General features: G+C 36.0%; 8 protein-coding genes and 1 long non-coding RNA gene across 14 annotated transcripts; 5 read left to right on the forward strand and 4 right to left on the reverse strand.

Moving 5' to 3' along the window:
* Positions 1–1,103: 1,103 nt before the first annotated feature.
* On the forward strand, positions 1,104–8,327 carry LOC147474134 (protein transport protein SEC23 E-like). The gene is made up of 12 exons (XM_086586602.1): positions 1,104–2,096; positions 2,185–2,358; positions 2,784–2,945; positions 3,655–3,797; positions 4,423–4,498; positions 4,628–4,797; positions 4,896–4,977; positions 5,085–5,162; positions 6,223–6,384; positions 6,480–6,743; positions 6,965–7,069; positions 7,725–8,327. Exons 1-12 carry the CDS (start codon positions 1,326–1,328, stop codon positions 7,869–7,871), a joined length of 2,334 nt encoding a protein of 777 aa, XP_086442728.1. The 5' UTR covers positions 1,104–1,325; the 3' UTR covers positions 7,872–8,327.
* Positions 8,328–9,572: 1,245 nt separating this feature from the next.
* PRD1 (putative recombination initiation defect 1) lies at positions 9,573–14,955 on the forward strand. The gene is given in 11 exon segments (XM_086586615.1): positions 9,573–10,064; positions 10,131–10,246; positions 10,719–10,888; positions 11,070–11,384; positions 11,464–11,885; positions 11,887–11,994; positions 11,996–12,438; positions 12,556–13,276; positions 13,362–13,642; positions 13,722–14,373; positions 14,561–14,955. Coding segments are annotated over 11 exon segments (3,933 nt in total). The 5' UTR covers positions 9,573–9,602; the 3' UTR covers positions 14,804–14,955.
* A 739-nt stretch (positions 14,956–15,694) lies between these two features.
* Positions 15,695–19,310, forward strand: LOC147474136 (putative WD repeat-containing protein C2A9.03). 2 transcript variants are annotated; one of them, XM_086586619.1, is made up of 9 exons: positions 15,695–15,851; positions 16,217–16,385; positions 16,461–16,546; positions 17,176–17,310; positions 17,595–17,705; positions 17,801–17,892; positions 18,005–18,110; positions 18,263–18,349; positions 18,523–19,310. In XM_086586619.1, the coding sequence occupies exons 1-9, from the start codon at positions 15,837–15,839 to the stop codon at positions 18,934–18,936; spliced, it is 1,215 nt and encodes a 404-aa protein (XP_086442745.1). In that variant the 5' UTR covers positions 15,695–15,836; the 3' UTR covers positions 18,937–19,310. The 2 variants fall into 2 exon arrangements, with proteins under 2 accessions (XP_086442745.1, XP_086442744.1); XM_086586618.1 differs by having other exon boundaries at positions 15,707–16,124; positions 16,217–16,383; positions 16,459–16,546.
* A 442-nt stretch (positions 19,311–19,752) lies between these two features.
* Positions 19,753–23,443, reverse strand: LOC147474137 (Leucine-rich receptor-like protein kinase family protein). Its single transcript, XM_086586617.1, has 2 exons — positions 21,582–23,443; positions 19,753–21,474 (listed from the first exon to the last, which is right to left on the reverse strand). Exons 1-2 carry the CDS (start codon positions 23,141–23,143, stop codon positions 19,998–20,000), a joined length of 3,039 nt encoding a protein of 1,012 aa, XP_086442743.1. The 5' UTR covers positions 23,144–23,443; the 3' UTR covers positions 19,753–19,997.
* A 3,763-nt stretch (positions 23,444–27,206) lies between these two features.
* Positions 27,207–30,210, reverse strand: LOC147474138 (inositol diphosphatase DSP3-like). Its single transcript, XM_086586620.1, has 5 exons — positions 29,427–30,210; positions 29,251–29,344; positions 28,596–28,653; positions 28,453–28,496; positions 27,207–27,720 (listed from the first exon to the last, which is right to left on the reverse strand). Exons 1-5 carry the CDS (start codon positions 29,591–29,593, stop codon positions 27,463–27,465), a joined length of 621 nt encoding a protein of 206 aa, XP_086442746.1. The 5' UTR covers positions 29,594–30,210; the 3' UTR covers positions 27,207–27,462.
* A 5,043-nt stretch (positions 30,211–35,253) lies between these two features.
* On the forward strand, positions 35,254–36,954 carry PSAL (photosystem I subunit l). Its single transcript, XM_086586674.1, has 2 exons — positions 35,254–35,651; positions 36,350–36,954. Exons 1-2 carry the CDS (start codon positions 35,490–35,492, stop codon positions 36,839–36,841), a joined length of 654 nt encoding a protein of 217 aa, XP_086442800.1. The 5' UTR covers positions 35,254–35,489; the 3' UTR covers positions 36,842–36,954.
* Positions 36,955–37,375: 421 nt separating this feature from the next.
* Positions 37,376–41,913, reverse strand: TIF3H1 (translation initiation factor 3 subunit H1). Its single transcript, XM_086586673.1, has 11 exons — positions 41,684–41,913; positions 41,480–41,596; positions 41,290–41,393; positions 40,101–40,167; positions 39,792–39,925; positions 39,658–39,706; positions 38,553–38,624; positions 38,367–38,468; positions 38,195–38,262; positions 37,954–38,106; positions 37,376–37,730 (listed from the first exon to the last, which is right to left on the reverse strand). Exons 1-11 carry the CDS (start codon positions 41,774–41,776, stop codon positions 37,673–37,675), a joined length of 1,017 nt encoding a protein of 338 aa, XP_086442799.1. The 5' UTR covers positions 41,777–41,913; the 3' UTR covers positions 37,376–37,672.
* Positions 41,914–43,449: 1,536 nt separating this feature from the next.
* On the forward strand, positions 43,450–51,115 carry LOC147474141 (uncharacterized). Of its 5 annotated transcripts, none has more exons than XM_086586614.1 (7): positions 43,450–43,582; positions 43,767–43,950; positions 45,421–45,490; positions 46,443–48,868; positions 48,969–49,046; positions 49,389–50,400; positions 50,478–51,115. In XM_086586614.1, the coding sequence occupies exons 4-7, from the start codon at positions 48,839–48,841 to the stop codon at positions 50,507–50,509; spliced, it is 1,152 nt and encodes a 383-aa protein (XP_086442740.1). In that variant the 5' UTR covers positions 43,450–43,582; positions 43,767–43,950; positions 45,421–45,490; positions 46,443–48,838; the 3' UTR covers positions 50,510–51,115. The 5 variants fall into 5 exon arrangements, with proteins under 5 accessions (XP_086442740.1, XP_086442736.1, XP_086442738.1 ...); XM_086586610.1 differs by having other exon boundaries at positions 43,452–43,582; positions 46,443–48,725; positions 48,798–48,868; positions 49,389–51,115; XM_086586612.1 differs by lacking the exon at positions 45,421–45,490 and having other exon boundaries at positions 43,452–43,582; positions 49,389–51,115.
* Positions 51,116–51,403: 288 nt separating this feature from the next.
* LOC147474142 (uncharacterized) lies at positions 51,404–52,162 on the reverse strand. The gene is made up of 2 exons (XR_015210105.1): positions 51,868–52,162; positions 51,404–51,716 (listed from the first exon to the last, which is right to left on the reverse strand). It is a non-coding gene; the product is annotated as an uncharacterized LOC147474142 (long non-coding RNA).
* Between the last annotated feature and the right edge of the window lie 51,234 nt (positions 52,163–103,396).

Genomic DNA, 103,396 nt, shown 5'->3' on the forward strand with positions numbered 1-103,396 from the left:
CTCTATGTAAATCAATGACTAGGACTTTTGACACAACAGTAGATTCAAATAGTAGGTCAAATAAGTGAGTAAGTGTATCATTACTGGATTGCAACAAAGATGATAATATATACAACATTGTGTTTTGACTAAAAACAGAGAGGAGAATATATACAAAAAGGGATATCTCTTCATGCAAAAACGCCCAATATTTGTAGGAGAGTGGTGCATTTTCACATTTTCGAAACAGCAATGCAACTTTTTGAACAATCACACATTTTCAAAATAATGTATTTTTTCAGCATAATGCAACATTTCGAACCATTGCATCTTTCGAAATATCGCACATTTTCAGCATATAGTGCAACGTTTCGAACCATCACATCATTTCGAAAAGATATATCTTTACTGTTTTAAGAGAAATTGTTAAGCCTTATGGGCCAAAACGGATTAGGCTTTGCTAAGAAATTGGTTGTCAAAAAAGAATATACACTACACATCGCCCAAAGCTAGCTGGCTGGTTGGACGGTGACAGTGGCATGCGTGTGTGTTTATTGTTGAATATAACTACGTTCTGTCTCCACGAAAAATTAGTGGTACACCTTGGGGCCCAACCCAAGTAGTCATAATTAGGCTTTATAAACTCAACAACTCTTTTGTGTTTTTTCCATACGAGAAGAGTGCGTTTGTTTACTAGGAATTAGACTTGAGGAGTGGAATTAACAATAATTCTTGGTGGACTACTAAGTTTTGCCCGGAGGCATCTATTGGATTCTAAACGGTCTCCAATTCATTTTATTAAGTCTTTGACAAACCCCTAATAATCCAAAATAATCCTATACACAAATTGATTTCTTATTTCTAATCCGAAAATAGGGAAAAAAATAAAAATAAAACGAAATAAACTAAAAGTTATAGTCTGTAACAGGATTCTATACAGCAACCAAACACATTAATTTAAATTGGAATTGAACTCCGATGATTTATGAACGTTTGCCAAACACACATTTTGTAAGTTTGAATCAAATTCTATTGGTTTACAACTCCATTCTATTCTCAAGTGAGATAACTTGGGAGACAAATGACTCGGTTCATTTATCAATGGATTGATATTGATTTTAAGTAGGTATTGTTGTTGGTGTAATAAGCATGTCCAAGAGAGGGGTAACCAGTCCTAGAGATATAGGGAGGGATGGATGGATATCTGACCCAGCCTGCATACCCATGACTCTAAAAAACATAAAATAAAAACCGAGTCTTTATTGATTTTCCACCATAAAAATACCAAAAACAGACGAAGTCAATTCTGAATTGAGTAATTGAAAACCCCAAGAGAAGAGAAGAAAATGGCAGAAGGAATGATAGATGGAGGAGGAATAACAGGAATAGAAGGAGTAGATGGAATACGTATGACATGGAACTCATGGCCAAGATCTAAAGTTGAATCATCTAAATGTGTTATTCCAATCGCTGTTTCCTACAATCTAATCAGATCTCCAATCGAATCACCTATTCCAATCCTTCCTTACAATCCACTCCGTTGTAAAACTTGTTCATCAATATTAAACCCGTTTTGTCAAGTCGATTATGGTTCCAAAATTTGGATCTGTCCATTTGATCACCAACGCAATCATTTCCCACCTCATTATGCTGGAATTTCAGAGATTAATTTACCTGGTGAATTGTTTGAACAGTATACTACTGTGGAGTATGGGGTTGTTTCGAATATACCAGTGGGGGCATCGGTTTCGCCACCGGTTTTTTTGTTTGTTCTTGATACGTGTGTGATTGATGAGGAATTGGGGTATGTAAAATCTAGTTTGAAAAGGGCAATTGGGTTATTACCTGAGAATGCACTGGTTGGGTTTATTAGTTTTGGGACTCAAGTTCAAGTTCATGAATTGGGGTATTCAGATCTGTCTAAAGTTTATGTTTTTAGAGGGACTAAGGAGATTACTAAGGAACAGGTTTTGGATCAGTTGGGGCTTAGTACTTCTGTGCAAAGAGGCGTTGGTGGGTATACTCCCAAAACCGTTGCCAATGGATTTAGTGCTGGCTCTCCTGGTATTCATCGGTTTTTGTTACCTGCTTCGGATTGCGAGTACACTCTCGATTTGGTAATTGGGATTTTTTGTTTTTTGTTTCTTAAATGATTTTGGTGTTGGAAGTTTTAAGGACTTGGATTGGATTTTTTTTTTTTTAAAGGTTTTGGATGAATTGCAAATTGATCAATGGCCAATTCAACCTGGCAATCGGGCTAAACGGTGTACTGGTGTTGCATTGAGTGTGGCAACGGGTTTGTTAGGAGCTTGTCCGCCTGGCACTGGAGCACGCATTGTAGCTCTAGTTGGCGGACCGTGCACTGAAGGCCCTGGGAAGGTAAGCCTGATATTTTCAATAGCATTAAGAAGCTGGTACTTCTTTTGAAACTTTGCAGGGTAGTCGTGTTTGTTTCATGTTTATCTGATGCATGCTCATATCTAAGTGTTTTTTTGTTATTGTAGATTGATTTCATTACATGTGTTTTATGGTCTAGTATCTCCTTCGTGAAATGCACCCTTTAGGCTTTGAAAAACCATCATATTGAGAGCCCCCTCATACACTCAAATATACCTTACACACAATGCGCTAATATCGTGCTCCATATGTAATTTCTATAATAGATATTGGCAAAACGATTTTTTAAATGATCACATCCTGTTTTGAGTTATGTTTCTTTACTTCTTTGAGAATTTATTGTTTAGATTAAATGTTAGTAAGTGGTGCCGTGGAGATAGAAATTGACAGTAGGAGTTTATCTACAGATTGTTTCGGACGATTTGTCAGAACCAGTACGTTCTCATAAAGATCTTGATAAGGATGCAGCACCACATTTTAATAAAGCTGTCAAATTTTATGATAGTCTAGCCAAGCAGCTTTGTTGCCAGGGACATATCTTGGATCTTTTCGCTTCCGCGCTTGACCAGGTTTGTGTTACTGCTTGAACGTACAACTACTTTTTGGAACCCATTTGTTTATTGGTAAACTCAAAATTTCATTTATATATGGCAAAGTAAGTCGAGAAAACCTACAAGTACGAAAGCAAATTAAAAGAAAAAACATGTCTTTTATTTTTTAATTTTAAAGGATGTTTTGTTTTCAACATATATGCTTTGATGGATGTTGTAACTTTTTGGTGCGTAAATTGGGCAAAATGTCAATAGTGGGCCACAAAAGCAATAGGATTTGGAACTTTTAGTTAATGGAATACTTTGCATTTACCAGTTACGCGTTACACAGATAGCAACTAATTCTTGGATATTCTTGATGTAACAATTTACATATGAATCAACTTAATTTTGGTTCATCCAATCTACATATATCTCATATAATCCTCTCACTAAATCTCTTTCAGTTGTAAACCTTTAGCATGTGCTTTGGATCGTTTAAAGATACAATAAGCTTTATACAGCAGTCTGTTGTTAACTCTATGTTGATCTTGGCTACAAAGTACAAACATTTTTTTTTCTGTAAGTAAATAAGGGATGGTTATTTGATAATAGTGAAGGTGATTGAAAAAAAAAACTCATTTCTTACATGATTATGATAGTGAACAATCTTTTTTGTTAGTAACTTTCTTAGTCTTCATGGACGATTGTAGTAATGCATCCTTTCTCTCTTAAAATGATTTATCAGGTTGGGGTAGCTGAGATGAAAGGTATTGTTGAAAGGACAGGTGGCCTCGTTGTATTGGCTGAAAGTTTTGGTCATCCAGTCTTCAAAGATTCTTTCAGACGTATTTATGAGGACGGTGAACAGTCTCTTGGCCTTTCATTCAAGTGAGTTGATATAATAGTTTCGTTCTTCTTCTTGGCTGCTTGAGTGTTAGTTTATTCTTTCAGCATGTTATTTTGTGAAACCATTCCTTTTGATAGCTTAGTTTTGATCATTATAAAAATCAATATATGGTGTTTGCAGTGCAGTTGACAATTTCTGTATGTAATAAACTTATACCATCTGCAGTGTTTTTCTGTGCATGTCTGCATGTGTCTCTGTTTATTATTTTTTTTTTTTGCTCAGTGTCTCTGTTTATTATTTACGCTCTTTCGGTAGCCATTTTGAGAATATATTATACTGATTGGGGGATTCCATTTACGTTATACTCAAAAAACATACTATAAACCCTTTGATATTTACTGATTGAACATCTAGGAATGCACATATTACTTTTGCCTCACCCTTGGTTTGGTGGTTTATTTGAAGCCAAGTATTTTGTGTGTTTTTTTGTGTTATTTGACAATTCAAGGATTTATCAGTTATTCTTGTAGATATTCTAAGATTGGGTGTCCATCTTTCTAGCTTCAGACATTACGAAACTTCCCTACTTATTTGTAGTTGTTGTTTAATTGTATTATTACTGTTTTTTTTTCCATGGGAATTTACTTTTTGTTGTTCTTATTACAGTGGTACCCTTGAAATTAATTGTTCAAAGGATATAAAGATTCAGGGGATCATTGGACCATGCATATCATTGGAGAAGGTTGTTCAGTTCAATAATTTGTACTCAAAACGCATTGGGGATATATGATTTAGCCAATTCTTTCCCGATTGCTGTCCCAGTTGGGAATAAATTTTCTGTATTTGTTAACTGTTATGTTCAACATTGCAGAAAGGGCCCTCCTGTGCAGATACAGTCATTGGGCAGGGGAATACAACTGCATGGAAGATGTGTGGCCTTGATAAGACGACTTGCTTGACAGTGTTCTTTGATGTTTCACCTAGCGACAAGTCGAATTCTCCAGGATCTTCCCCACATCTGTTTTTACAGTTTCTGACGAAGTATGCTCTTGGGATTCACTTTTGACTGACCACCTATATACTTCAAGCTAATAATGGATAATTTAACTTGCTTTTTGTTGTTGTATACTTGACTGCAGTTACCAGAACCCTGAGGGACAAAATAGACTTCGAGTGACTACTGTTTGTAGAAGATGGGTTGATAGTGCTGCTAACTCAGAGGTTAAACACATTTTGTTTCATAATATGGCTTTGCAAAAATTCTCTTAACTACACATATCTTACTTAAATGGGAAATTTTATACTGATATGAAGATTTCACGTGGCAGGAACTGGTACAAGGATTTGATCAGGAGACTGCTGCAGTTGTAATGGCAAGATTAACTTCACTGAAAATGGAGATGGAGGTAGGTCCCAATTTAAGCATGCTCCTTTATGTTGTTGTTGTTATAATGATAATGACCCGTGTGTAAAACTTGAACATGTGATGTTTTTATTCTTAAAATGCATAAGAAGTGAACGTAGTATATGATATTCAAGAAAATATTAGGTCAAGTTAAATGAACAAAAATGCAATCATGTCAAAAGCGAAACAAAGGTGTCTCCATTTGATGTCAAAGGAAGCATGGAATTTATTTCCAATATTTTGTGTTATTTTTTCCCTTAAATCTACATGTCCTTAGCCTCCTCCTCACTAATAAGATGGCGTTTAATTATCTTCTTCATGTATGCATGCACGTACTTAGGCCACTCATCAGCTTCCCTATTTGATAAAATCGTGTGCTCATGCTAATTGCTAAGTGGGACCTCAAGCTCGTGAAAGTTGTCTGGGTATCTAACATTACCTGCATGAAGAGTGAAGAGGCTGGGCGTTTTCCTTTACCATTATAGTAATGTATGTGTCTTATTGTTCTGATGGGAGTGTTCTGTTTGCTTGGTTTGTGCTCCGATGGGAGTCTTTGATGGGCAGTAGTTAGTGTCTTCCACTGGGTTGAACCTTTTCACTTTTTTGTTTTCTTGTACTTGTAGAGTTGGAGTGTAGGCTATCCCATCCTACACACTTTCATGTCCTTTCTTTCTCCTATTTCTTGATTGTACAGTCATTCATAATGTGTCTCTAATTTTACCAATAAGATATGCTATATATGAATTATGATAATATGTGAAATTGTAGCTTCCCTGACACATTCCACCTTGTAGAAAAGAAGCAGAAGATGTATTTCGTTAGTCGAGTCAACCTATGTGCTTACCACATAAGTTAGTGATTGTGTCATGTCCGATGCACCTACACTCTCCACTCGTTGTCTTGTACATTTTACGCACCTTGATTGCCCTACTATCACCTAATGAAACTAATCTTGTTTGTAATTTAATCTTATTCAATTAATATCTTTTATTAGATTGCATTCTATTGGTTTATGTAAATCGGAATTGCTGTGATGGCACCACTATCTTATTTGTTTTCAGGAAGAATTCGATGCAACTCGATGGTTAGATCGATCTCTCATCCGTCTATGTTCTAGATTTGGTGATTATCGCAAGGATGATTCATCTTCCTTTACTTTAAACCCTTGTTTTTCGATATTTCCGCAATTTATGTTTAACCTGCGGCGCTCGCAATTTGTACAGGTAACCTTTTGTATGACCTCCATATCCAGTGCTTATTCTTTTCCCTTGAATGGTTATTTAATGTTTTTTTGCTTCTAATTCTCTGAGAATTTCAGGTTTTTAACAATAGTCCAGACGAGACTGCGTACTTCCGTATGCTGCTAAATCGAGAAAATATCACCAGCTCCGTTCTCATGATACAGCCATCACTGCTTTCTTATTCTTTGAACTCACCACCTGGACCCACATTGTTGGATGTATCTTCCATTGCAGCTGACCGTATCCTTTTATTGGATGCTTATTTCAGTGTAGTTATTTTTCACGGAATGACAATAGCTCAGTGGCGTAACGCGGGTTACCAGAACCAGCCAGATTTTGCGGTAAGTGTGATGACTGCCAGTGTTCTGAATTTGTTAAAAGTAGGTAGTTACTAGTTACCGAGTGATGTAACCAAAAGAGAGGTAGTGGTCACCTCTTACTGATAGCTGTGCTCAACATACTTGTGTAGGCCTCTTAGGTCTCATGTAGCACCTAAATGCTATGGTCAGTAGATAATATAATAAGCTCATCATTTTAGATGCTCTACTTTGTTTTTTGGCAGAACTTTGCGCAGCTACTACAAGCTCCTAAGGAAGATGCTAAAATGATTATACATGAGCGATTTCCTGTTCCAAGACTGGTAGTGTGTGATCAGCATGGCTCCCAGGTGAGTGCTTTCATCTAGTTAAGCAGAAGTCTTATTTTCTTCGTGGATTATTTTTTTAATGGAAGTAGTAGGTACCGAATGTTGACAGGAAACCCCATTATGTTTAAGGACACTTTCTTGTCCCTTGTAAAGAGTTTTAGGGATAACTGGAGCATCTATATTCTGATTGAAAATATACAAGTGTTTTTATTAGTTGAGGCTAAAAGTGCTTTCGACATACCCCCCTCCCCCCTCTCCCACTGACCCACACCAAAAAAGATTAAAAAAAAAAATCATTGAGAAAAAAGAACACAGACACACCTGTTGGGTCGTTATTTTTCAAAAGATATTACATCTACGGGATGTAGTACTCTTAACATGATGTTTATTAGAATATGTAGTCTTACGTCAAAGCAATTTATAAACCTCCTGTCTTGAATAGCTTGCTAAAGCTTGTCTCGTGTATTGTTGTTGCATATTGCAATATATCGAACGCAGAAGGGGTGAAGTTTTAGGTTCCAGGATGGCGGGATGTTCTGTCCTTGTTATTTGTTGAACTTTCTAGACTAAGCTACCAAATCTCTGGTCAATTACACGACATTTTTGCAATATGCTTTTTGTAGCTCTTCCGCAGCATCAGTTATATCCTTTTGCTTTTATATGGTGCTACCTGCAGGCAAGATTTCTTTTGGCTAGGTTGAACCCGTCAGCAACATACAACTCTGCTCAGGATGTACCTTCTGGTTCAGATGTAATATTTACCGATGATGTCAGCTTGCAAGTATTCTTTGAGCATCTACAGAGACTGGCAGTGCAGTCATGAGGATATGGGAATTTGGGGGTGGGGGTCTTTCTTTGTCTTGTCAATGTGCTGGATTTCTTGACATTCGAGGACATCAAATGTACTCCACCCCTTCACTTGTTCGCTCTTTGTTTCACCTGTTCAAACCAGAGGTGAAGGTAAAGAAACAAATATATCATTCTTTTCGGGTTTTGAGAGAAACTGGCTTTCATGTGGGAATAAAGCTAAAGCAAGCGGACAGAGTTATTCAGGAAGAAATAGAATTTAGTTCAAGAAGTAGTTAGTTACTCAATCAGGACAGGATGTTATCTCGTTGAGTGTGCTCTTTTCTTTAATTTTATTTTATTTTTCCTTTTTGTTTTTTCCCTTTTACCTTTTTTGTATGTCAGCCAAGGGAAGAAATTATTTATGTTTGTGTACCTGAGTATAAAAATATAATTATGGAATTTATAATCATAGGGGAAAACATTTTCTACACTTCTCCATTGGCTCATTTCTCTCTCCTTGCCTCCCCTTTATACATTTATTTTTCGGTTTTATACTTGCCCATCTCCACTTGGCTTGTTCCCCTTTACATTGCCGATTGCCCCATAGTCCCTGTCAAATAACACAACGTTGGAAAAATCCAAAATCTCGCCATGTGGCATGAAATGTATTGAAAACTCTGATTTCACGAAATGTATTGCTCAAATCTCGCCACTATAAAATGAGTTTTCAATAACACAACATTTCACGATTTTTTTTGAATTTGAACAAATGAGTGTTCTTCTTTCTTTTCAAGTGAGCAAAGGCAGAAGGTGAGTGTTATACAGACAAAAACTAAGTTGGTTGGTTTCTGTCTCTCCTCACCTCATCCACAAACCCATCTCTCTCTTCTCCACCCTCCTCTCACCCCCCACTACTCAGTAGTTATCTAGTGGCCCAGAGCGAACATTTTTAAGTCCGTCCCCTAAATAATCCTTATTTTTGGTTTTGGTATCCTCCCTCTTTTCTCTCATTTTCTTCTTCTCCAACCTCTCCCAATCTCTCCTCCAAACTTTTTCACAATCCAAGAGTTCGTCTCTCTCTTTCTCCCCCTCTTCTCTCTTCCTCTCTCCTCTCCTCCTTTCTTCTCAACTCAAACCACTCTCTCTCTCCCCAACTCAACTCTCCTCCCTCTCTCTTCTCCACCCTCCTCTCACCCCTTCTCCCCACTACTCGGTGGTTATCTAGTCGTGGCGTGAAGCGAAACTCTTGAGGTCACTATTCAACACTTTTACAAAAACCATTTCATACGTGTCACTCTCCCATGTTTGTCCATCCATACCCCTAATAACCCTTATTTTGTGTGACCGCCGTACTCTCTCTTTTCTCATTTTCCGTTTTCCCTCTAACCTCTTCCAAACTTCCCACCTCTTTACCAATTTCTCCCTCCAAACCTCTCTCTCACAATCTCCCTCATTCCTTCTCAACCAAACCAAACCAAACTCTCTCTCTCCCCACCACAAACTCATCTCTCCCTCTCTCTTCTCCACCTTTGCTCACGCCCCCACTGCCTTGTAGTTATCTAATATAACATGAGATTTTTATGGCGAGATTGTGGAATTTGGAATTTTGGATTGAAAAATCTAAAATTCCACAATCTCACCACGTGGCATGAAAAAAAATCTGATGCTATAAAAGAAAGAACAACACTCATTTCCTCAGATTCAAATTTTTTTTAGGATACCACTCTTTTCTCCCTCTCTCGCTCTCGCTCTCGCTCTCTTGAAAATGTTTTCAACACAGAGAAGAGACGAAGAAAATTACTACACAAACGAAGAAGATCAATCATCATCATCATCATCATCATCATGTTCACAAGGTCACAGAACATCACTACAACTAATCACAAACGAAGGCGGGAAAATTTGTTTACTATGTTTCACCAATTTACTCTCAAACCCTAATTCACCAACCGTACATTTATCTTACGCACTTTCACAACTCTCAATTGCAATTTCTCACATCCCTTTTCTTCAAAATCTACGAACCTTTCATTCTCACCTTCTTATTTCTCCGTTAACGAATCTTCTTTGTAATTGTAATGATGAACTTATTGCTCGTCAAGCGATTTCTATTGTTTTGAGTTTGTGTGATTCAGATGATAGGGAAGTGGAACTTGATTTTGTTGCTAGGTTTGCTGATCGTCTTTCTAATTTTTCTTTGGTTTGGAGCCGCCGTCAGATCTACTCGGTCAGTAATTTTTTTTATCATTATCCTGTTTTTTGATCTCTCATCACTTCAAAATTTCAAATGCAGCTTCATTGCTTAGGACTTATCTTAAATCGTCAAGTAGACAATTCTGATCCCTCAGCACATGTCAAAGACAAGAAAGCCCTCATTTCAAACCTTATTACTGGTCTTCACCTCCCTAGGTAACTAACTAACTAACTAACTTACAGGAGATGCATTAGTCTATTTGACCATAGTACAAAATATCAGGATATGAGTATTTTTCGATATTCAATTTCTGGATATGTATCGTGGATATATTCCCTTTTTGGGGATATTTGACATTGTTTCACATGCAAATATCATGGATATATCTAAAATATCGACAAATATCGTAGATATTGTAGATATTTCTTGATATATCATGATACACTATTTATATTTATTTGAAATATAATGGTAAATATTAAATAAAATTGTTATATACACAAAATATCGTAAAATATCACAAATATCGTCAAATATCACCAATATTTGCAGTCGTATATATCTCTGAACATATCGTGATATTTATATATCTTTCTCTGAAATCTGGATAGATATTATATCGGGATATTTTGTACTATGTATTTGACAACAAGCATGAATAACACTGTTTTCTTCCTTTGGCGGCAGTGAAGAGATACGAGGGGAGATACTTTTTGTGCTGTATAAACTATCCATCCTTGAAGGTGACATTTATAATAATGTTGATAATTTTCATGACTCCTGCCCCAAGCTTTTGCATTTGTCATTGGACACACTCATGAAGACCCAGAGTGATGAGGTTCGTTTGAACTGCATAGGTTCGGTATGACTTTATCTACTTATTACTATTCTCACAAGTTAGAACCCACACCTCCCCAAATGCATGGTGATTGTCCTACTGAAGAATTTTATATACTTTTAGTTTGTGACTTTGTGGTTGTTTCACTTTCCTTACTGAGTGAATTTTATTATATATAATTTTTTTTTTTTTTTTTTCAGCGTTGTTGACAGTATTAGCTCAAAAAGAGTACTTGAAGAACTCATTATTCACTGATGACAAGTATATCAGGAATTCTGCTGAAGCAGATAACTTTATGCAAGTAGAGGGACCTTCAATAGATGGTAGTCCTCTGATTTTGTTGTTTGCTGAGGCAATCCAAGGACCTCTGCTTTCATCTGATACACAAGTCCAGATTGGCACATTAGATTTGGTCTATCATTGCTTGCACTTTGAAGGCAATGCGACTAACAACATTGTAGTCCTTATTGAACAAGGGATTGTGGATTATGTCTTTGAAATATTAAGGTCGTCAGGTAAGGTTATTCAACATCGAGGTATGGATAGGCTTTGGGCGTCAATGTTTGGGTAATGAAACTTTCGTGCCAACTGTAGGTAACAAGGATGCTGTGATCAATTCTTGCATACGAGTTCTGGATCTCTTTTTAGCTGCCGACGCAGATTTCAGCCAAAGACTTGCCATCGGTTTCCAAACTCTGGTTCCCGTTCTGCGTTATGTAGCTGAAGTGCCTTTCCATCCGGTTCAATCTCATACTTTAAAGCTTATTTGGATCTGTCTTTCCAACTGTCCTGGAATAATATCGAGATCTATGGTAGAAGAACTAGTTCTGATCTTGACGGGAATGTTCAGAAGACATACGAGTGGTGAGTTGGGAATGCTTCCAGAGACCTTCAGTACATGCTGCTCAATCTTTGTTGTGGTCCTGAAATCTCCATTTTCTCATGGGATCTCAACACTAATACAATCAGTCCAAGAAGCATCTACAAATGCAGTTTTAGCATGCGTTTCTGACTCTACAAAGAACACCCAACCAAATCATTTTGTCTTCCCTGTACTTTCTGAAAGAAGCACATGCATATGGTTGTGAAGAGAACTCCAACACAGAATCAGACAAATTCAGTATTGAAAAATTTTAGTGCGGAAATATGCGAAACTCATCTAGTACCTTGGCTTAAAAGATCAATCGACGAAGCAGAAGAGGAGGACAATATATTAGGAGTACTTGAAACCTTTCATTCAATACTGCTTCAGGGATCTGATGTCCAAACCAGAAAGTTTGCTGAAGTTCTCGCTTCCTCCTCTTGGTTCAGCTTGTCCTTTGCATGCTTAGGATTGTTTCCGACAGAGAAGATGAAATGGAGAGTGTATTTGATGCTTAGTTCAGTAGTCGATCGAGTTTTCGAACATGACCATGGGCAGCCTATAAGAGATGCAGCTCTGTATCTCCCATCTGACCCTCTTGATTTGCTATTTTTGCTTGGACAGAAGAGCTATCATGATATGGAATTGATGTCCTGTCAATCTGCAATTATGCTGATACTGTATAGCAGCTGTTTATATGACGACAGGTATAAATGGAACTCTTTGTACGTGTTTGTTAACTTTCTCTTCCATGATTAGTGAGTTATTTATTCCTACAAACATCTGATACCCTTTCTGTCTCTCTCTCCTCCCCCACCCCAAAGACTAGCAGATGAGAAGCAAATGTTGGGATCTTTGGAGCAATATATTCTTGTCAACAATGACAATTTCTTAAGCGGACTTGCTGACTCTTCCTCTTTGGTTCAGTTGGTGCATCTATATGGCCTGCTGAGGGGTACTGCAGACATGAGCTACCAGTCCATACCCTGCAGTACAGAAGCCGAGAAGCTACTGTTTGATCTGGTAGTGAAAAAAGATTTGGATTTTCTTTCATACAGAATTCACCCAGTATCACTAAAGTGGCTTTTTCGACAAGAGAAGATAAGTGATGCGTTGTCTAAGCAGATCTTGAACATCTGTAGAATGAACAGCATAAACAGAGTCAACATCGTTGTACATAAAAACAAAAATCACTTCACAGATGTACAAGAAATAGGAGAGCTAGTTTCGGTGGGAGATAACTTGGTTGCAGAAATTCTTGTGTCTTTGCTGAAGCAGCTCCAAGTAGAAGATGGCCAAGAGGAGGACATAACATCCCTGCTGAATCTCATGGCTATGGTCCTCAACAGATTTCCTGTAGCTTCAAACCAATTATGGCTGTACGGCATTGGAAAAGAAATCCATCATCTCTTTTATTATTCCAGTTACTCTTCTTCTCACCAAATCTTCAATTTATGCTCAATTCTGATTTTCAACATTCTATGCTCAATAGAAGCTGAAACTCTCTTAAACCATGAAGAAGTTTGGGTTCCACTAACCATAAGGGTAATTAAAGCATATCTACTTCTGCTCTAATTTTTCAATTAAATAGCATAAGAACACTAATTGGTACTTTGATATTCTTTTGCAGTTTCTGGAAGTCTTATGTCCTACAATGGTTGGAGATGCATGCAACTCAGAGATGCTCCTACTGATTGGCATTTTTTCTTTAATTTTGCACCACTCTACCAACCATGCACTCGCAGAAGCTTCAAAAGTCATAGTTCTGAACACTTCTTTGGTCTCCATGATTAAAGCTGAAATCCAGACTGCCTGTTCGAAGGGGCCAGCTCTAGCTGATCATGATGAGGAAACTAGCACTGGAGAAACTATTCTTTTTGTGCTTCTATTTTACTTTTTCTGTTTGAGAAGGTTGGTGGATTTCCTTCTGTTTTTACATGATTATGTTGTAATTTGTTATACTTATAACTAACATAGTTTTCCACCACAGTCTACGTACTCTTCTACCGGGAACTCTAGACTGGCAAAGTTGTCTTGAGCTGTCCAGTGTAGGAAGGCAGACACTTAGCATTAGCTGCATTCGATGTCATGATTTATGCAGGCTCTTGCATTTTGGTTCTCCTCCGGTTAAACTAGTTGCTTCCCATTGCTTGTTGGAGTTGCTGACAGTAATCTCAGATCAGAGAAGTGAACTAGAATGCTCTGTTAGGTATCTGAAGTCTATGGTTGCTGTTCTGGAAGGTTTAGTATTTGAGAGTGACATCAGAGTCGGAATAAACTGTGGTCTCTGCTTATCCAGAATCTTGGGGTGGGAGATTCAAGAAACACGAGTGACCATAGATGATCAGTGGTCAAGGTTGGTTATAGAAGAGCTGGTGTTGTCTTTCACAGCACCCGGATTGGCTTCTAATTCATTCACAAATCAACACAAGGCTGCAACCACTGTAGCGGTTGCATTGCTAAGACTGAAGCAGGTGCCTGGGTGGATGAGATCTGTGTTTGATAAATCCTGCATTACTGGGATAGTTAAAAACCTATCTGCGAGTAATGTGAGTGAAGAAATGGTACAGTTATTCCGAATGCTAATGGTCTCTGACTATCTAAGCAAAGATGATATTGCTGGTCTGAATCATGTTTTCCAGGTATTGACATTTTGGTTTTTTTATTTTCAGCTCCTTCGTATAATGCAATTCCAAAAAAAAAAAAATCATAACTTAGCAATACATGAAGAATAGCTTTCTATGTTTCTATAATGTGGTGATAACATGTGATGAGAAGAAGATCATGGATATTCAAAATTTCAAACTCATTCTATCTAAAATATTACAGGTATGCAGAAAACACGTTTACACTGACAGTATTCAAGAGGATAACACAGAGGAGCATTTTGAAAAGGTACTTGCAGTGCCTGATGATTTGTACAAGATATTCAAGTTGCTAATTCACTTGATGTCTCACTCGTGTTCAAGTGTGGCTTCCAAAGGGACCCAGGCTGGGAACAGAAAGTTGTTGGAAGAAATAGATATGTTTTTACAGGAGTCCTCCAAGAGGATAACAACAATGGAGAACTGATTGTCACAACTTTTGTGCATTAATGGTATAATACTATAATACCTTATTAGTGCATTTTTTCACACTGACCACAGAATGCTATCAATCTGCTATACTTTATGATAATTGCTGGGTTTTCAAAAAAATAAAAAATGATACCTACAATTATTTTTTATTTTATTTTTTTGGATAATCTTCAATGAGAGACTTCAAGTATCCAGTTGCAAACAGGTTTGAATAGTACGACATAGCATTTTGTACTACGGTTGCCCATAGAAATATATAATTATATTCGTTGTGTCTGCGGATTTCAGGGTCAACATTTGATTATTGTGGGTCTCTTATTTTTATTTTTATTTTTTTTCAATAATTATTGTGGGTCTGCTGCAGATTACATATTTTGACAATGGAAAAGTTAAATGACCAGATTAAATACAACAACAGTCGAATTATGGAGTGGCGATATCTACTGAGATTTCAAAGCTTAAAGGTTTGTGTAAATTCCTGATTCGGCTATGATAAGTTCATTTTGTTCCTAATCCGGCCATTGTCAACCACTCAGCCCAAAAAATTGCTGACAAAATGCGCTGAGTTGCAATTTGGATATTATCGTGGCCGAATCAGAAATTTATCCTAAAGGTTTTTTAGGTCACTGTCAAAGCTTAAAGTTTGATCAGATGAATTGGCACTTTACCCCCCTTGTCACAAACTCACAACTAAAAGGAAGAGATAAGACTACTAATCTAGCAAGATCTCAATAAATTAGAAAAGTTGTTAAGAGTTAGGACAGGACAGAAAGATAAGACTGATCCCTTGAGGACAACAAACAATGATGAGAATAACAAAACAAGAGGATATAGATAATAGACTGAAGAAAAAAGTTAGAAACAAAAAAAAGTGGGTGTAATTATAACTGTCCCCCCACACACACATTAACCATTGGACCCCTCCATTGAAACTCGTGGGCGCTCTTATTTCCAACTCTTCTTCATCATCACCTCCTTTTTTTTTTCCCAATCAATTACTCAAAACACACCAAAAAATAAAAAAAAGCATGGTTCTTGAAAATGTAATTATTCAATCTCTCTCTTTTTTTCTTTGTTAAATTTATTCCTTGTTTAATACTGCTTTGATGTAAACATTGAGATAACAGGAAAAAAAAAAAAAAAAAGATTCTTTTTTTATTTGTTTTTGGATCGGTTAGTTAGGATTTAGATTTAAGTCTGGGATGGCGGAAGAAGGTGAGATGATGAATGTTGATGATGAAATGGACGAGGATGATTATGTTAGACAAGGAGAAAACAACAGCAGTAACAACAACAGAGAGGGAGACGAGGATAGTGTTAGTTTTTATCCTGGGGTTTTTTTTTAAATTTTTGCACAAATTTTGTTATATATTTGTTTTGACTGAATATGTTTATGGGTATTGAGCAGTTACTGAATGTGACGGATACGTCTGCTGCACAAGCAAGGAGAGGAAAGGACATACAGGGTATTCCGTGGGAGAGATTGAATATAACGAGGGAGAAATATAGACAAACTAGGATTGAACAGTATAAGAATTACGAGAATGTTCCTTCGTCTGGGGAAGTCGTTGATAAGGTTTGTTATTGTATCATCTTTTAGTGTTTGGTTGTTATGTATAATATTGATTCTTATGGAAGTTTCATTTTCAGGAAATGTAAGCAAATGGAGAAGGGTGGTAATTTTTATGAGTTTTGGCACAACACACGATTGGTGAAGCCCACTATTCTTCACTTTCAGGTTAGTAGTTAGTTGGTTTTTTTCACTTGCATCTTTTTCCTGTAGTAATTTTCACTAATAGAACCAGATTTGAGCCTTTCTTTGAAGCATGTTCCTTGTTTAGCATTGCCCTAGTTGGTTATATGGAAATAAGGGGAAGAAAAAATGACTTCAAGTGTATGCACCAAGAAAACTACAGTTATCTAGAAGGAGAAATTGCTGAAAATTGTACAGGGCTCTTGAGATTTGTTTAAACTAGAAAATGAAAATCCAAGGAATTACATGGATATGTCTGTTCTATGATCCGAGGGGTGCACTTCCATTCATAACTTTTATAACAACTCTCATTAGAATTGACTGTCAGTATATTGCATAACTGTGATTTCTGGGCCCTGGCTCAAGTAGTCTTGTCCAATCAGAAATCTAAGCGTTTCTATGCTATATTTTAATCTATAGTGTTGACAACTTTGAACATAGTTTGAGGCTGTAGTCTTTAATGTTGACAATTTTGAACATGTTGCGAGGCTGTAGTCTACTGTTATGCTGATTACACTTATTTTATTTTGTCACCATTTTCTCTTTGGCTGCATGCCATGAGCTCATATTTGTCTATTGATACTTGAATAACGACTTCGGTTAAATGTTTGCAGCTCAGGAATTTGGTTTGGGCTACTTCAAAGCATGATGTGTATCTCATGTCCAACTATTCACTTATTCACTGGTCTTCATTGTCGTGCAAGTTGTCAGAGGTTCTCAACTTTTCAGGACATGTCGCACCTAATGAGGTTTGGTCTCAAACCTTTCTGGAGAATGTTGACGTACCATTTATTTTCAGGAAAATGCCTAATGTAAATTCTTCTTATAGTTGCCATTTTTTCTTAATATCTTTGTTTATATTTTAATTTCTAGTAACAAATCTATGTATAAGAAAGCAAGATGCTAGGATAGTATTCTGCTATTATTCCTTTCTTCGTTATATTTCACTTTGAAATAATATAGTTGATATACATCCTGTAACCTTTTTAATAATGCTTTTGCATGTTTATTGTCAAACTTTTTGTTTATGTAGAAACACCCAGGAAGTCTGTTAGAAGGTTTTACACAAACTCAGATCAGCACACTAGCAGTCAAAAACAATTTACTGGTTGCTGGAGGTTTTCAAGGAGAAGTTACATGTAAGGTGAGTCTGATGATCTGCTTTCCATTGGGCGTCTTTTCCAATATTCTTCTCTATTGATTTGGGGTAGAAATATAATTCGCTTAAAAATGCTGTAGAATTTGGATAGGAAAGGCGTTAGCTTCTGTACCAGGACAACCTACAATGAGAATTCAATCACAAATGCCATTGACATATTTAATGGCTTGAGGTATGTTTTTTTTTATAATAGCTGCATTGATACATCAATATTATTATTTTTTATTGTTTTTGTTTTTGTTTTTTTTTATTGGGATATGAACTGTTTTGGAAATTTCTTCCAGCGGTGGGGTCCATTTCATGGCAGCGAACAATGATTGTGTTGTAAGAGAGTTTGATGCAGAAAGATTTCAGCTAGTGAATCACTTTCACTTCCCGTGGCCTGTTAATGTTAGTCCTGAATTCGAGCTCTGCCAAATTGATTAATCCATAGTTTTGATCCTTAAACTATTGTACCTACGGCTTGTGATATTCTTTTTGTGGTTGTATGCTTGTATGGTATCGTGTAATTACTTCATTCTGACTGATTAACTACGTGGCAGCATACATCCATGAGTCCGGATGGTAGACTTGCTGCAGTTGTAGGAGATCACCTTGACGGAGCGCTTGTGGATTCACAAAGTGGAAAGGTACATTAATATTTCATTTTTTTTAATCAAGGCCCACAACATTGATGTTGTCCTATTGATTGGATCCTGACTTTCCAATATATTTTTGATTATATCGGGAAATTGGTGAATTGTTATATCTTACCTTGTATTATAACCTTTGATCTTTTTGTTTCTTTCCCTCTGATGCCCAGGTCGTCGCTTCATTAGTAGGTCATTTGGATTATTCATTTGCTACTGCATGGCATCCAAATGGTCACATTCTTGCCACAGGTAATCAAGACAAGACGTGCCGAGTATGGGATACTAGATATCTTGCATCACCTGTTGCAGTTCTTAAGGGTAATTTGGGTGCAATTAGATCAATTCGCTTCTCCTCTGATGGGAAGTTCATGGCAGTGGCAGAACCAGCAGATTTTGTCCATATTTACAACACCACCTTGGATTACAAGAAGCGGCAAGAAATTGATTTCTTTGGGGAGATTTCTGGGATATCATTGAGTCCAGATGACGAGTCTCTCTTTGTAGGAGTTTGGGACCGAACATATGCAAGCTTACTTCACTACGGCAAAAGACATGAATACAGTTATCTTGAATCCAGCTTGTAAATTATATTGGAAGATGGAAGTTTGTATTGAAGCCTCAGCCAACCGATTTGAAGTCTATCTGCAAAATGCAGGAAGAGCTGGTCAAGGAGAAGTGTGGTCAAGAGGGTCAAAACAAGGTGAATTAAGTTCTCAACTCATTGGAGCTGGAAAGCCAACTTGGCCTTGTTTTGTGATAGAATAGGTGAGTAGTTCATTAGATGCTTCTGATCTGTCTAGTTTCTCTTGTAAAGTTGTGTATACACATATTTAAAAGCAGGAAAGAAGAGAAGTGTGATAGAGTTCTGGATATTCTATTTATCAAGTTTGACTGTTGTTTGTTAAGTTAAATAAATTGCTGGTAAGAATACCACTTACCTGAGGATCGTTTGGGAAGAGATATGGCTGCTACTTGTGACGTTCTTGTGTTGAACTGATGAAACTTTTTTGGTCTATGACTGCTTGTTAGTGCCTTGGCTCCAAACGTTTTGGTCCAAGGCTTCAGGATTTCCGTGGAGCATGGTTGTATTGGTGACTTGGGTGGAGAATAGTTTTACTGGTGAATTGGGTCACCAATGCAGTGTTCAAATGATTGGCAATGCAATATCATTTGTCTAACTACCAAGACCAATACGCATACCAGTGCTGTTATACTGATGGTGTTCATGGTTGATTATGAAATTTGAAAGATTACAGTGATATGGGATTATTATTCAATCCCCTGATCATCTCGTCTTCATGGAAATTCACCTTTCTCTATAGAAAAAACTAGTTTTGTGAATCATAAATAATCCAAACTTCCAACTCTATCAGCTTTTCTCCTGTAATCTGAAACCTAAATACGAAAAACGATTAAGATCATTCAAGTTCATTCATCATTACTTGGAAAACTTTGAAAGCGAAAGCTAAAGAAAGCCTTTATAGGCATCCATACAAAAGCTGACATGTTAAAGATTCGATGTTGTGGAAGATTTATTGTCAACAATCTAAAAAAAACATGTAACAGAGAATATGCCTTCAAAATGCCTCCATGCTGTGTGAAATAGGAGTCTTGATAGCCTGTAGTATTTGCACCACTTTTGACTTCAAAATGCCTCCATGCTGTGTGAAATAGGAGTCTTGATAACCTGTAGTATTTGCACCACTTCTGACATTGAAGGCCTGTTAGAAGGTATCTGAGATGTACATACTAGTGCTAGCTTGAGAATAGGCAAAACCTCCTCCTCAGGGTATTCGCTCATACTTGGATCAACGCAATCCAACACATTCCCTTGTTCAAGAAGCAGCCGTACATGATCACTCAGAATTATTACGTCTTCATCTCCATACACAACCGGCAGTTTTCCAGTGACGAGCTCTAGAACCATTATGCCATATCCATATATATCACACTTCTCGTTAATTCTTAAGCTCTGGCATGCTAATTCTGGTGCCACATAGCCTAGTGCACTCTGAAACCTACTACTTATCACGTGCTTGTCGAGCTTGGTTAGTAGCCTTGCGAGTCCGAAGTCTGAGATCTTCGGATTGAAATTCTCATCAAGTAAAACGTTGCTTGGCTTTAAGTTGTAGTGTATGATCGGTGGACGGACAGAATGGTGCAGGTGGGCAAGTCCTTTTGCAGTTCCTAGTGCGATCTTAAACCGGTTAGTCCATGAAAGAGGAGAGGTGGACGGCGATCTTTCATGGAGTATGGAATGTAAGTTCCCGTGCAGTGCATAGTCGGAAATCAAAAGTTGCAACTCTGAAGTCCAGTAGTATCCTTTTGGTGTCAATAGATTGGGATGCTTTGCTTTTCCTAAGGCTCGAACTTCTCTGTCAAAATCTTCGGAGTACTGAATTATATTGGATGTAACTAGCTTCTTAATGGCTACAAACCTTCCCTCTCCTCCCAAGGAAGCTTTGTACACTGCACCGAACACTCCTCTACCAATCTCAGAAGCCTTGTTCAGTACAGTTTCGGCATTGTGAACCCAATCTTCTGATGATCTAGAATCAAACAAGACGAGCTTTCCTGTGGCAGGAGCGCTTGATTGTTGAGAGCTTGAGCACATACTGTCCTTCACATTATCAACAAAAGCCATCCTTCTTCGGGCAGAAACATTTAGTAAGCTCACGATTACAACCCCAATAACAATCAGTAAACCAGCTAAGATTGCAATGATTGTGGAAACCGTGAGGAACCTTCTATGCTTAGACTTAACAGAATCAGATGATTTGGGTGTAAAGTCGTTACCACTTATTTGATTGTTATAAGCGTCTGGAATAATGAATAGTGGCTTTGAGACATTCATCTTACAAGGTCCTTTCAACAAAGGTGAACATATGCCCAAGTTCCCCTGCAATGCGCTTTCGTCTAAATTCTGAAATATGCCTCCCATAGGAAGCCTGCCTATGAGCTTGTTGTGCGAAATATTTACGGCAAGAAGATTGTTTAATGTACCAAGTTCTCGCGGTATCTCTCCACTTAACTGGTTGAATTCCAAGTTGAGAATCTCAAGCTTTTTCAATCTTGACAAACCCTTTGGAATTGCACCAATGAATCTGTTATATGACAAGCTCCTACAAGAGGCAAAAAAAAAAAAAATCATAATCAATAACTTGTATTTTGACGTTGAGCTTAAAGAACTGCATTTTGCAACAAATTAAATGATTAAGGTAATGCTTACAGCAAGTAAAGCGATGAGCAGTTTCCCATCTCTTCCGGTATAAATCCTTCCAAGGAGTTGTCATCTAGTTGCAGAATGGCCAGACTATTTGAATCACACAAGTCCTCCGGGATAGAGCCATTTAGTGCATTGCTGCGAAGGTCTAATACCGATAAGTTCTGGAAATAACCAAGCTCTGGTGGAAGCCGGGACTGAAGGTTATTCCATGACAAATTCAAGTATCTTAGACTGGAAAACAGACCCATCTCAGCAGGAATATCCCCTGTGAGCTTGTTATGTGAAAGGTCCAACAAGCGAAGGGACTCGAAAAGTCGGCTTGAGCCTGGTGGGATTGAACCACTGAATTCATTTGACGACAAGTCGAGCTCATCTAAATGCATATCAAATAGACCCTCTGGAATGCTCCCAACGAAATTGTTCCCCCTCAGTCGAATTCCAGATAATTTAGTACAGTAAGCCAGTGAAAATGGCACTACTCCTGTTAGTCTATTATTAGACAAACTCAAATACTTCAGCGACTTAAGATCACCCAAATACACTGGGAGCGTTCCCATGAAAGCATTATTTTCAAAGTCTAAGTATTCTAGACTGCTCATGTTACCAATCCACAGTGGGAAGTTGCCGGTTAACATGTTATTCGAAAGACTGAAAAATGATAAGGAAGTAAGCCTCCCTAAAGACAACGGAAGAACTCCAGTGAACAAATTATCACTAAGATCTAATCTTCTCAAATGTGGACATAGTCCAATATCAGCTGGTAAAGTTCCTGAGAACTGATTTCCTTGCAAATGCAGTTCCTTCAAGTTGTGAACAGCTGATACACCTAATGGAACCATACCAGATAAGGCATTGTTGGAAAGATCTAAATTTCTCAGATTTCTTAATAACCAAATTCCATTAGAAAACTCTGGGTTCCCAGAGAGATGGTTGTTTGACAAGTTGAGAGTGCCTAAAGAGGTGCATTTGAAGAGTGTACTTGGAATTGGACCTTCAAGAGAATTACCAGAAAATGAAAGGAATCTAAGAGAAAAGCAGTTCATGAACATAGTATCTGGAATCGGACCAGATAGAGAATTCTGTGAGAAGTCTAGAAAGCGGATTGAGTTCATGTTGAAAGGATCAGAGGGTATTCTTCCAGAGAAACTGTTGTGGCTAAGATTGAGTGTTCTGAGACTAGAGATGAGAAACAACTGGGGAGTAATGGAACCAGTGAAGTTGTTATGAGCAAGAGATAGAACTCGCAAGCCTTGCAACTTCTCAAGTCCTCTACCTATCTTTCCCGATAAGCCTAAGCCATCAAGCAAGACTTCTGAGACTCTACTGGTAATGGGATTGCACTGAATATACTTCCATGAACATGGGGAGTCTTCGTCTTCATTCCATGAAGTGAGGGAAGAAAATGGATCTTGAACACCTGATTTGAAGACAATAAGGCCCAATATGTCGTCGTTGAGCTGCAACGGGACATTGTTGCTGCTGCCCATGCAATGCAGTTGCAAAGAAGCCATAAATGCCCAAGATAACATCAACATTTGAACTAGTACGTCCAACTTCATCTTCATCTTCAAACTCTCTTCTCTTTTACTCTTATCTCAAAGTTGAAGTTGCCATTAGATGAGGCAGCTATCTCGCAACAAGTAGTGGCAGGACTCGCAGCAAAATCCAAAAAAGTAGAGTATAGACAAATCTGTGTCTGTGATCCTTTTATTTGACTATCTTTTACAGAATTAATGAAAACTAAATAGAAGGAGATATCTTTTAGAGACATTCTAATTAGAATGAAAGCAAAAATACCATTGTACAATTAGTGTGCTGGTTTTGGTTGCATTCTAATTTCTATCCCTGTGCACCCATTTGAGATAGAGTTAGCATTAACGACCCTGTAGACTGTAGTATGAATCTCCATATACAGTCCAAAGTCGGAAACCATGATAATGAATGTACTTAGAGTTTTTTAGCGCAAGACTGAGATACTTCCCAATAATTATGTAATGAAATTACTTCACATAATATTTATTTTTTATAATGTGAACGTTAACCTATAACAATTTTATGGCCTTAAGGTAACGATTCTCTATGAAAATGTAAGACATACATCAAAATAACCCATTTGAGTACTTATTTCAATGCAGTCTAAGGCAAGGCCCAAAATATCACCGATATATCCGATATATCTCAATAAATTGGTACACCGATATCGATATTTCCGATATATATCCACCGAATATTGAATTTCTTTTTTTCCGATATATATTGGAATTTCTGATATGAAACTTTATATTGCCGATATAATCGATATTTATGATATAATCGATATATATCAGTTGACTTTTTGACAATTTTTTTTATATAAATCCGATATTTCCAATATATTTCCGATATATCCGATATTTTAAATAGTTTGAACTGGTTACCAAAAAAATGGATATATCCGATATATCTGATATATATCGGTTTTTAGGTACACCGATATATGAACCGATATCGAAATTTTGGGCCTTGGTCTAAGGTGCAAACTGCAAACCCAGTAATTAACATTATAAACCACTATTAGGATCGACAAACATGAACAGGATTTGTGTGTCTATTCTGATCAAATTTCGAGAGTAAGGGGTACGTATTAGTAAAGATAAAAACCGGATTAAAAAAAGTTATTAATCATTAATCTATGTGAAATCCAATGTATTCTAATCAAATTCCACAACTAGTTTTGTTAGTGTCTCATTTTGAGCTTGTCCTGTTCGAGAGTTTCTTCTGCTCCCACCGCATTTCTTGTCCATTTGAAGGAAAAATCAATTTACCGTCAGAATTCTTCACGGAAAAACAAAAATGATCTCCCCCCCCCCCCCACACACACATGCATGCACATACACGTATGTGACAGAACTACCATATGTGATAGTTCATTGTCCCTCGCACAGGTGGCGGATGAGTGGATCACACCAATAGTTTAGCTTTGCATGTGAGTCTATGACCTTAACTGCGTGTCTATGTCTCAATGTGCATCATTCATATAGTCTCCACCACATATATTGGTACATAAGTACGTTACTCCCAATCATCAGATAGTCCAGAGAGTTTTATACTGTCAGGCGAAGATTGAATCACTGAAAGGTATAGTAAGTGCTAGTTATCTCAACAGTCATCACTATATTTTGGACCTGCTTGCAATATAGTAATATACAACAGGAGTTATTTGAACCTGCTATACAGAACAGACTGGTCCCGATTCGCATGCAATAATAGATGCATGGGTTGAGATATTATGACTTTTCTGAAAAGTAATTTGGATATAACATTCTCTTGGCATTAATAATCACTATCAGGTAGTTATTATAGGGAATATAAATGTAAATACAACACGCGGAAACCAGAAAATTGGAAATTACTTGGTAATTCAAGAATTTAGGACATGATAGATAACTTGAAGGTGTACATCGATGACCATGCTTACTACAAATTTCTTCGTTCACACTTCACCCTCTAAGTCTCTAACCCTCTAAAAAGTGTTGGAAACTATGGTTCAATCACAGGTATTCACAAGTTGAAGTCCACATCAGTACATCAATTTCATGATAAGTCACGAGCAGCGTTTGACAATTAGCAGGAGGCAATTGAGTAACTTAGGTCATAGGGCACTTGACCTGATCATTTCATTATTGTTCCATGGCTATGACATCAAAATACTAACTCTGTATTTATGCAATTTAAGAATCCGGGAATTTCGTGTCTTGCACTGTAATGGGCTAATGGCTACTCGCAGGACCTCAAGCTAGGCTCTCCCCACACACTTCGTGGTCTGGGGAGGCATAGATGTCTGCAATTCGAACATGGCGACGCAAGGTTACCGTTATACCAATATCTACCCTCCACTTACAAATCTGAAACTATCTTAAGGTATAATCACATATTTAAATATCAGTTAAAATTTGAGAATGGTAGTAAGAAGACTACAGGTTAAATAAATTCCATTTTCTTCAGCCTTTTGCCATCATAATATCTCTATCCTTGGATTGACGAATCGGTTGATCATGGTGCATTCTCATTATCAAACTCGATTTGTTACCTGCAAACAAGCACCATCATCTACTTGTCACAAATTATTAGAACAGCTGAACAGGACATGAAGAAAATTATTTTCAGGAAATAAGAAGAGTGCGTGTTTAATATGAACAAAATGACATAAACTCAAGTTGGTCTAGAGGTGGGAGTGTGGACTGTCTGGAAATAATGAGTCTACGCATATTTAGCATAAAACAACAATGACCTTGGTGTCAAGGAAACCATAGACTCACATGATACAAAACCTTGCTCACGGGCTCCTTGGCTCCTAGTGATACCCCCCGCCCATCTAAAACGAAGCTGCGAAGTTCTCAAATGCAATCACAATCAAAGCCAAAACAATGAACATGCAATATGGTCTTTCTTTTTGTGTCTTTCACTGCCTTTGCTGGAACCTACCAGCAAGTGTCATCACATCTTTGGTTTGCAAGTCCACATGCCTTTCCTTATCGTCCAACTCATCTAATATCAGGTCCGAAATTATCATGATATGTTGAAAAATATTGGCCATATACGTCAGAATTTGAATTTTGAAGTTACATGTACCGATAAATCCACCCATTTTAGCCCTTTTCCCCAAAATGTGCTCTGATCTCGACGTATCGGTCATATTAGATATATAGACAATACATATCGAAAATCTGGGATCCAAATTGTCGGAAGATATGGACTTGAGGAATAGTAACAACCAGTTGTGCACTTGTGCTAGTGCAATCTCTTGTTCAATGTCACATGGTAAGTTTAGATAATCAATTGGAAGTTACCAACTGTAATAGATACTTAGAATCTGTAAAATGAGAGAGCCTGAACGGGTAGACCAATTGGCCTGGCCGGCCCTGGGTTTGCTCCCTAGAGGTCCTAGGTTCAATTCTTCTCCCGGGTTTACCCGGTGCACGTGGTTTGCAGGCTATTACGTGCATCACCCCCACCACCACTTTTTCCTTCGCCAATGTTAACATATTAACACATGGCTAAAATTTACTAATTTTTGGAATAGTTTCATAGGAGCCAAAAAGAACATCGCCTGAAGTCATGAAGATATCGTTGCATTTTGTAGAAAACATGAATATTCTGAAAGAAATTAAATTAAAATGAAGTTAGTATCCAGTAGGTTTCTACCAAAGAGATTTGCAGAAGTAAAACCAAGTAAATCGAGGTAAGACTGATACATCAGGAATGCATTACAAAGTTACTAACGGACAATCCTAGATTGGCCTTTGAGATCCTTACTGCTTAATAGGTCAGACGTGCACAAAGAATAGCGAAATATGTGGTTATGGAATGCACTGAACAGCACCATTCCAAATTCGGTGTCTCATCTGAGACATATATCAATTCATGTACAGCTAATTCTCAGTCACAGACATTCATTTGCGTATATATATACGTGTGTAAAGAGATTCAAGATTATAAATCCATCATTCAAGCCAGTAAACGGATGATATATTATGGAAAAATACTAAATAATCAACTTCATAGTAACCATGACACAATACTTTGAAAAAAAAAAGGATCTTTGTGCCTTGTGCAAAGTGCAAACAACGAATGTACAATTCAAGAGCATAAACAAAAGACAACTGCCGATGATTCTAATCAACTTGTTCTTTTCTATTCACATATTGAGTTGGTAAGCTGAACAAAAATAACAGCCACTATAACAGATCTTTCAAACAGCAAGGGTAAAAGGAAAATAATAAGCCCCACAATCTGAGACTCTCAAAATCCAAACCAATGGACCTAAAACCGAACAATCGTTTATGGAGATCGACCCTAATGACAAATCAGCAAATGGTGAACTGGGAAATGAACCCAGCATCTCTTAGTTACTCGTTATCCGCTTCTGATGCAAGGTCTCATCTTTATAAGCCAAGCGCCTGTTGTGAGATACATATCCTTGGTATCGGTAAATAATACTGTAAAGGCACTGTTTAAGGCAAGACGCGTCAAACGACTCAAGGAACATCATATCTGTGACACGAGCCTTGGCTCCGGCAAAACACTGGTACTCGTCAAATACAGACGACAAACACCAACTCTGCAATTTCCTCAAACAACCAACAAGGCAACCGGTCCGATGCTGTTATTGCACATGTTAAACAAACAATGAATTTCTTGAACCACGCAATTTGTGGGCATCATAAAACTTGTTAGAGAAAGCAAACTCATACTTTTCCCAAGTCACTTGAGCTTTGTTGGAAAAAACATTTGAATGAGACTATTTTCAAAAGGACTTTTCAAATGCGAAAAACCCATACAAGATGGGAGAACAGTTTCAAAGAAGAAGAAAAGTAAGGACAATTCCCTTTGACAGTACAACAAGACAAAGACTTCAAAAAGCTTACACCACAGAGTAAGCCAATATTACCAAGTGTGTAGTCAAGTCAATACAGGTTATGCACAAGAAGCTAATGTCTAGTCAAGTGAATATGATTTGGATTTCTGGGAAGTTCAAAAAATGAAGGGTTGGCAAAAACTTGCAAAATCTCCAAATATCACCATGGTAGAAAGATATTTCAAAAGAAAAGGTCCACTATAACTAGTTTAGTCTACAAAACCAATGTTGTAATATAAAAACCACTTTCCTCCACATAATACCAAAGTTCTCCAAACACTTCTATTAGACATTTCACTGTTCCAAATTACAAGAGGAAATTACCAAAAACCACTCCTACAGCAATTAACACTTGTGCTCATCCTAGGAAAGTAAAAGACATAGTCGGTTATGAACTTCTTTCTATATTCAGACAAAAAGGAAACCATATTCTTCTTAAAAATAAGAATAACTACCAACAATGATAATAGGACATACCTTGCCGCGTTTGCAATGGATCAAAACAGGGTGATTTCTGACATCTGAAGATACCAAAAGACAGTAAGGGAGTTAGATAAATGGAAATAATGAAAAACCGAGATAAAATTTGCTCGCTGGCGACTGTTTTAACAAGTCAGTACCAAGTAAGACTTTCAGAGCCTCCAAGATAGTGTCCTTGGGGACAGTAACAAAAGGCTCCTGCACATGGAAATAGTTGCAACAAATTGGTATCATTACTTAAGACCAGATCCTATCGCAATTCTTATCAGCACTCAATAAAGCATACAATACGGACACTGTAATATAGAGAAAACATTATCCAAGTTCGTTTGTATTCCCTCCCATGAATAATCTATTTACCTACATTTTTAACTTAAAAAATCAAGCAAGTTCCAAAACAAAAAGTGAAAAAACGAGTTCATCAAACTCATTCCAAAAGTGCAAACACATGAGCAACACCCTCAATTATATGGAAGTTGTATTGTATAAACCACCAAGTAAGATCTCTATATTTACATTTCTAATTTGGAAGTATCATTACCCGTTCATTTTTCCACTGGAAATATATTACTTGCAAACCAAGTTACACTAAACTGACCTGTCTCATTATTATATATAAATTCCAGTCTCATAATAAAATATCATCATCATCCAAACATGTTGACTACAATACCATATAAACTTCAAAAATCGAACCACGAGTTTCTACCTAAGACAAAATTAACATGATTTTTCTTAAAAACAATACACAACCTTCATATCATCAAAACACAAATGCAAACAAAATTGTTATACCTTCTTGCCATCAATCCCAAATTGAAAAAGCCGAATATCATGAGACTTAACAAACTCATAATTCTCTTCTGGATACTCTTCTGGACACAAGTATCTGCCCCCAACAAATTTCACAAATATTTTAATACACAAAACACAAAAACATAATAAAATGACAATAAAAATATATTCTTTACATAATAGAACGAAGTTTAAGTGATTCAAGAAATGCAAAATTGTCAGAAACAGGTAAACCTGATCTATATATCCCTTTTTCCACCATTGCATAATTCGTTGGCGGGGCAAGTAACAATCCATCTCCCTCCTCATTATTCTCTCCTTGTTCAATCACCATTATTCCCATCACCAAAGTTTCTTTCTTTTTTTCCCCAAACGAAAAAAAAACACTATCAAATAAAGATATCAAATTTATTACTGGGATTTGGATTTGGGTTTGGGTTTCTTAGAAACTTCATTATTATTACAAATTCCATCGTCTCTTTTTTTAACTTGGTCTTTGAATTGAATTTTGAGGCTTTGCAAAAAAATAATAATAATAATAAAATAATTATTATTAGTAGGTTTGACGAGAGATTCTAGAATCAGTTGAATTCGTTGTAATACTAGATGTGTGGTGGTTTTGGGACCGTTGATGTTTGGGGGTTGGGAGTTTGGGATTTTGACACGTGGAATTGGTAGTTATGATTTTGGTTGGCGATATGGAAGAGTTGAAGGTGATGTATCAGGATTCAATTACGGATTTTACAACTTGGAGAGACAGAGTAGAGAAGATTTCGTCCACTAATTTTAAGGGACAACTTCTCTTTCTTCTATTTTTGACTCAATTTTTATGGATAGGTTGTGATTTAGAGCATCGTGAACACATTTCTAAATTTGATTTGAAAGAGTATCATCAAGTCAAGTCGTTGTTATTTTTCATTTTTAATGTGACAGTTGACAATTTTTATAGTAATTTTCGTCCCGTTGTTAAATGGTCGTTTTGATTTTAAGAATTGTCAAAACTGGAGCTAAACTGGTGAAGATAATAGAAATGGTGTGCACGGGACAATTTGACCCGTCCAAGAGAGTGGGACGGGACTACTTTAGCTGTCCAACATTTTTTTTTTTTTTAATAAAAAATTCAAACGGTTCGATTTTGTACCGTTGGGTTTTAGTACAATTGGGCTTTTGTACTGTTGGGCCTGAACGATTTTAGAAGATTTGCAAAAATTATCTTGTTGGGCTTTTTGTACGATTTGAAACGATTTGAGAGGATTTGCAAAATTGTATCGTTGGGTTTTTGTACCATTGGGCTGAACGTGTCTTGAGTGGTATTAGATTATGTTTTAAATAAGTCTTAATTTATTTAAATTTTATTTTGTAATCTGTTTTTATTGTTTTACGTATATGTTTTTCTTTAAATAAAATTGTATTTTGTTTTAATGAAAGTATATTTTATTGAAAAAATTTGTTTGTTTATAAGTTGAAATTAAAAGCAAATCAACTCAACTAGAAATGAAAAATATCTTGACTTAATTTGAAATAAAACACAAAACATCTTATAAAATTTTATGGAATTTTATGGAACAATTAAAGACAATATCTTAGGGAATTAAACAAAATACAAATATTACATATCATACACTTAAATTATAAGAGGTTACGACTTGTTTTCCACCACACATTAAAGGATTGCATTGATCGCGACAAGCCACACCTAGGACCAAATCTATTGTTTCCTTGCAAAATGACATACAGGTATGTCAACCTTTTTTGAATGATAGATGTTGATATTTGAGGGACAATCATCAACATCACACTTTAGAATTTTGTCTACCAATGTTCCATCATCATTGCTAACTATGACCACGTACTATCATCATACCATTGCATTCAGATTTTGGGCATTTGATGTTAATGTATGGACATGAAGTAGCGTAATGACCAACTTCCTTACACTATTGACAAATCTCAGGTGTAGAAATGTGGACAATATTTGATCCGTCCATATTGGTAGTTGAAGTTGAGATAGAAATTGAAGTTGAAAAAGATTAGAAAATGAAAATGAGAAGCTGAAGTGAGGAATGAAAATGACTTTGAATATATATGCAAAGGCCCAACGGATAGAAATATATCCGTTATAAATAAATTTCAACGGATAGAAATATATCCGTTGGGAATAAATGCCAACAAATATAAATTGATCCCCCTTGGGAATAATGCCAACGGATATAAATTGATCGGAGGAATAATAAATTGATCCCCCCTTGGAAATAATGCCAACGTATAACGTATAAATTGATCCCTTTGTTTTAGTGTATTTTTCCTTTATTATGCAATGCAGTTTTGGCTTGGAGGCCCATGGGTTTATTAGTCACGTTCACATGGGCTTAATTGTTCACATGAGAATTTTTTTGTCTACCTAATAAAAGGCATGTATAGATTCTAAGTAATAATTAACGTAATATTTTGAATTTAAATTAATGTAATGTAATAATTAATTTAATGCATAAAAAAAATTGGACATAGCCTCATTTGTTTAATCAACATAATTCATATACCTAAACCTGTTAAGATTCTCAAAAACCTGTTCAAACCTTAAAAAACAACAACAACAATGACATCATTAAATTATTACAAAATAGTGCAATATAACACTATGGAGCACTACCCTGACTACTCTGGCTACTCCTCTTCCGTTTTTCCCCTCTCTTATTAGGAGCACTGTTTTGCTGTATGATATCAGTAGCAATTCTTTGAAACATCAACACAATGCAATTAAAATCTAAAATTTGATATATAAAAAAAAAATGAAAATATAAAACATATAATAAAATTACCAAGGCTTCTAATTAGCTTGTCATCTCAAATTATCCCTACGCCGGCGTTTGCTCTTTTTTGTTAGTTCTTCGTCTAAATAGCCATAATACTGTTGAGTGTGCTCAATTGAACTAGCTCGAAGCCCCTGGTTGATTTGTTTTTCATCTGATAATCGAGCATGCACTGTTTCTTGTATTGTGTCAATATTGTATCTAAGTTAAATATACATAGTGTGTTTAAATTAACATAATGAAATATAAATATACCTCATTAAACTGTTGTAGCTCAAGTACAAGCACCGAACGCTCCAAGTGAAATGTGGTCTCCATTCCCTGAGAACAAAATAAAAGCTTATATCTTAAAAGTTAAATCCTATTTAATTACCTGTAGTATCCAAGTAATTCCGTTGCATTGCTTTCCCATTTGATTTGTTTGTACAAACAAATCAAGCCCTGTATATAAATGTGCCATGAAAGCACCTCCCTAGTCAAAATCTTCCAAGCTATCAAGGTCTACCAAAGACGCTAACCAACCAACCCGAACCCCAAATTTTCCTGTTGTAAAACCAACTTGGTCAAAAAAATATAACAAAAAAATCCTGATAAACTCATCCTCCTCTGCAGAGTTTGGGTCCAAATATAGGGCGTCAACTTCATGTTCTAAACAATATTCAATATCCAATCGGTGCATGATTTTTTTTTTTCTGATGTGCAGGTTCAAAATGTATCTGCCATCTATATTCCCTGGAACAAGTCTACCTTCAAAATCAAACAACGAAGGCAATAGAGTCTTCAACCTTTCAAAATCATCTTCGATACTTGAATCAAACAAAACTAGTTTTTTCTCGCCCACACTTAAACCCGTTAGCATTGTAAAGTCAAGTGGTGTGATACCAATCTCACCACATTGAAGGTGAAAAGTGTGCGTGGTGTGCCACCATCGTTCTGACAATGCAAATATCAGTGGACGATCAGTCCGAATGCTCGTACACGATATCAATGGACCAAAAGGTGTTTCCAAAATTCGAGCTCTTACGTGCTCCATTTCCTCCCCTCTTTCCACTAGATGACTCCAGAAATCTTTAATACTCGGCATTGCGCATCTCCATCTCGTCGAACTCATTTTCTACACGTTGAGGCATTTAATCAAACAGTTAGTATACGTTAAATTATAAACACGGTTTTAAATCAAAATCAATTGAACAACGTTCATAAACTCATACTTACTCCGTCAGTGTTATATAAACACGAAACATGCTTGTCTGGATCGGGAGCCAACGTCGGATGATCAACAATACTCAATCTCCGTGGAAAATTGAAATTATTTTCCAGTACGAGTTCACTCTCATTTTTCCGAGGATTTGAACTCCCCGAGCCACGCATAATAGTCTTCTTCGTCGGCCGACGGCGGCGTTGATCCATTGCAAAAAACATAAACAAATTTGGTTGAAAATCGAATTTTTATTGGGTGATTAAAGGTTTGAATTTTGAGTTATCTTGTTGAGTTCTTGCGGGGCAAATGTTATTGGAACCTTGTCCACGCGTTTTAAATAAAATTCAATAGGGGGGACGGGACAACTATTCCCGTTTTAAAAAAATTAGATTCGCACGGGACAACTTGTCCCGTCCAAATTTTTTTACTCAAATTTACCCAAACCGCGCTTGTTCTTCCATTCCTTTTAGAATTTTGAACTTCCTAAACCGATGATGTGTCACAACGCAAAATGGAAATGCGTTGATGATGCTCTAATGTGACTAAATTTGATTTCTAATGTGATAGTTGACAATTTATTTGACAATTTTCATCCCCAACGCGCTGTTATAACAACATTTTGATAATAACAATTGTCAAATCCGGAACCAAATTACCTAGAAATATAGAAATGACTCGCACGGGACAACTTGTCCCGTCCAAGAGTGAGACGGGACTACTTTTGCCGTCCAGAATTTTTTTCATTTTTTTTTAATCAAAAATTTCAAATGGCTCGATTTTGTACCGTTGGGCTTTTGGACTGTTGGGCTTTTGTAATTTGGCACGGGACACCTATTCCCGTCCAAAATTAAAAAGCAAATTTTGCTCAAAATGCGCCGGTTCTTTCCTTCGTTTTAGAAATTTTGAAGTACCAAAACTGCTGAGGTGTCACAATGAAAAATGGAAATGCGTTGATGATGCTCTTAGTATATTGAAGATTTTACATTTAGTAGGATTCGATAGAAGATCAATAATTCTACACTGTCCACAGCGAATTTGACACAATGACGTGGCACTGCAACATCAATGTTGCACTATGAAAAACCACCATTGCAACATCAATGTTACATCAAGAAGTATTACTGTAACATCAATGTTGTACTATGAAAACTACTACACGTGAATGTTGTACTGAGAAATATCACTTTAATATCAATGTTGTATTATGAAAAAACTACTACAATGTGAATGCTGTACCAAGAAATATCACTTTAATATTAATGTTGTACCATGAAAACAACTGCAACATCAATGTTGTTGTACCATGAAAAATCAATGGAGTGGATAGTTTGTTATGAAGAAAAGATGAGAATGACAAAATAAGAATAGAAATATGATAATGGAAAGAGAAGGATAGTTTTTGTTTTATTTTCACCAAAATAATATTGATGTTGCAACATCAAGAAAAAATATCGAATATATCGAAAAACCGAGATGATATATCGGATATGGAAAATATCGGATATCTCACCGATATATCTGTTTTGATATCTCAAATATCTCGGATATTTCGATTTTTGGTTTTATTAAAAATTTTCAACCGATATATAATATTGATGTTGATATAAACTTTCAACAAATTCGATATATCATAAAAAGGGTTTAATATTCGTGGATATATCTCGGAAATTAACTGTGTCATTTTTCCTATGTCAGTGTAGTATCAGTATCTTGAGTCTTGACTCATTGAAGATTGTACATGGACTCTAACATCTAAAGCCTAAATTGAAAGCCCAAATACCCAAATGAACCTTAGGGATTTTGGAGTGTCTTGAGTCTTGACTCATTGAAGATTGTACAGGGACTCTAACATCTAAAGCCTAAATTGAAAGCCCAAATACCCAAATGAACTTTAGGGATTTTGGATCTTGATTCTTGACAATTAAAGAGACCCAAGAGTCATACCGTCTAACTCTGACTTAGGCTGTAGACTATAGTACTGTCTTGAATCTTGATTATTGAGTAAAAATAATGGACTGGGTCTGTATGGCGCCAATGTACCATCTTGCTAAGGTTAGATAAGGGATAAGGCTAGATGACCACCTGGCCAATGAGGAGTGTGCATTTTAACACTTCACTCACCAACAGCCACATGTGAACTTGAGGATGGATACTCCCTCCCATTTGAATCTTTAACTCTTTTATTATTATTCCTTGGCTACCAATCAGAGAAGGTGTATTGTGTTACAATGGCTGCTGCTTCTCCAATTGCCAGTCAGCTTAAGAGCAACTTTGCTTCATCCATCACAAGGGGACTTGTCTCTCCCAAGGGTATCTCTGGTGCACCATTTAAGGTTTTACCCTCACGGAGAAGGTCTTGCTTCATTGTCAAAGCTATCCAAGCTGATAAGGTAAGAGACCATTTCGATTATTTCAATTTACGTTAACTTGGTCATAAGTATATACTATATAGTGAGTCATCGTAACACCACACTGTTTTTAGTTAAATGAAGTTAACGAAAATGCTTGAAGTATTGACTGGGTTTATGCATACTTTAAATTTTAAGAGAAACACTTGACTAGAGAGCTATAGAAAGTAGAGCAATTAATCAAGAGTGCTCATTAATCAATAGTGATAACACGTGAAGTATTTGGCTAATCTAACTATTGATTGTCAGGACTTGCGAGGCAGAGCATTTGGTCTAGCACGAATTCTTAGACAAACTTCATTCAACACTAAGCAGTTTTATCGCAGTTAATATAGATAATCATAGAAATAAAGGAGATAATACCAGTTTAATGAACTCACGTACGGATTACGGAGTAAAGTAGAAGTCATTAAATAATTGGAGAGGCAAGATCCCTGACCAAATTATGCATGTTTCAATCCCCTGGGGAACGCCTCCTCTTGGTATGGCGGCTTCCCTTGCTTAAAAAATTAATTAAGTATATATATAAATAATAGCTGACAAATTGTATCTAGATAGTCCAAGCAATGATATCTATGAAACTAGTGTCGCTAAATATCAGTTGATGCCTACATAGAGTAGAATCAATCACATTCTAGTCGAGCAAAACGTAACATTTGAGTGTTTTCCTGGTTGTGCAGCCAACTTACCAAGTGGTTCAGCCTATTAATGGCGACCCATTCATTGGAAGCCTCGAAACACCAGTGACATCAAGCCCACTGATTGCATGGTATCTATCCAACCTGCCAGGATACAGGACTGCAGTCAACCCACTATTGAGGGGTGTTGAAGTGGGTCTTGCCCATGGATTCCTCCTTGTTGGCCCCTTTGTTAAGACTGGACCTCTAAGGAACACAGAATATGCAGGAGTAGCAGGGTCGCTCGGAGCAGCTGGCCTCGTGGTTATTTTGAGTATTTGCTTGACTATATATGGGATTGCCTCGTTCAATGAAGGCGAGCCATCAACCGCCCCAGCATTGACCTTAACTGGGAGGAAGAAAGAGCCTGATCAGTTGCAAACCGCAGATGGATGGGCCAAGTTCACCGGAGGATTCTTCTTCGGTGGAATTTCAGGTGTTACCTGGGCATTCTTTCTCCTCTATGTCCTAAACCTTCCATACTATGTTAAGTAAATTACGTGAATCGTTTCCAGGTTTTTATTTCAAGTAATCAAGGACTGTATATGGAATGGAAAGACCAATTATTTCTCTTTAAACATGATCAATGTAAAAGCTGCTTTTCTCTATACCCTTGTCGGCTTGTCCCATTCGTTTAATTGGCCAAACGCCCATACATGCATTGCGATTTTGTAATGTTAAGTTCTTAACAAACCAGTGATCACATCCAGTCCCCCAGTCACAAACTTTGAGATGTTCCAGTCTCTGCCAAAATAATCCAGAACTTGAACGAGCTGGATACAAATCTAGCATTAAACATCGATGTCTCGCATCCAACATCAGAATATCAGATTCTAATTCAACATGGAATACTATTATGTGGATTGAAATCCTCAGAATACTATATCCACTCCAATTTGTCCCAGATCCCCAATTCATGCCTTCAGTAATCCCGCTGTCATACAAAACTACTAAAGTTTGCAATTAAACATACCTAAAATGATATCATGATTCGATAATTGATTGTTGAAGGGAAAGAAAAAGTGAGGCTTATATCTTAAATCAATTCGAACAATACTTTTTTGGAAAACCATCCAAAGGTTTGCAAGTACAAAATTAATGATTATCTCGGTACTATAAGTCATCTGTATTAAGATTCTTATCATCTTCAAAATTGCTTACATATTAAAAACACTCCTTAACTGACCATAAATCAAAGTATTCCCGAAGATTCATCATGTCTTAACTTTCTTTGGCAACTGATATTACAGGGCCTCTTCAGTCTTCACCAAACAAACATTTCAACAAACAAAATGCCATATTGAACACATGCATTTACCGCTCAAGTCAGTTATCGTGCAAAGCCTTTGTTAGATATAATCTACTGAAGCTTTGACCCGCAACCCTGAAAGTTCAATTTGTAATAATATCGTAAAGTTGTTCCACCAGTATCAGGGGGAAAAAACCAAGCAAATTACTTCTTTTACAGAAAGGCAGGATAGAAATTAAAATTATGTAAAAGTTGGTATCATTAAAACTACTAATAGGAAATGTTTATACAATAGCTAGTATTCGCTCGAAAGAGAAAGTCTAAGGCATAATCACAGGACTAAAGACAGATAGCATACCCGTTAATCTGGTTGCAGTAATTGGATATTTGATTTGTTATGAGATAGCTATCCAACCGTGATGGCTCAGGAACTGGCTTAAAGATGGGATTGGTAGGGTCCTCTTCAGGCAATGGTTCTTGTCCTGCAGCTTTACGTGTCATGTTCTCGGCCCTGTACAGAAGAAAGGGAAATGAAGGTATTTATAAGTGCAGAAAACAACGCTAGTTATAACAGTTTTCAGAGTGTGTCCATGAATTACCTCCTCTTTTGAAGCCATGATTGCTGCTGGGCTTGCTGACGTGAAAGGTTTCGGTAATAGAATTGAAACTGAAAAACAACCAAATAAATCATTTTCTCGCCATAGTTTTTCAGATAAGGAAAACTATACGCCAGTATAAAAAAAATAAGAAAGAGAAAGAGAAAGCACTAACCTTTTGTTGTTCCATTGACAGATCATCCATGCATTCAATCAAAAACTCTACATTCCTCTCCATAAATGGATTGGTTGATAGCTGTAGACGATCATAATCACACTGCAAAAAGAACCTCAAGAGTTCAATGATTGACCAAAACTGAAGGAGTCAGGGTAAGAAGTTTCAAAATAATTAAAGAACAACCTGTGTGACAGGTGTATCAGCTTCCAGGTCTGTCATAAAGGCACTGATAAGTGCAGAATTTGAAACTTTGATCTGATAGAAGCCAAAAAAAAAAACATAAACAGAAGTGAAATACAATCAACTATACACCAAACTCACATAAAAATGATAAAATTCGCTTTATTTTCAGCCTTTTAGATGTTGAACATTTGGGTATAGACAGCGGCAATCAAAAACCAGGGTCGAGTCAACCAAGTTAGGACCCAGTATATCGATGGCTTGTCTAGTGTGATTACCAAATTACACTTGGAGCATGATACTGGATCAAGAACATTACACTAAATCTTGCTTTTTTTTTTGCTAAGTGAGCTGTGAATTTTATTAAGTATAGGAAAAGGGGGGAGGAGTTACAGAAAAGTATAAAAGAAACATAAAGGAAATGAAAAATCTAGGCTTAGTACAATGACGAAGTGTGCTTGCAACCCTACTAGGTAGGCCTCCAGTATATCACTTCATCAGTACTTCTCCCCTTAGTCAAATCTGAAGTATCTACTAGTTGAAGCCTCCCATTTAGATAACCATGGGGGCTTACCTTGATACTAAATCTTGCTGAGAGATTCATAAAACCAACATAAAAAAATCACACTACTTCTAACAAAAATAATCCAATGTGATAGAGGAAAAGGCTAAAAGAGATTGAGCTTTTAAGTGTGCTTTCAAGTGCTGGAAGATTCTCCGCAAGGAGATCCTCGTTGGAACTAAATTAAGGAATCACAATTCATGTCACAAGAGCCTAAATGAACAGGGCAATACAATGATAACCTTAAACTTTAAATCCAGAGTATCAACTGAATAGTAACAGAAGAGATGCCATGTATCAGAAATATTAATGAACAAGACAGCACACACTGCACAGTGGAATTTTTTTATTTTATTTTATTTTTTTATTGGTAACTGTAGAATAGTAATTCAATACTAGCAATTTGACAGCTTTGTGAAATTAGCAGTTGATAACTTAAAAGTCGCATCAAGTTGGAGAATAAAGATAACCTAGATCACACAAGCCTAAGAACATAAAACACAGCCTAGGTAACAGACAGATATGTAGAAAACACAAGGGACATACAGGTATCTCCTCGAAGATATCTACCCATGACAAATTCTTTTCCCTCAACCTATAGGTACAAAAGACAATTAGAATTAGCTTCGGTTATATAAACCACTTTTAATAGATTACTTTTCAAAAGGAAAAAAGAGTACTTCTCTCCAGTGAAATTGTTGTTGCGGTAAAGTTCCATGAAAGCATCTGAAAGCTTCAACGCCTTGAGAGCTAGAACACCTTGATTAGACCTCGACGGATCATATATAATGCACACACAGCGTCTGATATTCTCCTGCAACAAAATTAATGAAAAAATTAAGTTATATCTATCCACCAAATAAGTATTTCTACAGAGTAAGGAAAACTTTAAAAACCTGAAAAGTATTCAGATGGTAAATCAAAAGCCCTTTTCTACTTCAAATATCAAGAAAAAGTACTTGAAAAGTTCAACTGAAAAATATAATTACCTGATAATTCATAAAGGTCTCTATCAATTCGACTGTCTGAAAAGATCCCAACAAGGTCGACTGATACCTAATTAGACTCAAAAAATATAGTGTTAACAAGTGAAACTATGTGCTATTAACTAACTTGGCAAAGTGTATATCACCATTATCAAATACTTTACACTAAGTCAGTAGATGTATGTAGCTAATAATAGGCCTAGAAAACATAAAGTACTTATAAATTCCATGAACACTTTCAACCCATTTGCATTCTACTAAAAACTGCATGAACTGTGAATATGGACACACTAGGCTTATCGAAGTGTCCAAGTATCATGGATACATTTAAAAGTAGCCTCATTTTACCCAAAGAAACAGAAAAGTAAATGTCATAGATATCAAAAGTTGGGTATTTTTTCTCCATTTAAATCCACATTTAAGTCTCCACAAACGTTAAAAGATATAACCACCTATGAAATTGATATGCACCACATTTCTGCTAACAACCGATCAACTATAGATAGAAAACACCCAAAGCCAGTAGGATTATAATCCATGTGAGTAAAGAAACAAGTGAACATAGTTATCAAATCACATGTTGTATTTTGTATCGTTTTTCATTTTCACTAGATCGAGTATTATGTATTGTGTGATACACTTATAATATATTTTTATAGATTCTTATGTGTTTGTGTATGTGAATATAAGTTTCATCTATAAAAATATGTATCATGTATAATGCTACAGGTGTATGGTAAAAAAATATCACCATTTTCAAACAAACATTGGACCAAAATTAGTATTATACATGAGTAAGTAAAGGATGCTTTAGATTAGGGTTGTTTATCATAGCAAAAACCTAAGAGGGCTTTATGATGCTTTGAAAAGAGAAGGAATACTTTCGCATAAAAACTTTCATTATGTTATGCACTTCTGCGTTTGATGTGTATCACTCCTCTTATCGTGTGACAAATAACATATTGGATACAATAGTCAAGTGAGCGGAGCGAACGTTTTTGGGAGGGGTTGGGGTACGTCGGACAAAAGGTAGTTTGGTAGGTTTCTGTCTGTTTGTCCTCACCTATCCCTCTCTCTCTCCCTCTCTCCTCTCCACCCTCCGCTCACGCCCCCACTGCTTAGCAGTTATCTAGTATTATACGTATCGTTTTTCTTTCAATATTAATAACAATGCACGTTGGTGTTGACATACCATCCAACAGTATTGTTGTCGACATTGACCTCTCTCAAACATCTCATCATTTCAAGCTGATAGTTAGCCCCATCTGCTTCAATCTCCTCGTCTTCATCTCTTACCTATAAATTGACACAAAACAATATAAAATAATGAAAAAAACAAACTTTCAGCTAGGGATATATATATATATATGAAAACAACATACCGGGAAAGGAAAACAGTTGGTAACTTCAAGAACACTACCAACATCTAACCCAAGAAGTTGGCCTGTTACTAGAGCTGGTGAAAACTCCTTGCAATGTTTAATTATCTTCAATATCGCCTATTTATAACAAAATTCAAATATACAAATAAGAACCTCTTAAAGAGCACGGTCATCATATATATACATTAAATTTGAAATTTTTACCAGTCCTTCAATTTGAACGACACGTAGTGGGGAAGCGACTTCTTCTGTAGAAGCGGCTTGAAGGAATGAACGAGCCATTGTAGGTGCTGCCATGTTGATGATTGCGGAGAGAGAGAAACGAAGATTTTGTAGTAACGTGGTCTCTTTTCTTCAAGAGGGATTAGAATTTGGAGAGCCCTAGATTTTCTTCACGGGTACTAAGAAGCCCAGGGCCCATTAATATTTTGGGTAGCCCGTATGCACAAAATAACATATCTTTTACAGATTTTTTAAGGCTTTTGTGTGGTCTCAAAAGAAATGTTGAATATGTTGAAAATTTTGTAAACCTGCATCATCTTGTATGTTGTATCAATCCATTTTTGTAGTCAATATATGCTTTTGCTTAATATCTTAACGACAGCATCTTGACTGTTGTGGAATCGTGGATTTAAGATCTTGAATTATGGAACAGCATCAATCAGGAAAAATTATAGTACTTATAACCAGTGTTTAGAAAAGCGGATTGGACCTTCGGTTTGGGTTGGTAAAAACTAGAGTTTTTAGTTAAACCCTCGATCTAAGCTAAACCGTGGTTGAATTGGAGAACCGGTTTAGTTTTAAACTAATAAAAACCGGACCATTTTTGTTATAATTTTTTGAAAAATTGATAATGTGGGGAGTTAAACCTAACACAAGATAGTCTAAGGCCATGATGTGTTTCTTGCATAGTTCGTGATTTCGACAGAATTTTCGAGATTCCATCCAATATTTCAATTTTTTGAGAAATTTATAAATCCGATTTCAAAATATATTCTAAATATAACGGAATAAGAGTTAGAATATCGGTTTTTAGATTTGTCGGAATTTTAGAGATTCCAAAATCTTAAACTATAACTTTTTGTACAAACAATTCATTTTGATTTATAATACCAATTAATCCGTGAACGTGAGCGAACTATTGAGGTCACTATTTAACACTCTTACAAAAAACCATTTTATACGTGTCACTCTCCCATGTGTCTGGCCGTATTCCTAAATAACCCTTACTTTGTGTCTGACCGTACCCCATCTCTTCTCTCATTTTTCCTTTGCATTCAACCTCTCCCAATCTCTCATCCAAATTGTTCTCACAATCTAAAAGTGATTTACACAGCCTCAATCTCCCTCTCTCTCTCCCTACCACAAACTCATCTATCCCTTTCTCTTCTCTACCTCCGCTCACGCCCCCACAGCCTTACAGTTATCTAGTATTTAATTAAAACATATATATATATTTATTTATTTTATTATTATAATTATTAAAATTTTGCTAAGTAAATATTCGGTCCGATTGAGTTAAATCATGATTGAACCATTTCAACAAAAATCGGTTCGATTACCGGTTCGGTTCTCAAAACATTGCTTATAACACATAGATACAGGAGCCAGTACTTTACTTAAGTGCGACTAAGTACCAACTTCTTTGGGTGGGGGATGTCGGATGTTGAAGAAATCGGAAGTAATCAAGTCTGTCCTTCTACACAAAAGGACATCAAGGGTGCCCTTAACTACACGGAAGTCATTCCACAGTCACACGTGGACCCTACACACTAGTGGATACAGTACACCAGTGAGTCCTCGACACGTTTCCCGACACAAGGACACGAGTAAAAGGCAAAATTATGTGATGGAAATAGATCCAATAGAGGTAATTAAAAGGTCGAGTATTTGACCAACTTAAGGTAAATACCATAAAATCAACGTGTCAGATCGTCAATGGGACGCTAAATGAGAAATAGTACTAATCATAATCATCAGCATTAGTCCTTTGTAATTCATTACCTTATCTCCAATCTTATCTTTGTCCTTGAACAATTAATATAAAACTTTAAAAGAAAAAAAGTACCTCGTCAAGGCTCCATTCGGAAAAGAAAATAAGAGGTGTGCTACTGTTACACACTCTTGACCATTGGTTACATCCTTGATTTAGTGTAATTAGGTTAATATTAGGGTTTCTAGTGAGATGTATAAATTCTTGTTTGATTTGGTGATCAGGTTATGGATCTAGTTTTGAGTTTTTTTTTGATGTAGTAGATCTTATAACGTAGCTACTTTGGTCATGCAGAAATGAAAGAAATGGAGCGGCGGCTAATTAGTCGTCTTTTGGTTCTTGCTAGCTAAGATTGGTTTAATCTGGTTGACAACGAGAGAGAGCACGCGAGTCGGCGTTCATGCAAATATGGATTCATGAGTGTTTACATGCGTGCTCTCCCTCGTTGTCATACGATTTATGCTCTCCACAACCCAAAGTAAGGTCATCTTATGCATACTATTTGACATTCTTTTGCTAATAGCAATACAATTACCCTTTCTAGCAAAACAAAAATGCATACTGTTTTTATATTTATATATATATAATCCGGTTTGAGACTTTTTATTTTTATATATTGTTTGTTTGTTTGTTTCTATCAAGAAAGCAGAACCACTGTTACAACATACATCAATTTGTGCTATGTATTAGGCTATTAGTTTAGGTTATCATACGATTTCTATACATGAACAACATCAAACCCCCTCTATATTTGTCCAATTTTTATTTTTTCTCTATTTTAGTGAAACCTTAGATCATGATCTTAGGAGTTAGGTGGAATTTAAAGTTATTCGAGTATCTGATGATAGTTTAATTAGTTAGCTATTATTATCAGTTCAATGAGTTAGCTAACACAAAGCCCTTCAGTGGAATATATAGCTCATTTGTTAATATTTTTCTCATATACTTATAATGATTTTAGAGATCTGTCCTAAAGGTAAATGTATTGTCTGTCTGCAATAGTAACTTTTTTAGAATAAACACAAGTGCACAGGACTGTACGAATTGCGGCTCATACCTGCACCCTCATCCCTGAATATATTGTAAGTGGACGATGATAAGAGAACCATAAGTGTGCCAAGGTTGAAGTGTTTTGAAAATTTGAAAGGATAAGTTTAGGAAAAGAAAATAAAAATAAAAAGTGAGAATAGCATTAGGAAATAACTAAAATACCTGGCACTTACAATGCTTTGAAGGCGTTATTCTGTGAACTCTATGAAGAAGCATGTTGTTAATTAAAATTTATAAACGGGGAATCTTTTTCGAATTAGCCTCACCCTATTGAAACATTTATATTCCTTGGATAATATGTTGTCAGAAAATTAGAAAGTATAAGTCTGGAAGAATTTATATAAAGATCGAAAAAACAGTTTATCAAAAAAGGTTTCTCTGAGGTTTTAGCCACAACAAGCCTAGAGGCGTAAGTAGCAAGGGGTGCACCTAACTAGTGTGATGGGGAAGCCTTGAGGCTTAAGTAGCACGGGTTACACCTCATTTGTGTGCGGTGAGGGGTAATCCTTTTATGTAAGTAGCAAGGCGTGCACCTCATTAGTGTGAGGGATAATCCTCTTCAACTAGTATAGCTCTCACACATTTTTCCACGAGCTTTTGAGGCAAACCTCAAGGCAAGTCTTGGTGTGCTTTATTTATTTTTTATTTATTTTTACATTTAAACCACATTGCAATAACATGATTTGAATGAGGATATAGTCCATTTCCAGCTAATTAAACATGTGCTAATGATGAAATCTCCTATTTTTCTTTGTCTGGGGAAGAAGGAACTTTTGTAGACCTTACAAGTTAAATGGTAATTTCAATTGAAAAAATAGGCCTCACCTTGGTTATTTATTTATTTATTATTATTAGTTCATTGGAAAATAGCAACCTTTCTTGTCTCTTTTTTGTGAAGGGCGGAAAACATTTGGTACAGAAGTGGAAAACCCGTAGTAAAAGCTACCTATATTTGCCCTTACCAATTGGTATGTTTCCATCTTCCAAGCGTAATCAAACTTAGCAGATGATATCAAGATACCTTTTACCATGTCTTTCCTAGTTAGTTTAACCATAAGGTCATTTTACATACATTCAATCTTCTAATTTTGTGTCTAATATGTCTAAAGAGTCGTCCATATATTATAACTAGTACTAAGGACAAACTCATTACTCTAAATTTCCAGACCTAGAAGTTTGAATGCAAGGCATATAGGCTATAGCTGACAGATCACCTCAGTAAGCTCATTAGAGCAAGTCCAATGGAGAGTTACTAAATTGGGCTGCTAAAAGGTGTCACATAGGCTTTTTAGCTTGCCCAGCCAAATTTGGCATCCCGAAATAAAAAACCTATCCAATCGCATTTTTTAAAGTGTTAAATGATACGGACGACATAGTTTTACGCCGTCCGTCCATTATTTTTTGGAACTTAAGTTGAATTTTTTTTCTACCGTCTGTCGAATCTAACACACGGATCGAAAACTATGCCTTCCGTCTCCCAAACTCATTATGGCAGCTGCTAGCGAAGGTCTTAACTTTGGCTTGGTTTTCTACTCCTCCCAAATTTAAGACCCTTTTAGAGAATGACATTTTTGTGGTTGGGGTGCTATATTTGCCTTTAGCAGCCCATATAGCCCCCCATTGAACTTGCTCTTATGACGATCCGATGAGTACAAATTTAATACTCATATGTGTTTACTATCTAAATTTAATTACTGACCTTTACCGCACAAAAAAGGCCGGTTCTTTTAGGTTTCACTGTAGCAAGTTTATTACTGGTGTAGTTTTCTTTGCATAGTTGTATTTGAGCCTCCCATAAGAATGTTCTGTTGTAGTTTTTGGACTTATTACTGATTGCATTGAAAAGTTCAGTACTTGAGAGATGCATGGAACATCAATATTTATTTTTTCATTTTTATTTTTATTTTTTGTTCATATCAGATGTTGTTGCTACTTCCTTCAATTTTTGAGACTCCATGATATCAGATGTGCTTGTGAACTTTTCATCTTATGGTTTTTCTAAGGATTTGACTACCAGCTACGATATGAGAATTTGGTCCAGGAACTTTTCAGTGTGCTTGTGAACTTTTCAGTGTTTAGTGTTGATGTTTTCCTTTATACATCGTCTCCTGTGGAGGTTTGTTTCGTCTCTACCTTCCTTAACAAAGTCTCTACCTTCCTTAACAAAGAACCAGGAACTGAAGTTCCTACTTTAGATATCTTAAATCCTAAACTGGCAATGAAACCCTATACTAGCTGGTAAATGTGGTGGAGTCGTGAAATAAGTTTGATTCTTATGTGAAGTTTCTGAATTATTTCTATCCTGTACTAATCTTGGCTTATAGCTCTACTCAGTGTTGCACCATTTAGTAGGTGATTACACAAATGGTGTGTCATGGTCCGAAAAATCTTTTTACATCAACTAAGTTTATTCAGATGGATTTTCTGTAACAAAAGGCAGGCCAAAGAGATAGGAAAGTTAAACTTTAGTTTAAGAATGAACTTTGGTTGGATCTATTAGCCTCGCTCGTAGGTAATGGAGCATTTGCATATTAAAATCACATTTATGTTCGCACTGAATATTGTTATGGCATTATGGTCATGGAATTTGTTAGGTAAAAAAGTAAGCTCTACATGTCAGAAAATTATGAATGAGCTTTGGTGTTCAGAAATGGACAACTACTTCTTCATGTATTCTTTTGATATCCTCCTTGAAGGTTAATTGTTTTACTAAACAAAACAGAAGGTCACAATGCGACCCTGTTGGGACATGTGTTAAATAGAGAGAGAATGGAAGGGAAGATTTGAAGATGGGGCGTGAATTTAGGTTTTAGATCACCCTTTCATTTTGGTGGGTACTCTATCAATAACTTCTCTGCATAAATGTTAGCCAGATGTACACGCCTGCTTTCTTATTATTCCATAATGTGTGTGCTCCAGGAGAATCAGGTCCGTTTATAGCAATCTTAGTTCCTGCAGATATATTAGTTAAAGATGATCACACATAGTATTAATTTTGGTTAAACCTGCCCCCCTTTAGATGCTGGAGGAGTTGAGTTTCAATGTCTTGCTGGACTTAATTTAGACACAGTTTTTTACTTATTTTTCATTGATGTTTTGGAACCATTTTATATTTATCTTACTGCATTATTGCCAAAATCAGTAAAAACTAAACAGTAAACACAAAACTTATATAAAAATTCTCAGCGTTAAAATGAGATAAGACAAGATATATCGAAAGCACCAGAGAGCTACCACATGGCCACACATAGATAGATTCAATATCACGTTCTAACTCAGCAACCTCATCAGCAGAAATAACAAATAACGCCTTTGCACTTAAAAGCCAAGGCATTTCTCATTTGAGAATTGAGACTAGATCATGAACGAAACCCTCAGCACTAGCAATATACTTTTCTAAATACTCAACTTGTAGAATATACCAGAGAATATTGCCCCGACAAGCCATAGACCATTACTAGGCCATTTAGAATTAGTGCTCCGGGCGAATGGAATGCATAGAAAGAACATCATCGAGAACAAGAGGAAAAGCGCTTTCAAGCATCACCACGCTGACAAGAGATAATCCATCAGGAAGAAGAGCGCCATGCTTCTCAACAAGCTGACAATTAAAAGCATCACGCTCTACTGAAGAACCCAGGAAGTCAGGAACACAGTCAGCCACAGAAGTAACATCCCCGAATTCCGATAGAGGAACTCAGGTGAAGTGTGATTAACAACAACAGAAGTACCACCAGCCATCAGTAGCAGTAAATACTTTAAACACAATTTTTAGCATCTTCAGTACCCTGTGTACACTTTGTCATTAGATTCTTGTGAAATAATATCACCTAATTTTGCACGGAGATTGGCTGACCCAAGATCAACTAGTTCTAGCTTAAGCTCCTTTATCAACAATTTGAATGCCACAACTATATTATCTGCGTCAAAGCGATTCATGTAGTCACGAGAGAATGTAACTATGTAAGCGACTAGAAACAATTTGTAGATAAAGCAAAAAAGTTACGTATTCAGATGTCTTGGCACTGTCGTCCACTACAAACTTTGGAAAGTGGGATTATTTTCGAGATAAGCAGAATGTACTTAAACTTCTTTGTTGTTGCTGTTGCTTGAAAGTCTTTCATCAAGATCATAGATTTTAAAGTCGAAGCTTGGAAGGGATTCTTCAGTAGCATGACGGACCCTACTTTGGATTCGGACCCGGTGCGTTTCATAATTCCAGGAACTGATATTATTCTTTTTCAGTAAATATCAACAAATGGTCCGATATGTCAGGCTTCTAGTGTAAAAAAAAAAAAACTAAACCGGGTGCGACAATGGCATCCGCCTTATCTCCACTGGAAATGGTAAGTAGGACTAGGAAAAAAATCACCATTTGCACTTTCTTTCTTATTCATTTCGATAAACCCATCACTCTAATATGTTCCTTGAATCAATTGGGTGCAGGGATTTCCTTCAAATGTTTCAGCTGATCGTCTGCGTTGTGTCAAATGTTTTCGGAGCTTCAGCACACGTGTAACTACGGTATGCTGTATGCATTCCTTTATTTTATTGTGAAGCTTTCTTATACATTTGGACTTTTGTTACCTCTTTGGAGACTATGGGTGACGTTGAACAGAACATGCGGTAGTGTATGTGGAAATCACATACGGCTAGATTCTAGACTTGATAATATAATTTATATGAAGTTACACAACTAGAAGCATCGTAAGAACAAAATCTACTATCTTTATCTCTGGGCATTGAAAATACTCACAGAATTTAAAGACTGAGCTTTTGTTTCTTTTTCGGACTCATTTTTCATCCCCTTGTGGAAAATCAAGTGGTTGCAAGTGTAAAGCTGTTAACTCTTCTACATGTTATCAGGAAGGAACCGTCAGAGAGATAGAAACTGAGAGTAAAGGGTCCATAAGGAGCACACAAAGTATCACTGATTCGGAAATTCCAATTGACAGTTGTCAAAATCAAGGTGCCCCTCCATTAGTTAGTGCACTAAAAGCTTCTGCCGAACAAGATACTGCATCTTTTTACTTCCCAGGGCATAATAGAGGACAAGCTGCACCGTCTTCATTGACACACCTCATTGGGACAAAACCATTTCTTCACGACCTACCTGAACTTCCAGAGCTTGACAATCTCTTCTCTCCGAAAGGTTCCATATTAGACGCACAAAAGGAAGCGGCAAAGCTTTTTGGATCATCTGAGACATGGTTTCTAGTCGGAGGCAGCACATGTGGTGTCCAGGCAGCTATCATGGCTACTTGTTCACCTGGAGACTTGCTCATCCTCCCTCGGAATTCACACATATCAGCCATATCTGCTATGGTTCTATCTGGTGCAGTACCTAAGTACATTATGCCTGAGTACAACTCAGATTGGGATATTGCCGGTGGGGTGACACCATCCCAGGTGGAAATAGCATTAAGGGAGTTGGAGATGGAAGGTCGCAAAGCTGCTGCTGTACTAGTAACTTCTCCTACATATCATGGAATCTGCAGTGATTTGAGCAAGATAGCAATGCTATGTCATTCTCATGGGATTCCCATGATAGTTGATGAGGCACATGGAGCTCACTTTAGATTTCATCGTGAGCTACCATGTTCTGCTCTTGAGCAAGGTGCTGATCTGGCTGTGCAGTCCACCCACAAGGTTTTGTGTTCTCTTACTCAATCATCTATGTTACACATGTCTGGAGATATTATAGATAGAGAGAAGATATGCCGATGCCTTCAGGTACTTCAAAGCACCAGTCCTAGTTATCTTCTTCTTGCCTCATTGGATGCAGCTAGAGCTCAATTAAGTAAGAAACCTGAAACCATTTTCAATGAGACTATGGTCCTAGCTCTTGAAGCAAAAAGGTTAATCAAGAGGATCCATGGTATTTCTCTACTTGAACTTCCAATTTTTTCCAGTTTTACGGCAATTGATCCCTTGCGGATTACTATTGGTGTACAGATGCTCGCCCTATCTGGTTACAAAGCGGATGATATTTTGTTTCGTGGCCATGGAATAATTCCTGAGCTTGTGGGGACTTGTTCTCTTACATTTGCCATCAACTTGGGTACAAGAAGGGATCATGTTCTAAGGCTTATTTCTGGATTGGAGAATCTATCTAGAACATTTGCAAGGAATACTGCAGAGGCAAAGGTTGAGGGCGTTGAATGTGCACCCTTCAGAGATATTAATATGAGCATGAATCCCAGGGAAGCATTCTTTGCTAAGAAGAGGACTGTAAGCATAAGAGATAGCCCAGGGGAGGTATGCGGGGAGCTGATATGTCCATATCCACCGGGGATTCCAGTATTGTTCCCTGGTGAGATCATTACGCAGGCCGCATTGAATTTTCTGCTGGACGTTAGAACCAGGGGTGCTGAAATTGTTGGAGCCTCAGATCCTTTACTCTCTTCCATAGTTGTTTGTACAGTATAGAGTATAGACCATGAAAAGTTCTTCTAGATTAGTTGAAAAGTAGTCTAGTCTAATCCATAGTCACTGTATTACTACCTTTAAATCTGAAGGATGTTTGGTCCTCTATTCTCTTTTCGCAAATTGCCTTGTAAATGCATGACAGGAATGAGTATTATTTTTTCTAACTCGGCGATTATTATGGCCCTTACTGGTTTCAAAACAGTGAAATTGATGACACAGAGAGCATCGTTTATCTACTTGATCCCATACAAAAAAAGATTTTCAACTTTCTAGTGAGATATCACGGATTCGCGGAGAAGCCTGCTGCAAGTATTTCGTTATAAAACAATAATGTGTATCTAATCAGTGTGTATATATCATTAGCTATGACCGAAAAAAAGGTATATATCCTAATCATTGCCAATTTGTCATCATGTCAAGTAAAAAAAGGTTCAAAATAGTTACTAGCTCAATTACACACAAGTTATCATAATCATAATCATAATCATAATCATCATCATCATCATAATTTCAGCACACTTTAGAAGAACCAGTATTTACAGGTGAATCAGCTTGTGAAGCCATGGCTAGCTCAAAATCTCAAATTGCCTTAAAGAGTAAGTGGGGAGTGAGAGAAGTTCAGGAGCTCTTAATTCATCCCATCCCATCAAAGGGTTAGTAGTTGCAGAGCCATCCCATCCTATGTGTGTGGCATGTTTCACATCTGTTGGACATCCTATCTCCATATCCGATCCATATCCATTTCTTCAACATCGTCTTTGTACACTTAGAAAAACAAGAAGGAAAGAAAACCAAATTAGAACATTGAATAGAATAATACTCCTATAAAGCTAATCTGGTTCATGAATAACAAGCTCAATTAAACCAGGTGCACTAGTGTGGTGTGATCTTGATCGCAAGGCATAAGTATATTTACACTGCATTCTTTGTGCTAGCTAGGACAAGTTTTTGAAATGTTTATGAGATATCATTCGACATTGGAAACTTCTTCAATCTGCTACACGTAAATCCAGTTTTGCAAAAAAATATCGTAACTTCGTGAGTATGTGCAGATCATACTTTTACTTATTCTGCAGATCAGGTGGCAAAGAGAGCAACAACTATGTCTTCTACACTTCATCATTGTATGATGCTGACATCTTTTCCCCTTTTCTTTATTTTACACTTAAACTCTTGTAATCTCTTACCCTTTTCCCATACTTAATACAATTCTGAGCTCGCTCACTTGGCCAAAAAAAAAAAAAAAAAACTTTACTTATTCGTATTATTTGTGCTCAAAGCGACAAAAAATTTCGAGTTTTTATAGCTATATAGTTGTAGTCCTTGTTAGCAATTTGTCGAATTATTCGCGAATCGAATTTTTGAAGTGCAATACGTATAATACTTCCGAATGTTTGAAAGATTCGGAATAATTCGCGATTTTTTGTCTTAGAACGTATAATACGGTTTTTGGCAAAAATTCGGCTAAAAAATAATAATAATAAAAAATAATAATGAAAATTCGGTTGCACTTTTGTTATTTTTTTTTATGTACTTTATGTTCTCACTCTTACTTTAAGTCCCCCATTCTTACATTCTTAGTGATAAATTAATCCAATTTTTTTGCTTATATATTTTTGGGAAAATTTAAATGTTGTCATGACATGGTGTGTGTATTTTGAAGTTTGAAATGTAATTTCAATCCAAGAACAAATAACTGAAGACACCTATGTGGACCGTTCAATTAGTTTCAATAATTTCGTAGCTAAATTGCTTGGATATGTTTGTTATCTTGTAAAGAATGACAACTATTATTAATATTTACTAACATAATATTACGATTTTTTGACTTTTTAATTTTTTCAACCAAACGTTTAAAATACGTATTAATTAAACACCGCATAATTGCCGTATTGCGAATTTTTGACAGAATATTTGACCGTACCGTTTTTTTGAGTCACCGAATAATTCTAATTCTTGAATTATTCTCGTACCAAATTTTTGCCGTATCCCGTATTGCTAACAATGGTTGTACTTACATACTGGTATATATATTGAATAAATAAGTGATGGGCCAAAACTCACCAAAGTTATTATTCAGTTGGTAATGACTCAAGCAACAATTATTAGCCTTATTCTTATGGTCAAGGAGACTCAGATTCTCTCCCTTATTCTTATGACCAAGGTACGATCTTCTGTTTCCGCTGCCCTATTTTATGCATGTGATATAGTGTAATTATACATATCGTAGGAATCATGCATGAGATATCGGTAAAAACCCTACAATGGTTATGAATTATAAAATGCATTGTTCAAAGGAATCAAAATTTCAAAGTTTACTTGCCACAGAATGTGCTGTGGAGAATATTGTGTGGAGTTTGCCTTAAGCCCTCAAATATGCACTGTCATAGTTAGCAACTATTTGGTGTTTCAGCTGGGGATGCCATCTAATGTGTCTTATTTTGGTGGGTAAAGAGTTCAAGTGTAAAAACTCATGATAAATTCTTAGTGTGAACCTCCTGATAGTGCTACATGGGGATATCATGCATCTTTTAAATACCACCACAATGTGGACATATCAGTCGGTATGGCAAGAACAAAGTTGTATCTTTATATTTCAGTTTAGTTCAATGTTGTATTTTGTGATTTGGTTGATGTTATAGGCTGAATTATGAACTATGGTGTATGTTAATGGTTGAATTTTCATGAATATTTAGTATACTAATCCGTTGTCCATTCTTTTGATCTCTTATAAGTGTTAGGGAGATGGAATTTTTTCCTAAACAATATAATTGCGCACAAAAAAAGCACCCCACTTGCATTGGTGATATGGTGCATGTGTTATCTTTTTGTAAGAAAACAAACGATCATGTCAAGAGAGGTTTCTTTTGCGTTCTATGATGCATAAGACTTCCTTGATAAATCCAGCCAATAACATTTATTGTGTATGTCGCAGCCCATTCCGACCTATAATTTTACTCGAATTTCGGCACTCATTTTGGATCGGCTGCACCAATTAGGTTGCCTACGTACCTATATGGCTACTACATTTGCCCCCTATCGGGTTCGGCGACGATGACGACGGCGGACCCGAGAAGTCCTCAAACTTCCTTTTTTATCTCTTTGAACTCTAGATATCCACAATATCCTGTGACTGTACGTAGTCTTCTTCTCCTCAGGACATTTCATATCCATGTACTCTGCTACTGGACCGTATGTCTATGAAGTACTCAATCCATCGGTTCTCGTTCGTATACCCCATTAACGTATCCACGAAGGGTCTCATCCCTTTTGTTCTCTCTCTTCAACTCAATACAATGCCCACGATGTGTCTCAACCCAGCCAGCACCTCTCACATAGAACTCACTACTATGTCAGCGGAATGCCTCCCCTAGCCACCTGCTCTCCTTCTCGGAACTCACTGACCTGTTCGCGGAGTGTATCACCTCAGCCACCATCTCTCCTTCAGAGAACTCACCACTATGTCCGCAGAGTGTCTTAGCCCAGCCATAAGCTCTCCTTCATAGAACTCACTACTATGTCCGCGGAGTGTCTCACCTCAGCTAACACCTCTCCTTCCGAAAACTCGCTACTATGTCCGTGGAGTGTCTCAGCCCCGCCATAAGCTCTCCTTCACAGAACTCACTACTATATCCGCAGAGTCTCCCCCTTTCATTTCCCTTTCGTAGAACTCAACCTTGTATCCGCCAAGGGTCTCATCCCCTTTGCACTTACTCATGGAACTCGATATCCCATCCGCAAAGGCCCTCGTCCCCTGATCTATTTCTCTTTTGTCGAACTCAATGGTATTGTTTCTTCTGGATACGCTGTTTGCTCCCAATTGCAATTTGGAACTCCGGCTCGCAGAAGGCTCATCCCCCTTGCTGTCTCTGCTTTGGAATGGAGTTTGATGAGGGGCAACTCAGCTTGCCCCCAAGCTTGATTCGAATCTCATGTCTGCGGAGGGCTCATCACCCCCGCTGTCTCTGCTAAGGAGTGGAGTCTGATGAGGGGCAACTCAGCTTGCCCCCATGTTTGATTCGGATCTCATATCCACAGAAGGCTCATCCTCCCGTTGTCTCTGCTCTGGAATGGAGTATGATGAAGGGTAACTCAACTTGCCCCCATGTTTGATTCGGATCTTATGTCTGCGGAGGGCTGATCCCCCCCGCTGTCTCTGCTCTGGAATGGAGTCTGATGAGGGGCAACTCAGCTTGCCCCCATGTTTGATTTGGATCTCATGTCTGCGGAGGGCTCATCCCCCCGCCGTCTCGCCTTCCGAGTGGAGTCGATGAGGGCAACTTCGGCCTTGCCCCTTGTTTGATTCGGATCTTATGTCCGCGGAGGGCTCATCCCCCCCGCTATCTCTGCTCAGGAGTGGAGTCTAATGAGGGGCAACTCAGCTTGCCCCCATGTTTGATTCAGATCTCATATCCGCGGAAGGCTCATCCCCCCACTGCCTCTCGCCGGGGGTGGAGTCTGGTGAGGGGCAACTCCGCTTGCCCCCAGGCTTGACTCGGATCTCATGTCCGCATATCCTATCCCGCTCGAGGCTTCGGACACAAAGGTCCGGGACAGCTCTGCCTGCCCCACACGCGCTGTTTGGACCACTCGAGGCCGGACACGCCCGGTCCGGGACGCTCTGCCCCCCTTTGTTCTTTGTTTGGACCGCGAGGGTCCGCGGATCCTATCCCGCTCGAGGCTTCGGACACGAAGGTCCGGGATAGCTCTGCCTACTCCACACGCGCTGTTTGGACACGAGGGTCTGCGGATCCTATCCCGCTCGAGGCTTCGACAACGCCGGTCTGGGACAGCTCTGCTTGCCCCACACGTGCTGTTTGGACACAAGGGTCCGCGGATCCTATCCCGCTCGAGGCTTCGGACACGTCGGTCCGGGACAGCTCTGCCTGCCCCATGTTTGATTTGGACACAAGGGTCCGCAAAGGGCTCATCCCCCCACACTCATTCGGATAGCCCCACGACATATCCGCAAAGGGTCTTCTCGAACCCCCTCCGCTCTCGTTCGGAATGCACATCCGGGAACAACTTAGCTTGTCCCCATGTTTGATTCGGACACGAGGGTCCGCAGAGGGCTCATGATAAGAGCCCAAAACTGTAGTTTTAACCCCTTAATAATCATACTGTTAGATCAATTATGTGAATAATAAGTAAGAGTTAATACTGATTACGTGTTTTTATGCATTTCAGGCTTCAAAGTCCATTATGTGCAGAAATGTGCCACTTTAGCGAGATAAAGGAGCAAAAGTCAGCAGAACTTTCGAATGCCATATCTTTGGACTCAGACCTTGGAATTGGGCCTACCTTATGTCAAAACGACCGGCTCGGAAAGAGCTTTCCAATGGACCAAGCCTTGACCCAATCAGAGGAGTAGAAGTGGACGAAAAGTCTGCTGAAGCCAACTGCAGCTGAAGAGGCCTTTTTGGACTGAAAGACTTGAGTTTTGGGCCTGATTCTCTGGCCCAAAACATGGCTCCAAGCCCATGCACGATTTTTGGATCTGGATGTATAAAAACAAAAGCTTGACTCTTTGTTAATGGTAGCTAGTTAGACCTAAATTAAGATATAGAATTCTAGATCTAGTTTTATTAATTAAATTAAGTTTTAGTTCCATTTAAATTCTTGTTTTAGATTAAATCTCTGAATCATTGTTCTTGATAGATTAGATAAATAAAATAGTTATTCTTGTCAATTTCGATTTTGTCATTTACAATTTATTAGATCTAATTTCAATTATTGTTATCATTAAATTCTTAGTTATTAATTAGATTTCGATTATTGTTTAGTTAAATTTCATAAAGTTAGAATCTTTATAATATGTTGTATTCAATTTCAATGGGAAATGATGGTTTGATAAATCAAGGCTAAAACCTCCATTAGAGGGGTTGATGAAGCCTTGATGAAAACTTAATTGTTAGTGTAGAATTGTTTGTAGATTCTATTCCACTCTAGAAGGTCGTGTTTCGCCATGAGAATGGGTGGACGACCTCACATGCTAGTTAGTACTCGGTAGAAATGCCATGAACACTAGGGATTAGAACTCGAAATTCTCGCCCAGTAGAACGGTGAGAATCGAGATACAAGAATCTATGCTAGGTTATTAAGTTGGATTCGAGGTGGATTCAATTCCCCTCTAAATCCTTATCTAGATTCAGAAACAATCATATTTTCATAGCATTCAATTCATAGTTTAAATTCAACATATTGTGTTTCATATTGCATCGAAGTATAATTTCCCCTTCGTAAAGCTCTCATAGACTTAAGAGCGACTAGTTAGATTAGAAAACATCCATGCTAAGGGAACTAGGAGTGGAACGAACTTCATACTCCATTTAGTGCAATTCGCATTGAGAGTAGAAGCTTTGATAATTGAGTGTAAAAGTTTAGTTTTAGTTTACTTACGTTTTGAATTCATAGTTCATTTCGTAGGTAAACTATTCATTTTATAGTTATCAAATGGCGCCGCTGCCATCTTAGTTGCACTTTAGCATTGTTTTCTTTGTAGAAGTAGTCATTTTTAAGTCCCATTAAACCCACCCACCCACCCTTGTTTGATTCATACTGTGGTTATTCGTTTCAGCGTCGAAAAATTCGGAAAAATACCGGAGCGAGGCCGTGGAGCGCGACCAGCTATGTTACCGAATTTCATCAATACACCGGCGAAGAAAGAGAGCGCAACCCGCTAAGTTACTGTAACTTTCTTCTACCACACGCCAGGAAGAGGCGACGACCCGCCGCTAAGTTCTGGAACTTCAATTTACACCGAAGGCCAGCTGGCAGCTATTAGCTGAAATTTCTGGATTTCCCCAGGTTTGATTCGAACTTCGAGTTGTCAAGTTTTTCAGTGTTCTAATCTCTTATTACACTGAACACGCGTAAACAAGACGCTATTCAAACGCGTAGCAAGGAGGAGGCATTCAGTACTCCTTCTTCCACTCCTCCCGCCTCGTCGGAGTTTTAATTCTAGTATTATCAGGCTTGTTTTTCGTAGAAATAAATACAACACGCCTATCTAGAATTTCACACACTACACCTGATATTATGGCTGAAGAAAGAGAGACTCCTCTCTCTGACTTTTATAAAGCCTTGAGCGATAGCCCTAAATCTTGCATCGTTCTAGCAGACCCAACGGGGGATTTTCGAATTCCCCCAAACATATTTAATCTGTTACCCGTTTTCCATGGTCTAGACCATGAAAAACCTTACCAACACATGCGTAGGATTGAACAAGTCCTTACAACATTCCATCATCCTACCGTTGGTACGGAACGATTAAACCGAAAATATTTCCTTTCACCTTAGGCCGATAAGTTTGGTTAACCGCCCAAAGCCTAATTCTGCGGACTCGTGGGCCAAACTTGTTCACTATTTATGGAACATTTTTACCCACCCCTAAAGACGGATGAAATGCTTTCCAAGATTCATTTTTCCGACAAAATCCTCATGAATCATTTTCTCGAGGCTTGGAATCGTTCACCGATCGCTTATAGAGTGTCCACACCATAACCTAGCAAAAGACACGTTAGTTAGGTGCCTTTTCAAAGGACTTCAACATCACCATAAAGAAGTCCTTGACATAATGAATGGGGTAGTTTCCTAAGTAAAGGAGCCTCGGAGGCTTACAAATTTTAGAAGATCAAACTAAACGTAATAACAATTGGGGGTAGTCATGATATCCCCCGCCTTTCTTCTTCAACAGCTTAAGGCCGCCCGTATGTTTGAGATAAAACCCGATCTAGAACTTAAAAATTTAATCGAATCTCTAACTAAAAAGGTTGAGGCCATTTCGGTACAACAAAAGCCTATCCCCGTCATGAATGTAAATTCAAATCCATGTAGTTTCGTTGGAGTCCCGAGCATCCCCGACTCCCACTTCCCTATAGCCTATGAACATTCTTGTTCAATTAATAGTGAACCTAACCCTTGGAGACAAAATCCCAACCGGTTGGAGAAATAACCAACAAGTCACACCTCCGGTACAATAATCAATATGTTAGGCCACCACCACGCTACAACCAAAAGCTACACCTTTGTCGTCCAATTATAATAATTATAACAACCAAGCACAACCTCGACAAGGTCAAGCACAAGGTCAATATAGTTATAATAATTATAATGCTAATAGAGGTATCGTTCGGTAAATAATAACTATCACAATCCGCCTATAAATAATCAACGCGAGATAGTTCCAAACCACCACCCGACGACTACTACACCCACACAACCGGATCGTCTTGACACCTTCATACAAGTGAGCCAACAACTTTTCCAAACCATGGCTCAATCTAACCAACACATTCTACAATCTGTTAATAATATAAACCAACAGTTAGCCCAAGAGAAAGCCCAACCAAAAGGCGTGTTTCCAGGCCAAGCGATCCCCAACCCTAGAACAACAAACACAGCCTTTGAGGTAAACGGTACTACTAGTACGGAAACTACAACCGTAGGTGAGCTAAATGCCATCACCACTCTCCGTTCTGGAAGAGTGGTTGATAACAAAGTAACTATGCCTATAGTTACCCCATCTTATCAACTAGATACGAAATAGAAATTGAAGAACCTACCACCGTGGAGGTACCGGTTAAACCACAACCTAAGAAACGTAAAAGCCAAGGTTACACATCAAGTTCGAGCCATACGCTAAATATAGAGCTAAACCACCGCTCCCTCGAAAATTAGCCATGCTAACCCGGGGATACTAACTTTGAGGAGATTAGGAACGTTTTCAAAAATCTAACGATAAACCTTCCTTTTCTCATACCTAACCACGCTAAGTTTCTTAAGGAGTTGTGCACTACTAGGCGTAAGACCAACATACCTAAAGACGCCTTTTCTAACCTGAACAATTCCCAACTTTATCTAAAAATAATGGAATTGTTAAGTCAAGGACCCCATCCCTATCAGACAATGCACCTTAGAGATTCTCACACGACGACCGGCTTACTAGACCGGGGGCTAGTGTTAACTTACTCCCATTTTATTTGTATAAACAAATAGGTCTAGAGGAGATGCAACCTACTAAAATGACATTGCAATTAGTCGATCGGTCTATTAAGTATCCTAAGGGTGTGGTTGAAAATGTGGGTTAAAGTCCAAAATTTTTACTACCCACCGACTTAGTTGTCCTAGATACAGAAGTCACTAACGACTCAGACCTATCATTTTAGGGCGCCCCTTCTTGGCTCATTTAACGCCATAAACTGCAGCGATGGTTCGATGTCCTTGTCCTTTGGCCATCTTTCTGCTGAGGTAAATGTTTTCAAAACTAGGACACAAATATCTGATTCATCTACAAATGGAGAGGTTAGCATGATCGAGAGCTTAGCTCAAGATTACTTCAAAAACATGTTTCGAGAAACAGATTAACAAATTCCTTTCCTTCGAAATTCGACTTTAACAATGACTCCACGGTAGTAGGCAAATCGAAGAAGAATTTACGCAACTTTTTGTCTTTGCTTCTTTACCACTTCATGAGTCCCCCTTGCCAACAACCATTCATCCTTTGATGCTATGGACGGAAGATGAATTTTTCAATCTCTATCCCAAAGATCCTTTTGACCCAACTATTGAGGAATGTCTTGCACATATCAAGATTTCGATGATATGGACTTGAGCTCTAGGTGAGAATCATTCATCTTCCTCACCAATATTCCCCACCCTCCACCTTTTCAAAGGAACCTCGAGTTTGCACTTCCTTTAGTTTCTCCCCGTGCTTCATGATTTTTAAATCCACCTAGTAAACAAATACTTCCCAAGGATAAACCACTAGACACCTTCATTTTTAGACTTGAGACAGTCCCTAACTACACCATGAATGAGTTTTGTCCTAAACCCACATCCTCATTTTTTCCATGCTTTCCCTTTAAAACTTATCCCAATCCACCATATCTTCCACAACCATTCACTTTTCCACACTTATTCACTAGAACACCCTCTCATTCAAAGATGAAACATAAGGTGCCTACTCGGTTAAGTTATAGGTCTATCCGACTTCACTTTCATTCCACTAGGCTGCGTCGTAGGAAATCTTGGTGCTTGATTGTGTTTGGATATGTTTTCGGTGATATTTATTTATGGAACGATCCACAACTATTTCGGTTGTTGATATATGATAAACTGCATATTCATACATATGTTTAGATAAAGTCTCGAGTATCTGACTATAAACGACTCAATTTTTGTGTTTGGTGCATTTCTTTTCATTTCCATATATTGGTGAATGCACCATTCAGGTAACCGGGCCCTCCCTATGGAGTGTGTGGCTGTAAGTACCGGATCCTAAGTCCACGTTTCACATAATTCACGTTTTCCACTCTTGCATGTTTTCTCGGTTTTTGAGTCATGTTTCTCTATGGTGTGAATTATGTCTTTACTGCTTATTGTTTTCCTGTATATTAAACCTAATTCATAAAAAGTAAAAAAGTTTAAAGATATAAAAATAGTAATCTAGCAAGTCTAGGGAATCTGACTTTAAAAGACCCAAGTTTTCGTACAATACCAACTTTCTAGAGTTTAGGCCAAACAAAATTTTCAAACTTAAAAAGAGTTTTCCAATTTTGTTTGGGGGTGGCGTATTTTGGTATTCATTTCAAATCATGTTGCCACCCTAAGCCTGTCATGTTTACTCCGGTAGAGTTTGTGTTAGTTAGTACGTAACAGTTTAATTGTGCTTCATATTATCATATCATCGTTACAATATTTTTGTTACAGTGCAATCCAATTTTTGCCACGTTTCTATGGTAAATTCTTTCCTTATCTCTTTACACTTTGAAGACAAAGCGCTCATTGTTTGGGGGTGGGATAGAAACATTTGCAAAAATTAGACACTTTTAGGATGTAAATTCACGACTTTTATTTATAAAATGTTAAAAATTATAAAAATTAGTTAGTTATATAATTTAATTGTGCTATTGAATTGTTTCATGAACCCCCTTCTCCCAAATTGTTTGGGGGTGGTATAGAAACACGATGTAAATGTTAAGCACATATTAGGTTGTATATTACGTCTTGTCTTAAAAATAATAAAAATTCAAAAATATAAATAAATAAGTTATGCTATACACTTAGGAATATTGGTATTGTTTTCTTTCTTTATGCTCTTAACAATCTAGAAGTCTCAATGTAGCTTTTGCATCGAATAATTGTTAGAAACTTAGGTTAATATGTAGGTAATAATCTTTGCATCTATCTATAAATATATTACATGAGTATCTATGATTGTTAGCAGTAAGTTTCAAATCTAGGCTAGAGTACTTATTCTACAAATCCTGTGAGAATATAGCCTAAAAGCCTTATATGAAGCTGAAACATTTGAGAAATGATACAAGGGAGAAGTAAAATCCGGATAGAGAAATCACACGTCCACTTGCTTGATCACTAAACCATATCCTAAGCGAAATTTAGGCCCTTTTTGGATCGATATAGCTAGAAATTCTGACCTAAGTATATTTTTAGCTAGTTCCTTTCATTAGCCCTTCCATAAACCAAATTCCTTTGCCACTACAAAACAAACAAAATAAAAAAAAAAAACCTTTTAGAATAAGTCCGAATAGAATGAATGAAGAAAGAAGAAGAGAAAAACCTATGTAAAACAAAAATTAGTTAGTTGCTTCCAAAAATAAAGAAAAGAAGTTTCCATCCAAAGAAAAGAAAAAAAATAGAAATAAAATAAAAACTCCAAAAAAAAAAAATAGAATAAAAAGAGTCAAAAGCCAAAGAAAAAGAAAAAAAAAATGGCTAAGGATGGAAACAAAGTGTAGAAGCAAAAGAAAATAACAAGGTTTTCTCTAAGTTACATAATATGAAGACTCTATTATCTCAGACTTGTCCTTTTTGAATATCCATTTCCTTCCTTCTTAAACCATCTCCTAATCCCCGCAACACCTAATAAAGACCTCTAGCTCAATTAGGAATAGGTTAGTGTGATAGTAAGTGGCAGATGTGTTTGATCGACCCCGCTTCCTTGTTCTCATTGAGATTGTAAGGTAAAAGTGTGCCCACTGCACATGTTTGAGTGGAAAAAATCGGAGGGTTGTTTCTTGACTATTATTGTGAGAACCTACTTAAGGACGCTTATTCCGAAGTTCTCGTAAACAAACCTCGCTAAACATTTGATAGTACTACTCATTGTATATATGTTTATTATAGATGATTGATTATTATGCATATATTAGTTTAGGTTTTGACTTGGTTATTCTTGTTCATAGCTAGTGAGACGTGGATAATTTGGAGCATGAATGAGGAAACAATAGTTTTATTTCTTAGTCGTTGTAGTATAGATGAAGTTTGTGAGTACCTTCATCGAAAACTCTCACGAGGTTATAACTCGTCCACTAGGGAATTCTAGTGGTTTAAGGCCTTGTTGCATATGGTTAATGCAATCGCACTCAGCCAAAACGAGTAGTTAGAACTCCATTTTTGGTCACTTATTCTAATTTCATCATCTTTGCTTGAGGACAAGCAAAATGTTTGTTTGGGGGTGGTTTGATAAGAGCCCAAAACTGTAGTTTTAACCCCTTAATAATCATACTGTTAGATCAATTATGTGAATAATAAGTAAGAGTTAATACTGATTACGTGTTTTTATGCATTTCAGGCTTCAAAGTCCATTATGTGCAGAAATGTGCCACTTTAGCGAGATAAAGGAGCAAAAGTCAGCAGAACTTTCGAATGCCATATCTTTGGACTCAGACCTCGGAATTGGGCCTACCTTATGTCAAAACGACCGGCTCGGAAAGAGCTTTCCAATGGACCAAGCCTTGACCCAATCAGAGGAGTAGAAGTGGACGAAAAGTCTGCTGAAGCCAACTGCAGCTGAAGAGGCCTTTTTGGACTGAAAGACTTGAGTTTTGGGCCTGATTCTCTGGCCCAAAACATGGCTCCAAGCCCATGCACGATTTTTGGATCTGGATGTATAAAAACAAAAGCTTGACTCTTTGTTAATGGTAGCTAGTTAGACCTAAATTAAGATATAAAATTCTAGATCTAGTTTTATTAATTAAATTAAGTTTTAGTTCCATTTAAATTCTTGTTTTAGATTAAATCTCCTAATCATTGTTCTTGATAGATTAGATAAATAAAATAGTTATTCTTGTCAATTTCATTTTGTCATTTACAATTTATTAGATCTAATTTCAATTATTGTTATCATTAAATTCTTAGTTATTAATTAGATTTAGATTATTGTTTAGTTAAATTTCATAAAAAAATTCAATTTCAATGGGAAATGATGGTTTGATGAATCAAGGCTAAAACCTCCATTAGAGGGGTTGATGAAGCCTTGATGAAAACTTAATTGTTAGTGTAGAATTGTTTGTAGATTCTATTCCACTCTAGAAGGTCGGGTGTTTCGGCATGAGAATGGGTGGAACCTCACACATGCTAGTTTTCGGTAGAAATGCCATGAACACTAGGGATTAGAACTCGAAATTCTCGCCGTAAGAACGTGAGAATCGAGATACAAGAATCTATGCTAGGTTATTAAGTTGGATTCGAGGTGGATTCAATTCCCCTCTAAATCCTTATCTAGATTCAGAAACAATCATATTTTCATAGCATTCAATTCATAGTTTAAATTCAACATATTGTGTTTCATATTGCATCGAAGTATAATTTCTCCTTCGTAAAGCTCTCATAGACTTAAGAGCGACTAGTTAGATTAGAAAACATCCATGCTAAGGGAACTAGGAGTGGAACGAACTTCATACTCCATTTAGTGCAATTCGCATTGAGAGTAGAAGCTTTGATAATTGAGTGTAAAAGTTTAGTTCTAGTTTACTTACGTTGTGAAGTCATAGTTCATTTCGTAGGTAAACTACTCATTTTATAGTTATCAGCTCATCCCCCCCGCACTCATTCGGATAGTCCCAACATATCCAAGAAAGGGTCTTCTCGAACCCTCCGCCTTCCTCGGGCTTAGAGGCAGAAGCATCTCTTCCCACATAAGAGTAGACTCAACATCCTCACAACAGTTAGCCTGTTTTCTCTCAAAAGCCGGCAAACCAAAATATTATATCGGAATACCTCGGGAACATACCCTTCCATTAACTTCTTACTTTGCAAGAAATCCATTGCTCCATCAAGTTTCCCAGCCTGAACAAGATCCCGAATCCAGATACCATACGTATGCCCAAGTGGAAACTTCCTTAATCTCCAAAAGTCTTCCATCAATCGATGTGCCTCCTCAAACTCATTCTTCTTACAGTGTGCATCAACAAGAGCACCCACCATATGATCATTTATCACATCGCCTTTACTATGCAACCTACGCAAATGACAGACCACCTCTCTCAACTTATTTTGCTTACAATAATTCTTTACCCGTATACACGAAGTAACCTCGTTCTCCAAACCCCTTAACTTGATTTGCTTCAATACAACTTCAACAACATCAAAACAACTTTGCTCCACTAAAGCATTAAGAAACACATGATACGCAAACGGGTCCAAATCAGAACCTTGAAACTGCATCCTACCAACCAATTTTAATGCAATACCAGGTTTACCAGCAACAACATAACTAACAACAAGTGCGTCATAAAACCTGACTCTATGTGTCATTTTCTGCATTCTATAACTCTCTAACAAATCCAACATCAACTTATCTTTAGACAAAATCTTAAAAATGGCATTAAACGTAGCACGAGTATGATATACAGTTGGAGACGTGATCATGTTTGAGACATTTTGGGTGATATATTTTGAGGGCTGGGGTACAAGTGAAGAAAGTGGCTTTCTTATTGATCCGAATGTCCGATGATCGACACTTCGGCCTGAGGATGTCTTGATATACAGTTTGTAAGAGAAATAACATGTATGTGTTGATGTAATTGGAGTCTCTCCATTGGTAGGGTTGGGGAATGGTGAGTTTGAGTTGAGAGTAGGTGCTAAGAGGGCAACAACATGGAAGATGGAGAAACATGGGGAAGCTTGTAGGGCTAACCAACATTGTTTGATTTCGTTCAGTTTCGACACTTTTGGGTTCTTGGAACAACAATCTATTGAGCTACTCAAGAGACTTCAGAAAGTTATGGACAGTAACGTTATGACAGCTGGTTCTAACAGGTTTATTTTTAGAAGGATATGATTAGCTATTCAGAAAGATCTTGTGGCGCAGCTTGTTGCACGCTTGTCATAATTATTTGTAAAATTAGTTATCATTCATTATCATTAAAATTTCAACTTAAAAAAAATATTTTATTCAAAGAGTATAATACTACAAAAAAAAAAAAAATTATTGAAAGAGTTTATACTACAAAAAAAAAAAAAAAATGTTGGAGATGTGATCATGTTAGAGACATTTTGCGTGATGCATTTTGGAGGGCTGGGGTACAAGTGGAGAAAGAGGCTTTCTTACTGATCCGAATGAGGGACGATCGACACTACGACCTGCGGATGTCTTGATTTATAGTTGGTCCGAGAGAAAACATGCATGTGTTTATGTAATTGGAGTCTCTCCATTGGTAGGGTTGGGGAATGGTGATTTTGAGGTGGGAGAAGTTGCTAAGATGGAAGCAACAGGGAAGATGGAGAAGCATGGGAAAGCTTGTACGGCTAACCAACATTGTTATATTCCGTTCAATTTCGCAACTTTTGGGTTCTTGGAACAACAATCTGTTGAACTACTCCAGAGAATTCAGAAAGTTATGGACAATAACGTTATTACAGGTGGTTCTAACGAGTTTGTTTTCAGAAGGATAAGATTTGCTATTCAGAAAGGACTTGCGACGCAGCTTGTTGCACGCTTGTCATAATTATTTGTAAAATTCGTTATCATTCATTATCAATAAAATTTCAACTTAAAAAAAATCTTTTATTGAAAGTGTATAATACTACAAAAAAAAAAAACATATTGATAGAGTATAAACTACAAATCATAAAAAAAAAAAAAAAAAAAAAAATTGATAGAGTATAAACTACAAATCCAAAAAAAAAAAATGTTGGAGACGTGATCATGTTTGAGACATTTTGGGTGATGCATTTTGTAGGGCAGGGGTACAAGTGATCCGAATGCTTTCTTATTGATCCGAATGCATTTCTTATTGATCCAAATGAGGATGATCGACACTTCGGTCTGCAGATGTCATGATTTACAGTTGGTCCAAGAGATAACATGCATGTGTTGATGTAATTGGAGTCTCTCCGTTGGTAGGGTTGGGGAATGGTGACTTTGAGGTGAGAGTAGGTGCTAAGAGGGCAGCAACAGAGAAGATGGAGAAACATGGGAAAGCTTGTAGGGCTTACCAGCATTGTTTGATTCTGTTCAGTTTCGATTCTTTAGGGTTCTTGGAACAACAGTCTATTGAGCTACTCAAGTGACTTCAGAAAGTTATGGACAGTAACGTTATGACAGCTGGTTCTAACGAGTTTGTTTTTAGAAGGATATGATTTGCTATTCATAAAGATCTTGTGGCGCAGCTTGTCATAATTATTTGTAAAATTCGTTATCATTCATTATCATTTAAATTTCCACTTAAAAAAAAATATTTTATTCAAAGAGTATAATACAAAAAAAAAAAAAATTATTGAAAGAGTTTATACTACAAAAAAAAAAAATAATGTTGGAGACGTGATCATGTTAGAGACATTTTGCGTGATGCATTTTGGAGGGCTGGGGTACAAGTGGAGAAAGAGACTTTCTTACTGATCCGAATGAGGGACGATCGACACTACGACCTACGGATGTCTTGATTTATAGTTGGTCCGAGAGAAAACATGCATGTGTTTATGTAATTGGAGTCTCTCCGTTGGTAGGGTTGGGGAATGGTGATTTTGAGGTGGGAGAAGTTTCTAAGATGGCAGCAACAGGGAAGATGGAGAAGCATGGGAAAGCTTGTACGGCTAACCAGCATTGTTATATTCCGTTCAGTTTCGCAACTTTTGGGTTCTTGGAACAACAGTCTATTATGCTACTCAAGAGACATCAGAAAGTTATGGACAATAATGTTATGACAGTTGGTTCTAACGAATTTGTTTTTAGAAGGATAAGATTTGCTATTCATAAAATTCTTGTGGCGCAGCTTGTTGCACGCTTGTCATAATTATTTGTAAAATTCGTTATCATTCATTATCAATAAATTTCCACTTAAAAAAATCTTTTATTCAAAGAGTATAATACTACAAAAAAAAAATTATTGATAGAGTATAAACTACAAATCCAAAAAAAAAAATTATTAATTGAGTATAAACTACAAATCAAAAAAAAAAATTGTTGGAGACGTTATTATGTTTGAGACATTTTGCGTGATGCATTTTGGAAGGCTGGTGTACAAGTGAAGAAAGAGACTTTCTTACTGATCCGAATAAGGGATGATCGACACTTTGGCCTGCGGATGACTTGATTTACAGTTGGTCCGAGAAAAAAAAAATTTATGCACTTGGAGTCTCTCCATTGGTAGGGTTGGGGAATGGTGGTTTTGAGGTGCGAGAAGTTGCTAAAATGGCAGCAACAGGGAAGATGGAGACACATGGGAAAGTTTGTACGCCTAACCAAAATTGTTATATTCTGTTCAGTTTCACAACTTTTGTATTCTTGGAAGAACAGTCTGTTGAACTACTCAAGAGAATTCAGAAAGTTATAGACAGAAACGTTATTACAGCTGGTTCTAATGAGTTTGTTTTCAGAAGGATAAGATTTGCTATTCAGAAAGGACTTGCGGCGCAGCTTGTTGCACGCTTGTCATAATTATTTGTAAAATTCATATCCTCATTCAATCATTGCCATCTTCCATCTCAAAATCATAACAAAGCTATACACGTGCCACCTTTGAGAGAATTCCCTTGAGTTATAGTTACACGTAGCATCAAAACGATCTAAGCCATTCATCTGCCTCTATCAAACGTGGATCCTTATGAAAGGTTGCTCCGAATGGTATACTTTCAAAGCTGAACGAGTTCATGGAACTTCATTTTTTTTTCTTTTGTTTTTTTGTAGTATATTCTCTTCGAATAATTGAAAATGTTGTTTTTTTTTTCCGCAGAACATTTAAAAGAAATATGATTTCTACATTGGACGATAATCCTATGTGAACAATTTAGCCAAATAAAGAAGACAAAGTACTTAAATAAAACTTACAGTAAAACTTATTTCCAAACTTCTAATTCTACGAGAATCGAAGGAAAATCGCCATCACTTTTTCGATCTCCGTTTAACTCTGTACTACAAAATCTATTACTTCGGATGTCCATTCCTTACACACCACAGAGTGCAAAATCCTCGTACAAATATTGCCATCTGCCCTCTCAAGATCACAACAAAGCTATACATGTGGTACCCTCGAGAGAATTCCCGAGAGTTATAATTACATGTGGCATCAAAACGATCCAAGCCATTCATCTGCCTCTATCAAACGTGGATCCTTATGAAAGGTTGCTCCGTATGGTATATTCTAAAAGCCAAACAAGTTAATGCAATTGGTTTTTTTTTTTTTTTTTTTTTTTTTTTATAATGATAACGAAGTTTTACAAATATAATTAGGACAAGCTGCAAATAAGCCGCTGCAAGTCCTTTCGAATGGCAAATCCTATCCTCCTAAAACAAACTTAGAACCAACTATTACGTTTCTAACTTTTTGCAATCTCTTAAGGAGCTCAACAGATCATGTTGTGCCAAGAAACCAAAAGTGTCAAAATAAAGGAATGAAACAATGCTTAAATACAATCCTTGTTTCAATTTTCCCTACCGCTTTCTAATTTGCTTTCCCACCTCAAAGACTCCATTCCCAAGCCCTACCAATGGAGAGGCTCCAGTTACATTTTCCCCTCGGACTCCGTATATTCTCTTCAAATAATTGAAAAATGTTAATGTTAATGTTTTTTTTTTTTTTTTTAAAAGAAATATGATTTCTACATTGGACAATAATCCTATATGAAAAACTTACCCAAATAAAGAAGACAAAGTACTTAAATAAATCTTACAATAAAACTTGTTTCCAAACTTCCAATTCAACGGGAATCGAAGGAAAATCGCCATCTCTTCTTCGATCTCCGTTTAACTAAGTATTACAAAATCAATTACTTCGGATGTCCATTCCCCACATACCACAAAGTGCAATATCCTCGTTCAAACATTCCCATCTACCTCTCAAGATCACAACAAAGCTAAACACATGGCACCTTCGAGAGAATTCCCTTGAGTTATAATTACACGTGACATTAAAATGATCCAAGACATTCATCTGCCTCTCAAACGTGAATCCTTATGAAAGGTTGCCTCGAATGGTATACTCTCAAAGATGAGCGAGTTCATGGAACTTTTTTTTTTTTTTTTTTTTTTTTTTTTTTTTTTTTTTTTTGTAGTATATTCTCTACGAATAAAAGAAAATGTTTTTTTTTCCAGAACATATAAAAGAAATATGATTTAAACATTAAAAGATAGTCCAATGTGAACAACTTAGCCAAATAAATAAGACAAAGTACTTAAGTAAAACTTACAGTAGAAACTGTTTCCAAACTTCCAATTCAACGGGAATAGAAGCAAAGTCACAATCTCTTCTTCGATCTCTATTAAAATCAGTACTACCAAATCAATTACTTCGGATGTCCATTCCTCACACACCACAGATTGCAATATCCTCGTTCAATTATTGCCATCTGCCTTCTCAAAATCATAACAAAGCTATACACGTGACACTTTTGAGAGAATTCCCTTGAGTTATAGTTACACGTGGCATCAAAACGATCCAAGCCATTCTTCTACCTCTATAAAAAGTGGATCCTAATGAAAGGTTGCTCCAAATGGGACACTTTGAAAGCTGAACGAGTTCATGGAACTTCGTTTTTTTTTTTGGTGCAGTATACACTCTTCGAATTATAGAAAATGTTTTTTTTTAGTATATTCTCTCTAATAAAAGAATAAAATAATATTTTTATATATATATATATATATATTTTTTTTTTTCTGAACATATAAAAGAAATATGATTTCTCCATTGAAAGATAATCCAATGTGAACAACTTAGCCAAATAAAGAAGACAAAGTACCTAAATAAAACTGACAGTAAAACTTGTTTCCTAATTTCCAATTTAACGGGAATCGAAGGAAAGTCACCATCTCTTCTTTAATCTCCGTTTAAGTCAGTACTACAAAATTAATTATTTCGGATGTCCATTCGTCACACACCACAAACTACAATATCCACGTTCAGTCATTGCAATCTGCCTTCTCAAAATCGAACAAAAGCTATACACGCGGCACCTTTGAGAGAATTCCCTTGAGTTATAGTTACACGTGGCAGTAAAACAATCCAAGACATTCATCTGCGTCTATCAAACTTGGATACTTATGAAAGGTTGCCCTGAATGGTATACTCTCAAAGCTGAACGAGTTCATGGAACTTCGTTTTTTTTCTTTTTTTTTTGTAGTATATTCTCTTCGAATAATTTAAATGTTGTTTTTTTTTCGCATGAGCATATAAAAGAAATATGATTTCTACATTGGACGATAATCCTATGTGAATAACTTAGCCAAATAAAGAAGACAAAATACTTAAATAAAGCTTACAGTAAAACTTGTTTCCAAACTTCTAATTCTACGGGAATCGAAGGAAAGTCGCCATCTCTTATTCGATCTCCGTTTAACTGTGTACTACAAAATCTATTACTTCGGATGTCCATTCCTCACACACCACAGAGTGCAAAATCCTCGTACAAACATTGCCATCTGCCCTCTCAAGATCACAACAAATCTATACATGTGGTACCCTCGAGAGAATTCCCGAGAGTTATAATTACATGTGGCATCAAAACGATCCAAGCCATTCATCCGCCTCTATCAAACGTGGATCCTTATGAAAGGTTGCTCCGTATGGTATATTCTAAAAGCCAAACAAGTTAATGCAATTGTTTTTTTTTTTTTTTTTTTTTTTTTTTTTTTTTTTGTATAGTATATTCTCTTCAAATAATTGAAAATGTTATTGTTTTTTTTTTTTTGTTTTTTACATTTAAAAGAAATATGATTTCTACATTTGATGATAATCCTACGAACTTAGCCAAATAAAGAAGACAAAGTACTTAAATAAATCTTACAATAAAACTTGTTTCCAAACTTCCAATTCAACGGGAATCAAAGGAAAATCGCCATCTTTTCTTCGATCTCCGTTTAACTCAGTACTACAAAATCAATTACTTCGGATGTCCATTCCTCACATACCACAAAGTGCAATATCCTCGTTCAAACATTGCCATCTGCCCTCTCAATATCACAACAAAGCTATACACGTGGCATCAAAATGATCCAAGACATTCATCTGCGTCTATCAAATGTGGATCCTTATGAAAGGTTGCTTCAAAAGGTATACTCTGAAAGCTGAGCGAGTTCATGGAACTTCGTTTTTTTTTGTAATATATACTATTAGAATAGAAGATTTTTTTTTTTAGTATATTCTCTACGAATAAAAGAAAATGTTTTTTTTCCAGAACATATAAAAGAAATATAATTTAAACATTAAAAGATAGTCCTATGTGAACAACTTAGCCAAATAAATAAACAAAGTACTTAAGTAAAACTTACAGTAAAACCTGTTTCCAAACTTCCAATTCAACGGGAATCGAAGCAAAGTCACAATCTCTTCTTCGATCTCCATTAAACTCAGTACTACCAAATCAATTACTTCGGATGTCCATTCCTCACACACCACAGATTGCAATATCCTCGTTCAATCATAGCCATCTGCCTTCTCAAAATCATAACAAAGCTATACACGTGACACTTTTGAGAGAATTCCCTTGAGATATAGTTACACGTGGCATCAAAACGATCCAAGCCATTCATCTGCCTCTATAAAAAGTGGATCCTTATGAAAGGTTGCTCCGAATGGGACACTTTGAAAGCTAAACGAGTTCATGGAACATCGGGGGGTTTTTTTTTTGGTGCAGTATACACTCTTTAAATTATAGAAAATGTTTTTTTTTGTAGTATATTCTCTACGAATAAAAGAAATTCTTTTTTTTCCTGAACATATAAAAGAAATATGATTTCTCCATTGAAAGGTAATCCAATTTGAACAACTTAGCCAAATAAAGAAGACAAAGTACTTAAATAAAACTGACAATAAAACTTGTTTCCTAATTTCCAATTTAAAGGGAATCGAAGGAAAGTCACCATCTCTTCTTCGATCTCCGTTTAAGTCAGTACTACAAAATCAATTAGTTCGGATGTCCATTTGTCACACACCACAGACTACAATATCCACGTTAATTCATTGCAATCTGCCTTCTCAAAATCAAACAAAAGCTATACACGTGGCACCTTTGAGAGAATTCCCTTGAGTTATAGTTACACGTGGCAGTAAAACGATCCAAGACATTCATCTGCATCTATCAAACATGGATACTTATGAAAGGTTGCTCCGCATGGTATATTCTCAAAGCTGAACGAGTTCATGGAACTTTTTTTTTTTTTTTTTTTGTATTTATTCTCTTCGAATAATTTAAAATGTTATATTTTTTTCGCAGAACATTTAAAAGAAATATGATTTCTACATTGGACGATAATCCTCTGTGAACAACTTAGCCAAATAAAGAAGACAAAGTACTTAAATAAAACTTACAGTAAAACTTGTTTCCAAACTTCTAATTCTACGGGAATCGAAGGAAAGTCGCCATCTCTTCTACGATATCCGTTTAACTGTGTACAACAAAATCAATTACTTCGGATGTCCATTCCTTGCACACCACAGAGTGCAAAATCCTCGTATAAACATTGCCATCTGCCCCCTCAAATACCGACTTGATCACGTCAGGGATATTTTATGTGATGCATTTTGGAAGGCTGGAGTACAAGTGAGGGAAGATCAACACTTCGGCCATCAGATGTATTTGTCTACAGTTGGTTTGAGGGGAGTCTTTAAGGTGGGAGAACCAGCTAATAGAGCACCAGCAGAGAAGATAGGGAAACACGAGGAGGCTTGTAGAGCTAACTAGCATTGTTTCATTCCGTTCAGTTTCGGCACTTTTGGTTTCTTGGGACAATAATCTGTTAAGCTCCTTAAGTGATTGCAGAAAGTTATGGACTACAACCTAATGACAACTGTTTCTAACGAGTTTGTATTCAGGAGGATAGGATGTGCAGTTCAGAAAGGACTTGCGTCACAACTTGTTGAACGCTTGTCCTCATTATTTGTAAAACTTGTTATCATTATAAACAAAATTTCAACTTAAAAACAACAACAAAACCAACATTTTCTTTTATTCGAAAAGAATATACTAGAAATAAAAAACATTTTCTTTTATTTGAAGAGTATATACTATAAAAAAAAAAAAAAAAAATAACAACAACAACAACAATATTTTCTTTTATTCGAAGAGTATATATTAAAAAAAAAAAAAAAAAAAAAAAAAAAAATCATCATTTTTTTTTTTTTCGTAGATTTATCCTCTACAAAAAAAAAAAAAAAAAAACAACAACAAAAATAAAACAAATCAAAAACTTAGAAAAGCGAAGCTAACTGAACTTATTATACTAAAATACAGTTGCATGCACTACTCTTAAGGCTCCAAATAACTTCCACTATTGAAGTTTGCGCCATCAATTCAGAATATACGTGTTGGTCTAACAACCTTTTGAAACATTCTTCCATATGTTCTACCTCATTACAAAGCCACGATCTTCATCTAGGAAATCTGAAGTTAAAAAACCCATCTAGAAAAAATTAACTTTTCACGTACATACCACATAAGAGTGTTCAGACAAAAGCATATGTCTCATTTTATGTGCTATCTCTTTCCTATTGTGTGATATTTGCTGGTTTTCATTGATTGGTGTGATATTTACAACTATCTTTTGACATGTTATATATTGTGCTCGACACACTTTTTGCCGCAGTGTTAGCTAAATTTTTTCCCAAGCTTCACAGGTATTTTGTTTCTTCATCTCTTGACATTTTGAGGAGAAAGCATCCTTCTGTTTGGGGGTGGTAATAACCTGAAGCAAAATTTACGTAGTTTTTAGGTTGTATAGAGCTTCTTTATGAATAAGTGTACTTAGTGACAAAGTCTTATTTCCTTTTCTATGATGAAAATTGTCTAGAATTCTCACACTAGTATTCGAATTAGGATTTGTTCTTAGAAACTTAATATAATATGTACGCAATAGTTTTTACATTTTTTCAAGAACATTCATGCACGGAGTATTATTGACAACATAATTTATACATTTTCCAGGTTTCAAATATTGACTTGATCATATCAGGGATATTTTATGTGATGCATTTTAGAGGGCTGGAGTACAAATGAAGAAGGAGGTTTCCATGAATTTTTTCATTGATCCGAATGAGGGAAGATAACCACTTCGGCCTGCAGATGTATTGGTCTACAGTTGGTTTGAGGGGAGGCATGCGTGTGTTAATGTAACTTGAGCCTCTCTGTTAATAGGACTTGGGAATGGAGTCTTTGAGGTGGGAGAACCAGCTAATAGAGCAATAACAGGGAAGATTGGGAAACACGAGGAGGCTTCTAGAGCTAACCAACATTGTTTCATTCCGTTCAGTTTCGACACGTTTGGTTTCTTGGCACAACAATCTGTTAAGCACCTTAAGTGATTGCAGAAAGTTATATGGACTACTACCTAATGACAGCTAGTTCTAACGAGTATGTATTTAGGAGGATAGGATTTGCAGTTCAGAAAGGACTTTTCCGCCACAGCTTGTTGCATGCTTTTCCTAATTATTTGTAAAATTTCTTATCATTATAAATAAAATTTCCACTTAAAAACAACAACAAAACCAACATTTTCTTTTATTTGAAGAGTATATACTATAAATAAAAAATAAAAAATTAACAACAACAACAACAACATTTTATTTTATTCGAAGAGTATATACTACAAAAAAAAAAAAAAGCATTTTCTTTTATTTTAAGAGTATATACTATAAAAAAAAAAAATAAATAAAACAACATCTTATTTTATTCAAAGAGTATATACTAAAAAAAAAAAACCTTATAAAAAAAATAAAAAACTCACAAAAGCAAAGCTAACTGAACTTATTCTGCTCAAATACAGTCGCGTGCACTACTCTAAAAGCTCCAAACAACTTCCACTATTGAAGTTTGCGCCATCAATTCAAAATATACTTGTTGGCCAAACTACCTTGTGAAACATTCTTCCATATGTTCTACCTCATTACAAAGCTACGATCTTCATCTAGGAAATCCGAATTTAAAAACCCCATCTTGAAAAAATTAACTTTTCACGCACATACCACGTAAGAGTGTTCATACAAAAGTCATGTCTCATTTTATGTGCTTTCTCTTTCTTATTGTGTGATAACTTGAGGAGGCTTGTAGAGTTAACCAGTATTGTTTCATTTTTCGCTCGGTTTTCTTTTGTTGGTTTCTTGGCACAACAATCTGTTAAGCTGCTTTAGTGATTGCAGAAAATTATGGACTACAACCTAATGACAGTTGGTTCTAACGAGTTTGTATTCAGGAGGATATGATTTGCAGTTCATAAAGGACTTGCGTCACAGCTTGTTGCACGCTTGTCCTAATTATTTGTAAAATTTGTTATCATTATAAATAAAATTTCCACTTAAAAACAACAACAAAACCAACATTTTCTTTTATTCGAAGAGAATATAAAAAAAAAAAAAAACATTTTCTTTTATTTGGAGAGTATATACTATAAATAAAAAAATATCAATAACGACAACAACATTTTCTTTTATTCGTAGAGTATATACTACAAAAAAACTAATAAAAAAAAAAAACAACATCATCATTTTCTTTTTTTCATGGATTATCCACTACAAAAAAAAAACCCTATAAAAATAAAACAAATAAAAAACTAACAAAAACAAAGCTAACTGAACTTATTCTGCTCAAAGACAAATCAACAGTCGCGTGCACTACTCTTGAAGCTCCTAACAGCTTCCACTATTGGTGTTTGCGCCATCAATTCAGAATATACGTGTTGGTCTAACTACCTTCTGAAACATTTTTTCAAATATTCTACATCATTACAAAGCCATGATCTTCATCTAGGAAATCTGAAGTTAAAAAACACTTCTTGAAAAAATTAACTTTCCACGTACATACCCCGTAAGAGTGTTCTGACAAAAGCACGTCTTATTTTATGTGTTATATCTTTCCTATTGTGTGATATTTGTTTGTTTTCATTGATTGGTGTGATATTTTCAACTTTCTTTTGATATGTTACATATTGTGCTCGACACAATTTTTGCCGCAGTATTAGCTAAATTTTTTCTCAAGCTTCACAGGTATTTTCTTTATTCATCTCTTGACATTTTGAGGAGAAAACATCCTTCTGTTTGGGGGTGGTAAGAACCTGAAGCAAAATTTACGTAGTTTTTAGGTTGTATAGAGCTTCTTTATGAATAAGTGTACTTAGTGACAAAGTCTTGTTTCCTTTTCTATGATTAAAAATGTGTAGAATTCTCACACTCGTATTCGAATTAGGATTTGTTCTTAGAAACTTAATATAATATGTACGCAATTGTTTTTACATCTTTTCAAGAACATTCATGCACAGAGTATCATTGACATCATAATTTATACATTTTCCAGGTTTCAAATACAGACTTGGTCATGTCAGGGATATTTTAGGTGATGCATTTTAGAGGGCTGGAGTACAAGTGAAGAAGGAGGCACCCGTGAATTTTTTCATTGATCAGAATGGGGGATGATAACCACTTCGGCCTGCAGATGTATTGGTCTACAGTTGGTTTGAGGGGAGGCATGCATGTGTTGATGTAACTTGAGCCACTCCATTGGTAAGTCTTGGGAATGGAGTCTTTAAGGTGGGAGAACTAGCTAATAGAGCAGCAGCAGAGAAGATTGGGAAACACGAGGAGGCTTGTAGAACTAACAAGCATTGTTTCATTTCGTTTAGTTTCGGCACTTTTGGTTTATTGGAACAACAATCTGTTAAGCTCATTAAGTGATTGCAGAAAGTTATGGACTACAACCTAATGACAACTGGTTCTAACGAGTTTGTATTCAGGAGGATAGGATTTGCAGTTCGGAAAGGACTTACGTTACATCTTGTTGCACGCTTGTCCTAATTATTTGTAAAATTTGTTATCATTATAAATAAAATTTCCACTTAAAAACAACAACAAAACCAACATTTTCTTTTATTCGAAGAGAATATACAACAAAAAAAAAAATTCTTTTATTTGGAGAGTATATACTATAAATAAAAAAAATAAAAAATATCAATAACGACAACAACATTTTCTTTTATTCGTAAAGTATATACTACAAAAAAACTAAAAAAAAAAAAAAACATCATCATTTTCTTTTTTCGTGGATTATCCATTACAAAAAAAAAAAACCACTATAAAAATAAAACAAATAAAAAACTCACAAAAACAAAGCTAACTGAACTTATTCTGCTCAAATACAGTCGCGTGCACTACTCTAAAAGCTACTAACAACTTCCACTATTGAAGTTTGCGCCATCAATTCAGAATATACGTGTTGGTCTAACTACCTTGTGAAACATTCTTCCATATGTTCTACCTCATTACAAAGCCACGATCTTCATTTAGGAAATCTGAAGTTAAAAAACCCATCTTGAAAAAATTAACTTTCCACGTACATACCCCGTAAGAGTGTTCTGACAAAAGCACATGCATGTCTCATTTTATGTGCTATATCTTTCCTATTGTGTGATATTTGTTTGTTTTCATTGACTGTTGTGATATTTTCAACTTTCTTTTGATATATTACATATTGTGCTCGACACACTTTTTGCCGCAGTATTAGCTAAAATTTTTCTTAAGCTTCACAGGTATTTTCTTTCTTCATCTCTTGACATTTTGAGGAGAAAGCATCCTTCTATTTGGGGGTGGTAAGAACCTGAAGCAAAATTTACGAAGTTTTTAGGTTGTATAGATCTTCTTTTTGAATAAGTGTACTTAGTGACAAAGTCTTATTTCCTTTTCTATGATGAAAATTGTCTAGAATTCTCACACTAGTATTCGAATTAGGATTTGTTCTTAGAAACTTAATATAATATGTACGCAATAGTTTTTACATTTTTTCAAGAACATTCATGCACGGAGTATCATTGACAGCATAATTTATACATTTTCCAGGTTTCAAATACCGACTTGATCATGTCAGGTATTTTATGTGATGCATTTTAGAGGGCTGGAGTACAAGTGAAGAAGGAGGCTTCCATGAATTTTTTCATTGATCCGAATGAGGGAAGATAACCATTTCGGCCTGCATATGTATTGGTCTACAGTTAGTTTGAAGGGAGGCATGCATGTGTTGATGTAACTTGAGCCTCTCTGTTGGTAGGACTTGGGAATGGAGTCTTTGAGGGGGAAGAACCAGCTAATAGAGCAACAACAGGGAAGATTGGGAAGCACGAGGAGGCTTCTAGAGCTAACCAGCATTGTTTCATTCCGTTCAGTTTCGACACGTTTGGTTTCTTGGCACAACAATCTGTTAAGCACCTTAAGTGATTGCAGAAAGTTATATGGACTACTACCTAATGACAGCTAGTTCTAACGAGTTTGTATTCGGGAGGATAGGATTTGGTTTCGTAAAGGACTTGTGTCCACAAAATTGTTGTTGCACGCTTGTCCTAATTATTTGTAAAATTTGTTATCATTATAAATAAAATTTCCACTTAAAAACAACAACAAAACCAACATTTTCTTTTATTCGAAGAGTAAATACTATAAATAAAAAATAAAAAATTAACAACAACAACAACAACATTTTATTTTATTCGAAGAGTATATACTACAAAAAAAAAAAAAAAAAAAAACATTTTCTTTTATTTTAAAAGTATATACTATAAAAAAAAAAAATAAAAAAAAACAATCTTATTTTATTCAAAGAGTATATACTAAAAAAAAAACCTTATAAAAAAAAATAAAAAACTCACAAAAGCAAAGCTAACTGAACTTATTCTCAAATTCAAATACAAATCGGCACTACTACTCTAAAAGATCCAAACAACTTCCATTATTGAAGTTTGCGCCATCAATTCAAAATATACTTGTTGGCCTAACTACCTTGTGAAACATTCTTCCATATGTTCTACCTAATTACAAAGCCACGATCTTCATCTAGGAAATCTGAAGTTAAAAACCCCATCTTGAAAAAATTAACTTTTCACGCACATACCACGTAAGTGTGCTCATACAAAACTCATGTCTCATTTTATGTGCTTTCTCTTTCTTATTGTGTGATAACTTGAGGAGGCTTGTAGAGTTAACCAGCATTGTTTTATTCCGTTCGGGTTTATTACATTTGTTGGTTTCTTGGCACAACAATCTGTTAAGCTGCTTTAGTGATTGCAGAAAATTATGGACTACAACCTAATGACAGTTGGTTCTAACGAGGTTGTATTCAGGAGGATAGGATTTGCAGTTCAGAATGGACTTGCGTCACAGCTTGTTACACACTTGTCTTAATTATTTGTAAAATTTGTTATCATTATAAAAAAAATTTCCTCTTAAAAACAACAACAAAACCAACATTTTCTTTTATTCGAAGAGAATATACAAAAAAAAAACATTTCTTTTAATTATATAGACTATAAAAATAAAAAAAACAAAAATAAAAAATAAAAATAACAATAACAACAACAACATTTTCTTTTATTCGAAGAGTATATACTAAAAAAAAAAAAAAAAAAAAAAAAAACATCAACATTTTTATTTTTTCGTAGATTATCCACTACAAAACAAAAAAAAAAAAAAAAAACTCTATAAAAATAAAACAAATAAAAAACTCACAAAAGCAAAGCTAAGTGAACTTATTATGCTCAAATACAGTTGTGTGCAAAGCTTCCACTATTGAAGTTTGCGCCATCAATTCAGAATATACGTGTTGGTCTAACTACCTTATGAAACATTCTTCCATATGTTCTACCCCATTACAAAGCCATGATCTTCATCTAGGAAATTTGAAGTTTAAAAACCCATCTATAAAAATTAATTTTTCAAGTACATACCACGTAAGAGTGTTCAGACAAAAACACATCTCTCATTTTATGTGCTATCTCTTTCCTATTGTGTGATATTTGCTTGTTTTCATTGATTGGTGTGATATTTTCAACTTTCTTTTGACATGTTACATATTGTGCTCGACACACTTTTTGCATCACTGTTAGCTAAATTTTTTCTCAAGTTTCACTAGTATTTTCTTTCTTCATCTCTTGACATTTTGAGGGGAAAGCATCCTTCTGTTTGGGGGTGGTAAGAACTTGAAGCAAAATTTACGTATTTTTTAGGTTGTATAGAGCTTCTTTATGAATAAGTGTACTTAGTGACAAAGTCTTGTTTCCTTTTCTATGATGAAAATTGTCTAGAATTCTCACACTAGTATTCGAATTAGGATTTGTTCTTAGAAACTTAATATAATATGTACGCAATAGTTTTTACATTTTTTCAAGAACATTCATGCACGGAGTATCATTGACAGCATAATTTATACATTTTCAAGGTTTCAAACACCGACTTGATCATGTCAGGGATATTTTATGTGATGCATTTTAGAGGTCTGGAGTACAAGTGAAGAAGGAGGCTTCCATGAATTTTTTCATTGATCCGAACGAGGGAAGATAACCACTTCGGCCTGGAGATGTATTGGTCTATAGTTGGTTTGAGGGGAGGCATGCGTGTGTTGATGTAACTTGAGCCTCTCTGTTGGTAGGACTTGGGAATGGAGTCTTTGAGGTGGGAGAACCAGCTAATAGAGCAACAGCAGGGAAGATTGGGAAACACGAGGAGGCTTCTAGAGCTAACCAACATTGTTTCATTCCGTTCAGTTTCGACACGTTTGGTTTCTTGGCACAACAATCTGTTAAGAACCTTAAGTGATTGCAGAAATTTATATGGACTACTACCTAATGACAGCTAGTTCGAACGAGTTTGTATTCAGGAGGATAGGATTTGCAGTTCAGAAAGGACTTGCGTCACAGCTTGTTGCACGATTGTCCTAATTATTTGTAAAATTTGTTATCATTATAAATAAAATTTCCACTTAAAACAACAACAAAACCAACATTTTCTTTTTTTTATATACTATAAATAAAAATATAAATATAAAACAAAAAACATTTTATTTATTCAAGAGTATATACTAAAAAACATAAAAAAACATTTTATTTGAAGAAAAATAAAAAAAAAAATAAAAACATTTTCTTTTTTATTCAAAGTATATATATAAAAAAAAAAAAAAAACCTTTATAAAAGAAAAATAAAAAAACTCAAAAAAAAAAAAAAAAAAACAAAAGCAAAGCTTATTATCGCTCTTAAATACTCAAATAGTCAAATTGCACTACTCTAAAAGCTCCAAACAACTTCCACTATGAAAGTTTGCGCCATCAATTCAAAATATACTTGTTGGCCTAACTACCTTGTGAAACATTCTTCCATATGTTCTACCTAATTACAAAGCCACGATCTTCATCTAGGAAATCGGGTTAAAAACCCATCTTGAAAAATTAACTTTTCACGCACATACCACGTAGAGTGTGTTCATACAAAAGTCATGTCTCATTTTATGTGCTTTCTCTTTCTTATTGTGTGTGATAACTTGAGGAGGCTTGTAGGAGTTAACCAGCATTGTTTCATTCCGCTCGGTTTAGACACTATTGGTTTCTTGGCACAACAATCTGTTAAGCCGCTTTTAGTGATTGCAAAAATTATGGACTACAACCTAATGACAAGTTGGTTCTAACGTAGTTTGTATTCGGGAGGATAGGATTTGCGCTCGAAAGGACTTGTGTCACAAATTTGTTGCATGCTTTGTCCTAATTATTTGTAAAATTTGTTATCATTATAAATAAAATTTCCACTTAAAACAACAACAAAAAACCAACATTTTATTTTATTCAAGAGAATATACAAAAAAAAAAAAAAAATTTTTTTTATTTGGAGAGTATATACAATAAATAAAAAAAAAAAAATAACAACAACAACAACAACATTTTTTTTATTTTAGAGTATATACTACAAAAAACTCCATCAAAATTTTGATTTTTTTTCTGATTATCCACTACAAAACCAAAAAAAAAAAACTATAAAAAAACAAATAAAAACTCACAAAAAGCAAAGCTAATCGAACTTATTATGCTCAAATAGAGTTGCCTCTACTTCTAAAACCTCCAAACAACTTCCACTATAGAAGTTTCTCCTCATCAATTAAGAATATATCGTTTGGTCTAACTCTCCCTTGTGAAACATTCTTCCATATGTTCTACCTCATTACAAAGCCACGATCTTCATCTAGGAAATCTGAAGTTTAAAAACCCATCTTGAAAAAATTAATTTTTCACGATTACCACGTAAGAGTGTTCGCGAAAAAACACATGTCTCATTTTATGTGCTTTCTCTTCCTATTATGTGATAACATATTTGGCTTGTTTTCAAAACCAAAGATTATTTCCTTTCCGCTCTTTCTTTTGACACTATTGGTCTCTTGGCACAACAACTGTTAAGCTCCTCTGCATCATTGCAAAAAATTCCGACTCAAACCTAATGACTAGTTGGTTCTAACGAATCTCTTGTCCGCTTTGAGGATAGATCCTTGTTTTGGGGAACTTTATCTTGGGACAAAATTCTTGTCCTAATTATTTGTAAAATTTGTTATCATTATAAATAAAATTTCCACTTAAAAACAACAACAAAACCAACATTTTATTTTATTCAAGAGAATATACTATAAAAAAATTCTTTTATTTTTGAAGAGTATATACAATAAATAAAATAAAAAATTAACAACAACAACAACAAACATTTTCTTTTTTCAAGAGTATATACTACAAAAAAATAAAAAAAAAAAACACCTTTCATTTTCTTTTTTTCGCTGATTATCCACTACAAAAACCAAAAAACCCCTATAAAAAAAACAAATCAAAATCCTCACAAAAGCAAAGCTAATCAACTTATTATGCTCAAATAGAGTTCAATGCAGGACTACTCTAAAACTCCTCCTAACTTCCACTATTTGTAAAATTTGCCATATCAATTCCTCTTATAATTTCCTCCTAACTACCTTTAGAAACATTCTTCCATATGTTCTTTTCATTACAAAGCCACGATATTCATCTAGGAAATCTAAAATTAAAAATTAATCTTGAAAAATTAACTTTTCATGCACATACCACGAAGAGTGTATACTACAAAAGCATATGTCTCATTTTATGTGCTTTTTTCTTATTATATGATAACACAAAAAAATTGTCATCTAACCAACATTGTTTCATTCCGCTATTCGAAAGCTGCTTCTTGGTAAAAACAATCAAAAAAAAAAAAAAAAAACCTCTTAAGTGATTGCTAAAGTTATGGACTACAACCTAATCCGTGATTGTTCTATCGAAGTTTGTATTTTGGAGGATAGATTTGCACCATCATAAAAACTCTTGTTGGCCAAATCTTGTGTTGCATTCTTCTTGTCCTAAATATTTGCAAAACTTGTTATTATTCAAATAAAATTTCCTCTTTAAAAACCCTACAACAAAACCAACATTTTCCTTTTTATTCAAGAGAATATACAAAAAAAATATTTCTCATTTTATTTGAAGAGTATCTACTATAAATAAAAAAAAAAATAACAATTGTTTCAACCATTCATTTTATTTTATTCAAAGAAGCATTTCTCATTTTATGTGCTATTCTTTCCTATTGGTGATATTTGCTTGTTTTCTCCATTTGTCGGGACGGGTGATATTTTCATCTTTATTTTGACAAGTTATATTTTCAAATTTTCTTTGATATGTTGCATGTTGTCCCTCAACACACTTTTTGCCGCAGATAGATAAAAAATTTCAAGCTTCAACAAAATTTTCTTTTTCATTTCTTGACATTTCGAGGAGAAAGCATCCTTTTCTTTTTGGGTGGTAATAATACGAGGCAAAAAAAACGTCCATCTTTTTAGGTTGTTACTAAAAATTTCTTTTATGAATAAGTTTACTTTTAGTGACAAAAGTTTGCTTCCTTTCCTATGAAAAATTGTCAGAAATCTCACACTAGTTTTTTTTTTGGATTTATCCTTAGAAACTTAATATAATAAAATAAAAAACCTTTTGCAATAAAACATTCATGCAAAATTATCATTGACAAAGATTATTTATACATATTCCGTGTTTCAAATCAAACCTTGATCATCTCCCATATTTTATGCGATTCCTTTATTGAAGTTTAGCCATCAAGTCAAAATATAGGTGTTGGCCTAAGTTTTTCTGATACATTCTTCCATATGTTCTATCAACATTACAAATACCTACGATCTTCATCTTTTTCTTCCTACGAAGTTAAAAAACCCGTTTTGTAAAAAAGCCTCTCCTGGTAATCCTCTGGGAATAGATCTCCTCATGTCTCATTTTAGAGCAACATCGTTCTTATTGGGAAACACGAGGAAGCTTGTAGATCTAACCAAAGATTGTTTCATTCTCTCGGTTTCGCACTTTGGTTTCTTGGGACAATAAAATCTAAGGTTTAGTGATTCCGTAAAATTATAGACTACAACCTAATGACAACCGGTTCTAACGAGTTTGTATTAAGGAGGATAGGATTTGGTGAGTTGTCCTTCCTTGTCTTTCTCTTGTTCTCCCTTTTTTGTCCTAATTATTTGTAAAATTTGTTATCATTAAAATAAAATTTCATTTAAAACAACAACAACAAAACCAATATTTTCTTTTATTCAAAAAAAGAATATACAAAAAATAAACATTTTCTTTTATTGGAGAGTATATAATAAATAAAAAAAAAATCAATAACAACAACAACATTTTCTTTTATTCAAAAGAGTATATACTAAAAAAAAAAAAAAAAAAAAAAAAAAACATCATCATTTTCATTTTTTTCATGGATTATCCACTACAAAACCAAAAAAAAAATAAAATAAAACAAATAAAAACTAACAAAAAGCAAAGCTAACTGAACTTATTATGCTCAAATCTGTCAAGGTTACTACTCTAAAGCTCCAAACAACTTCCACTATTGAAGTTTTATACCATCAATTCAGAATATATGTGTTGGTCTAACTATCTTGTGAAACATTTTTCCATATGTTCTACCTCATTACAAAGCCAATGATCTTCATCTAGGAAATCTGAGTTAAAAACCCATCTTTAAAAATTAACTTTTCAATGCATATACCACGTAAAAGTGTTCATACAAAAGTCATGTCTCATTTTATTTGTTTTCTCTTTCTTATTGGGTGATAACTTGAGGAGGCTTGTAGAGTTAACCAAAGATTGTTTCATTCCGCTCGGTTTAAATTAATCGTTGGTTTCTTGGCACAACAATATGTTAAAAAATCGCTTTAGTGATTGCAAAATTATGGACTACAACCTAATGACAAGTTGGTTCTAACGAAGTTTGTATTCAGGAGGATAGGATTTGCAGTTCGAAAAGGACTTGGGGTCCACAACTTTTGTTGCATGCTTGTCCTAATTATTTGTAAAATTTGTTATCATTATAAATAAAATTTCCATCTTAAAAACAACAACAAAACCAACATTTTATTTTATTTGAGAGAATATACTATAAAAAAGTTTTTTTTATTTGAAGAGTATATAAAATAAATAAATAAAAAAAAATAAAAAAATAACAATAACAACAACATTTTCTTTTATTTGAAGAGTATATAAAAAAAAAAAAAAAAAAAAAAAAAAAAAAACATCAACTTTCATTTTTTTCAAATTATCCACTACAAAAACCAAAAAAAAAGCTCTATAAAAATAAACAAATAAAAAACTCACAAAAGCAAAGCTAACTGAACTTTATTATGCTCAAATAGAGTTGCACTTTTGCAAACCTCCAAACAGCTCCCACTAAAGAAGTTTATACCATCAATTCAGAATATATTGTTGGTCTAACTACCTTGAGAAACATTCTTCCATATGTTCTACCCCATTACAAAGCCACGATCTTCATCTAGGAAATCTGGAGTTTAAAACCCATCTTGAAAAAATTAATTTTTCAATGCACATAACCCGTAAGAGTGTTCGACAAAAAAAGCACATGTCTCATTTTATGTTGCTATATCTTTCCTATTGTGTGATATTTGTTTGTTTTCATTGATTGGTTTTATATTTTCAACTTTCTTTGATTTGTTACATATTGTGCTCAACACTCTTTTTGCATCAAAGATAGATAAAAAATTTTCTCAAGTTTCATTAATATTTTCTTTCTTCATCTCTTGACATTTTGAGATGAAAGCATCCTTCAATTTTGGGTGGTAAGAACCTAAAGCAAAATTTAACAGTTTTTAGGTTGTATAGAGCTTCTTTATGAATAAAATGTACTTAGTGACAAAGTCTTGTTTCCTTTTCTATGGAGAAAATTGTCTAAAATTCTCACACTAGTATTCAATAATGATTTGTTCTTAGAAACTTAATATAATATGTAAAACAATGGTTTTACATTTTTTCAAGAACATTCATGCACGGAGTATCAATATAAAAAATAATTTATAATTTTTCCGTGTTTCAAATACCGACTTGATCATGTCGGGGATATTTTATGTGATGCATTTTGGAAGGCCGAGTACAAGTGAAGAAGGAGGATCCCATGAATTTTTTTTGTTGATAGGAATGAGGGAAGATCAACACTTCGCCCGCAGATGTATTTGTCTATAATTGGTTCATGGGAGGCATGTGTGTGTTAATGTAACTTGGATCCTCTTTGATTGGTAAGTCTTGGGAATGGAGTCTTTGAGGTGGGAGAACCAGTCTAAGCAGAGCAAAGCAGGGAAGATTGGAAACACGAGGAGGCTTATAGGATAACCAACATTGTTTATTCCATTAGGTTTAGACACTTTTGGTTTCTTGCACAACAACTGCTTAAGCTTTTAAGTGATTGAAAGTTATGGACTACAACCTATTGACAAATTGGTTCTAATGAGTTTGTATTCGGAGGATAGATTTGCAGTTAAAAGGACTTAAGGCCACAAATTTTGTTGCACGCTTGTCCTAAATATTTGTAAAACTTGTTATCATTATAAATAAAATTTCCACTTAAAAAACAACAACAAAACCAACATTTTTCTTTTTATTCAAGGAATATACAAAAAAAAAATTTTTTTCATTTGAAAAGTATATACTAGAAATAAAAAAAAAATAATAAATAATAAAATAACAACAACAACAACATTTTATTTTATTCAAGAGTATATACAAAAAAAAAAAAAAAAAAAAAAAAAAAAACATCTTTTTTTATTTTTTTCGTAAATTATTCACAACAAAAAAAAAAAAAAAAAAAAAAAAAAAAAAAAAAAAAAAAATCTATAAAAATAAGACAAGTCAAAACTCAAAAAGCAAAGCTAACTGAACTTATTCTTTCAAATACAACAAGCAGCACTACTCTAAAAAGCTCCAAACAAATTTCCACTATTGAAGTTTCCGCCATCAATTCGAATATAATGCGGTTGGTCTAACTACCTTGTGAAACATTCTTCCATATGTTCTACCTCATTAGAAAGCCACATTCTTCATCTAGGAAATCTGAAGTTAAAAACCCATCTAAAAAAATTAACTTTTCACGCATATACCACGTAAGAGTGTTCGTGACAAAAAGCATATGTCTTATTTTATGTGCTATCTCTTTCCTATCGTGGTTATATTTTTTGTTTTCATTGATTGGTGTGATATTTTCAACTTTCTTTTGACATGTTACATATTGTGCTCGACACACATTTTGCCGCAGTTGTTTGCTTAATTTTTTCTCAATCTTCACAGTATTTTTTTCTTCATCTCTTTGACATTTTGAGGAGAAAGCATCCTTCCTGCTTTCCAGGGTGGTAAGAACCCGAAGCCAAATTTACGTTTTCGTGTTTTATAGAGCTTATTTATGAATAAGTGTACTTAGTGACAAAGTCTTGTTTTCTTTTCTATGATGAAAATAGTCTATAAAAAACAAAACACACTAGTATTCAGATTAGGATTTGTTCTTAGAAACTTAATATAATATGTAATGCAAAAAGTTTTTTTTTTTTTTCAAGAAATTTCATGCACCTGAGTATCATTGACATCATAATATATACATTTTCCAGGTTTCAAATACCGAATTTGATCATGTTAGGGATATTTTATGTGATGCATTTTGGAGGGCTAGAGTACAAGTGAAGAAAAGAGGCTCCCGTGAATTTTTTTTCATTGATCCTAATGAGGGAAGATCCACACTTCGCCTTACGGATGTATTGGGTCTACAGCTTGGTTTGGGGGAGACATGCGTGTGTTGATATAACTTGAGACTCTCCATTGGTAAGTTTGGGAATGGAATCTTTTGAGGTGGGAGAACCAAATAATAGAGCAGCCAGCAAGAAAGATTGGGAAACACGAAGAGGCTTGTAGAGTCGCAGATTGTTTCATTCCGCTCGGCCATAACTTTTGGTTTCTTGGCACAACAATGCTTAAGCTCCTTAAGTGATTGCGTAAAGTTATGGACTACAACCTAATGACAACCGGGTTCTAACGAAGTTTGTATTCGTGGAGGATAAGATTTGTAGCTCATAAAGGACTTATACACAAATTTTTGTTGCACGCTTTCGTCTCAATTATTTGTAAAACTTGTTATCATTATAAATAAAATTTCCACCTAAAACAATATCAAAACCGACATTTTCTTTTATTCAAGAGAATATACTACAAAAAAAATCTTTTATTTGATGAGTATATACTAAAAAAATAAAAAAAAAAAAAAAATAACAACAACAACAACAATAACAACAACAACAACATTTTCTTTTATTCAAGACTATATACTACAAAAAAACTTTAAAATAAAAAATAAATAAAACCATTATTTTTTCTTTTTTTCGAGATTATCCACTACAAAACAAAAAATAATAAAAATAAAAAAATAAAATAAAACCATATAAAAATAAAACAAATCAAAACTCACAAAAGCAAAGCTTAACTGAACTTATTATGCTCAAATACAAATGGCACTACTCTAAAAAAACCGGCCAAAACAAATTTCCACAATTGAAGTTTTCACATCAATTTTAAACCTTCAAACAGATTCCACTATTGAAGTTTGCCATCAATTCGTGAATATACGTGTTGGTCTAACTACCTTGTGAAACATTCTTCCATATGTTCTATCTCATTACAAAGCCAATGATCTTCATCTAGGAAATCTGAAGTTAAAAAAGCCCATCTTGAAAAAATTAACTTTTCAATGCACATACCACGTAATAGTGTTTCGCAGACAAAACCACATGTCTCATTTTCTGTGCTATCTCTTTCTTTTGTGTGATATTTGCTTATTTTCATTGATTGGTGTGATATTTTCAACTTTCTTTTAACATGTTACATATTGTGCTCGACAAACCTTTTGCCGCAGTGTTAGCTAAATTTTTTCTCAAGCTTCACAGGTATTTTCTTTCTTCATCTCTTGAAATTTTGAGGAGAAAGCATCCTTCTCTTTGGGGGTGGTAAGAACCTGAAGCAAAATTTACGTAGTTTTTAGGTTGTATAGAGCTTGTTTATGAATAAGTGTACTTAGTGACAAAGTCTTGTTTTCTTTTTCTATGATGAAAATTGTCATGAATTCTCACACTAGTATTCGAATTAGGATTTGTTTTTAGAAACTTAATATGATATGTACGCAATAGTTTTTGCATCTTTTCAAGAACATTCATGCACGGAGTTATCATTGACAGCATAATTTATACATTTTCCAGGTTTCAAATACCGACTTGATCATGTTTGGGATATTTTATGTGATGCATTTTGGAGGGCTGGAGTACAAGTGAAGAAGGAAGCGCCCGTGAATTTTTTCATTGATCCGAATGAGGGAAGATCAACACTTCGTCCTAGCAGATGTATTGGTCTACATATGGTTTGAGGGGAGGCATGCGTGTTTTGATGTTAGTTGAGCCTCTCCGCCGGTAGGGTTTGGGAATGGAGTCTTTTGAGTGGGAGAACCAAACTAATAGAGTAGCAGCAGGGAAGATTGGGAAACACGAGGAGGTTTGTCGAGCTAACCAAATTTTTTCATTCCGCTCGGCCGGACACTTTTTGTTTCTTGGCACAACAATCTGTTAAGCTCCTTAAGTAATTACATAAAGTTATGGACTACAACCTAATGACACCGGTTCTAACGAAGTTTGTATTCGAGGGTAGGATTTGCACGGTTGAAAGGACTTAAGGCCACAAATTTTGTTGCACTATTGTCCTAATTATTTGTAAAACTTGTTATCATTATAAATAAAATTTCCACTTCAAAACAACAACAAAACCAACATTTTCTTTTATTCAATAGAATATACTACAAAAACAAAAACAAAAAAAAAACATTTTCTTTTATTTGAAGTGTATATACTATAAATAAAAAAATAAAAAAAATAACAAATAACTATAACAACATTTTCTTTTATTCAAAGAGTATATACTACAAAAAAAAAAAAAAAAAAACATCATCATTTTTTTTTTCTAGATTATCCACTACAAAAAAAACACTATAAAAAATAAAACAAATCAAAACTCCCAAAAGCAAAGCTTAACTCAACTTATTCCCCGCCTTCAAATACAAATAAGGCACTACTCTAAAAGTCAGAATAGCTTCCACTATCGAGGTTTGCACCATCAATTCAAAATATAATTGTTGGTATAACTACCCCGCGAAACATTCTTCCATATATTCTACCTTATTATAAAGCCACGATCTTCACCAAGGAAATCAAGTTAAAAAGCCCATCTTGAAAAAAAAAACTTCCTTTCAATGCGACATAACCCATAAGAGTAAAATTCGCACAAAAAGCACATGTCTCATTTTATGTGCTATCTCTTTCCTATATTGTGATATTTGTTTGTTTTCATTGATTGGTGTGATATTTTCAACTTTCTTTTGACATGTTACATATTGGGCTCCACACTTTTTGCCGCAGATAGCTAAATTTTTGTTAAGCTTCACGTGCATTTTCTTTCTTCATCTCTTGACATTTCGAGTAGAAATTATCCTTCCGCTTTTGGGGTGGTAAGAACATGAAGCAAAATTTACGCTTGTTTTTAGGTTGTATAGAGCTTTTATGAATAAGTGTACTAAGTGACAAAGTCTTGTTTCCTTTCTATGAAGAAAATTGTCTAGAAATCTCACACTAGTATTCAAATTAGGATTTGTTCTAGAAACTTAATATAATATGTACGCAATAGTTTTACATCTTTTCATGAACATTCAATCACGTAATATTTTATACATTTTCCATGTTTCAAATACCGGCTATAATCATGTCAAGGATATTTTTGTGACGGATTTTGATGGCTGCAAAGATAAGTGAAGATGGAGGCTCCCCGTGAATTTTTTCACCGTCCAATGGGAAGATCAACACTTCGGCCCGCATAATGATTGGTCTACAGCTTGTTTGAATCAGGGCAAGCGCGGTGTTAATGTAACTAGAGCCTCCGCTGGTAGGTCTTGGGAATGAAGTATTTGAGTTGGGGAGAAGCCGCTAATAGAGTAGGGCCGGGAAGATCGGGAAACACGAGGAGGCTTGTAAAGCTAACCAAAGATTGTTTCATTCTCCGCTCAGCTTTTGACACTTTTGGTTTTCTTGGCACAATAACTGCTAATCACTTTTAAGTGATTGCAAAAGTTATGGACTACAACCTAATGATACCGGTTCTAACGAAGTTTGTATTCCTGAGGATAGGATTTGTAGTTCATAAAGGACTTTATGGTCACAAATTTGTTGCACGCTTTGTCCTAATTATTTGTAAAACTTGTTATCATTATAAATAAAATTTCCAATTTAAAAACCACAACAACAACAACGACATTTTCTTTTATTCAAATAGTATAAACTACAAAAATAAAAAATAAGAAAAAAACATTTTCTTTTATTTAATGAGTATATACTATAAATAAAAAAAAAAAAAAAATAACAACAACATAAACAACATTTTCTTTTTATAATGATGAGTATATACAACAACAACTTCCACTATTAAAGTTTCCGCATCAATTCGTAATATAATGTTTGGTCTAACTACCTTGTGAAACATTCTTCCTTATGTTCTACCTCATTACAAGCCACGGCCTTCATTTAGGAAATCTGGGTTAAAAACCCATTTTGAAAAAATTAAATTTTCAAGATATACCACGAAGAGATTCGGACAAAAAGCACATGTCTCATTTTATGTGCTTTCTTCCTATTGTGTTATAACACGAAAGCAGACTTTGTAGAGCTAACCAAAGATTATTTAATTCCGCCTCAGTTTTAATCGCTGGTTTCTTGGCACAACAATCTATTAAGCTCCTTAAGATTGCAGAAGTTATGGACTACAACCTAATGACAAATGGTTCTAACGAGTTTGTTTTCGTGAGGATAGGATTTCCACCGTCGAAAGGACTTTAAGGCCAAATTTTATTGCACGCTTTGTCCTAATTATTTGTAAAACTTGTTATCGCTTATAAATAAAATTTCCACTTAAAAAAACAACAACAAAACCAACATTTTCTTTTATTCAAGAGAATATACTAGAAAAAAATATTTTTTTTTATTTGAAGAGTATATACAATAAATAAAAAAAAATAAAAAAATAACAACAACAACAACAACAACAACAACAACAATATTTTCTTTTATTCGAGAGTATATTCTACAAAAACTAAAAATATATATATATATATATATATATATCATCATTTTTTTTTTCATAGATTATCCACTACAACAACCAAAAAACCATATAAAAATCAAAAAAATCAAAAAACTCACAAAAGCAAAGCTAATCAACTTATTATGCTCAAATACTCAGCATGCACTACTCTAAAACCTCCAAACAAATTTCCACTATTAAGTTTGCTTCATCAATTCTTAATATACGTGTTGGTCTAACTACCTTGTGAAACATTCTTCCATATGTTCTACCTCATTACAAAGCCAATGATCTTCATCTAGGAAATCGAAGATAAAACCCATCTAGAAAAAATTAACTTTTCACGTACATACCACGTAAGAGTGTTCAGACAAAAGCACATGTCTCATTTTATGTGCTATCTCTTTCCTATTGTGTGATATTTGCTTGTTTTCATTGATTGTTGTGATATTTTCAACTTTCTTTTGACATGTTACATATTGTGCTCGACACACTTTTTGCCGCAGTGTTAGCTAAATTTTTCCTCAAGCTTTACATGTATTTTCTTTCTTCATCTTTTAACATTTTGAGGAGAAAGCATCCTTCCTTTTTTTCTGGTGGTAAGAACCCTCAAGCAAAATTTTACGTAGTTTTTTAGTTTGTATAGAGCTTCTTTATTAATAAGCCGTACTTAGTGACAAAGTCTTGTTTCCTTTCTATGATGAAAATTGTCTAGAAATCTCACACTAGTATTCGAATTAGGATTTGTTTTTAGAAACTTAATATAATATGTACGCAATAGTTTTTACATCTTTTCAAGAACATTCATGCACGGAGTATCATTGACAGCATAATTTATACATTTTCAAGGTTTCAAATACAGACTTGATCATGCCAGGGATATTTTATGTGATGCATTTTGGAGGGCTGGAGTACAAGTGAAGAAGGAGGATCCCGTGAATTTTTTCATTGATCCGAATGAGGGAAGATCAACACTTTAGCCCCTCGCAGATGTATTGGTCTACAGCTTGGTTTGAGGGGAGGCATGCGGTGTTGATGTAACTTGAGCCTCCCGCCTAGGGCTTTGGGAATGGGAGCCTTTGAGGTGTTAGGAACCAGCTAATAGAGCAACATCGTGGAAGATCGGGAAACACGAGGAGGCTTATAGGCTAACCAAAGATTGTTTCATTCCGCTAAGTTTCGACACTTTTGGTTTCTTTGGCACAACAATCTATTAAGCTCCTTAAGTAATTGCAGAAAGTTATGGACTACAAACCTAATGACAAATTGGTTCTAATGAGTTTGTATTCATGAGGATAGGATTTGTAGCTCGTAAAGGACTTAATACCACAAATTTTGTCAGACGCTTTGTCCTAAATATTTGTAAAACTTGTTATCATTATAAATTAAATTTACACTTAAAAATAACAACAAAACTAACATTTTCTTTTATTCGAAGAGAATATACAACAAAAAAAAACATTTTCTTTTTTTTTGAAGAGTATATACTATAATTAAAAAATTAAAAAAAAAATAACAATAACAACAACATTTTCTTTTATTCGAAAAGTATATACTACAAAACAACTAAAAAAAAAACAACATCATTTTCTTTTTTTCATAGATTATCCACTACAAAAACCAAAAAAAAAACCCTATAAATATAAAACAAATCAAAAACTCGCAAAAGCAAAGCTAATTGAACTTATTATGCTCAAATACAAATACAAGTGCACTACTCTAAAACCTTCAAACAAATTTCCACTATTGAAGTTTCATACCATCAATTCAGAATATAATGCAGTTAGTCTAACTACCTTGTGAAATATTCTTCCATATGTTCTACCTCATTACAAAGCCACGATCTTCATCTAGGAAATCTGAGTTAAAAACCCATCTAGAAAAAAATTAACTTTTCATGTACATACCACGTAAGAGTGTTCCGCACAAAAGCACATGTCTCATTTTATGTGCTATCTCTTTCCTATTGTGTGATATTTGCTTATTTTCATTGATTGGTGTGATATTTTTCAACTTTCTTTTGACATGTTATATATTGTACTTGACAAACTTTTTGCAGCAGTTAGTTAAATTTTTCTCAAGCTTCACAGGTATTTTCTTTCTTCATCTCTTGACATTTTTTTGAGAAAGCATCCTTATGTTGGGGTGGAAAGAACCCTCAAGCAAAATTTACGAAGTTTTTAGGTTGTATAGAGCTTCTTTATGAATAAGTGTACTTAGTGACAAAAGTCTTGTTTCCTTTTCTATGATGAAAATTGTCTAGAATTCTCACACTAGTATTCAATTAGGATTTATTTTAGAAACTTAATATAATATGTACGCAATAGTTTTACATCCTTTCAAGAACATTCATGCACGGAGTATCATTGACAACATAATTTATACATTTTCCAGTTTAAAATACCGACTTGATCATGTTAGGGATATTTTATGTGATGATTTTGGAGTGGTCGAGTACAAGTGAAGAAGGAAGCTCCCGCGAATTTTTTTCATTGATCCGAATAAGGGAAGATCAACACTTCGCCCGCAGATGTATTGGTCTCTAAGCAGTTAATATCGATTAAATCACATTAATCGGTGATTAATCGCTGATCGGGGTTAGAGCGATAAGTTTTTTCCCCGATTTTGAGTTATTACTCACCAACGATTTTTCGGGGTCATATCGACCGAGAACACCAATTTTCTTGGGTAAATAAGAAAAAAACGCCGATATTATCTAACCAACAAGTTCTAGAACCGACGATGGAGGAAAGCATAAAACTTTTGAGGATATGACCGAATCAAGGGGGTGATTTGGGTGAAATTTAGTTGATGAACGGTAAACTCGATGAGATGTACGCTTTGGTCGAGACAACTAGCCGATGAAGAGTTGTGTGCAAGGTAAAAAGACTAATAATTGATGAAGAGTCAAGGCAAAGGTAAAAAGTCGCATTAGTGCATCCTACATCTCCTCCTAGAACTTTTAGCCATGGATGAGTTAGCTCCAACACAAAAGAAGGAGACGAGGGAGTAAAATGGGTTGAAACAAAGTGGAAATGGGTTGTTTATCCTAAAAGGGAAATGGGTTCACACGCGCCTTTAATCTTTGTCTTTAGACTTTTAGTCTCCATATTTCATGTTTTAACCGCTTTGTTGTTTCTTAATTACGTATTTGCCATACTTTGTGGCTTTGTGCTATATATATATGCTTATATTGTGGATTTTTTTTTTAATTTTTTTTAAAAGGTATAATTATATATTAATATATAACTGATTAAATCGGGCGATTAATCACCGATTCACCGATTATCGTGATATCGCTTTTCAATTACATTTTCAAAAACCGATTTTAACTGCTAAGATTGGTCTACAGTTGGTTGTTACATCAAATTTATAATTTCCGTTAATCATTCATTTAGGTTAGTTCAATGCACTTTCATCCATTTTTCAATGTTTAGTTAATTAGTCTTTGAGATTACTTCATTGCATTTGATCCAGCTCCGATTTCCCCGCTAATAGCTCTTTAAGGTTAGTTCAATACATCCGCTTCTAGTTTCTAATTATTTATGCTTTGAGGTTAGTTCGATACAATTATATCCGGTTTTTTATTTTTTTATTAACTATTCTTTGAGGTTATTTCAATGCATTTGCATTTAGTTTCCGATTTCCCACCAATTATTCTATGAGGTTACTTCAATGTCGTTGCATTCAGTTTTTGATTTTCTATTTATTATTTTTGAGTTAAGTTCAATGCATTTGCATCCGGCTCCGGTTTTCCATTAATTATTATTTGAGGTTTGCTTGATGTATTTGCATACCGCTTCTGATTTTCCCGCTAAATATTTTCAAAGATTTGTATTAAATTTCTAATTTTCCGCTAGTTATTCTCTCATCGCTAGTTTAATGCAATTTGCATAAAGTTTCCGACATTCCCATTACTTTTGAGCTCAGCTATGTATTTGAATCCAGCTTCCGATTTCCTTATAATTATCCAATTTGGTATGTATAATACCAACTTCTAATGATCCATCTCAGAGTGTCCTTGCAAACATGATATAAAAAAGTAAATTATGCTTAATTTACTATGTGGGACTCCATCATTGAAGATTATCTACGAAGTTCCGATTTTCAAGCACTATTATTTAAATTATGTATGACTCACTATGTGAAATCTTTAAAGATTATCTATGAACGGGTGTTGTTATATTAATTATTCTGAAAAATATTTGTAAATATACATAACTATTATATATTAATATTATATTGATCACTCAACCAAATTTCTTATAACGCTAAAACCTCACTTCCATTAAAAAAAAAAACTCACATTTGATAAAAATCCTTCAACTTCATTTCGTTGTTTAATAATAGAAGTTTGATTAAAGTTTTTGTGAGATAGCCTGTTGTCGAAGTTTTGGTTTTTTATCCCTTAAAAGATAGTCAATTTTTTTTCTATCATTATTTTCTTCAGATATATACAAAAAGATTTTATTCTCATCTTTTATTTTACTTTGTATATATATAGAGTAAAATAAGGATAAAGTAAAATCATTTGTATATATACACGAGAAAATTAATGATAGATAGTAAAATATGTTGACTTTAGCCTCTACTTTTAAGGGGATAGGGAGCCATTGTACTCAGCCTTCTAATAAGGCGGTTCATGTATATTGAAACTACTTGAATAAGGAAAGAGATAAGATAAACACCATTTTAAATGCAAAACTATACTTATCGGTACATTTCCACAACATATAACCCAAATATGTTTTGATGTTAGTTCAATGTATTTGCATCCAGTTTATGTTTTTTCAAGTATTTATATTTTGAGGTTAGTTCAATGAAGTTGCATCCAATTTCCAATTCCCATTATTTATTTTTGAGATCACCAATGCAAATTCCATCCAAATTTCGATTTCTCAAATTATTTTTTGGTTAGCTCAATACATTTGCATCCAATTTCTAATTTCCTGTTAATTATTCTTCAAGGTCACCAATGCATTTGTATCCAGCTTCGATTTCTCTAATTATTCTCGCGGAGATTAGTTTAATGCATTTGTATCCGGCCGATTTCGCTTATCATTTGATAAAGTTGTATTTGCATCTAGTTCCGATTTCACGCAATTATTGTTTGAGGTTAGTTCAATGAATTTGCAACCATTTTCCGATTTTCTCGCTAATTATTTCAAGTTTTGCATCCGCTTTATTTTTGAGATTAGTTCAGTTGAAGTTGCATCCGACTCGGATTTCCGTTAACTATTTTTAAGATTAGTTCCACGATTTGCATTATGTTTCCAATTTATAATTAATTTTTTTAAGGTTAGTTCAATACAACAGCATTCACCGATTCAAGTTAATTTAATCTTTGAGGGTTAGCTCAATGCATTTGCATCCGGGCTTGATTTTTTCAACAATTATTTTTGATGTATTTACATCCAAGTTTTAATTTTCCGCTAATTATTCTTTGAGGTTAGTTTAACGCAGCTTGTATCCATATTCCTCGATTTTCTATTAATTACTTTTTAAGATTAGTTTAATGCTTGCATTTGCATCCAGCTTTCGATTTCCGCTAAATATTATTTGAGGTTAGCTTGATACATTTGCATCCAGCTTTGATTCACCATTAATTATTTTTTACGCACTCTCATTCAGTATTATATATATTTTAAAATATTTGTCATTATTGCTTTGGCTTATTTTTTTTTCATTTTCTATTATATATATATTTTGTGATGTTTGTAGTGGTAGTATTGGGGCCCAAAGTATCAAAGAGAGGATGCGCCGAAGTTAACGAAAAGATAGCATGCCGCCAATCGCATCGATCGGTGGCTGTCACGGATCGGCAGATGGAAACCCTACACGCGTAGAGATGGAGACCGCGAGATGGAAGGACAGGTGGAGGGCCCGGATGAAGAAAGGAAAAGATATAAAGAGAAAGTGAAGGGAAGAATGAGAGGCGGCCACGTAAAAGGAGAGAGGATAGGGAAAGAAGGGAGGGGAAGGAGGGGCTGAGGAGAGAAAGAGAAAGGAGTGAGGAGGAGTCCGGGGAAGAGACAAGGGAGGAATCGAGAACGAAAGGGTGGAAGAGGAGGAGGAATGTGGACCACTCAAAGCGGACAACCTCAAAGGATAAGATTAACGATGGAGCAAGTCCAACAAATGATTAACAACGACCGGAGGCTTAATCTGCTGTGAACGAAAGTTCGGGGATCGGCGCGCTACCGGGTGTATGGATCGAACCGCAACCTTAATCGCAGATGCGATATGGACTTCGAGGTGCCAAAACGCTTCAATCACCAAGGTTTGAGAGATATGACTTTAATCGGAGACCTCGGCAGATCACATCCACCACTTTCGCAAAATGTGATGCCTCGCAAGAGGAAGTACGACGGTCTCATGGTATGATGTTCCCGCCAAAATTTTAAAGGAGCGGGCTTCCCGACCGGGTACTATCGGGTTGTCGTTGTATGAGCATAACCAATTTCCAAGCCTTTGTTGATCACTTTATACATCGTGGGAGGGTGGTAGACATCGCTGCCTTTATTTAATGTCGATAAAAGGTCCGCCGAATCAGTCGGAGGAGTACCTATGTCGCCTAAGGCGAAAACACTTAAAGTGAAAATCTGGATGAGAGGATCTGCCAGAATAGCTGCTCGAGAGGGGGCTCGCGAATTGCACGGGCGTACATCAGTCCGCGGCAAAGAATGAGATTGCGACATTGCACGAGCTCTATCCGCTGTAGAGAAGTATATCAGATATGAGGACACTATGCAAAAGACTCCGTTAGGGAGCTAAGGCGTTAAAATGCAAAAAAAAGGAAGGGAGCCAGAAGACAGAGGGAGAAAACAGAGGTGGGGAAAGGTATCGCGTAAGACATCGCTACCGGAGAGGGGAGGAAATGGCAGGAGCAGAGGGAGAAAGCCATACCGCGAGGGTGGGAACAAGTTCTCGGCGCGACCGGCTGAGTGAGATAATCGCCGCTGATAAAGAATGTGCGATATGAAGGTCCGCTAACGCTTCCTACCGAAATGCCTAATAAACCCCATCGCGAATATCACCAAAAGTACAATCATGGAACAAACGACTCTATGCTTTAAAAATGGTTGGTCCAGATTAGCTGGAGAAGGAGTGATGAGGGAGTTCGTGGCGTAACCACGTATCAGGGGAGCCGCAAGGCTCCAATGCCGAAGAATATCGGGAACCATAAACATTATCTTCAGCTGGGAAGACTGAGTCACAATGACCAATCGATAAGGTCGAGGACAGCAAAGCATTCAACAAGTTAATGAGTCCCACCGAGGGCGAGTTACGCACGGCTTTAAGGAAAGGGGAAGAGGGGATTACCTTCTCCAATGCAGATCTCCGAACTGCGGATAATTCGCATGAAGACGCCTTAGTCATCACGGTAGCAATGGGTAATTATGTGGTCAAAAGAGTCCCCGATCGATCGCGGGCAGCCACGCTGATTTTGTTGTTTTAAGGAGCTCTGGAGATTTTCGGGGATGGACCCGGCAAATCTAAGGCCCCCGCGGACCAGTTTGTATTGGTTCAATGGGAGCCGCCACGAGCCTATGGGTGAACTTTTACGCTTTAATGACAAACGGTCCGCGACGTGTTTCTAGATTTTATGGTGGTGGACTCCCCTTAATCCCCAAAGATAACGCGATCCTAGGGAGGAGATGGATACATGAGGATGAGAGCGTGCCCCGACTTATTATCAGGTCATATTTCCCCTTACTTCCAATGAACATAATAATGGTCCGTCCGGAGATCAGGTGGCCCCCAAGAAATGTTCCACCGCAACACAATTAAGAGGGATGTCCCGCGGAACCGGGTGGATCGGCTTAATCCGAGGGGAAGAGGTCCGCATAGCAATTACAGCTATGCGAGGTCAGAGGGGGCGGAAGAGGCCGCTGATGGTTCCGGACTTTTAGATGAAACAAAAGTAAATGGATCCGGGAAAGCAGGCGAAGTCGACGGATCGATCGAGGCCGACGATCGATCGGTGGAAGGCTAAGTTGGTAATGTTTGGTGGAGAACAAGGACGCGTTCGCGATGGGGAATAGAGGATGTTACGGGCTTGATCCTGATTCGCATGTCATCGCTTCACATAATGAGGGAGACGCAAAGCCCGTGGAGACGTAAGATTTAGGGAATGAGGGCTAAATACGCCGGAAGGAATCCGAAGAGGTTGCCGCATCAAAGAACGCCGGATCATACAGAGGTGGAGTTCACGAGTGGTCACCCAATATAGTTAGCGAATGTGGTAATGACTTCACCTGACGTGAACCCTGGAGGTCCTCATATCATATGCCATGAAAGTGGACGACCAGACAGGATCTACGGGCTTCGAGATATTCTCATTTATGGACGCTGGGTCTACGGGTACAAACTGTGTCGCTATGTATGGTCCTCGACTGGAAAAGACATCATTCGTGGTGGAAGGGAGGCACATACCGCTATACGAGGGGATGCCATCTCGGGTTGAAAAATGCTGGGGCTACGCTCCGTTGGGAGAGAAAATGTTTGAGGCAAGATCCGAATTTCGGTATTGAGATATACATCGAATTTATAAGGGTGGAGAAAAGCATGTCCGATTGTAGAGCACTGGAGGGTTGGGGGAGACGCTTTAGATAATCATTGGCTTTGGTCCACAACCTAAAACTTAACCCGTGAGAAATGCACATTTGGAGTCACCACAGAAATTTCGGGTACATCGACGCAATGGGGAATAGAAAAACCCCTAACGTGATAAGATCGGGCGGTGGAGATGCCGCCGCCGCCAGCTGAAGCGAGCGCAAATGGGTCATGTGTAGAGTCGCTGGGTCAACAGTTTATCTCAAAGTCATCCGACAAATGTAGGCCATCAGATCGACTATCGAGGAACACCACAGATTTCAAATGGACAGCGGAGCGGCGAGGCATTCCCGGGCTTTAGAGTTATTTAGAGGAGACACTCTAGGCTATCGCGCCCGGCGGGAGAAAACTATTTTGTACTTGGGGTCACAGATTACGCTGACGCCTCCCCTCGCTCGGGTAGTAGATAAAATAGAAAGACCCGTAATTTCCAGAGCAAAACCTTATTAGATGTAGAGACTAGGCATGTACCGAAAGAGAAGCACACCCTAGCTTTCGTGTTCTCGTCCTAAGCCTCCTATTTCGGGCCCATGCAAGAATCGCGGTGATTAACTCCGCCTCGCTGCGCTCCGGGTTGAAAAATCGCGGAGGATGCCGAAACGGGCCGATGCTTAGTTCATATGAGATTCAAGATCAAGTCGACAAATAGAAGGCTCGCAGCATGAATTCTCGGGCGAGTTCCCAGATAGAGGGTGGATCGGTCGATATGGTTATATCCGAACCGATCCGAATAGTTTAATATCCAACCCTAATCCGAACTGATTATATTCGAATTTAATATCCTAACCTCGATTCGAACCCGACATATCCTGACTAACCCGACGGATAACAACACTAAAAATTCAAAAAGCCCAAAATATATCCGAATTCGAATTAATCCATTGCACTAATTCAACTGACCCAAATAAATAAATCTGGATAAAGTTTAATTCAACCTCGAATCCATTCGTTCGGTCGGGTCGGTTCGTCAAACCTCGACCCGATTCCCTCAGCCTCTAATTCGCGAGGATCCCACATGGGGAGGAGATGGTTTTGGAGCCCCAGAGAGCAGGAGGAACCTGGATTGTCCGAACCCCTCGATGCAAGGAATGGTTGAGTGGTGCTTCTAATGATAGATCAAAGAATGTGATGTCAAGTGCTGAATAAAGCGTGGTACCGGCCAACTGAGAACAATAGGCCAGGAGCAGACGATGAAATCGGGCTTTGCAACAATAAATAACGCAGGTGGCTGAGTATGAAGCCGCGGATCGCGGCATGAGAATGGTATGAGAATCACGAGAGAACTCACCGACATCTC

Source organism: Coptis chinensis, unplaced genomic scaffold (genome assembly GCF_015680905.1).
Source record: "Coptis chinensis isolate HL-2020 unplaced genomic scaffold, ASM1568090v1 utg1343_pilon_pilon, whole genome shotgun sequence".
Lineage (NCBI taxonomy): Eukaryota > Viridiplantae > Streptophyta > Magnoliopsida > Ranunculales > Ranunculaceae > Coptis > Coptis chinensis.

What these genes read in the sequence shown, in the direction of transcription:
- LOC147474134 (XM_086586602.1), top strand. Translation starts at nt 1,326, where the DNA reads ATGGCAGAAGGAATGATAGATGGAGGAGGAATAACAGGAATAGAAGGA. An exon ending in CATGCATATCATTGGAGAAG is followed by an intron (nt 4,499 to 4,627) that starts GTTGTTCAGTTC and finishes TCAACATTGCAG; the next exon opens with AAAGGGCCCTCCTGTGCAGA. An exon ending in CACTGAAAATGGAGATGGAG is followed by an intron (nt 5,163 to 6,222) that starts GTAGGTCCCAAT and finishes ATTTGTTTTCAG; the next exon opens with GAAGAATTCGATGCAACTCG.
- LOC147474141 (XM_086586610.1), top strand. Translation starts at nt 48,839, where the DNA reads ATGGCATCCGCCTTATCTCCACTGGAAATG. An exon ending in CCTTATCTCCACTGGAAATG is followed by an intron (nt 48,869 to 48,968) that starts GTAAGTAGGACT and finishes AATTGGGTGCAG; the next exon opens with GGATTTCCTTCAAATGTTTC. An exon ending in TCAGCACACGTGTAACTACG is followed by an intron (nt 49,047 to 49,388) that starts GTATGCTGTATG and finishes ACATGTTATCAG; the next exon opens with GAAGGAACCGTCAGAGAGAT.
- LOC147474136 (XM_086586618.1), top strand. Translation starts at nt 16,011, where the DNA reads ATGGCGGAAGAAGGTGAGATGATGAATGTTGATGATGAAATGGACGAG. An exon ending in ACTTCCCGTGGCCTGTTAAT is followed by an intron (nt 18,111 to 18,262) that starts GTTAGTCCTGAA and finishes ACTACGTGGCAG; the next exon opens with CATACATCCATGAGTCCGGA. An exon ending in TGGATTCACAAAGTGGAAAG is followed by an intron (nt 18,350 to 18,522) that starts GTACATTAATAT and finishes TCTGATGCCCAG; the next exon opens with GTCGTCGCTTCATTAGTAGG.
- TIF3H1 (XM_086586673.1), bottom strand. Translation starts at nt 41,776, where the DNA reads ATGGCAGCACCTACAATGGCTCGTTCATTCCTTCAAGCCGCTTCTACA. An exon ending in TCGTTCAAATTGAAGGACTG is followed by an intron (nt 41,597 to 41,683) that starts GTAAAAATTTCA and finishes TGTTATAAATAG; the next exon opens with GCGATATTGAAGATAATTAA. An exon ending in TCATGGCTTCAAAAGAGGAG is followed by an intron (nt 38,107 to 38,194) that starts GTAATTCATGGA and finishes TCTTCTGTACAG; the next exon opens with GGCCGAGAACATGACACGTA.
- PSAL (XM_086586674.1), top strand. Translation starts at nt 35,490, where the DNA reads ATGGCTGCTGCTTCTCCAATTGCCAGTCAGCTTAAGAGCAACTTTGCT. An exon ending in AAGCTATCCAAGCTGATAAG is followed by an intron (nt 35,652 to 36,349) that starts GTAAGAGACCAT and finishes CTGGTTGTGCAG; the next exon opens with CCAACTTACCAAGTGGTTCA.
- LOC147474137 (XM_086586617.1), bottom strand. Translation starts at nt 23,143, where the DNA reads ATGAAGATGAAGTTGGACGTACTAGTTCAAATGTTGATGTTATCTTGG. An exon ending in TGCTCATCGCTTTACTTGCT is followed by an intron (nt 21,475 to 21,581) that starts GTAAGCATTACC and finishes TGCCTCTTGTAG; the next exon opens with GAGCTTGTCATATAACAGAT.
- LOC147474138 (XM_086586620.1), bottom strand. Translation starts at nt 29,593, where the DNA reads ATGGGAATAATGGTGATTGAACAAGGAGAGAATAATGAGGAGGGAGAT. An exon ending in CTTAAACTTCGTTCTATTAT is followed by an intron (nt 29,345 to 29,426) that starts GTAAAGAATATA and finishes TGTTGGGGGCAG; the next exon opens with ATACTTGTGTCCAGAAGAGT. An exon ending in GGCTCTGAAAGTCTTACTTG is followed by an intron (nt 28,497 to 28,595) that starts GTACTGACTTGT and finishes TGGTATCTTCAG; the next exon opens with ATGTCAGAAATCACCCTGTT.